This window comes from Notamacropus eugenii, chromosome 2, assembly GCF_028372415.1.
Source record: "Notamacropus eugenii isolate mMacEug1 chromosome 2, mMacEug1.pri_v2, whole genome shotgun sequence".
In the NCBI taxonomy this organism is placed as follows: domain Eukaryota; kingdom Metazoa; phylum Chordata; class Mammalia; order Diprotodontia; family Macropodidae; genus Notamacropus; species Notamacropus eugenii.
The window spans coordinates 107,673,127-107,811,537 of NC_092873.1; the positions used below are offsets into that span (position 1 = coordinate 107,673,127).

At 46.8% G+C, this 138,411-nt stretch overlaps 8 protein-coding genes and 2 long non-coding RNA genes across 20 annotated transcripts in view; 5 read left to right on the forward strand and 5 right to left on the reverse strand.

Moving 5' to 3' along the window:
* Positions 1 to 12,137: 12,137 nt before the first annotated feature.
* MYMX (myomixer, myoblast fusion factor) lies at positions 12,138 to 13,211 on the forward strand. The gene is made up of 2 exons (XM_072642310.1): positions 12,138 to 12,227; positions 12,858 to 13,211. Exon 2 carries the CDS (start codon positions 12,888 to 12,890, stop codon positions 13,113 to 13,115), a length of 228 nt encoding a protein of 75 aa, XP_072498411.1. The 5' UTR covers positions 12,138 to 12,227; positions 12,858 to 12,887; the 3' UTR covers positions 13,116 to 13,211.
* A 2,311-nt stretch (positions 13,212 to 15,522) lies between these two features.
* SLC29A1 (solute carrier family 29 member 1 (Augustine blood group)) lies at positions 15,523 to 45,933 on the forward strand. 6 transcript variants are annotated; one of them, XM_072642301.1, is made up of 15 exons: positions 15,523 to 15,807; positions 26,065 to 26,176; positions 27,498 to 27,579; positions 29,634 to 29,715; positions 32,020 to 32,216; positions 33,320 to 33,459; positions 34,765 to 34,899; positions 35,046 to 35,143; positions 36,224 to 36,302; positions 39,629 to 39,802; positions 42,131 to 42,207; positions 42,530 to 42,638; positions 43,111 to 43,196; positions 43,907 to 44,109; positions 45,324 to 45,933. In XM_072642301.1, exons 3-15 carry the CDS (start codon positions 27,551 to 27,553, stop codon positions 45,433 to 45,435), a joined length of 1,521 nt encoding a protein of 506 aa, XP_072498402.1. In that variant the 5' UTR covers positions 15,523 to 15,807; positions 26,065 to 26,176; positions 27,498 to 27,550; the 3' UTR covers positions 45,436 to 45,933. The 6 variants fall into 6 exon arrangements, with proteins under 6 accessions (XP_072498402.1, XP_072498405.1, XP_072498404.1 ...); XM_072642300.1 differs by lacking the exon at positions 15,523 to 15,807 and adding an exon at positions 19,177 to 19,285; XM_072642304.1 differs by lacking the exon at positions 39,629 to 39,802.
* Positions 45,934 to 48,832: 2,899 nt separating this feature from the next.
* LOC140526246 (uncharacterized) lies at positions 48,833 to 64,638 on the reverse strand. Its single transcript, XR_011974294.1, has 3 exons — positions 64,519 to 64,638; positions 63,048 to 63,188; positions 48,833 to 49,083 (listed from the first exon to the last, which is right to left on the reverse strand). It is a non-coding gene; the product is annotated as an uncharacterized lncRNA (long non-coding RNA).
* Positions 64,546 to 71,292, forward strand: HSP90AB1 (heat shock protein 90 alpha family class B member 1). The gene is made up of 12 exons (XM_072642299.1): positions 64,546 to 65,246; positions 66,799 to 66,945; positions 67,251 to 67,457; positions 67,554 to 67,713; positions 67,848 to 67,981; positions 68,153 to 68,458; positions 68,733 to 68,898; positions 69,038 to 69,228; positions 69,358 to 69,505; positions 69,625 to 69,893; positions 70,169 to 70,502; positions 70,901 to 71,292. The coding sequence occupies exons 2-12, from the start codon at positions 66,799 to 66,801 to the stop codon at positions 71,008 to 71,010; spliced, it is 2,172 nt and encodes a 723-aa protein (XP_072498400.1). The 5' UTR covers positions 64,546 to 65,246; the 3' UTR covers positions 71,011 to 71,292.
* An 87-nt stretch (positions 71,293 to 71,379) lies between these two features.
* SLC35B2 (solute carrier family 35 member B2) lies at positions 71,380 to 76,765 on the reverse strand. Of its 2 annotated transcripts, none has more exons than XM_072642307.1 (4): positions 76,608 to 76,765; positions 75,928 to 76,121; positions 75,660 to 75,814; positions 71,380 to 73,068 (listed from the first exon to the last, which is right to left on the reverse strand). In XM_072642307.1, exons 1-4 carry the CDS (start codon positions 76,616 to 76,618, stop codon positions 72,130 to 72,132), a joined length of 1,299 nt encoding a protein of 432 aa, XP_072498408.1. In that variant the 5' UTR covers positions 76,619 to 76,765; the 3' UTR covers positions 71,380 to 72,129. The 2 variants fall into 2 exon arrangements, with proteins under 2 accessions (XP_072498408.1, XP_072498409.1); XM_072642308.1 differs by lacking the exon at positions 76,608 to 76,765 and adding an exon at positions 76,422 to 76,460.
* A 1,699-nt stretch (positions 76,766 to 78,464) lies between these two features.
* On the reverse strand, positions 78,465 to 88,155 carry NFKBIE (NFKB inhibitor epsilon). Its single transcript, XM_072642309.1, has 6 exons — positions 87,436 to 88,155; positions 84,315 to 84,417; positions 80,665 to 80,887; positions 80,220 to 80,308; positions 79,576 to 79,815; positions 78,465 to 79,149 (listed from the first exon to the last, which is right to left on the reverse strand). The coding sequence occupies exons 1-6, from the start codon at positions 87,795 to 87,797 to the stop codon at positions 79,084 to 79,086; spliced, it is 1,083 nt and encodes a 360-aa protein (XP_072498410.1). The 5' UTR covers positions 87,798 to 88,155; the 3' UTR covers positions 78,465 to 79,083.
* A 6,928-nt stretch (positions 88,156 to 95,083) lies between these two features.
* On the forward strand, positions 95,084 to 101,334 carry TMEM151B (transmembrane protein 151B). The gene is made up of 3 exons (XM_072642317.1): positions 95,084 to 95,268; positions 98,313 to 98,753; positions 100,126 to 101,334. The coding sequence occupies exons 1-3, from the start codon at positions 95,152 to 95,154 to the stop codon at positions 101,251 to 101,253; spliced, it is 1,686 nt and encodes a 561-aa protein (XP_072498418.1). The 5' UTR covers positions 95,084 to 95,151; the 3' UTR covers positions 101,254 to 101,334.
* Positions 101,335 to 104,087: 2,753 nt separating this feature from the next.
* On the reverse strand, positions 104,088 to 120,904 carry TCTE1 (t-complex-associated-testis-expressed 1). Of its 4 annotated transcripts, none has more exons than XM_072642314.1 (6): positions 120,537 to 120,904; positions 112,507 to 112,767; positions 108,932 to 109,500; positions 106,166 to 106,615; positions 105,516 to 105,745; positions 104,088 to 104,215 (listed from the first exon to the last, which is right to left on the reverse strand). In XM_072642314.1, the coding sequence occupies exons 1-5, from the start codon at positions 120,802 to 120,804 to the stop codon at positions 105,539 to 105,541; spliced, it is 1,755 nt and encodes a 584-aa protein (XP_072498415.1). In that variant the 5' UTR covers positions 120,805 to 120,904; the 3' UTR covers positions 104,088 to 104,215; positions 105,516 to 105,538. The 4 variants fall into 4 exon arrangements, with proteins under 4 accessions (XP_072498415.1, XP_072498416.1, XP_072498417.1 ...); XM_072642315.1 differs by lacking the exon at positions 104,088 to 104,215 and adding an exon at positions 104,231 to 104,357; XM_072642316.1 differs by lacking the exon at positions 104,088 to 104,215 and adding an exon at positions 119,734 to 119,935 and having other exon boundaries at positions 105,397 to 105,745; positions 120,537 to 120,618.
* Positions 120,905 to 121,496: 592 nt separating this feature from the next.
* The window catches only part of AARS2 (alanyl-tRNA synthetase 2, mitochondrial), an 18,534-nt gene continuing 1,619 nt past the window's right edge, over positions 121,497 to 138,411 (reverse strand). Inside the window, exons 2-22 of one of the 2 annotated variants that reach the window (XM_072642311.1) lie at positions 136,519 to 136,710; positions 135,780 to 135,925; positions 135,045 to 135,212; positions 133,098 to 133,242; positions 131,941 to 132,086; positions 131,664 to 131,772; positions 130,293 to 130,331; positions 130,038 to 130,149; positions 129,367 to 129,494; positions 128,781 to 128,931; positions 128,058 to 128,230; positions 127,462 to 127,575; positions 127,101 to 127,241; positions 125,601 to 125,738; positions 125,385 to 125,494; positions 125,102 to 125,210; positions 124,812 to 124,934; positions 124,453 to 124,563; positions 123,725 to 123,808; positions 123,356 to 123,466; positions 121,497 to 122,775 (exon numbers count right to left, since the gene is read on the reverse strand). In XM_072642311.1, the coding sequence (XP_072498412.1) occupies positions 122,611 to 122,775; positions 123,356 to 123,466; positions 123,725 to 123,808; positions 124,453 to 124,563; positions 124,812 to 124,934; positions 125,102 to 125,210; positions 125,385 to 125,494; positions 125,601 to 125,738; positions 127,101 to 127,241; positions 127,462 to 127,575; positions 128,058 to 128,230; positions 128,781 to 128,931; positions 129,367 to 129,494; positions 130,038 to 130,149; positions 130,293 to 130,331; positions 131,664 to 131,772; positions 131,941 to 132,086; positions 133,098 to 133,242; positions 135,045 to 135,212; positions 135,780 to 135,925; positions 136,519 to 136,710 (2,715 nt within the window). In that variant the 3' untranslated portion in view covers positions 121,497 to 122,610. The remainder of the gene's footprint in view (positions 122,776 to 123,355; positions 123,467 to 123,724; positions 123,809 to 124,452; positions 124,564 to 124,811; positions 124,935 to 125,101; positions 125,211 to 125,384; positions 125,495 to 125,600; positions 125,739 to 127,100; positions 127,242 to 127,461; positions 127,576 to 128,057; positions 128,231 to 128,780; positions 128,932 to 129,366; positions 129,495 to 130,037; positions 130,150 to 130,292; positions 130,332 to 131,663; positions 131,773 to 131,940; positions 132,087 to 133,097; positions 133,243 to 135,044; positions 135,213 to 135,779; positions 135,926 to 136,518; positions 136,711 to 138,411) is intronic. The other variant, XM_072642312.1, reaches the window with a different exon arrangement.
* LOC140526251 (uncharacterized) lies at positions 125,703 to 126,902 on the forward strand. Its single transcript, XR_011974295.1, has 3 exons — positions 125,703 to 125,777; positions 126,510 to 126,616; positions 126,791 to 126,902. It is a non-coding gene; the product is annotated as an uncharacterized lncRNA (long non-coding RNA).

A 138,411-nucleotide genomic window follows, 5' to 3' on the forward strand; every position in this document is an offset into this window, starting at 1 on the left:
GAGTGAGAGAATTCAGGACTCAAAAACTTTTTTTTTCTAAATGCTAAAAATTGTTTTTATCATATAATTAGGGAAAAATAAAATATTAACTAAGGTTTTTTAAAGGGAAAAAGTAAAATTCAATAAAAACTTAATGGCAGGCTGGTGTGTACAAGCCAAAGTTACAAAAGTAAGCCTCATTAGTGGGCTGCCAGCCCAGGGAGACAGGAATCAGCTGACATTTACGGGCAGGAGACTGGTTTCATCCAGGTTAGTTATTTACTAGCACTAACTGAGTCTGGTCCCCCCTGCCAGCCAGAGCTCAGCTCATCAGCATGCATGCGTGCGCACACACACACACGCACACACACACACACACGCACATACACACACACACACACACACACACAGAGGGAGATGGGAGGAGCCCCTATATTAAATCTGTCAATCTGTAATCTGAAAACTTGAGAAGGAAAAACAATTCCAGCGAGCTTGCCAAGGAACTTGTTATCTTGGTGGAAATGGAGGAAACTCAAGTGTTTAGCTGCCAGGTCTATGTTCTGAACACCATGTAAACCCCAAAAAGGGGAAATCGGTGAAGGTTTGGGTTAAGGCATGCTAAAAGTTTATTGACCCCCTCCAGCTGCAGCTGCTGAATCTGGATAGTTCCATAGTATTCCATTACAATCATACACCACAACAAATTTTACTTTTTCCAATGAACAAAAATCCATTTGTGCATGTGTTTGTTGAAGGGGGTGGGGAAGCAGGGCAGGGGAAGAAAATCCTTAGTTAAGCAAACCATATCAACACAGTGTCCATGTTCAAAAAACAAATGTCTCATCATGCCCTGTGAGCTCATCACTCCTCTGTTAGGAAGTGAATCATATGCTTCCTCATCAGGACCCTGTAAATCATGCTTGGCCATTATAATCAATCAGCTTTCTTAAATCTCTTGAAGTTATTTATCTTTCTAGTGTTGAGGTTATGGTTTACATTTTCTCCTAACTTTCCAGGCCTATCCAGCTCCAGTCTCTCTCATTCAGGACATTCTCCTTACCCTTCTCCTAGACACAGACCCCAAGTCTGCTCTCCCTCCCTCTATTGTTCCAGTACAACATCCTGTTTCCTCTATTTCCATTAATAATTCTAGATCCCTTAGGGCAAGAGTATTTAACCTTTCAATGTATCCTGGAAACCTTTGGTAGTCTGATGAAGCCTATGGATCTCTTCTGAGAATAATGGTTTTAAATGATTGAAGCCCATGCTAAATTCAGTTAGAAGTTAATGGAAATAAAGATATAATTTCTTCATCCAAGCTCACAGGTCCTCCCAAATCTTAAACCCTCCAGTTAAGAATCTCTCCTGGAGTCTCCCCCATTTACGTTAGGGATAAATTAGTCCTAGGCAAGGCCCTGATCTCTAACCTTACCCTTTTTTCCTTTATAACCCTTTCCTTCCCACCAGGCCATAGGCCTTTGCTGATTCTCTCCACATGCTAACTGTATATGCCCACATGTGGGTCTCTCTATCCTTTCTGAGTACTGTATTTTAATAATAATAAAGTGTTGAAGCTGAAATCTCATAAAATATCATGTTATAATGGAATGGGCACTGGTAAGTCCTGCCCCTGCTCCTTAACCCCCCTAGGCCTAGGTTCCTTCAACTGTAAGATAAGGCGGATGGTCTAGGGAGCTGGACCAATATTCTGGGTTGAATCAGGGATGCAAAATACTGTGAGAGTCTCCACTGCCTGGCAGAGTCATGTATGAGACACAGATAGATTCAGGAGCTCCTGACACTAGTAGATTTTGAGAACCATATGGACTGTTGAGATAGGAAGAAGACAAACTCTTTTCTCTTAACAAGTCCTTGGTCCCAAATGACAGAGGCCCCTGGCCCCTGATCCCTGAAAGGAGGGCTCTGACATGTAACTCCTTCCCTGAATTCTTCCACTACCAGGAAAGAAAAGCAGAAAGAACAGCAGGAGATTTCCGTTGCTAGAAATAGAAAGAGCTTTTTAAAGCTCCTTTAAAGTTCTTTGTCTTGAAATTCAGAAGCAATAGAATGTATGGGTCATGGGGTAGATGCTCATGTAATAAGAATAAATGCAGTATGAATATAGTATCATATTACTGTGTGGGAAGAAATAATAATTGTGAGAAAAGCAGAAAAATGTGGGAAGACTTGCATGAATTTACACAGAAATAAGCAGAACCAAATATATACACTAACAGATGTACATATAAAAAATACTATACAGATACACTATGTCCAGTAGAAGAAGAGGTTTTCAATGAGACAAAGCACCTGGTGCTAATTCTATTCCACCTGAGATTTACAAGGTCCACTGCTCATATAAAAATTGACTAAAATTTTCCAGATTATATGACAAGAGGAAGTTATCCCCCAGGAGTTCAAGGATGCCTCCATTGTCCATCTCTATAAGGGTAAAGAAATGGCAAGCACGGGTGGGAGGGGAAGGGTCTCTCTCTTAGTCATTTCTGGCAAGATTCTTGCTAGAGTCCTCCTTAATAGGCTGATCCTTCATCTGAAAGATGGTCATCTACCTGAAAGCCAGTGTGGTTTCAGAAAGGGCCGAGGAACAGTTAATATGGTGTTTGCACCCAACAACTGCAGGAGAAATGCCAGGAGCAGGACAGAGGTCTTTACACAATGTTTGTAGATCTGACCAAGGCCTTTGATATAGTCAGTTGTGAGGGTTTATGGAAAATTATGTCAAAATTTAGTTGGCTGGAGAAGTTCATCAGCATTGTACATTAATTTCATGATGGCATGTTTGCCTGGTTCTAGATATTGAACAATGCTCTCATGCCTTCCCAGTCACTAACGGAGTGAAACAGGGCTGTGTGCTTGCTCCCATGCTTTTTAGCATGATGTTTTCAGTCATGTTGTCAAATGCTTTCAATGAGGGTGAACACAGCATCAGCGTCAACTACCACACTGATGGTAAATTCTTCAACTTGAAATGGCCACAAGCCCAAGACCAAAGTGGAGGGAGTGTTGGTGCATGATTGTGCATTTTATGCAGCCTCTGAAGCGGAGCTGTAACAAAGTATGGATCAATTTTCTGTGCTTGTGCTAATTTTGGCCTAACAATGAATACTGAGAAAACACAGGTGCTCCATCAGCCACCACCACACCATCCATATGCGGAACCAGTTACAGCAAATGGAGAAATTTTGAATGCTATGGATAAGTTCACCTACCTTGCTAGTGTACTCTCCAGAGATATACATATTGATAACAAGATTGACACATGCTTTGCCAGAGCTAGCTCAGTGTTTGGGAGGCTCTGGAGGAAAGTATGGGAAAGGAGAGGAGAGGTATTAGACTAACTACCAAGCTGAAGGTCTATAGAGCCATGGTGCTGACCTCATTGATGTGTGACCATGAAATCTGGACAGTAGACCAGTGCCATGCCAGGAAACTGAGTTACTTCTGTTTGAATTGTCATGGGAAGATTATGAAGATCACCTGGCAGGATGAGACACCAGACCTTTCTCAAATTAAACTGCCAAACTTTCTTTTTAAAAAAATTTAAATATTTAATTGATTTGTTTTCAGTTTTCAACAATCCCTTCCATAAGTTTAAATTTTTCTCCCCCTCTCTCCCCAAGGCAGCATGCAATCTTATATGGGCTCTACACGTACATATCTATTAAACACATTTTCACATTAGTCATGTTGCATAGAATTATAATGAATGGGAAAAACCATGAGAAAGAAAACAAAGTAAAAGAAAAGAGAAAAGTGTCTGCTTCACTCTGCAATCCAGTTCCATAGTTCTTTCTCTGGATGAAGAAGGGATTTTTCATCATGAGTCCTTTAGAATTGCCTTAGGTCCTTGGATTGCTGAGAAGGGCTAAGTCTACCAAAATCAGTCCTCACACACTGTGGCTGTTACTATGTATAATGTTCTCCTGGTTCTGCTCACTTCACTCAGCATCAGTTCATATAAGTCTTTCTAGGTTTTTCTGAAGGCTGCCTGTTTGTCACTTCTTATAGAACAATAGTATTCCATTACATTCATATGCCACAACTTGTTCAGCCATTCCCCAATTGATGGACATCCCCTCAATTTCCAATTCTTGGCCACCACAAAAAGAGCTGCTATAAATATTTCTGTACATTTGGGACCCTTTCCCATTTTTATGATCTCTTTGGGATACAGCCCTAGAAGCAATATTGCTGGATCAAAAGGTATGCACATTTTTATAGCCCTTTGGGAATAGTTCCAAATTTCTCTCCAGAATGATTGGATTAGCTTACAGCTCGACCAACTTAGTGTTCCAACTTTCCCACATCTTCTCTAACATTTATCATTTTCCTGTTTTGTCGTGTTAGTCAATCTAATAGGTATGATATGGTACCTCAGAGTTGTTTTGATTTTCATCTCTCTAATCAATAGTGATCTAGAGCATTTTTCATATGACTGTAGATAGCTTAATTTCTTCTTTTGAAAACTGCCTGTTCATATCCTTTGACCATTTATCAGTTGGGGAATGACTTGTAAATTTGTAAATTTGACTCAGTTCTCTATATATTTTAGAAATGAGGCCTTTATCACAGACACTAGTAAAGATTCTTTCCCAGTTTTCCGCTTCCCTCCTAATCTTGGTTGCATTGACTGCCAAGCTTTCTTGAACTCAACTAAAATGATGTAAACATTAAGCTTAAGCTTAAGAGGAAGTAGAACTCTGAGCAATAGGAAAAACTTTGAAAGTAATAGAGAAGAGATAATGAAACATACTTTCTCCCAAAAAGCAGAGAGAAAGAGAGATGGTTACTAGGACAGAATATTGAATATGTTTTTAAACGTGATCTCAGTTTCAGGTGTTTTTGTTTGAGAGTTTTTCTCTGCCATAAGGGAAAACTTACCTGAGAAGGAGTTGAGATGACTCTGACATCCGGACAAAATTTAATCAATAAAAGATTTTTAAAAAAATAATGTAGATAATATCATTAATGGATAGTTGTTCAAAAATTTTAAACAAAAAACCTATCAAACTATAGCAATTCATCCAAAAAATCATTTATCATGACCAGCTTGAATTTATGTCAGGATGGCTCAGCATTAGGAAATGAATTAGCACAATTAATCATTTAAAAACCATATTTCCTTAATAGATGCATAAAAAACCTTTGACAATGCATACCACTCATTTATGCTTTAAAAAAAAGAAAGAAAGAAGGCTATAGAGTTGTAGCTTTTTTAAAAAAGTAAGGCTGGTAATTTTGCACAGTCTTCCCTCATTTAATTCAATTCATTTGCAAGTCATAGACTCATAATGCTGATGTCGTTGTCCTCTTTGAGAACAAAGTACAAACAACATAAAAATATCTAAAACCAAAAGCAAACGTATCTTCATATGCAATGGGGATACACTAGAAGCTTTCCATGTAAATGCAAGAGTAAAGCAAGGATGCCTACTCTCCCCCTGTTATTTAATATAGTAATGGAAATGCTAGTAACAGCAATAAGACAAGAGAGAGAAATTAAAGGTGTAAAGATAGGTAACAAGGAGATAAAACTATCCCTATTTGCTGATGACCTGATTGATGATTTGCTTAGAAAATTCTAGGAAAATCATCAAAGACATTAACTGATAGCTTCAGCAAAGTCCCAGGTTACAAAATAAATCCTCAGAAATCAACAGCATTTTAATATAATAATAATGAAATCCAAGGATCAATAACAGAAGACAAAATAACAATATAACTATAAAATCCATAAAATATCTGGAAATCAGTTTACCAAAGCACAAAAAATACTCATATAGATTCAAGTATAGGCACCTTAAGGAAATACAAAACAAGTTCAATAACTGGAGGAATATTCAGTGCTCATGGCTCAGCTGGTTCAATATAACAAAAACGACAGTACTACTAGAGTTAATTTACAGTTTCAATGCTATGCCAATCAAATCATCAAAGGAATATTTTACAGAACTTGATAAAAACAATAAACCAAATTCATTTGGAAAAAAATAAAAAAAAGAAAATGACGAAGGGAGAGAGGGAAGGGAGAGAAGGAAGAATAACACTTCTACACTTCAAACTATATTACAAAGAAGCAGTCTTTAGAACCATCTTGTACTGGTTTATAAATAGAGAAACATCTATGAAACAGACTAGACAAGGAAGAATCAGGAAAAAAAATTGAACTCAATAACCTAGTGATAAACTGGAAAATATAAATTATTTATGAAGTAACTTCCTTTTTGATTAAAAATAAAAAAAATTTATGGAAAAACTGAAGAGATCTGGAAGAAATTAGGCTTAGACTAACATCTTACACTATATATATTCTACAACCCATTCCAAATGAATATATGACTTTAATATTAAACATCATACTATAAAAAAAAATGAAGGGAAGTAGATTATATGCCTCTCACAGTAATGGGTAGGTGAGGTATTCTTAACCAAATAAAGGATAGATAGATTTGATTAAATGAATCAGAAAAGTTCCTGCATAAATAAAATTAATTCATGTAGGATAAGAAGGGAAACAGTTGAGTGGGAAAAAGCCTTTGGGTCAAATTTCTCTGATAAGGAGTTGGTATTCAAGATGTTATTTTTCATCCTTCGTTTTTAAAGAGGACCAATGACATCATGGGTGATATCAAGACTTTCAATTGAATTGGATTTAATTGAGCCAGAGTTGCACAAAATCATCAGCCTCACTTTTTCTTCCAGAATCACAAAAATCCAGTGGCAGAACAAAAGTCAATAGGACTGGCAATGGCTCTGGATGCAGTGAAAAACCTTGGCATCTTCAATGTCTGACCAAGTTCTAAGTAATCCACAGTGCTTGCTTCATCCTCCTTCACAGCCATTGGAACAAATTGTCCTTATCTTTCCATTACGCCAAGGGAACTCTTCACATGCTTGGGGTAGACACCCCCCTAACTCACAGATAGGTTTGAGTCCCATCAGTTACCCTCAAACTAGTTCAGCCTGTCTGCCAAGATAGTTTACTAGAGAATGCTTCACTTCTTGTAGCCACAGGTGAGAGTGGAATGCCATGAGGACACCAAAGGTGGATGAGCAGTCCCAAAAAGGGCTCAGCAAGCTCTCATACCAAAGGTGATCATCTCTGAACATCCTATGCACTTCCATGGACATTCTACTATATGGTTGGGAGCTACCCTTCTCCATCAACTGTGCAGTCAGAAACTGACAGCATCTTTAAGACTATCTTATTGGGACAGTCTTGGTTCCTTCTTTCCTGTGATGTCTAGGAATGAAGCCCTGGTTCACACATGACAAGTGACACCATGCAGCAAAGCCAGGGCATGACTTGAATGTCACCTTGTCCTCCCCTTAGACTATGTAGTCCTGAGAAATGGGCTTGGGGTTTGGGGCTATTTCATTGTCTTTTTCAGTTCTATATTTAAGGAGCTCAAGCAATGGGGATTCCTTAGAATCCAGGAATCCAGGCCAAATGTTGCAGTCAGCATAGCAAAAAGGCCCTGAGAAGCCAGGGTTATGGGATACTTGCCCAGAATGGGGCTTTGGACTTGACCTTGATGGGACTAATGCTATGTAGTTAACTGAGTTAAGGTATGAACCTAAATCTCCTTTCCTTCATTTCCCAGAGACCAAGATAATATAGAGGGAGATTATGCCCCTGAGGTGTTGAGGGAAACATTTTTAAATTTATTAATATACTTTTGAGATAAATATTCCTTTGTAAAAGCTAACCTGAAGTAAAGCAGTTAAATGAAAGTGGGGGTCCTTGGACCTCTTAAATTGGCGAAACACAATTGGCAAAGGGTCTAGTTAAAGGAAGAGAAGAAAGACCTTCCCAATCCCTCTTAAGAGTACTAGAGAGCTCTGAGGGAGGGTAAAATATAATACACTTGGCCCTCAGAAAGTGGGGCCAGAGTTCATCCATGTTCATCCATACACATTTTCATAATATATATGTATGTATATATTTTTTCCTGAGTTGAAATAATAGCTGACATTTAAAAACCACTTTAAGATTTTCAAAAAGCTTTATTGTATTGTCTCATCTGATCCTCTGTAAGGTAGATGCTATTATCCCCACTTTACAGATGAGGAAACTGAACCTGAAAGAATTTAACTGAGTACTTTCCTAGGGTCACACAGCTAGTAAATTTATCTGAGGCAGAATTTGAACTCAGGTCTTCCGAAATCTGGTATTGTCTTCTTGGACACTTAGCTACCATTTCAAACCCTGGCTCTGCCATCTGCTACCTGTGTGACCCTGGGCAAATCACTATCCTCTCTGGGACTCAGTTTCCTAATCTGTAATCTCCTTGAAAGTAGGGATGGTTTTATTCCAGTACAGTCAAGTCAAGAAGTTTTTATTAAGTACTTACTATGTCCTATGCGCTTGATTAAGTACAAACATAAGAAGAAAAAAAAGTCCCTTCAACTAGCTTACATTCTAAATAAGAAGGCAACACAAAAAAGGGTCTGAAAAAAGAGAGAGGTGAAGGCACCCAGCATGAGGGGACAGTAGAGAAAGTCCTGTGGAGGTGAGTTAGCAGGGCAACTTGGCGAGGAATGAAGGATTTCTTGGTCTCTGTATCCCTAGTACACAACATAGTGCTTGGCACCAATATGTGATTAGGAACTGCTTGTTGAGTGGTTGGTTGTTCTCTTAAAGGACAGAGTGATGGGCTAGTTGACCTCTAAGGTCCTTTCTACTTCTAAAACTTATTATCTGTGAGTGTATTCAGGAATCTACCCAAGGGCATGGGAATAGACCGCCCACATCTTTTCTTGGTCCTTCAGTTGGGTAAGGCCTAAAGGAGTCAGTCAGCTGGTTGGGGAAAAAAGGGTTCCCAGAGGGTGCTAAAAATGGCCCAATTCAAATGTTTCCTGCACTTTTTCCCTGATGCATTAGGTCAAAGTGACTTCCCCTCCCCCTGAGATTTCTCAGGGCCCCCTTTTTATACTAATAGTCTAATAAAGTTACCATATGCCGTGTTGTGATTTGTTGTTGTTGAGTTGTTTCAGTTGTGTCCAACTTTTTGTGACCTGATTTGGGGATTTTTTGCTAAAGATACTGAAGAGGCTTGCCATTTCCTTCTCCAGCTCATTTTACAGATGAGGAAACTAAGGCAAACAGGGTGAAGTGACTAGCCCAGGGTCACGCTGCTGTAAGTGTCTGAGGCCGGACTTGAACTCAGGAAGGTGAGGGGTAACACTCTATTCACTTCACCACCTAGCTTCCTTTGTGTTGTGATAGTTACCTTACCTTCCTTACTAAATATAACCCTTTCTACTGAGTCCATAGCAGGCAATTAATAAGTAATTGCAGAACAAATGGTTTGCTGCACTTCTGAATCTTTCTTTCAAGCTGTAGGCTGCCCTGGTGAGATTCCAGTTTTAATTCAAGGCTGCTTAATATTCACTTTAACCTGATCTCACCTGCATAAGATGAGAGAAAGCAGAGGGAGGAACACAATGTGACTCACCCTGGGTGAAGCACTCCCCTAGGAAGGGCCCTAACTCCATATGTGGGGATGCTGGCTGCCCTATCCTTAGGTAAAACCCAGGCAAATCACCACATCATTGGATGTTACCATGGAGAAGGACCTTAGAGAGGGCAGCTGCCAGGACTGTTCTCTTTCTGTACTTGTCTAGGCAAACCAGCCCTCTCTGAGTGGGGTATGGAAATATCTCTAGGCTAGGAAACGGAGGCCCAGAGAAGGGAAGTGAACTTGCCCAAATAAACAAGTGTAATAAGCTTCATTTTTCTGGATTAAAGCCCAGTGACTTCTAGCAAATCGTAAGAGTATAAGAACTGGCAAGGACCTGAAACAAAGCCCACTGACTCCAACCCTCCTTATTTTACAGCTGGTGAATCAGAAACCTGAGACTGCAAGTGACTTATCCAGTAACACATAGCTAGTAAATATCTGAGGCAGGATTTGAACCTTGATCTTTCAGACTAAAAGTCCAGTGCTCTATCCACTCCACCCATGGCAATCACTAAATCTCACCAGCTCTCAAGTTTCCTCAGCTATAAAAAAGTATGTTTGGTGGTGAGGGGAGGACAGTCTCTAAAACAGCACCCACCTTGAAGTACTTTGGGTTTGGTGACTTGCCCAAGGTCACACAATGTTTGTGACTCCATAGACAGTATTTTTTTTCACACCCATTGTTTCTTCAGCGTACAGCCACTACTAATAAAACACACTCACAGAGAAATATATGTATATACATACACACACACATATATACACATATATGTATACATATATATATGAAAAGTAAATAGATGTGGGCTGTGATTAGCACCTATGTTTCTTGACTGGCTTTTCTAAAATAAATGCTTTATGGAAGTCCCTTTTCTTTAGTTTTTACAGAAATGTATCAATTCTATATTTTCCTTTTGTTTATCCTTTTTTGTCCCATAGTTTATTTTTAAATTTTAATTACGTATAAATTATTAATTAAATTTTAATTACGTGTAAAAACATTTTTAATTCAATTTTTAAAATTCTGAGTTACAGATTTGTTCCCTCCCTTCCCTTCTCCCTTGAGAAGGCAAGCAGTTCGATATAGATTATATATGTGCAGTCATTCAAAACAGATTTCCATATTGTTGTTTACCCTTCATTTTCAAAGAGGACTAATGACATTATGGGTGATGATTTGAGTGGACTGGATTTAAGTGAGGCAGAGTTGCACAAAGTTATCAGCCTCACTCTCTCTTCCAGAGTCTGAACAGTAGTAGGACAAAAGTACAGATGACTAGTGATGGCCCAGGATGCAGAGGATGACATTGGTGTCTTCCATGTCTGACTGAGTTTTAAACCATATTAGCCATGTTTTGAAAGAAAACACAGACAAAAAAGTGTAAAAAGTTTGAAAAGTGTGTTTCGACCGACGTTCAGACTCTATCAGTTCTTTCTCTGGAGGCAGATAGCATTTTTCATCATAAGTCCTTTGGAATTGTCTTGGATTCTTGAATTGCTGAGAACAACTAAGTCATTCACCGTTGAACATTGTACAATATTGCTGTTACCGTGTACAACATTCTCCTGGTTCTGCTCACTTCACTTTGCATCAGTTCATATAAATCTATTTAAGTTCTTTTTAAAAAAATTATCATTTCCCAATGAAGATCCTGCCACTGCCATAAAACCCTCCTTTGATATAAAGGACAGTTAAACAACAATTCAAGACACTGACCATATCTGACAAGGAATGTCTCATTCTATGTCCACCGTCTACCACTTCTCTGTGGGAATAGCAGGCATGTATGCCTCCCTATCAGTCCCCTAAAGCTGGCATTGATTGTTGCTGTTGTGATCTTGAAGTAAACTGTTTCCCTGACACTGCTTACTTTACTCTGTGCCAGTTCATACAAGTTCTATTTCCCTGAATTCATCATAATGTTCCATTACATTCACATCTTGTTTGCAATTTGTTCAGCCACTCCCCAAATGATGAGCACCCAACTCATTCTCTGTTTTTTTTGTTAAAACAAGAAGTGTGACTATAAACATTTGGGGGGTATATCACATCTTTCCTCCATCTTTGACCTCAGAATATCTGATTAGTAAATGGGTTCAAAGGGTAACTGGCCAGTGTTCTTTCTGCTACACTAAGTTCAGTTGTATTTCACAACATTTCTTCATCTGTCTTTCCTCTGAAAAAAAAAGATGATTATCCTGTCCAGGTCCCTGAGGGAATTTAAGAGGATATTAACACTTAGCCGATACTGCAACCCTAGGGCATTCTTCATGGAGCTCTTTCTAAGGGCCAGATAGACTAGGATGGAAGTAGAGAAAACAGAAGATGGGCAAAGACAGAAGACTATCCCTTACTCCCCCTAGACTGAAGAATGGTGCCCAACCCAGTCCAGCTGGATCCCTTCCTCTCATCATGCCAGCTGCCACCTCAGTTGTGCCTCCCTACTTCTCCCCACTCCCCCCAGCTGTCTCCTCTCCATTACCCCCCCCCCCCCTTATCAAGTTTGTCCCAGCTGTTGTGGGTGGGGCAAGGCTGGCTGGTGATCTCTCTTCATTCATCCTCAATCCCCTTAAGTAGAAATTATTTTCTGCTAAGGAGAGAGCTGAGAGCAACAAGTACTAGATAGGAGACCCTTCATTATTTTTTCAGAGGAAATACAGGCACAGAAATGCATGAACTTTCTGAAATACAGCTCAACTTGGTGTAGTGGACAGAACATTGAATACTTACTCTCTGACCCCATCAATACCACTACTAGACAGGTGAGAACTCACCCTGACTTGCTGGGGATGGAAAGGGTGGGAGAGGGTCAATGACTGGAGATTGGGAGGGACAGGACCAAAAATGAGGGGTAGTCATGGAAGAGTCTTCTGTCTACACAGAAGGAACCCACAGGAAATGTGGTTCAACAAGAGAGTAACAGAAACTAGGTAGGGAGCTAAAAATGTGTTTGAAGAGGAAAGATAGGTTTAGTAGAAGGAACCCCGGGTTGAGAAGACAGAAAAGCCCCAGAGTTTTGCCCTTGTTTTAAGATTTCCTGACCCCAGGCAAGAAACTGAGAGATCTTTGGGTCTCAAATTTTCTCCTCTATACAATGGGGAGAAAACTGCTTGTCTTTTCTCCCTTAGAACAAAAACCAAAGAAGGAAACTGAAGGAAAGTATTTTGAAAGTAGAAAAAAAAAGAGTAAGAGTTGGCAACCAATGAAATATTACCAGAAGGGTCAGGGGGCATAAGTGAGACAACAAACCCCTTCCTCCTCCCCTCCCCTTCAAAACCCCAAAACTAATGGAGAAGGTGTTAGAGATTGAACCCCAATGGGAGGAAAGGTCTGGGAGGAGTGGTCTTGGTAGATGCCTCTGTAGTGCTGTCCTCCCCTTCCCCACTCCACAGCGCTGACTGAGTCCAGCTGGGCCTTCCACCATGCCTGTTCCATTGCTTCCGCTGCTGCTAAGAACTCTGCTATCTCGCCTGCTGCTGCCTACTGCCCGCCTCGCTCGAAAGCACCTTGTGCCCCTGCTGCGCCGCCTGGCCCAACGCCTGGGCTCTCAGGAGACTCGCCAAGCTCTCTTGGGCTGCCTTCTCTATGCCCTCAGCCTCCGACACCAGCCCGATGCACAGAGAAATGGGGTAGAGAGCAAGGGAGGCTAGATTTGGGGTGGGGGAAGCAAAACTGCAAAGCCCTAAAGTAAGCCCTCTTCTACCACTGGGCTTAATAGGAGAAGGAGGAAAAGAAAAAGATCTTTCTAGAATAGGAGCCTGGAGTCTTGGGATGTCTCTTTTTTGAGGTGGCAGTGGGGTGGGGAGGGTACAAAGAAAGACTCCCAACACTACTGGCTATTTTTCTGTGCTCTACCTTCCCCCACTTTCCCCCAGGGCAGAAAACATTAACCTACTTACTCTGCTCCAAGGAGATGTCACAAAGAGAACAAGATCATCCTGCTTTATCTTGTCGGACAAGAGAGGTTAATTGGGGGATTTTCTCACCTGGACCTCTGTTTTCAGACAATCCCTTCCCCCAACCCCCTCTGCGTGTTGGTGGACTGAATGTGTGCCTGGTCCTAATGCCATCTGTCGGTTCTGAGCGCTGCCCTGTCTAGCGGAAAATAAAAGAAGCTAATTAATCCTGAATCTTTCATGCCTCTTCCTTCTCAAGCCTTCTTTCACATCTGTCTTTTTTCTGAATATACTCCCTTAACGCCCACTGGCTGAAGGAAGAATTCTCCCTTTTGTCCAAAGGGAGAATCAAAGCCCAGAAAGGACATAATCCCTTGCCCAGGTTCAGAGAGAAGGGAGTCTGAGATTAGAACTCAGGGCACCTGGCTTTGTCCCCAAATCTAAGCAAAACAATCTTTTAATCCTGCACAGACAAGTGGCAAGGAAGGAGTTGCTTCCACAATCTTTGTCCATGGTTGGCCTTGCCAGGAGTTTCTTTACTGTGTCTAATTTTTTTCTTTCTGCTTCTCTGTGAATCTTTTACCTCTGAGAGTTGATCGACCTGACTGAGAGCTCAGTACTTTAATCCTTCATCCCAAATTTTCTCTCAGAGGACAGTGGCCTAGCGAAGAGATCAAAAGTAGCCTGCTTGGGGAGGGGGATGAGGCAGGGGGAGGGAGTGTCTTCCCAATGAGATATTAGGAGATATAGTCCAAGTGACTTTCTCAATATCAACTCCTGAGAAGGTCTCTGAGCTTTGTCATTCTGGAAGACAGCCCAGATTTAGGGTAAGATTTGGAAGACAGGATTTTCCTAAGGAGAAAGAGGGGCCAGGATTTCCTTTCCTAAAATAAGAGAAATAAAAAAATAAGTCAACAAACATTTATTAAAAGTTTAAAGTATTCCAGGTACAGTGATAAGCTCTGAGGATACAGAAAAAAACCCCAAAACACAGGTTCTGATTTCAAGGAATTCACACTCTAAAGGAGGAAGGGGGAACGATATGCAAACAATTACGTACATTCAAAAACATATGTAAACTATAAATCTGAGATAATCCAGTGGGGAAAGCACTGGAGAGTGGATCGGAGTAGGAAAGGCCTTTGAGATGAGTCTCAAAGGAAACTAGGAAGTGGAGGTGAGGAGGGAAAAGGCAACCAGAGAAAAGGTAAAGTCTGATCCTTCCAGAAGTGGGGAAGTCAGACTAGAGTGAGTTGAAGATTTTAGACTGATAGGAACCCACCTAAGAGGAGGAGGAGGAGGAAGAGGAAGCTATCCTTTCTAGGAATAGGGACTGGAGTCTTGAGTTAAGGGTCTGACACAGGATGTAGGTCTCTCTTGGGTTGAGGGATAGGGGCAGGGGTAAAGGAGGGTGTTCCATGCAAGGAACATCAAGAAGTCAGAACAAGATTGATTTCCACGTAAATTTCAATAATTTGCTTAATCTAAAATTCAACTTGCTCCAGGTGGTCAACCACAGAGTACAGAGTCCCAATTGACTTTATGTGGCAGATACAAAGGAAAGGAGACCAATGCTCCTACTCTTCCTTGTCTAGCCACATTCTTCTTATGGTACAGCTTCTGCCACGCAGGCTCACTATATGGACTGGAAGGAGGTCCTAACCAGGGACAGGCATCTCCCTAACTGCCCCTCAAGGGAGCCCTTCGCCCACTGGCACTGCAGGACAAGTACCATGGATGAAGACTGTCAACCTTACCCTAGGGTAGTAGCAATCCTCTGTGACTGTACCCTGGTCAGGCTGACCCCCGCCCCCCCCCACACCCTCCCGACACTTCTTACTAGGGTAACCACTCTCCCGACAACCTGAGAACCTCAGAAAACCCCTGAGTTTGAACCCCTTCCTCTCCTGGGCCCCTAACCCCACCCCGCCTCTACGGTTGAGGTGCCCGGGTTGGACCAGTAGTACCTCTTCCCCAGCACCCCCCTCCAAGGTCAGCCTGGACGCTGCGAGCTTCAATCTTCCTTCCAGTTTGCTGATCCCCTCCTATACGCAACACGCCGGGGAGGGTTGCGGGTATGAATGAAAACCACCTGCCTCCGAATTCACGGTCCTGCAGGCGGTCCGGACCTGTCTGGTTCATGACCAACCCCCTCCCCGCTAGTTGTGCAGTGGACATGGCTGCCGTTCTGGCCCTGAGCTAAGGCAGGCGGAGATCTGGGAAGAGGGGGTACAAAGGACAGGTTCCCTCCCGGCTGCGACCAGAGCCTGCTGGAAGGCGGGGCGGGGGATGTTGGCTGGATGCCGGGCGGGGCTCCAGAGGTTCTCACGCTACTGGGGACCTGCTTGAAGCCCAGGAAGAGCAACTGACAGAAAAGGAGATGGAGATGGAGATGCAAGGATCTGGGGGAGCAAAATGAGTGGGTGTCCCGGGAATGCGAACCCAGGTAAACAGGGAGGGAGATTCGAGGGGAAGTATGAGAATGTATGAGAAAGGGCATCCTGAAGAAGATGGGGGCGGGGCAAGTGGAATGATGATCGTGGGGAAATTGGGGCTAAGGAATCAAAGGGCCAGTCTCGCCCTTTAGGAAGAGGAGGGGAAGGCACTGGGACTTTTACGGGTACTGACCTCTACTAATGCAAGGTTGGAGTCAGGGGGAGGAGGCTAAGGGGGTAGAGAAGGGACTCCTTCCACATCAGTGTACCACTACCACCTCCCTTCTCCAGTGATCCTGAGCATGGGGGTGGGGTGGTCAGAAGTCTGAGAAATGGAGTAGGGTGGGGTTGGCAAGCCTAGAGAAGGCGGGGGGGAATAGTGGAGGGGGAGGAGGGAGGTGAGATGGACAAGTAGACTAGCAAAAGAATCACCTCCCCCAGACCCCCACGGATATCAGGGGACACTCAAGAATACCCGGCAGGCTCAGCACCCTTAACACAAACAGAACAAACACATTCTTCACAGAAAAACTCATCTGTGGGGTGCAAAATATACGAGAGCCCATGACACATGGGAACAGAGACACTTTAAGCCATACATTTCTCAAACTGTGGTGACTTGGTTAACTACAAAGAAAGGAGATTTATAGCATTGATTATCTGGGAGAGAGGCTGACTGAGGAACCTGGGAGGACAAAGAAAGATTTGGAGATAACCTGAGTCCATCAGGGTTGGGAATCAAAGGCCAGATAGGGAACCTTGGAGATAATTTATAATGCCCACCCTCTACCCATCTTCAAAATAGACCAAACTAATTTGCCTCAAACCCCCTGGTTAGTAAGTGTTCTTCCCTCCCTCCAATCTCCATACACCCCACTGATAGGCACCTAAGGGTGAACCCATGGTGGGATGGCATGAGCAGTGTCCAGTTAGGGTTGATTTAGAAGTGTCCTGTGGGGTCCAAGGACATATGATTCTTTGGCATGGTGGACACAGGCTAGCATAGCAACAGATTTCCACTTGCGACAGCCTAGAGCCTCCCGAGTATGCCCACCAGAGGGCTCCTGTGTCCAAAAACCACATCTCCAGGAGTCCAGTTTCCTGGGAAGGCGATGGAGGGGGAAGAATCACTGGCTGGGTGCCTAGGTGGTAGAGCTGGTCTAGTGCCCAGGTTGGGCGGGATAATGGGCGGCCCTCCAGCAATAACAGCCAGGGTTGTTGCCAACCACCCAGCCCTAGAGGAATGGGGGGGGCGGGGGGCGGTGTTGATTTACAAGAGAATAAGCCTTCTCCAGTCTGACCGAAGACAGTGACCACTTCCCTGATCTTCCCTTCCCACTCTGGGCCTCCTTTAGACACAACACCAATGATTGCTGGCCACATCTATTTGCACAGAGGGGTGGGGGTGGGTTCCGGGCCTTCGTGTCCCCTAGAAAGACAAAACTATTCCTTTTTCTGGGCTTCCCACTCAGGCTGAGGCAAGGGCAGTGGACCTTTGAGGTCAAGGGCATGGTGACCTTGGTGATATATTAGAGAGAATCTGGGGTATTTGTGAATGTATATCCATACCGGTCTGTTTTGTATCCTGGACTCTGGGCCTGTATGTATGAGAGAAAACATTTGGGATAAAAGCCTAGGACTAAGAACTGAGGACCCCCTTCCCTTCTTTGATCTAAATGTATGTATGTTGGGGGAGAATGAATTGGAAAAAACAAGAGTTTATCTCCCCAGCTTGATCTGGCTATCTCTGAGGAATTCTTGGTTGTAATTATTATTAATTGTTAATTAGCCTTATCTTGCCTCCCTAAAGAGGGAGGGGCAGGGCACTTAGGTAGAGGCAGCAGGGTGATGGTAGTGAAGTGAGCCCTAGAGGTTCCCTAGAGACTTCCATCTTTCTAATAAAAATAATAGCCCTAATTTGCATTGTACTTTAACCACTGCTAAGCAGTTCTGCACACGTTATCTTATTTGATTCCCTCCCACAAAAAGGTGCAATTATTGTTCCCTTTTCACTGGTGCAGAAAATGAGGCTGAAAGGTTTGTTGACTTAGGCTCACCAGCTCCTAATAAATGCTGAAGACAGGATTTGAACTCAGGTCTTTCTGACTCCAAGTCATCTTGACTGCATACTTTATTAGCTATATCTCCTTCTTATGCTCTTGTCAAGAAGTTGGAAACTGTCTTCTCAGAAACATTCCTTCTAGAATTACCCCCAATCGAATCCCTATTGTCTGCTGGCTAAATCCAGCTTAATTGATAACTCATTACCAGTGAGACCTGGGGCCAAGCAAAGGGACCATGGATTGTCTAGAAACTACTGAAAATAGACACTGAGATTCATTTTAGGGATGTGACCTCCATAAGACATCCCAAAACCTCTTTTCCCTCTCATTCCCTCAAAGCTAGTCTCCGATATAAATAGGGTGGATGTGCTGATGGGATCTAACTTAGGATTAAGTATGAGTCCAGGACTGTGGGAAGACTGACCTAGAGACAAACTCCAACCTTCCCCCAATGCATAAGTGTGGAGAAAGAATGAGAACAAAGGGAATTGGAGGTGGTGAAGGGAGAGAAGTGAATAAAAAACCGAAATGGTCTGAAAGGAGACATCCTGCTCAGGAAAGGAGACAGTTACAGGAAATATAAATAAGGGAGTTCAAGTTTGAGGGTCCAAGAGAATCATGGGAGAGAAAACATTTAGTAGAGAGAAGGCAGGTAAAGATAGCAGTGTGCTTGGGGAGGGAGAGCTTAGAGTCGTGGGAACAAAAGGGGTTGAATCTGGAGAATAAGGGTGATTGGGGTGAGGGAGGTAGCAGAGAGAGTAAAGTCAGTTAAGTCATGTTGCTCAAATGCCTGCTGTGTGCCAAGTTATTGTGTTAAGCGTTGGGGATGCAAAAAAAAAAGGTTTCCCCAAAAAAGCAGAGCCCCCGTTCCCTAACCCTGATTTTTCCTTCTGAAATTAATGAAATTATTGTTAAAGGAAAGGTTGTATTTAGGGTTTTAGAGTTTGGGAGGTAAAGGGGGAACCATAGTTGGGAGGTTGTGTGGCCCAAGATGGGGAGGTATATCAATAAATGGGGTATCCCAGTGGGGGGATGTACCAGTTGAAGGGGTCCCCCTGGAATATGGGTTTGGGAGAGTCCTAGAGTGGTGTAGAAACAGGATATTTCCGTGGGGTGTGGAAAGAACAATTTACCATTAAGTAGAGGTGGGGGAGGCCAATCCTAGGGTTTTGGAGAAGGGTTATGGGGTGTCGTTGGGGGCGGGGGTTTAGGGGTTTGGCTCCCTGGCCTGAGGCAAGGGGTGTTCGAAGAGGAGGAGAAGTTCGGCTTGGGGAGCGGAGGAGGAGGGGTGGAGAGCTGCCGGGTGGGGCGTGTTTGTGGGCGGGATCTGGGGAGGGCTTTGAAGGGGGCCAGGGCTTGCGGGGAGCGAGAAGCGGGAATCGAGCCGAGCAGGAGCTGAGAGCCGGAGGAGCTGGACCCCGAGCAGGTGCGGTCCTCGATGTGCACGCAGGGGCATGGGGAGATAGGGGACCCCGGAGGGGAGGAGGTTCGAGTCCCGCCATGCCCGTAATGGCCCGTGGCCTCCCAACTCCGATCTGCCGCTGGCCATCCCCACTTTGCGCCGCCCCAGCGCGTACAGGAGACGAGATGGGGGGGTCCCTGGCCCTGCCCACCCTGGCGTCCCCGGGCACTTAGGGGTGCGCGCAAGCCCTTGGGGGCGCAACGCGGGAATTTTCAGGGTTCCTGGGCGGAGCACCCCCGGGTGTTTCCCGCGCCTCCCGGGGCGCGCCGTGGCGGTCCCTGCGGACCCGAGCACGTGGCGGCGGAGGAAGGGATGGGGACCCGAAGAGGGGACCTCGTGGCGCTCGGGGGTAGGGGGAGGCTGGAGTTACGGCGGGGCCCGGTGCCAGGCCCACGGGATCGAGCTAAGGGAGCACCGGGAGAGGGGAGGAGCCGGCAATTGACAGATTGGTTAATATCTTGGATATTAACCTTGAACTGGTTAGCGGGGCTCCAAGTCCTGCTATTTCACGACGACCTGGGATCTCATAGTTCTCAGGCCAGTTTACATAACGCCCGTCTTCCCTTGTCGGATGTGCGAGGCCAGGGACTCCCCTTGCCAAGAGATTTATCGACGAGGAAGGAAACCTCTCATCAGGGATGAGGAAGGAAACTTCATCAGGGATGAGGAAGGGACCCACCGAGTAGCCCCTGGTCATCAAGTGCCAGAGCCCGGAATTGATCATACCCATCCCTCCACGTCTGCTGGTGACATCTGGAGGCTGCCCCACTCCCCCGGGGCTCTGTGATGATGAGGGGCTGTCTCCTCCTCCCATCTCAAACACAGGTGCATCTGTTTGTGAAGCTTGTGTTTCCTGAATCGGCCCCCCCCCCCCCCAGATAATGGGTAGGGTTCCCCAGAATGGCTCAACTCAGAGCTGGGGCACAGATGAACAAAATCAGCAGCTTCTTAGCCCAGTCCACTGATGGATAACCAGCTATTGGGAATTTTTAACTTCTGTCAAGCCTGTCTTACTCACTAGGTCTCCTCCACTTGCTCTGGAGCTGAGCAGATCGAATCTTGTATGGGACAGCCTTTCAAACATTTGAGGCTAGCTATCTTGCCCCCCAAATGCTTCCAAATCTTTATCTATGCCAATCTACCTTTATGTAGGCCAGATATTCTTTGAGCTTTCCCCTAATTGTTTTATGACTTCAACTATTCATGGCCTTCAAAATCCTGATTGTTTTCTCCTTTATACACTCCGACTAATCTGTGGCTTCCTTAAATTATATCTCCTAGACCTGAGCACAGTGCTCAAGATGCAAGGGACAGGGGCAAGAGTACAGCCTACCCTTTGGCTTCACTATCTCTCCTGAGGAAAGCTCTCCTCCAAGGTTTCCTTATCACAGTCTATTTGCCATGGTCTATTTTCCGCTCTCCCTCAGTCTTAATCCTTGTTTTTACCCCTCTCACCAGCCACTGTCACCTCTGGTCCCTATTTCTGCTAATTCCTGGATCAGCATTTCCTATACCACCAGCATTAGCCTAGTTAAGTTCCAAATCCTAGATATAAGACTCTTCTAGGCCTGTCTCTGTGTTTTCCCTTCATCTTAACACATGTGCAGGTACCCCAATATGTCTTAGGAAAGAGTTGAGGTTTCCTTGGCAGTCTGGTCTCGGCGGGATTGGGAAGATGGTGCTCTCACTGTCTCCCCAGCTGCTTCATGTCATGTGGGGAAGCTTATGGGTGTCACAGGGAATTGTTGGTATTTGACAGCAGCGAAGGTGGGGGGCATCTTTCTCGGTACAGTGGAATAGAATCAGGATTCCGAAGAAGAGGGGCTTCTGGGTGTAGGGGCCTGTGCCACTAGGGTTTGGCCTGTCCTGTTCAGAGGCTGACAAAGCATGACATCTCCCTTCTGTCAAGTTTCAGGCTGAGGGAGCCCAGATGCTCCTGGCAGCATCTTCTTGCCTTCCCCACCCCCACCTGCCAGGCTGCTGGTGGTAGGGGCAGATAAAGAAACAAACAACTCCTGGGTCTTAGACAAAAGCAAGGAAGGAGAGGTAGGGGCAGTTGGAGCCAATACGTGATGTGAAGGGCTTGGCAGAACCGGGCTATCATGTTGGGGTGGGTCCCTCTAGCCTTGGGGCCAGAATTTTTTAGCTATTTGTAATTTGGAAGGGGGGAGGGATTTCTAAGATGTCATGTGCTCGCTTCTATTCTTTACCTCATAGACAACTCAACTCTGCCCCTAAACCTTCACCTTTCATTCCCCCTAAACCTCCTCCCTTTCCTTCCTTTTTACCTTTGGCGTGGGTGGGGCACAGGGATTCTTAACTGGGCCTTGCCAAAAGTGGGACTGAAGTAGGCAAGGGATTTTCCCCCTCTGCCAAGTGATGGGAAAATCTGACATCTAAACCTGCCTCTCCAGAGCAACTGCCCCTCCCTCTAAACCTGATCTGGTTTGGCCAGTTTCATCCTTCTGTAATCTGGTAAGAAGTGCATAAGTGTCTCAGATTTGGTTCTTCTCCCTATTCAGGAATAATAACAATTCTAACACCTAACATGGAATGAGTTTTCTATATATCAGGCTAAACACTTTACGATTATTTGATTGTTTGATCAAACTATTTATTTGATCCTCACAACAATCCTGGGAGGAAGGTACTATTATTTTCCCCCATTTTACAGATGAGGAAAGTGAGGTAGAGTTGAAGTGACTTGTCCAGGGTCATACAGCTAAGCCCAAATGGGACTCTTGATATTCCTGACTCCAGGCGCAGTGCATCACCTAGCTGCCTGGACCAGGAACTTTGGTTTGAGTAAGCATTGCCATCAACTCAGCTGATTTTCTAAGGTCTGAGGTGGGAGAGATCTGACACCTTGGACAAAAGCAATTATTAAATGTGTCCAGGCATTGTGCTAAGTACTAAGGATACAAAGAAGGGCAAAAACTGTCCCTGCCCTTGAGTGGGTCACAATCTGGGAGGGGGGGAGGAAAGGAGACGATGCAAACAATAAACAAAATATGTACAACTTACACTGGAAATAATGTCAGAGAGAAGGTATGGGACCAGGAAAGGCTTTTGAGTTGTCAGTTAGCCAGCAGGCAGACATGAGGAGAGAGAGAGGGAGGAGGGAGAGAGAGAGAGAGGCAGAGGGAGAGAGAGAGAGGAGAGAGAGAGAGAAAGAGAGAGAGAGAGAGAGAGGAGGGAGGGAAAGAGAATTTTAGGCATGCTTGGGGACCACTTAGTTTAAAAAAAAAACCAAAAACCCAGAGTCTGAAGATGGTGGCTTGTGGATGAACATCGAGGAAACCAGTATCATTGTATCATAGAATAAATAGAGGGGAAGGTAGATTGGAAATCTAGGAAGGTGTCTAGTTATAAAATGCTTTAAAGGCCAAATGTAGCATTTGACATTTGATCCTGGAGGAAATAAGGAGCCACTGGAGTTTATTAAGTAGAGAGGTAAAACATTCATATCTGCAATTAAGAAAGATGACTTTGGCAGCTGTTTGGAGAATGGATTGGAATAGAAAGGCACTTGAGGCAGAAAAACCAACCAGCGGGCCATTGCAATAATCCAGGTGTGAGATAAAGAGGGTATTTGTTGCCTCATCCTTACCTTTTGCAAAATGCTTTAACTCTGTGATCAGGTCTATGAAGGAGGAATGATTATTTGCATGAAAATTGCATATGGTGATGGGGTTTCCCCAATGTATGGTATTTTGGGCCTTTTACTAATGCAAATATTCACCGCTTTTGTACCTTATGAAAGCCTTGAGGTGACGCAGTGTATAGAGCACTGGGCTTGGAATCCAGAAATATCATCTTCAGATGTTTGTTAGGTATATAGCCTTAGGCAAGTTACTTAACCCTGTTTGCCCCAATTCTTCATCCACACAATGAGTTGGAGAAGGAAATGGCAAATCAAGTATCTGCCAAGAAGACACCAAGACATGACTGAACAGTAACACAAGCTGCACCTCGTGTTTAAACCTCAGAATTGTGGAATCTCAGATTTGGAAGGGACCTCAAAGGTACAAGTGAGGAGTGACAGCATTCCAGGTACCAGGGACATCTAGATCTCCCTCGACCTGAGCAAGAATTCCCCTTCAGTCTCCCTCCGAGAATGGTTATTCTCTTAACTCAAAGACCTCCAGGGAAGGGGGAACTTGCTACTTCCAGAATTTGTGCACATTTCACTGGTGGACAGGTCTGAAATGTTTCCTTACCCCAGGACTAAGTGTGTTTCTGCATAACTTCTTAGTCATTGTTCCTGGTTCTGACCTCTGGGTCAGAAAGAACAAGTCCATTCCCTCTTTTTTTTTTTTAAATGTTAAAATTGTTTATTTTTATTAGAATTAAAAAGGTACAAAGTTGTTTTTTTTTAAATTTCATTCCTTTGACTTCCTGTATTCCTTTTCCTTCTTTTTCTTCTTGAGGCAATAGGGCTTAAGTGACTTGCTCAGGGTCACACAGCTAGCAAATATCTGAGGCTAGATTTGAACTCAGGTCCTCTGACCTCCAAGGATGATTTTTTTTTCCTCTGCACCACCTAGTTACCCCATTTGTATATTTTCCAGGCAACATAAAGTATCTTTTTTTCCCCTTTAACGTGAAGAATACACGTTAAAGCTGTGTTGTAATTCAGGGAACACCTAGGTACAAATCTCTGCTTATTCCCTCTTCTATAGGAGAGTCTTCCTGTTTTCCAGGTTAAACATCCCTCTTTCCTTCAGTCAGTCCATAGCTGGCATTACCTGGAGACCCTTTACCATCCTGATTGTCTTCCCTTGGGCACTATACCTCTCATACTTGTAAATTGTATATGCTTAATAAATGCTTATGGAATGGAATCTTATAGATGAGGAAACTGACTGGCCAGGATGTCTGGGGGATGGTTAGGGGAAATAAGCAGGAGGTCAAGGGGAAGAAGTTAAACAAAAGTTCACATTTTTAGAGTGCTTGAGCTTACAAAACATTTTTACCAATGGCAGGCCCGATTTGACAGGTGGTACAAATATTATCTCCATTTTACTGATCAATCCGTCAGGGAGCCTTTATTAAAACACCTCTTTATGAGCCAGGCACTGTATTAAACGCTGGCATGAACTGAAGGCCTTTTACCATTCTAATTGCCCTTCTCTGGACACTGTCCAGTTTCTCTACATGCTAAAATATGATAACTGGGCAACTTGATGGTGCAGTGGACAGAGTACAGGACCTGGAGTCAGGAAGACTCATCTTCTTGAGTTCATTTAACCCTGTTTTCCTCAGTTTCCTCATCTGTAAAATGAGCTGGAGAAGGAAATGGCAAACCACTCTAGTATCTTTGCCCAGAAAACCCTAAATGAGGTCATAAGGAGTCAGACATGACTGGAAAGACTCAACAATAAAAAAATTATGGTAATGTGGTGATAAAGATAAAAGTCTTTAGGCCTTGCTCTGAAGGAGTTTATATTCTAAGGGTCCTGTGCCAGTGTCTCCCATGTCTCCCAATCGATACCAGTGTTCTCCAGAGATCAGAGAAGGTGCTGTGCTCTGTGAGCAAAGCAGAATTGCAGTAGCTCAAAGAAAGTTTGAGATCCACAATTTTAGAGATATCCCCACTCCAAATATTCACAATGGACTACTTGTATCCAATCTGTGGTAGAGCCTTCTGAGCTCACGTTGTTCTGATCAGCCACAGCGGGCACACCCGAGTGATAATAAAGTCTTCTAATGGTGGGGAGGTGGGGAGAAGGAGGGAAAGGACATGCACAAGTTCTGTATGTGCTGAATATGTGCAAGTTGACTAATTTGAAGGAGGAGGGAGGCATTAGCAGCTAGGGAGATAACAAAAGATTTTACTTTGAAGGTGGTGCTCTAGCTAAGTTTTAGAGGAAATCAGAGATTCCGAGAGGTGAGGAGAGAATGCATACCAGGCCTGGGAGACAGTGAGGTAAAGGCAGTATTGTGTGTGAGGAACAGAAAGTACCCTGGTTTGTCTGGACTGGAGAGTGTATGGAAGGGAGTACTGGATAAGAAGACTGGAAAGGTAGGGAGGGACCAGCTTATGAAGAGTCTCTGGTGCTAGGGAGGGAAATTTTTATTTATCTTCCTGAGTTCAAATTTGGCAGCAGATACTTACTAGCTGTGTGACCCTAGTCAAGTCACTTAACCTCTGTTTGACTTAACCTACTAGAGAAGGAAATGGCAAACCACTCCACTATGTTGCCCAGAAAACCCCATGGACAGTATGGTTCATAGGGTCACAAAGAGTTGGACACAACTGAATAACAACTAGAAGTAATAAGGAGCCACTGGAGTTTAAAGAGGAGCGGTTTACAAGGTCAGATCTGAGGTTCAGTGATTTACATGAAGTCCTACAGCTAAAACCTGCCAGAGATGGGATTCAAACTCAGATTATTTCATCCCAAATCCAGGACGCATTGCACCCCCTTCTATCCATGCCACCTTTAGATGGTAAACATCTTGAGAGCAAGGACTGTCTTTTACCTTTTTGTCCCCAGTGCTTAGTAAAGTTCCTGGCACATAATAGGTGTTTAATAAATGATTATTGACCGGATTGACTGTAACCCTTATTGAAGGGGTTACATGTATTTGCCTTACAAAGGTTGTCCCCTTTATCTCTCCTGAGGAAAGTCAGAAAGAGTCCTTATCTCTTCTACACAAGTTATTTATCTCTTCTGCACACCTAATCTTCCAAGAAAGGGGCCTTGTAACTTGTTTTCTCCTTCCCTTTTCCATATTAGGCTAAGTGAGTCTGCTCTGGCCCAGCTGAGAAAGGCCTTTCTTCAGACATCCTGAACACGAGACTTATCCAGAAGGGAGAGCAAAGCTGCCGATCCCAGGCTCCCACCTCAGGTGTGTGCCCAGCAGGGGGAAGGAGATGCTCCTCAGGACAGTCTGATCTGGACCTCAGAATCTGACCCTCACACATGGTTTCCCCAGAAGCCAGTTAATGGGCCTGTGCCCCCTGCTGCCACCTGTTCATCCCTGGGTGGTGGAGGAGGGGAAAGCAAGCTATAAGGCAGAGGGAGAGGGTTTTTAGGCTCAAAAGAGCTGTGATACTCCCCCCTCCCCCCATTACTACTACTTCTTCCCCTTCATCTCCTAAAGCTGTGGGAGAAAGAGGAAGGGGAGAGGGGGCCTGACTCACAAAGAAACAGAGAGCAGCAGGGGACAGGTGGGGGTGGAGGAAAAACCCAATTTTCTGAAGATTTTCTGAGGCAGGACAACATGATAGAGTAAGGGTTTTAGGGTCTAGAGGGTAATTAAGGCATTCATGAAATGTATTGATTGGAAAGTGTTTTTGTTTGGGAGAAAATCTCAGGAATGGGGATGTACAAGCCCTAAGGCTGGGGTGGGGGTTGGGGGGATGGGAGGAAGATCGGTGCTAGAAAATAATACTGGGAAATCAGAAATTTAGATGGGAACTGGCATGGGAAGGAGAGGCTTATGGAAGCCTCAGCCTAGGAGCCCATGCCCATACCCTCTTACCACCCCCCTCCACCTCCTTGCAAAGGATCTTTAGGGACTGGGGCCAAGTCCCTCTGACAGGAGATTGGGGTGGCTGTTTCTTCTCGTCCTTCTTTGTCCTTTAGCTTTCCCCTCCTCTGTCTGTTTTGTACCTTCCCTCTGCCCCTTTCTTCACTCCCCTATCTGTCCCTCCCTCCCTCCCTCTTCTCTATTTTGCTTCCCTTCCCTCAGTCTCCTATCTTCCCTGGTCGCTTGCTGCTACCCTTCTGGTCTCCTCTTTTCTGGTCTGTCTCTTCTCTCTCTTTGCCTTCCAATTACCCCCTCCCTTCTGCTTCCTCCTCTCCTGTTTCCCGGCTACAGACTGCTCCAGAGCTGGATAAAAATAGCAGTGGCAGTGGCGGGGAACCAGGTATTGCCACAGCTAGGGAAGGAGGTGGGTGGGTGGGGGAAGGAGGGCGAGCTCCCCAGACTCTGTTTCCTTTGGTGGCTGTCTTGGCTGTTCTGGGGTCAGGTTCCCTTTTGAAGGGGAGTAAATGGAGGCATGCTGGGGTCCCTTTGGGAGGTGGGGAGGGGTTCAGACAAGGATAACTCCAACAAAAGAGTAAAGTTAGGATTTGACCTAGTACTCGGCCACTATGGGATAAAGAAGGGTCTGGGGTGGGGAGGGAAAGGGACGTATGCCAACCATGTCCCTTCCCCCTCCAAGGACCCCCAGATTGACAGAGCTGGAAGACACTTGGAGCCAGGAGCAGCACTGCCATGACGACTGGTCACAAGCCACAGGACAGGTATGACGGAGTCCTGAAGGTCGGGAAGGTTTCTGGTAGGGGTGGAAGTTGGGGGCAGGAAGAGGAAGCATAGAGGGCCCAAAGAGAGGTCTCTGCCTGTGGAGCTGGGGGAAGGGGTAGTAGCGTAACTCTCAGGACCCCCTCTCTACTAGCCCTTCCTGCTGAACACTTGTGAGTCAGGCTCAGACAAGCGAATGAGGAGGAAATCCACATCTGAGCTGTTTGCTGGGTGCTTGGTCAGTGGGAGGCTATGCAGGATAGCCGGGGCCTCCTTCCATTCCATCACTGTTTCCACCCTGCTGCTGGCTCCCCTTAGCTAGCCAGCCTTGGCTTCCAGCCTCTCCCCATGGGGAAGGATATTTGGCAACTCCAGTCTCTCCCTTGCCAGCACATCTGGAAAACTTTGTCACTCCTACCATCACCACCCTTCTTTCTCTGGGACCTCTTCCTCGGATGACCCCAGTAGGAGTCTTGCCCTCACTTTTTTTCCCCCTCTCTGGATTCATGTCTCCCTTCCCCTGTCTTATCCTTTACTCACTCTTTCCCTTGTCACCTTCTCTCCGTACCTCTGTCTCTAGCCTTCCTTCACTTTTTTGGTCTCCTTCTTGTCCTAATCTCATTTCCTATCCCACTTTTTACATCCCTGCCCCCAATATACCTGTCACAGTGCCCCGTGATCCATCTCTGATCATTCACTCTCACCTTTTGGGAGATTCATCTTTCCTCTGCTATCCATCCCATATACCATCAAGAACCTATGATTCTCTCTCACCCCATCATCCTGCTTGGCTTTCTTAGCTTCCAAGCTCAGTCTTCCTGCCTCTTGGTTAGGGAAATAACTCAGGCTTTTTTCCCTTGGGATTCTAGCCATGATCCCAACCCTAGCCCTGTGGTTCAGCCTGTTCCAGACAGTGGTTGATATGGGGGTGGGTGGTGGGAAGTATTACAGCCCTAACGTGGGTTGGGAAATGGCTCCTTCCTCCCTTCCCCCATAAACAAGGAAAACCCTAACGATTAACTGTGTTTAACCTGGGTGACATCCTGTTGCCTGACACCCATGGTCCCACCCGAGGGACTGTGACCAACAAAGCCAGTTCTGTCTGGAGCAGAAGGCAAACATACCCACACATACATACACACGCTGGCCTCCGGAGTTCATTTCTCCCACCCACCGTTTCCTGAAAGGGCCAGGCAGCAGCACCAGGGAACTTGGTTTCCCTGATTTTACATCTTTTAGGGAACCTTAGACATTCCCCTTCCTTTCTGCCCCCAACAGGCAGCAGCATAACAATTTCCAGATGAAAGGGAAAGGAGGGATATTGGCTGTGTATTTTGTTTTCTTGCTTCCCTACTCTTCATTCCTCCCCTCCCCTCTTCTCTGTTGAACTGTATGGGATTGAACTGGAGTTCCCAGCCTTTAAGGTCCCTATGGATCAATGGAGGCTGGGAACCTAGGTACAGGTATAGTGTCAGCCCTGTGTTTATCCCTTGGCAGAAACTTGTCTTTCCCTGAGCCTAAGACTGTCTCTCCAGCAGCTTCCTGTGCCTAGGCAGATAGAGACAGAGCAGGTGGAAGACACAGGTGGTAGGCAGGGTGCATTTCATGGAACACCTTCCCTTCTGAACATACCGGAGGTAGAGTTCTCCAGAGTCCCATTAGACTCCTCAAAAAAGCTGTCCAAGTGCTTTTTCAAACATTATTTCTTTACATTTCCCTTCCACAAAAGCCAGGAAGAGTTCCCTCTTTATATCTTCATCTTCATATCTTTATCCTTGTCCACGAGGGACAATAAAGGCTCAATCTTTATTTCTTTTTAGTCTTCATCCCTATCTATGGGAGGCAGGAAGGGGGCACTCCTCACCCCTTGTTCCTTGGGAGGGGGCACCTTAGGAGGGGCCAAGTAAAGGGTTTGCTCAGAGTCACAGTGGATTGGAGGGAGCTGGGGGTGAAATGAGGAGTGAGGGGTAGGCTCCAGAGAGAGTATCCTTTTAGAGACTGAAGCTGGGGCATCCCACTCATCCATCCTATGTGCCTTTCCTCTCTCTTCCTCCAGGTACAAGGCGGTATGGCTTATCTTTTTCGTGCTGGGGCTGGGCACCCTGCTGCCATGGAATTTCTTTATGACTGCTACCATGGTGAGACTTAGGAGAGGGGGAAAATGGTAGACCACTTGGCAAGGGCCAGAGGTCGGGCACCTTCCCTAGGGGCACCATGGGAAATCAGTGTACAGTAAGGTACTTAGAGGAGATGCCAGAGGATATGATTTGAGGATATGGATAGGTGACATATTCATCCTGGGAAGAAGGAAGTTTTTCTGTCCACTGGGAGGGGAGGAGCAAGAAGCAGTGTTAATGGGGTGGTGGAGAATACCCTGGACATGGGAATATGGTGACTTAAGTTCTAGCCTTGACACTGATATCAGAATTTGATCAAGTTACTCCATCTCAAAGCCTTGGTTGTCTCCTCCAAAAATGAGTAACTTCTTAGACTAGATCAGAGATTCTTTTTTGGTGGAGTGGGGCAGGGGGAAACATTCAGAGTTAAATGACTTGCACAGGGTAACTCAATTAATAAGTGTCTGAGGCTGAATTTGAACTCAGGCCCTCCTGACCCCAGGGCCAGTGTTCTATCCACCGTGCTACCTAGTTACTCCTTAGATTAGAGATTCTTAACCTGGGCTCTCTGCATTTTTTAAATATATATTTGGATGGCTGTGTTTCAATGTTATCATTTTCCTTTGTAATCCTATGTATTTTGTTTTATGCATTTCAAAAACATTCTCCTGAAAAGATAGGATGGGATTCACCAGATTGCCAAAGGGGTTCATGACACACAAAAAGTGAAGAGTCCCTGACCTCTATGGTCACTTTAAGGTGCTTTCCAAGTATTGTATTTCTGTGAATGGGGAAGTACATTTTTCTCTAATGTCCTCTGCAGTCTCATGCTGATGTGGCGGTGACCCCTAGGTTCTTCCAGTTCTGATATGCTCTACTGCCTTGGAAAAAGCTGATTTGAGTTCACTCTGGGTGATAGACTGTACTTTTTGTCCAATGACCAGCCTAGATCCCTTCCAGGAGACTCATCGCCAGCTGCATTAGCTGTGGCCAAGCACAAAGTCACATGCTGCAGTAGTTCAGAATCTTCCTGAGACTGGGATTTAAATTCCACCTTTGACACTTACTTGCTGTGTGTGTGACCTGTGACCTGGGGCAAGTCCGCTCACCTGAGAGTGTAACTAATTTCAATTGTTTGTTCCTCTGCAGCAGATGAAAAGACAGTAGGGTTCCATGTGTCCTTGTCTAACTATGGAGAAGACATTAGAAAAGGAGATGATGTTGAGAGTCTTATAACTTCTCTACTGTCTTTTTTTTTTTTTTTAAACTGGACCTGTGATTCATTGATTATAGGACTCTTTCTCCACCCTTGCAGATCCAGTAACTCAGTCTTAGAGAGCTGCCTGGGCACTTGGAGCTGAGGTGGCTTGCCCCCAGGGTCACACAGCCTGTATGTGTCAGAGGGTGGGATTGGAACCCAAGTCTTCCTGACTCAGCTTCTCACTCCATACCTCACCATCTGTCTAGACTGCCAGACTTGCTAGACTGTGTTTCTTTGTTTTTCTTGCCTTTTTTCTTTCTTTCTTTCTTTTTTTTGGCAACATGGCTAATACGGAAATATGTTTTCCATGGAAAGAGAAAAACAGCCCAGGTGTCAACTGTTGGTACTCAGATGCATGCCCAAAGCCCAGTATGAGTCTGGATACACTAATAAAAGAAATGAAGCATACCTCCTTGTTAACTGAGAGTAAGGCCACCCCTCCATGTTGGGTGGATCATCTTAGAAGGGTTTCTGGGAAAACAGGAGCAAGAACCAAGAAGGCACGGGTGGATTATAATCTGTACTAGTGAAAGGAATAACCATGTAGGTAGATGAAGAGCCTTCTAAGGAATATAGGATCATACACTTCAAGCAGTCTCCTCATTTTAGACATGAGGAAACTGAGGCCCAGAGAAGTCACTCTTGGGGTCACCAGGGTAGTAAGTGACAGAGTTGGGACTTTGTGTCAGGTCTTCCCCGATTCCAAATCCAATATTCTTTCTAGATATAGATACATCTAGAGATAGATGCTGTACATACGTATATATATATATATATATATATATACAGTAGAAATATAGAACTTCTTTGTTTCTAAGATGACCTTGGGACCAATATGGCTTCCTTTTTTAAAAAAAATTAGTGAACAGAGTAGCATTTTATTTTACATATTTTTTGCAAATTTCAGTCTTGTCTGGCATACTAGAAAACAGCTGGAGTCTCCTCTGCTTCTGCATTCAGTCTGTTGTGAATATTCTGAGAGTTTACATTTGTTAATGGGTCCACAGGCACCCAAGTACCTTAGTATCTGTTGAGTATTTCTCACTGTCTTCCTCTCTCCTCAGTACTTCAGAAGCCGCCTGGGCCCACCCCAGAATAGCTCAGCTGCCTTGACGGAGGTAAACAGGGACCTCCTTGCTACCACATCATCGCCCGCACTGAAGCCCAGTTTCCTAGACTCCATTTTCAACAATGTAATGACCATATGTGCCATGCTTCCTCTACTGGTCTTTACCTGTCTCAACTCTTTCCTACATCAGAGGTAATTGAACCCTTCCATGACTAATGTCCTTTCCCTACTGCCCTATGACCTGCCCAGACTCACACAGATCAAGTAGCAGCTCTGAGATTTTGGCCCGCGTCTTCTGACATCCATCATCACCCTTTCAGTTTCCTATGGGTCAGCAGAGAAGGTGTGAAGCTTTTAGGGCAGAATGTTGTGTATCTTATCCAACGGTGCTGCTATTTTGTTGGATTTTTTTGTTCAGTTGTTTTATTTTGTTGCAAGAGAGGGTTCCGTCTTAGAAGGGGGTGAGAGAATTTTTCTTTTCCCCAGAAGTGATTATGATATAAAGATAAATTACAAATTATCCCTTCTAGATGACAACTTCTCCCCATCATGGTTTCATTATAGTATAGGTTGACATAAAAAAATTAAATGGGAATTTGGGGGAAGTTTTGTGGAAGTCACAAGGACATGCAAAGGCCAGCAGACAACACAGAAAAAGTTTAGAAACTCAGAAGTGCATAACATATGTATAGTATTGGGTAATAATCAATATACTTTATGTTTTAATACCATAGTAATTCAGGTTTCTTCTCTGGTATAAAGGGAGGGCCAAAAAATTTTACACAGATTTGCCACCGTGCCCCTCCCCTCCTCAATGTAAAGATACATATATATCAATAAGATTTTTTTTTTGTTTTAGTAAAATGAAGGGTTTGGAATCAATCATTCCCATTTATAGAATGGTTTAAGGTTTACAAAATGCCTTACCTACATTATTTCATTTAATCTTTACAAGAACCCTGTGAGGTAGGAGTTATTTTATCCCTATTTTCAGTATGGGGGAAATTGAGGATCAAAGAGTTTTAAACGACTCAATGTATGTGTATCTGAGGGAGGATCTGAATAGGAGTCTTTGTGATCTGCTTAGTGATCTCCAAGGGGTGCCTCCAGCTTGAAATTCTCTGAACTTATTCCACACCCATTTCTTTCCTGCCTAACTTGTCCTGAATCCTTTCTATCCCCTTCTTCCTCACTCCTCCCCTAGGAGAGACTGTAGACCAGGGATTCCTCTGTCTCAGCTTTGGGGAGAGGGCATGTGGATTTGACCCACACTCCTTCCTCTCTTCTTTGTGCAGGATCCCTCAGGCCCTGAGGATCTTGGGCAGTCTGGTGGCCATCTTGCTGATGTTTGGCCTGACAGCTGTCCTGGTGAAAGTGGACCTTGATCCCATGCCTTTCTTCACTATTACCATGGTCAAGATTGTTATCATCAACTGTGAGTTCTCTGGGGATTGACAGAGAGCCATAGGGGACTTTCTCACCTTGGATTTTCCTCCCTCCCTCTTGGTTAATATCTCTTCATTTCCTGTTCCATACAGAGATAGATAGGTGAATGAATAGATAGATAGGTAGAATGTCTATGAAAGGCCTACTGGAATGTGCCAAGCCCTGGGATGCTATCAAGCAACATAGTCCTGTCCTCAAGAAGAAGATACATTAGAGGTGAGCTGGAGAGGACACAGTGCAGAAATGGGTGAGAAGTGGTATGGGCAGAAGGAGGCCAGAACTCACTGGAATCCCCAGAGCTGAACTCCACAGCACCTATTTCTCTTTGCAAAGCAGACCCTGGGGAAAGGAGTATTTTTAACCAGGCATTTTGGCTCACTCCCTTCTGTGTGTTGTTGCTGAATTGTTTCAGTTGTGTCTGACTCTCCGTGACCCCACATGGGTTTTTCTTGGCAAAGACACTAGAGTGGTTTGCCATTTCCTTCTCCAGCTCATTTTACAGATGAGGAAACTGAGGCAGACAGAGTTAAGTGATTTGTCCAGGGTCACACAACTAGTAAGTTTCTGAGGTTAGATTTGGACTCAGATCATCCTCCTGACTCCAGGGCTGGCACTCTATCCATTCCCCCATGTTATATCTTCATTTTCCCATCTATTTGAATTGGGGCCTCCTTGTCCTCCCAGCCTGGGAGAAACAGTCAGTCAGCAAGCATTTATTAAGTACTTACTGAAGTTGTGTTGGCCTCTGTGCTAAGTCCTGGGAATGCAAACACACACACACACACACACACACACACACACACACTCTCTCTCTCTCTCTCTCTCTCTCTCTCTCTCTCTCTCTCTACCTCTCTACTCTTCAGGAGTTTAATTTCTAAAGGTGACAATTACACTTAAAAGGAATTTGAAAGACCAGAGTGCAAAGGTCAAGATAGTCAGTTCTAGGACATAGTGGAGAACATTGGGGCAGTCTCATAGGAAATGAAGATGTGTTTGCCTTGCCCTCCCTCCTTGAGAGAATATTTCCGAAGTGGCCAGTGGCCTTCTCTCTGTCCTCCAGTCTTCACCACACCTTGTAACAACCTTCTGGGACTTACTTGTTTTCCCCCAGTCCTCTGTCTACTATTCAGCTGAGTTCATGAAATATTTACTAAGCAGACGACGTGCTAAGTGCTAGAGAAAGAAAGGCCACCCCTGCTCTCAGGAAGCTCTTCCTCTTCTTACTTCCTCTCGTCTCACCAGGCTGACTGCTTTCCATCCCCTTCCCTTATACCATCTCCTGTGTTCTCCTTAGCATTTGGAGCCATTCTCCAGGGCAGTCTGTTTGGCCTGGCTGGCCTCCTGCCTGCCAGCTACACAGTGCCCATCATGAGCGGCCAGGGCCTGGCTGGAACCTTCGCTGCTGTGGCCATGATCTGCGCCATTGCCAGTGAGTTCTTCACACTTCTTTAATGACTACCTAGGGGTGAAGGGGAGGGGAAATGGCCCTAGAGGATGGGATAAGGATGGAGGCCCTGCAGGGATCCCTTTTCTCATCTCCTGTGGGAGTAATTTCCTTTCCCTCTGCCTCCCTAGGTGGTTCAGAACTGTCACAAAGTGCTTTTGGATACTTTATCACTGCCTGTGGGGTCATTGTGATTTCTATCTTCTGCTACTTGGCCCTGCCTCGCCTGGTAAGATAAAGGGAGGAAGTCTGTCCTGGGGGGAGGGGAAAAGAGCACCTAGTAGAAAAGGAGCTGGGTTTGGAATCTAGCCACCTGGGTTGGAAATACTTGCTTTGCCACATGAATAAATCACTTTTCTCACTGGGGATCAGTTTTCTGATGTGTAGTAGTGGTGGTGATGGTAAAAATAAATAGTTAACTTGTGTACATTGTTTTAAGGTTTGCAAAGTGCTTTACGAATACACAAATGTTATCTTCACAAAACTCCTGGGAGATGGATGTTATTATTATCCCCATTTTACAGATGAGGAAACTGAGGCAAACAGGTTAAGTGACTTGCCCAGAGTCACACAGCCAATAGGTATCTGAGGCTGGATATAAACTCAGGTTTTCCTGACTTCAGACCCAATGCTGCCTATAAAATGTGGGAGTTAGAGCTGCCTAGGTCCCTTTGTCTTTCTTCCTAGAACTACCCCTCCCCCCCAAAAAAGAAATCCATGCACATACAATTCTCCTTTTAGTACTTCAGAAAGCCCCTTCTGCTTTTAAGTCAGTGGTGTCAGATAGAGAGGACCTCTGCCAGCTGTATATTTTTGGCTTAGAAAGTCACAAATTAATAAAATCTATGTTATTTATTTATTTTGTTTTATTATGTTTTCTTTTGATTTGGACTATGAGTTTGACATCTGTGTACTATGTCCTTCCTTTCAAAGTAATTGTCCAGCAGACAAAGTATCCCAAAGACCTTTCCCTACCTTGGGACCTGAGGAAAAGGAGTTTACCCTCCTTCCACCCTTGCCCCTGCAGTTCAAGGGCTCTTATGGTGTTGCTTCCCTCCTCTTTGGATTACTACTCTCCAGCTCCTCCAGGTTTGGGGAGGGACAGAGAAGGCATATGGGTCATTGGTCATGTTGGTTTATTTTTCAATGCTCATGCATGTAAATAAAGTCTTATTCCTTCTCCCCCTAAAAAAACATAAAATAAAGGAGTTGGAGTAGATCAAGGTCTAAGATCTGCAATCCTAAGAATAGAACTTGGGGAGAAGAATCTCAGTCTGAGGTGTCCCTTCTCTTTCTTTTTCCCTGCCAGAAATTCTACCAATATTACCAACAAGCAAAGATGGAGGCTCTTGGGGAGCAAGAAACCAAAATGGATTTGATTCGAAAAGGTATTGGGGCCCCAGAAGAGTGGGGAGGGAGGCTACTCTGAGGAAATAATACTCAAAGGAGGAAGAGAGAAGTCTTTTATGTGCTAGGTAGTGTGAAGGATACAGAAAAAAAAATGTGGCTTCTAGGCTATGTGATTCAGAAGAAATATAAAATATGATTGGGTAAGGTGGCACATGGCTACATTCTGTGCTCCAAGGGAGACTGAGGCTGGTGGATTAGCTGAGCTTGAGTGCTGAGTTGCAGTAGGGCAAAGCCCAGTCTGGTATCTGCCATAAGTACTACCAATATGGTAGGTCCTTAGGGAGAGTGTGGTGGTGGGGAGTTGCATCACACTGCCCAAAGGAGTGCAAGTCAGACCATGCTTGAAACAACAGAAGAACGGTTGGGGTAGGCCTGTAAGTGGTTGCTGTATCTACAACCTAGACAAGATTGAGAAACCGATCTTAAAAACAAATGAACCAAAAAACCCCCCAAACCTAGATATGATCTCTGGGCTAGCTGCTGTGAGGAAATATACAAGATACAATGCCTGCCCTTAAGGAACTTATATCCCACCTGGGAACACAGATTTAACAGAGGCAAAATAACTTAGGAAAAACAATTACATGCTGAAAATTGCAAGGTTCTGACTGTCCATGCAAGAAGTCTTCAGAAGAGGACCCATCTCGTAAGGTTCAACGCAAATGCTTTCTCCTCCAAAAGTCTTCCTTTCACCAGAGTGCCACCTTCACCCCAAAATCACACAACACTTTTATTTTATGAGCCCTCTGTTGCATGGACTTATCATGTAAAATTGTGAATGACTACATTTTGTGTACCTGATACATCCCTGTGCTAGACTGTACCTTCATGAGGGAAGGGATCTTGTGTTGTCTAAACTTTGCACGTACCCTGACCCTCCCTTAGCAGGGTTCTCTCTGTAAGATGGGACTTATTTTTTTAAAAAATGGGACTCCTAAGAGGTGATTGTGATTGTATTGTCTTCTGAGGCCTCTGGGAATAGGTCAAGCTTAAAAGATTGGTAGGGTTTAGTGGGAGGAAGGAAGGAAGGATGGAGGGCCTCAGCTAAAGAAACTGAATGAGGAGAGACAGGAATTATAATAATAGTACTCAGTTATGTAGCATTTTATTTATTTTTCAACATCACACCCCAACTTTATTCCCCAGCCGGGAGAGGTGGGGGGAACAGACATGTGTGAATGAAAGAGGCCTTAAGGGCCCCAAGAGGTGAATTCAGGGCTCCATGAAAGCTGAGACTTGAGTCATACATGGCAGCAGGAAGTTGAGCCATGGTTGGGAGAGAAGGCAAGTTCCAGAACACTGGCTGTTGAGGAGGGGGAGGAGGAAAGACTGGGTAGATCTGGAAGTTGGGCTCCAGGGTTGGGGGGAGGTGGGGAGCATCTCTGTCTACTCCCTGGGGCCCAGGAGCAAGGCAATAAGGGTGGATCACAGTTGAAGAATAGACAGAAGCTAGAACTGGGGGGGAAATACTAGAACATTGGTGGGAAACTAGAATTAGAGAAGTAGAATAGGATGAGGCAGGGTATGCAGGATGCAAATCCCTGGTAGGAAAAGAGTGTGTGTGTATTGGGGGCAGGGAAGAGGAGAATATAAAGATCTGAAAACTGCCTCCTCAGTTCCACCCTCTGAGGGCCCTCCCTCAGCCGCAGAAGGATCTGGGTTCAACAAGGTGTGCTCACAGGACAGGTATCAGGCTGCCATCAGCCCCAGGAGTGGAGATCACTCAGGTATCTGGATATACAAAGTTGGAATTGATGGAATAGACGAAACCCCAGGAATCAACCTGATCAGTGTTAGCCAGGACCCGGCCTTCAGGTGGATTCAGCATTAGGGCCCGAAGAAGTAAAGAATTTGTCAAAATTCTCACACTCGCCACTTCAGCCACACAGTCATGGCTCAAAGGGAAGGGTGATCCCTAGCCTCTCAAGGTATTCTGCTAATCAGTTCAACAGAAGAAGCCTTGTACATGGATAGCGGCTGCCTCATCAGGTCCAGAACCCATACGCTTCCCTGAGTGTTTACTGAGGAAACCCTGGCACATTGCTTCTGCGTCCTGGGACAATGTTTTTGGGTAGGTGACCATCTGCCTCGTGCTGGCCTTCATTCTCTCCATCAAATGGAGGCCATCCCACCTGCATCTCCTCCAGCAGGACTCCAAAGGACCACCAGTTCACTGACTTCCCATAGGACGGGTAGGAGATGATTTTAGGGACAGCATAGTCCAAGGTCACACAGAAGGTCCAGATCATGATCCCAGGGGACATGTTCTCCTTGCACATGCAAAAAAAAAAAAAAAGCTTATGATCTTGATGCATCTGTCTGTCCAGGATCACATTATCTAGCTTTTCAGGTTCCTGTAGATGATGCCCTGGTTATATGGAAGATGAGGCCAATGGCAGTTTCCCCAAACAGGAACTCCCCAGATGCTGAATGTGGTACATGATGTCCCTGTAAAACTTGTCCAACTGCTGAATTTACATTCATCAGGAATGAATGAAATCTGGAGCTGCCCAGCTGCTGAAATGTGGTATAGGAGGTCCCCACCCACCTGTCATGTACTCCATCATAAAGTATAGTCTGGTAACCTAAAAAATGGAAGGGAGTGTAGCTGCCACGCACCTGCAACTCCCCCAGGGCCAGGATGGGCTTCTTTATTCTGCTTCCTGCACCATCATATCCTTCTCTAGGATCTTAATGGCAAACAGCTCCTCAGAGACTCAGTTTTCTCAGCTAGCATCACCTTGCCAAAGTTATCCTTGATGAGAACCATGAGGATGGTGAAAACCGAGATGTGCAGGGGGCCCAACAGTACCAGAGAAACATCCTTTGGACTCATGGAGCTGGGGGAAGGACCCAGGCATCCCCACTGACCCTTGTATAGCATTTCAAAGGTCAGAAGAGTGATTTCCTCACCACCACAGTGAAAAGTAGTATTTTTTTGGACACCATCTGTGATTGCAACAGTGTTCTGGTGAGGAAATTCCTTTACCAAAAGCAGATCCATTCTTGCTTAGAAAATTACCATCTTAGAGGTGTTTCACCTGAGGCATGAAGAGATGAAAGGAACTAGCCCTGAAGGTCACACAATCATTATGGGTCAGGTATAAGTAGGACTTTAACTTGGATCTTCTTGACTTCAAGGTTGGCTTTTTAATCTTCCAAGCCAATGGAGTCAACTCAAACAGAAACTTGATCATTGACTTAGAAAACCACAAATTAACATTATCTGTGTTGCATTGTATTTTTCAGTTTATTTTGTTTAACATTCATCAATTACATTTTCATCTGGTTCTGGCTCACTCAGGAATTTTGTGGAGGTCCTGCAAATCTGACACCTCTGCACTAACCCACACTTCCTCTTGGATAGTGTTACTGTCTTCGATTTACTTCTGGGGGGAATCAGACGCCCAGAAAGGAGGGACTTGCCTAAGTTCACAAAAGCAAGGAATCCAAGAACTAGAAGGGACTTCACCTGGCGGTTAGTCCAACCCATCCTTGTCCAAGAATCCCCTCCACACCACTCCCTACTTTACCCAGTTAGTACTCACATCTGAAAAATGAGCACTCGATGACCTAAGAAGTCCTCATCCAGTGAATGATCCTGAGCCTCCTATGCTATTTTCAAATAGCTCTGATTGTCAGGAAGCTTTCCCTGGCATAAGATCCAAAACTGACAATGACATTCATCCACTGCTCCCAGTTCCTGCCCTTCGAGTTCAAACAGAACAAGTCTAGCTCTTTACATCATTGGAGATAGCTATCCTCTGTTGCCTCTCAGTTTTACCTTCTTCAGGCTATCGACTGATCCTTGTAAAGTATGTTCTCCTTTCCTCTCAACCATCCTGTCCTGGATACACTCCAGCTTGTTTATCTCTTCCTTAAAATAGAGTGCCTGGAGTTAAACATGGCACTCGAGATAATGGCCTGGCCAGAACCGAATAGGTTGGAACCATCACCTCCTTGTTCTGGGCATTAGATGGAGAACTCTGTGTCCCTATCTCCCTTTCCCAACTCCATATATTTTCTCTGGCTATGCCTCAAGCCTGAAGTGATTCTTCTTTCTCATTTTTGCCTTCTGATTACAAGTCTTAACTAAAATCCCACCTTCTACAAACAGGAAGCTTTTCCTAGACTTTAGTCACCTCTTAGTGTCTTTCCTCTGTGATTATCTCCAATTTATCCTGTCTGTAGGACATTTTTACATAGTTGCTTGTATGTTGACACCTCTGTTAGACTGGAGCTCCTCAAAGGCAGGAATTGGTGGATTTTTTTGGTTTTTCTTTATATCCCCAGTACTTCGCATAGTGCCATAGCAGGCGTTTAATAAATGTTTATTGACTTGATTTGAATATTATGCACCTTTTAGTGCCCAGGGTAGTATTAGCAGTCAGTAAGCATTTATTATTACAGTTATGCTTGGTTATTATCTTTTTATTGTTATATCACACTGAAAATGATTTAGATCATTTGGAGTTAAAGAATCAAAGATCTTAGAGTTTGAAGGAATGTAAGAGGTAATACCCTGAAACCCCTTTTTACAGATAAGGAATCTGAGACCCAGAGATGTTAAACAACTTGCCTGGGGTTATACAACTAGTACGTATCTGAGGTGGTATTTGAATTTAGGCCTTTGTGTTTTTGTTTTGTTTTGGGCAAGGCAGTCAAGAGTTAAGTGATTTGCACAGCTGGTAAATGTTAAGTGTCTGAGATCGGATTTGACTCCAGGACTGGTGCTCTATCTGCTGCCGTACCTCGCTGCCACCTGTTTAGATCTGTGATTCCAAGTCCAGCATTCTATCCGCTGAACCCCCAAGTCCTTGGACTCCAAATCCTATTATCTTCCCACTTTCCCACATAGGAATAGGCCTATGGTATATTTGTAGGCCACTGAGAAGACTTCTAACTAGAACAGAGGAGGTTGAGTAGGAAGTAGTTGTGATGAAGTAAACCATAGTAAACGTGTGTGTGGAGGGGGTTGGAGGGTGGGATTTCATGTGATTTCATGTCATTTTAATAGGGAAATTCCTTATAGAGAAAATGCCCTGTAATAATGAATTAAGATCAATAACTATACTGCAATGTATAGCCTTAGAGAACTGGCCTAGAGAGAAGCGATTAACTCATAGTCAGAGCTAGTATGTGTTATAGGGGGAACTTGCTACAGTCAAGATCCCAGACTTTCTGACCTAGCCCTGCTTTCTCTTCACTACAGTGAACTCCCTCTCTGAGATATGACACATGAAAAATGGTGTATTTCTGTAAGGAAATACCTCTCCTAGAGATGGGGTGAAATATAAATTGGAGAAGGGATCCTAGAGGAGACGAGACCATTTTAGCAACTCAAGAGATGAGGTTTTAGGGTTCTTTGTGGAAAGCGAATAGCAGAGAACATGGAGACTGCATCAAGTGGAACTGTGAAATGGTTGTCTTGTGGATCCTTGTTGGGACCATCTCAGGTTCTCTCTACTCAGTGACCTGAGACCTTGATGATGGCACAGGATAGAGGTAGGGTTTGAAGCAGGTTCCACTTGGGAGATGATGCTAGACAATGGAAAGAGCACTTGCCCTGGAATCAGATGGCCTGAGTTCAAATTCTACCTCTGATACTATCTAGGTTACCTTGGAGAAGGTCCCTGGGCTTCATTTTCCTCATTTATAAAATGAGGGGTCGGGGGAGGGGGGTAGTAGTCCTCAGAATTCCTTTTCAGCTCTAAATCTATGATAATATAACACTACAATAAGAGGTCAAGTTTATTTTTACTCTAATTCAAGGCTTTCTCATGTATTTATCTTGTCTTCTCCCCAGGAGATGCCAAGAATGGAGGAGGGATGCCACAGTCCAGCACACATGAGAGTCCTTCCATCATAGCTATCCTCAAACAGGTAGATAGGGGTAGAAAGCCTGGGTCCTCTGCCTCCATATCCTGTCCTCTCCCATCCCTGTTACATAGCCCCTTGGCCTTGACCTTCCTGTTCTCCTCCCCCATCTTCAGTCTACGACTTTCCCCATTTTTGATGTTGTGTCATTCGTGGCTGGGTCCAGGGAAGAGAGATTTTTATTTTTGTCATCCCCTGTCCTCATCACTACAGCCCTCCCCTGCCTCCAAAACAAATCCAAAAATGAGACTGAACTGCCACCACCAGCCCTGCCCACCTGCTCCAGTGCCCTGTGGAGGAAACCACCCCCTTTTCTTTCAATTCCCAGATCTGGGTTCTGGCATTGTCTGTCTGCTTTGTCTTTACCGTCACCATCGGCGTGTTTCCTTCTGTGACTGCTGAGGTCCAGTCCACCATTGCAAGGACCAGTGACTGGAGTGAGAGCTGGAGGGCAGGGTGGGCAGGGTGGGCAGGGGAGGATTGGGTGTGGAATTGGAAGGGGAGGGACTGGAGAGTGAGGGAGGTAAAAAAAAGAGACCTTCACTAGGATTTGAGGGTCTTTAGGGTGAGGGAATAAGGAACTGGGTTGGTGGGGGCAAGACCAGGAAACCTGCTTATATATGGGTCAGTGATTTGTGGGGGATTAGGAGGGTGTCCCTAACCCTTGGCGCCCTGTCCCCATCTTTTTATTCTGTTCTCATATCAGCTCCCTGAAGGCAAAAAGCAGGGTATATTGAACTGTTGGAGAAACAGTGAGCTTAGTAGAATGCAGTGACTTGTTCCACGTCATGTAGAGATCAGAGTTGATACTAGAATCTGTCCTGCCTCTTAACCTCACCCTCTCCCCACTCTGGGTCTCATACCCTGTACCTTCCCTAATTTGAAACTTTTTCGCTGCCTCACTTCCAGAAAAGTATTTCATTCCTGTCTCCTGCTTCTTCGTTTTCAATGTCTTTGACTGGGCCGGCCGAAGCCTCACTACTCTCTACATGTGGGTAAGTAGGGCTTGTGGGGGTGGGGATGTTGTAAGAGTCCTCACAGGATTTTATTTGACAAGGGAACAGTAAATAAAGCATGTAGCTATTTATGAGAAGGGGATCTCAGCTGCCCTCTCCTGCTTTGAAACTGGCCAACCCAGGAATGTGTGGTGGGTGGGGCTAGGGTTTGGGGTTTCTGGTCCAACTTCCTGGAGACATCCCAGAATAGAGTGCTTGTATGTGTGTGATCTGTGCACACACGTGATCACTGTCCTTGCCTGTGGGTGGTCAGTGGGCCAGGGACCACATTGTGGCACATGCTGCTGCATGTATCTAGGACACCTTCCTACCTGATCTTTGCTGTTTAGAATCCCCAGCTTCCTTCAAGGCTCAATCAGCTCAGTTACTACCTCCTACAGGGAGCCTGTCCTGATCCTTGATTCACCTCCCCCAGCTGCTAGTGCCCCACTCCCTCAGTTATTCCATCTTTACTCATATTGGGTACATTTTGTTTTTACCTCCATAGAAAGTAGCTCCCAGAGGGCAGGGATAGTTGTATCTTTATGGCTCCAGGCCAGGAGCTTAATAAGTGTTCATTGATTGATTGATAAATGTTGAATGAATCAATGAGTGGTAAGTGTAGGGGCCCTGTCTTTAGGAAAGGACTGTCCTAGCTATATAGGGCAGGCAGCGAGACAAAGAACCTTTGGGGGGCCCTTTCTCCACAGCCGAAAAAGGAGAGCCGATGGCTACTGCCTGCCCTAGTAGTGGCCAGGATTGTGTTTGTGCCGTTGTTTATGCTGTGCAACGTTCATCCAAGGAAGAACCTGCCTGTGGTCTTCCACCATGATGCCTGGTTCATCATCTTCATGGTACTCTTTGCCTTCTCCAATGGCTACCTCGCCAGCCTCTGCATGTGCTTCGGCCCCAAGTGAGTGGGCAGGGCATGGAGAGGATGGGGGGGGGGGGGCAGGTTCTGGGTACAAGACTTATGAGGTAGTGCCCTTAGCCAGCAGTGGGACGGCCCAGGGACTCGGTAGGTCCTTTGACCGTTCATTTTGGCACGATGTGGGGGGGAGAGAGGAAGCTAACTCTTCTTGGCTTGATTAGAAGAAACTCATTCTGTACACCCAAGAACCTCAGTCTCATTAGAGGAAGACAGACTCCTCCATCTAGGATTAGGTGTGCCAAGGTCAGAGTGCAGGGAGATAAGGTCCCAACAAAGTCCGAGCTTGGGAAATTTGGTGAACCATTTAGAGAGGTCATTGGCCTAAGCCAGTGGGAGTGTCCACCTCTATGCTGCCCCACCCTTCTTTGCCCACCTGGCATCGGACCTGCAACCCCAGTGTATATATCCCTAGAGCCTCTGCAGCTCTGGTTGCCAAAGGCAGGAAGTAAGCTAGCTTCCAGCTTGGGATTCTGGGAAGTGTAGTCTGTTGGCTGTAGGACATTTCATAGGTGATGTCCGGGGTGCAGTTGCAGGTGAATGGGGTATCACAGGCCCCGTTCAGGACATGGTCCTGAGCAACGAAGGGAAGAGGCTGTACAGAGGAGAGGAGAGAATGATGGAGCAGAGGCCATAGAGGATGCTGGGGATGGGTTAGTGGGAATGCTTTGCTGAAGGGGCTGTGTATTAGAGCTAGCAAGGGGCCCTGAGTTGGGCACCAAGTGGGGAGGGGATATGTGCTGGAGTAAGGAAGAGGATTATTTTGGAGAAGACCTGTGGAGAGGAGCCTAAGCCAAGCCAAGAGGCCAGGGACACAGTTATCCCGAGTCTGGGAGAGAGCATAAAGTGTACATTTCTAGATTTGGAGTTCCAAGGACCTAGGTCCAGATTTCACCTCTGATAACATTACTAGAGGGCAAGTCACTTTTTATTTCTCTGGGCCTCAGCTCCCTCTTCTGAAAAAGGAAGATTAAACTAGATGGTCCTTTCCAATTCTGAATTGATAAACTTATCTTTGAAAGAGTTGAGTAGAGTGGGTGGAAAGAAGTGTCCAAAGGGTTTTAGAACTGAGTGTAGCGGAGTCTGGAAGGGGGTGTCAGATTTCTCTGGGGATGGGGAGGAGATGCTTAGTCTGGAGAAGAGATTGCCTGGTGCAGGAGTCTTGGGGTGACCTTGCTTTTTGTCCCATCTCCCCCCAGGAAAGTGAAACCCTCAGAGGCTGAGACTGCAGGTGCAGTCATGGCCTTCTTCCTCTCCCTGGGCCTGGCCCTGGGCGCCTTATTGTCCTTCATGTTACGGGCTATAGTGTGACCACTTGGAATCTTCCAGCTGCCCTCCCTCATCCACTTCTGACCTCTGTTTTCTCACTGCCTGTGCTGGGGACAAAGGGGCAGAATTCCTTCTTTGGACACTGGGAGCCAAATAGCTAGAGCTCTCTGATCCTGGGGAAGGGGTTCCAGAAGACAGCACAGAGAGGTCAGTAGCTTCCTGCAGTATTTGACTGACCGATGGAACCTATCTATGGGCAAAGCAGTGTTTATTCCCCTGCAGCTCTGTATGTGTCTGTCCATCCCTTTGTATGTCTGTTTCTGGTGTAAGGGGCCAGGTGGATGAGATGAAGCATTGCTTTAGGTCATATTTTTCCTAGCCATGTTTTTCCATCCATCCAGTCCCAGAACTTTTCCTATCCCTAGTCTTTCCGTGTAATATCACATGTACAGTGCCATTTATTGCCTTTTTTATAGTCAAGACAGAAACCAGGTGCGTCTGAAGGCATCAAATAAATCATTTGGGATTTTTTTTTTCTCAGTGTTTCTCCTCAATGCCATTCTGTGGGAGGGGTGGTTGGAGGAAGGGGAGAGGACTGAATGGGCCTTTTGTGACGGCTCGGGTGGGTATCCTAAGGAGGAGAGGGTGTTCCCAGATGATTATGGTAGGAACAGGGGCCAAGCTACGTAAAACATATTTTATGCCTCTGTATGTATGTGGGGAGTGGGGTAATAGGGGATCACCAAAGGCAGCACAGAAGAAATCCAGTGTTCAATTAGCTCAGGACTTACAGCTGGGGACCGTGTACTGATCCTGTCTCTGAATTAGTTGTAGGGCCTAGACAACTGAGGCCTTCCATTCCCCTCCATGGATCTGTTTGCTCCTCTATTAATGACAGGGTTGGACTAGATGACCTTCCAGCCCTAACAGCCTATGAGTCAGTCTCTCCTGCTGGCATTGTAACTGAAGTGCTCCCAGATGATACAGGACATGAGGGATGGACCTAGAGCACAAGGCCTCCCCCTCACCCCCCTACCCCCATCGAGAGGGAGAGGCTTGAGTCAGTCGGCAAGCATCTATTAAGTGTTTACTCTGTGCTGTGTACTACCCATTCCCTTAAGGGAATACTTGGAGTGATATCTAGGTCATAGTATCACAGCTCTAAGGGCAGCTAGGTGACACAGTAGATAGAGTGCTGGGCCTACAGTCAGGAGACTTCCTAAGTTTGAATCTGGCCTCAGACACCACTAAGGTATGTGACCCTGGGCAAGTCACTTCATCCTGTTTGCCTCGGTTTCCTCGTCTGTAATATGAGCTGCAGAAGGAAATGGCAAACCACTCCACTATCTCTGCCAGGAAAATGGGGTCACCGGGAGTCAGATGTGCCTGAATAACAACACAGCTGTAAAACTAGAAGGAATCTTAACTGCCATTGAGTCCAAGACCCTCCTTTTACAGATGAGGATACTTGAAGTATGTAGAAATGAAAGTGATTTACCCAGGGTCCTAAAACTTGTAAGATTCTGAGGTGAGATTTGAACCTGGGTCTTTTCAGTCCAGTGCCCTATCCCCCCTACAAGCCATTCTGCCTCTAAAAAGGTACATAGAACCTTATTTTGTCATTTTCAATGATACCTTACTCCCTCTAACCTCAGATTCAGATTAGCTCTGATATTTTCCTGTCAGAAATATTGTCATCTGAAATATTTCTGTCTACCTACAAAACATGTATACCTGCTTCTTCCCTCTTTTCCCCTTCCCCACCAGTGCCCCAGGAATGAGTGAACCCCAGGCAGGATCCCAGACCCCCCAGCTCTTGGCTGGACTCCTAAGACGCCTGTAGGGAAGGAGTCAGAGGCTGGGCTCAAGCCTCCAAAAATTTGGCATCCCTCTCTGGCACCTCAGCTCTCACTCCTGCTGGACTTCCTGGAGAACAAGAGGGCCTGTGTCTCCCCAGAGTGAGGGGGCTAGCCAGCTTGGCGCCCTAGGGCTCAGCCTTAGACCCTTTCCCTGCACCCCTATGCCTGGGAGGGAAGTGTCTGAGAGGAGGGAGGGCAGGATTCAGGTGTCAGGGGAGTGGTTGTAGACAGACAACCTTGGGAGCTCAGGTCTCTTGGGTTTCCTTGAATTTAGGCTGTTCCCCAAAAGGGATTTCCCCCGACTTAATGGAAAAGTCCTGGCAAAGTATAAGGAAGTTTTGCCATCTACCTCAAAAAGTTGCTGTGTCACAGAGAATGAGTAGCAGAAAAACACAGGCAGGCCCTGCCCTTGGGCAGGCTCCCAGTCAGACACACTGTGCAGACACAAATATACAGCACACATGTATACACACACACACACACACACGCACACACATGCACAGTGGGAAAAAAATACCTAAGACAGGGAAATATTTTTGCTGGCCTCAATTTCAAAGTTGAGCGAATAGAATGACTCAAGGAGATTGTGCAGAGGCATTTCTGGCGTTTCTGAGCACAGCTGCCAGATGGTTTATTTATCTAATTGATGACTCCCGTAGCATTTGCATAGGACTTGACAGTTTACAACCCACTTTTCTGTGCTATTGTCTCTGCTTTTCAGAGTGTAGAATGGGCCTGTAAGTCAGACATCCTACTTAGAAATCACATATAAATTTTACATCCTCTTTGGGTCAGAAGTAAAAGTAGTAGGAGGCTGAGGGCTATAAGGTCCTGGATCCTGAGAGCTAGTTAGCCAGATTGGGGTGAAGAAAGTCATCACCTATTTCTTCTTACTGTTCTCTAAAGTTTCTTGGAGGAAGCTAGGATTTGAAGAGTGGTTTATGGGATATAGGGTAATAGATTTGTGGAGAAGAAATCTGAGCCACTAGATGAACTCTGACTTCAGTCCTCTCCAATCCCCAATCTCTACTTCTCAGAAACACAAGACCCAACCTCCCCTTCCCCTACTCCAGAAGAAAGCCACATAGCCACTATATCCTAACTGCCTTGGCTGCTTATCTACTCACTCCCTTGAGGGGCAGCTAAGTCATGTAGTGGATAGAGCACCAGTGCAGGAGTCAGGAGGACCTAAGTTGAAATCTCACCTCAGACACTTGATACTCACTAGCTGTGTGACTTTGGGCAAGTCACTTAACCCCAACTGCCTCATCCTGGGTCATGTCCAGTCATCCTGATGAATCTCTGGTCACTGGATTCAGATGGCTCTGGAGGAGAAGTGAGGCTGGTGACCTGCACAGCCCTCCCTCACTCAAAACAAAGTCAAGTGCAAGTCATGTCATTATTTCTCTGATGACGTGGTCTTTTTTGACAACGAAGGATGAACACATACTCACTCCCTTAGGATCCACCTAGCTGGGTTCTTGTCTTGGACACACCAGCCTGTGGCCTTGGCGGTCAGAAGATAGGAGCTGTTATTCCATCCCTAAAACACCAACTTTTTTTTCCTTTTAATTTTGATCTTTTTGTTGTTCTGTCTTTTGCCTTTAATATTAAAATTTAATATTAAAAGAAGGAAATGTAGCTGATCATGCCATCCTTGATAATAGAGAGGCCTCACTGCATCCTAGGCCATCTCCAGTTGTCCTGATCTGTATCTGGCCGCTGAACCCAGATGGCTCCGGAGGAGAAAGTGAGGCTGGTGACTCTGCACAGCCCTGCCTCGCTTCAATCCAATTCACAGGCATGTCATGGCATCACCTTCCTTATATCCCTGTATTGGAAAACAAAGGCCCAAACAGCGGCAATGGGGAATAAAAAGAGAACAAAATTAATAGCAATTAAACAAAAATAATCAACCCTTGAACCACATCCGACAGCCTGTGCAGTGCTCCACACCCACACTGCCTGACCTTAACAATGAGGGGAGGGGGGTTTGTTTTCTCAGCTTCTCTGTGGGAGCCAAGCTTGGTTATAATTACAATGCAGTTTGAGGTTTTTGTTTGTCATTATGTACGTTGCCTTTCCTGATTTGGGTTACATCACTCTTCCATTGCTTGTCTGCCTGCGTTTCTCAGAATTCTTCATATCACCATTTCTTTAGTTTTTAATATTTTTGGCTTTTACATCATATTCATTATTCGTATCTGAATCCATACCCGCCTCTCCCTCTCCCCAGAGGCCCGTCCTTCCTTACAACAGAATTGGAGAATAAGAGACAATTCAGCAAAACTAACATATCAGCAGTCTGATGGGACATATGATATTCCACATCCATAGCCCCCCACCTCTGTTTTCTTATCTCTGGAACCAGGCTTGTTAATCATAATTACATTGGATGGGTGTTTTATCGTTTCTTTACATTGTAATTACTGTTAATGCATTGTTTTCCTGCTTCTGCTGACTTTTTCATGCATGAGTTCACATAAGACAGTCAAGGCTTCTTGGCATAATCCATTCCATCCATGTATTTATCCCTTGCCTAGTCATCCCCCAGTTGAGCGGCATCTGCTTTGTTCCTAGCTCCTTACTATTACAAAACATGTCGCCATGAATGTGTTGGTGTCTGTAGGACTTTTAATTTTTTGACTTCCTTGGGGAAGCCTAGCAGGGGGATCTCTGGATATGGGGCTTGGATAGTTTAAACTTTTAGGCTAATTGCGAATTTCTGCAATACTATTTCACAGTGTATCCTTGAATAAGGGCCTCAGTTTCCTCATCTGGAAAGTTTCTTTTTTCATCTTTCATTTTATTTTTTTCCACAAAAAATTAAATACTATTTTGTTTTTTCCAACTACGTGTAAAGATCATTTTCAAAGATTTTGAGTTCCAAATTTTTCTCCCTTCATCCCCGCTCCTTAAGACAGCAAGTAAACTGATATAGGTTGTACATGTGCGATCATGTAAAACATGTGGGAAAGTTAGTTTCATAAAAACTGAAATGGTACACATTTTTCTGAGTGTTATCTCTTGGCTACCAAGCTGCAGTTGTGGCTCGTAGCCACTAGAGGGCACCATGCAGATACCCTGGAGTTAAGAATAGCTAACATTTATATAGCATTTACGATGTGCCAGGCACTGCCCTGAGTGCTGTACAATTATTACCACGTTAGACCCTCATCTGATAAAAACCTTAGGAGGTAGGTGTTATTATCCCCATTTTACAGAAGAGGAAACTGAGGCAAACAGTAGTTAAGTAACTTATCCAGGGTCACCCAGCTAGTAAGTGCCTAAAGACTTTAGGCTCAAAACCAGGGCCTTCCTGACTAGACGTGTGTTCTGTGTTATGAGTTAGGTCACAGTATGAGGCTGCCAGGTGGTGCAGCAGTCAGAAATACCTGAGTTCAGTTCCAGCCTCCGACACTGCCTCTTTGTCTTGAGTTTTAAAGGATGTAGTGAGACTCAATTTTCATGAAAACAGATTAATTCTTAAATCCAACAAACATTTATTAAGTCCCCACTATTTGTTGATGCAGTGCCAGGCTCAGGGTCAAGAAGACTCACCTCCCTGAGTTCAGATCTGGCCTCAGACACATACTAGCTGTGTGACCCTGGGCAAGTCACTTAACCCTGTTTGCCAAAGTTTCCTCATCTGTAAAATGAGCTGGAGAAGAAAATGTCAAACCACTCCACGATCTTTGCCAAGAAAATCCCAAATGGTCTCAGGAAGAGTCAGATACAACTGAAACAACTCAGTGATAACAACGACATAGTCTGTGACTGTCATGAATGAAAATTGAAAGTCTACTTCAAAGAGCTTATAGTCTTAATAGGATAGCGTAATCTGTTTTGTACAGTGGACCCCTTTGGCAGTCTGGTGAAGCCAACAGAACCCTTCTCAGAATTATGTTTTTAAAAGCATACAATAAATTACACAGGTAGGAAATGCCAGAGCCAGGATTTAAGCTTTTCCACTACCCCAGAATTAAGTAACAATATCACACAAAGTAGAATGTGATTGGGACAGAGGACAGATCCAGAAGGTTGCTGTCCATCCACACCTCATATTATAAGTAATGTCCTTAGAACAAAACATGATGCAAGTCAGGACCTAATTGGGAGAGGGGTGGAGATGAGCTTTGTCTCTGATGCACAGTGTGACCCTGGATCATTCATTCACTGACCTGTTTTCCAAATATGAGCAAAGGGGAGGGGATTCTTGGCTCTATCCTTTAGATTTCAGTTAATGGGGAGATTACACTTAGGTTACCAGGAATGTTCTCAATGTTATAATCTGTTTATTCAGTTATTGTATTCATTAGAGCGTATTAGCACACTAGGATGTGCCTTCCTGAAAAGTGATATATTTTCCCAGTGTTTACTCTTGTTCTCCAGGTGAACTCAGAATTGTGATCTTTTTAAAAGGAACCAACATCTTTTTCAACTAGTCACAGTAAATAAGCATTTATTTAATTTTTAATATTTTATTTTTCCCAGTTACATGTAAAAACTATTTTACTCTTCAGTTTTTACAGTTTTGAGTTACAAATTCTCTTGCACCCTCCCTCACTTCCCCCATCAATGAGAAGGCAAGCAATCTGATAAAAGTTACCACATGTGCAGTCACGCAAAACATTTCCATAATAAACGTTTATTAAGCACCTACTATGTGTTAAGCTCTGGGGATACAGAAAGAGGCAAAAGCCTCTTAATGGGAGAGACAAGAAGCAAACAAATACGTATAAACAAGCTACATATAGGATAATTAGGGAATAATAGAAGGAAGGCAGTAGAATTAAGAGAGGACTAGGAAAGGCTTCTTGTGGGAAGACAGGATGTTAGATGGGACTTCCAGGAAACCAGAAAGTAGACATGAGGAGGGAGAACCTTCCAGGCATGGGGGACAGTCGGAATGCCCTGAGCTGAGATATGATGTGCCTTGTCTAGTAGTAAGGAGACCAGTGTCACTGGTTAGAAGGTGGAGGGAGTAGGGCTAGGTGGTAAAGAACCACTGGAGTTTATTAAGTAAGAGTCAAACCTCAATTTAGGAAAATCACTTTGGCTGCTGAATGGAAGATGGATGAGGGTGGGGTGGGGAGAGATGTGGCAGGCAGACCCACCTGCTGGCTATTGCGGTAGTCCAAGGGTGAAATGCCCCAGGGTGGTGGCAGTGGCCAAGGAGAAAAGGGCATGTAAGTAGCCAAGACATGTTGCAAAGGTGAAATCAGAATCCCAAATACAGATAATGCCCAATATTCTCATTCAGTTTCGGAATTGCATCCTCTCCCCACCCTAAACAACTTTCCCTCAGATTCTGCCTGGTTCTGTCTAGAGTTAAGTTAGCTCTTCATTCACTGGGGTCTGACAGACTGGGGCAGGCAGAGTGTGAGTGTGTGTGAGTGTGTGTGTGTGTGTGTGTGTGTGTGTGTGTGTGTGTTTGTTTGTATGTGTCAGTGTGTGTGCGCTGCACAGGTAGAAGCTCCCAGAGTCAGTCTCGGATGACTCATAAAACAGAATAATAGAACTGACTATCTCTTCTTATCTCTGGGGAGCACAGAAGGGAAGAGACACAAAACAGGAGACCTGGCCAAAGGACTGGAGAGGACATAACATCATCAGTTTACAGCTAGGGAGGAATCTTACAGGCTATCTAGGCCATCCCACCCCCTAAACCCCTTTATTTTACAGATGAGGAAACCGAGGACTAGAGTGATTACCTTTGCCAAGGTCACACAGGCCAGGATTTGAACCAAGGTCGTGTGACTCCAAATCAGTGTGTGTTCGTCCTTCACTGCCAAAGAAGAGAGGGAGGGCTATGCAGGTCACCAGCCTCACTTCTCCTCCAGAGCCATCTGATTCCAGTGACCAGATATTCATCAGGATGACTGGAGATGTCCCAGGATGAGGCAATTGGGGTTAAGTGACTTGCCCAAGGTCACCCAGCTAGTGAATGTCAAGTGTCTGACATGAGATTTGAACTCAGGTCCTCCTGACTCCTGCTCTATCCACTGCACCACCTAGCTGCCTTGACTCCAAAAGCAGCCCTCAGAGATGATCTCATCTGTGAGTTCTTAACCTAGAATCCACAGACCAGGCCCAGAATGCTTAAGTGGCCCAGACAGATTTCAGAGAGTGTGTGAACTTAAAAGAGGAAAAATGATGTTTGTTCTTATATCATAAGTCATTTCTGGAAACACCCCTGTTCCCCCTTTCCTGGTTACAAAACACAGTTAAGCAAAAACACTCGAGAAGATCCAGGCAAAATAAGGGAAGTGACTTGTTCTCTAGAACCAACCCTAAACCCCAGATCTACTGATAGCAGATTTATTCCTGTTCTTTTCCCTTGCAGAACGTGCTCTGTCTTGGCTCAGGAAATTTATGTTTGTCCTATCCACCTACCTAGCTTGGGGAGATTCCTTGCTGGTACCCCCTGGACTCAACCTCTCCATGCTGTAAAACATGAGACAAAGCCAATAGTCTCATGATGAAAGAGAAGTTCAGGCCTGAGCAAAAGGAGTCAGGGTGAGAAAGGATGGTCAAGTCAAATCAACAAGTATTTATTAAGCCCGGCTCTATGCTCAGACCCTCTGCTAAAAGCAGTAGTCCCTGACCACAGAATATCTAGTCTAAGGCAGGGGGATGATACTCTGCAAACAACTATATTTGGATTCACACATACAAGGTAGAAGGAAGGTAACCTCAAAGGGAAAGCACTTGGCATTAAGGGCATCCTGAGAAAGGCTTCTTGTAGAAGGGATTTTAGCTGAGAGTTGGAGGAAGCCAGAGAAGCTGGGAGACAGAGATCAGGAAGGAGGTAGCAAGTGCCAGGCATGGGGGCCCAGATCCAAGAGATAGAAGTTTCTACTCTGAGGTACACAGCAAGGAAGTCAGTGTGGATGGTAGCATAGAGATCACTGGGAGTAAAGGAAAAAGACTGGGCAGGTAGAAAAGGAGAGGACTTTCAGCTCTTAAGAGTGGCCAGCCTGTGTTTGGCCACTGTGGTCAGATTCTGGTGATCCCAGCTTTGAAGGAAAATTATATTTCATTTAGAATATAGTCTGATCCTCCTCCACACTGCCCAACCCTAATCTTAGCTCTGCCACTGAGTTTCCTCATCTGTAACAAAAAGGGAGTTGGGATAGATGAACTTCCAGCTCGATTATTCTGGGGAGCTGGCATATTTGTGTAACTGTGCTTTGGGAGGCAGTGGTCCCTAGTTCTCGTCTGCATTTCTGGGGCTGGAGGCAGCGTAAACTGCTTTCTCAGGGCAGACAGATTCTGGAGATGAGACACACCCTCGTGCATCATCTTCTCCCGTCCCCCAGAACCCTTGGCCCCAGGTCAGGGACACATCTTCCGGAGCTATGCCCATCCCCTGTATCTCCAGTGCCTAGAAGCTCCCAGAACTTTGTGTCCTGCAGCTGTCCTTGAGAGAGGGAAGGTGGGAGGGAGGAGAGGAAGAGCCAGCGTCACTGTCCTCATTTCACTGTGGAGGAAAGGGGTGGAGCTCAGAGGTGCCCTTCCCTGGAACCTCAGCTTTCCTTTATGACATCAGCCTTGGATTAAATCACAGAGGTCCGGAGGCTCCCTCTTGGGGACATTGAGCCTCACTGCAACAAGCTAAATAGGTCATTTTCATCTCAATGGGCACTTTAGGGCAGTGTGGTTTCATTACCTCAGCCCACCTCCCAAGCAGGAAAAAGGGACTGAGGTGGGAAGATGGTTCCATTATCCATCTCTACTGTCCTTCCTTTGGACCCCTGTCTTCTTCTACCATGCCAAGCCTCACCCCAATAGGTGCCTCCCCCATATTCTAATACCATAGAACCTTGTTCCGAGCTGTCTGTTCACTCATCTATCCTAAAATGACAAAGTACCACCTCTTCTCCAGGCATCAAGTGCAAGAAGATGAGGATGGAGATGCTTAAGATTTGGGTAGGTCTTGACTTATATGTACAAAAATATTTGTAGCAGCTCTTTTCTGGAAGGAAAGAATTAAAAATCAAGGGGATGCCCATCAATTGGGGAATGGCTGAGCAAGTTACGGTGAAATACCATTGTACTATAAGAAATGATGAGCAGGATGCTCTCAGAAGAATTTGAAAAGACCTGCATTGGGCTGATGCAAATATACTGTGTACAAAGTAACAGCCATATTGTAAGATGATCAGCTGTGAATGACTTAGCTATTTTCAACGACACAACAATTCTAGACAACTCGGATGAAAAATGCTCTCCATCTCCAGAGAAAAAACTGATGGTGTCTAAATCCAGATTGAAGGATCTTCTTTTTTTTAACTAAAAAGAAAACCCAATTTGTGTTAAGTTTTGGCCATTAAGAGCTCAGTATGTGTTTGTTGAGTTATCATCCCCCATTTTACAGAGGAGTTAAATGACTTGCCCACTGTCAGAGCATCAGAGCCAAGACCTCTCTCCAGTAGACCTCACTGCCAAGATACGACCAGAGATGATAGAAGAGTGGGGGGTGAGCTCGGGAGAAAACTGAATGGGATTAGAAAGGAGTATACTTTTCTCTCAGCTGTACATGCCAGAAATAATAGACAAAAGGGTGAGGTAGGTTGGGGTGGTGAACGCTGGGGCAGAATCATTCCTCAAGACAGATTTTGGAACAACTGTAGTATAATCCTAGTCCTCTCTCATACCTGAACTAACTATCCTAAAAAATGCTCTCCCCCTTTGCTTCCCTTCCCAGGATGTGAGAATATTAATAATGGCTCACATTTACATAGCATTTTAAGCCTGGAAATTCTTCAAGTGCAAACTTTGCAAAACTTAAAGTGCTACGTAAAAATGAATGATTATTATTATCACACCCCAGGGAGATAACTACAGGCTTCTCAGCAGCAAAATACATTTCAGCATTTCCACACAGTTAACAGGAAAGTCCTTACTGATAAAACTTGGTTTCTCCTGCTTCACCACCATATCATACTCACATAGACTTCATTGATTCCCCTTTGCTTGCCCTGCTGGTCTGGATACAGTATGTGACAAACACATGCCACCTCTGGTTGTGGGGCGTGGGAATAATGATCCTTCAGACACTCCCACCTAAACACTGACAAGCCGATGAGAACACCCCTTTCTAGGTAGGGAAGAAATATGAAGTACACGGGGTTTTGGTTTGGGGCACCCTCCCACCTCTTCTTTCCCTCCTTACCCTCCTGCTTCACCCCCCTCCATGACTGGTGCCTCTCCAATGCTCCAATTCCAATTCAGAACCTTGCTCTGAGCTACCTATAAACTAATCCATGCTAAAAATGGTCATTAAAATGTATTTCCTCTACATCAGGCATTTTTTATTTTAATGGGGGACTTTGTTTTTCAGATCATGTCTGACCTCGTCATTACCCTATCTGGAGTTTCTTGGCAAAGACACTGGAGTAGTTTGCTATTTTCCTTTTCCAGCTCATTTTATAGATGAGGAAACTGAGGCAAACCAGGTAAAATGGGTCACATAGCTAGTGTCTGATTTGAAATCAGGCAGATGAGTTCCTGACTCCAGGTACTCTATCCACTTTGCCACCTTTAAAAAGAATAAAAAACCTTAAAAAAAATAAATCTCTAATGATAAAATTGAAATTCTAATGGGGGAAACATTGGGAGGGGGAAGGAGAAATGAGAGGTCTCTCGAGAACTCCTCAAATCACACCCTTTGCACTCTTTTTCAAATCCTTTAATAGCTACTCATTGCCTATATGAAAAAATATAAATTTCTCAGCCAGACATTTAAGGCCTTCCATTATCTGCCTTTCCAGTCTTATTTCATACTGCCCCTTTTCACAAATTCTGTATTCAAGCCAAACTGAATTACTAGATATTTCCCAAACTGGACGTTGTACCTCCAGCCTCTGGCCATGATATTCATTCCCCCATGGCTGGAATATATTACTTCAATCTACTCAGATTCAGTTTAGGCTGAGAATACCCTGGGAAACTGCTGATCACCCTCCTTCCCCCCCACCCCCTATCAATTTAGTACACTTTCCTTCTTTAAATTAACTCACATATACTTAAGGCTGCACTCCTATAACCAGGAGAATTAAAGTTACTTTCAAGGTAACATTTTTATTTTAGCTTAGATTTTTTTAAATCTTCTTTTTATTTCTTGGAACCCAGCATGCCTGTCTTGTACCTGCACACTTGTTTAATTGAATTGAACTGAATTCTTGAGGAGAGACAGTAGGATTATAAGTAGTGGTTACTATCATCCAGGCCCTGGAGTCAGGAAGACCTGAATTCAAATCTAACCTCTGCCCCCTAGCTCAGTTACCCTGGGTACTTCCCTATGCTTCAGACAACTCCCTAAGATTTAGAAGAGTGGGGGTGAGCTCGGGTAAGTCCCAGACAAGGATTGCCATCTATGGTGCAGGGAGTACCTATACCAGGCTCTCCAGCAGATGAAATTACTGACCCTTCAGTCATTCCTATATTACAGTATAACTGTTGATATTAATTCTGGTAGAACCATTAAAAAATAAATAAGAAGCTGGTTGTGGCATTCCATATTTGTAATTGTCAGCTCAGAAGTTCTAAGCTGCACTTGGCTAAGTCAATCAGGCATAAATATGATATGCCCTTGGGAATGGGGAGCCACCCATGTTGTTTAAGGAGAAAAAAAAGGAAGGAGGGAGGGAAGGAAGGAAGAAAGAGAAGGGGGAAGTAAGAGGGGAGGGAGGGAGAAAGGAAAGGGAGAAGAAAGAATGAGGAAGGAAAGAAGGTAAGGAGGGAAGGAGAAAGGAAGGAAGGAACAGCAAGGAAGATCGCTCTTAATATACAGAATACCTTGTAGGCAGAATACGTTATCATGATTCTCCTCATCATACCCCTTCCCCTTCACCCTCCAATAGATTATCAGCTACTACAGGGTAGGGATTGTTTTTTGCTTGTATAACAGCATCTGGTACTATGTCTTATACAATAATAATAGAATATTATTGCTCCATAGCAAATGACAAAAATGAGGAATTCAGAGAAGCACAGGAAGCCATATATGAACACATAATACAAAGCAAAGTAGGCAGAACCAGGAAAATGATTTTCCCAATAATTGCAGCAATGTAAATGGAATTGACAATAAAAACTAAACACTGGAAAATTATAATGACCATGATTGACCCCAGAGAAGAGAAAAATGTATCTCCCTTTTGCTGAGGTGGTGAATTTATGTATGTGAGGTGTTTCATTTGCTGTTCAAGGTCTGTTGACTGGTTTTGCTGAATATTTAAAAAAAACAAAACTACATCACCAGAAAATTCTCTGGGCAGGAAATGAGGGCAAGGACATATATGGAAATCAATGTGTTATTTAAAAAAAAATATGAATTAAGCTTAAAAAACAAAGTGAGGTAATATAAAGTACACTGTAAACTTTAAAGGATTGAACAGGTTATTGTTATTATGTTTGCTTAGTCTGAAGTCTTTGAGCTAAGCAAATGACCTTTCTGACCTCTTCCTGATCAGATTATGAAAGCCCCAACTCATCCTCAAGTAATGTCAGCTCTTTTCAAACTTTTTGGTCTGAGGACCCCTTTACACTCTTAAAAATGGCTGAGGACCCTATGCAATGTGGCTAATGTGAAAATGTGTTTAATAAGAATGTATGTGCAGAATCCAATAAGATTGCACACCATCTTGGGGAGGGAGGGGGAGAAAATTTAAAACATAGGGAAGGGATTGTTGAAAATCCTAAACAAATAAATTAATTTTAAAAAAGTAACATCAAAAAAATTGCTGAGGATCCCCTAAAGAACCCCAAGAGTGGATTACCTATCAATAATTACCATATTTGAAATTTAAATGTCTCAGTAAAATTTTGAAAATATTTTTGACCCCAAAGAGCCCTAAAAACTTTTTGAAGACTCCTGAGGGTCCCTGCAACCATACTTTGAGAGCTACTGCTCTAGGGGAAGGCACTCAGCTCCATACGGAGACCTGTGCAGGGTTATACAGGGCTACGTATTGCTTTATGATAATAACAGCTAGCTTTTATGTAGTCCTTTACATTTTGCAAAGCACTTTACAAATGTTACCTCATTCGGTCCTCGTAACAGCCTTCGGAGGTAGGGGCTGTTATTCTCCCTGTCTTACAAGAAAACTGAGGTAGACAGAAGTGAAGTGACTTGCCTGACTAGGAGGAGTCAAAGGCCAAATCTGAACTCATTGTCTTCCAGACTCCAGGTCCAGTGCTCTGTCCACTGAATCAACTATCTGGGAACATCTGATTTGTTATGATCTTTACCAGTGCAGTGGGGTATGCCCAATTTGGTGAGATTACTTAGCCATCAAAGTGCCATTGAAATACTCTGGAGAGGAGAGGCCTATGAAATCATTCTCTCTTCAGCCTTGAGCCTCTCATAGGAATAACTTGAATTTGAAACTATGGTAGGGCAATTAGGGGACATGGTGAATGATGGCCCTGACTTGGAGTTGGAAAGACCTGAGGTCAAATTCTGCTCATTCATGTAACAATGGGAAAAAACCAAAACACCACACTACTACCCCCCCCCCAAAAAAAAAAAAAATCCCAAACAGCCTCAGTTTCCCCATTTGTAAAATGGAGATAATATCACCTCCCTCTCACAGATGTCAGGAGAACCAAATGAGATAATATGTCAAACACTTTGCAAATCTTAAATTGCTATATGAATGTTTATCTTTACCATCATCATCATCATTATTCTTCCTAAAGGCATGTCTACTTCTAATCAATGAAAAAAATGTTCCATTTCCATGTTCAAAATTCCAAAAATCTCTCTGATCATGTCTTGTCATTCTGTCTTTCTCTGTACCTTACCTCCCTTAATGTTGTTTTGTTCTCACAGGGACCTCTAGTTCCTTCACTTCTCAGTTCAGTCCCAGGCTAGCTGCCTTGTCCTGGCTACACTTTCTTCCCTTCTTTATCTTGACCCCTTGGTGAGCCAGCTTAACTCTACACTCAACTGCCTTGTCCTAGCCATGATCCCACCTTGCCAAATTCCTCCTCAATTCATTACTCCCAATGACTGGCCTTCTTTACTTCTATTTACTTGCAGCCAAGTGAAGCTGGAGGAAATCACTAAACTTTGCTGACTGGACCTTCACTACAGATAGGTTATCAAAGCTCAACCTTTCCGAATTGCAACAAAGCAATCAATCTACTCCTCCCTGCACAGATTCAGGAACCCAGCGTCTACAACAGGTGTTCCAAACCTTCTCACGTCTCCTATGTCCTTCCCTCACGGTCAGAGGACTGCAACTCATACTTTACTGAAAAAAATTCAGGCCATTTCCTGTGAACTCCTCATCTTGCCTCGTTGAAAATATCTTGCTCTACTAACTCCTTCACTCCAGTCACTAATGAAGAGGTAACCCTTCTCCTTGAGTCTACCCTTCTAGTCTTTCCCAACAGACTGCTGCCCCTCCTCTCACCATCCTCGCTCCTTCTTATCATCGATCTCTCTTTTCCTATCTTTCCTTTTCTTTTTTCTATCTCTTCCTTCCTCTCTCCCTGTCACCATCTCTCGCCTCTTTCATTTTCTATCTTGTCCTCTCTCCTCTCTTTTTTCTATTTCTCCTCTCCCTTTCTTCTTTTTTCTCTTCATTTCTCTCCCTTTCTTTTGCTTTCCCTCTCTCTCTTTCTCTTCCTCTTTCTTCCCCTCTCCTCTTTCTCCTCCTTCCCTATTGCCCATAAACAATACCATGTTTCCTCCATCCTTAGAAAATCTTTACTTGATCCCATCATCCCTGCTAGCTATCCTCTTGTATCTATATCTCCCCTTTATAACTGTAAAAAAGAAAAAGAAAAAGAAAAACCAAAACAAAATCCAAACCATCTACATTCATTGCTTCTGCTTTCATCCCCTCTCCTCTTACTCTGGTCTAAATCCTTGGCAATCAGGCTCCTGACTCCATCACTCAGGTAAAACTATTCTTCTCTTAGTTGACAAATATAATAATCCTTTCTCATTCCTCATCCCTCCTGACTGCCTTGAAGCATTTGACATTAATCACTTTTACTTCCTAGATATTCAATCTTTTCTGGGCTTTTGTGACCCTGCTGTCTCCTGGTTCTCTTCCTTCCTGATTATCCATCAGCATCTCCTGCTGGTTTGTCATCCATATAATGTCCGCTAATTGTGGGACTCTGCCTCTTCTCTCTCATCAGCTCCCATGGATTTGTTAGAAACATGCTTGATACTAAAAAGGTATCAAGGAAAATCTATTGCAGTAGAGTTCAGAGGAATTGAAAGCCCTGGCCAAAGCAGACTCCAATTCCCTTTTCAGGAGGAGGAGGTGCTGGATACAGAAGTGAGAGCATTTTTATACTGTCAGTTCAGGACAGATCTTCCCATCAGGAGATGGATTGGTCCATTCTCCATTAGGTCACCACCTTTACATGCCCATTATGTAACCATCCTTGGTGTGATTCCTCCTCCCAAACATGCTTCACCATAGGACCCATGACCAGAAAATGGGGGATAATTTTATGTGGGGTGTGTCTGCTTATATGCATGAGGTTCATTAAGCAAGCGCAGTGAAGAAAAGTTTTCTCCCAGTTATTCTACTTCATTTCCCTTGACTAGTTTAAGCTAGTTTTAGATTTGGTCCCCTTTTATCAAGAACTTTGTAATTTTCTGAAGGCCACCGTCTGTCTTCTGATTGGCTGAGTCCACCTGTAGTCTGCTAGCTTTCTTATTATCTTATTCCCAGTCACTTCATCAACTAGTACCTCTGTGGAAACTTAACTTTTTGCTGTCTCTCTCTCACAGTTTCAAAAATCATCTCTACAAAGATGGCTGCTAGAGCTATATATCCAGACCTAGCTTCTCTCCTGAGCTCCAGCTTCATATCAACAACTATCTTTTGAAAATCTTGAATTGGAGGTCTCATAAGTACCTGAAATTCAAAATGTTCAAAAATGAGTTCAAAGGAACTCATTATCCATTCCTCCAACCCTGAAACCTTCTCCTCTTCCAAATGTAGAAGATGCCACCATCCTCCTAATCACCCAGGCTCTCTATCTCCCTCATCTCACACATCTACTCCATGAATCCATTGCCAAGTCTTATCATTTTTACCTTCACACTTCTTGTATATATGTCCTGTTCTTTTCACTCACATAGCCACTGACCTATGGTTATCAGGCCTGTCTTTGGAAGACCTGAGAGGTCAAACCTTGCTCAGATACTTGTGTAATCCTATTATTATTATAATTACTATTAAAGCTATAATCTTCTAAACTGGTCTCTCTGCCTCCTCTCCTCCCACTCCATCCATCCCACATCCACCTGCCAAAGTCAGGTTTCTAAAGTGCAGGTTTGACCATGCTCCAGTGGCTTCCCTCCAGGAAGCCTCCAGAATCCCTGGATCTCTATGACTTCACTACCTCCAGGATAAAATATAAAGTACTTTTACTTTTAAAGCTCCTCATAAACTGGCCACTTTCTACCTTCCCAGTCTTCTTACACCTTACTTCCCTCCACAAATTCAATGATTCAGCCACACTGCCCTCCTTGCTCACACAGGAGATTGCTATTGTCCAGTCACTTTCATCATATCTGACTCTTCATGACCCTATCTGGGGTCTTCTTGGCAATGATGCTGGAGGGGTTTGCCATTTTCTTCTCCAGCTCATTTGACAGATGAGGAAACTGAGGCAAACAGAGTGAAGTGTCTGAGGCCAGACCTGATGAACCTTTCCGACCATTCCAAGCCCAGTGCTCTACCCATGCCACCACTGCACTCCGTCTCCTGGACCTGTCTGGCATTCCTGGAATGCTCTCCTCCTAACTCTTACCTTTCTGGGTTTCCTTCGGATGAAAACCTCAGCAGCACAATCCCCTAGCTGGTGGATCCCCCATTCCTAGAGCCTTCCCGGCTGAAGTCACCCTGCCTTGATACACCTGTTCATTGACCCGTTAGAGTGGCAGCTGGCTCCCTGGGGGAGAGATCGGGGTTGGCTTTTCTCCTTTCTTTGCATCCCCCACACTTGGCACCACGTCTGGCACATCTAATAGATGCGCCCTGCCTCGACTCGGTTTGAGCCCCGTACCCCGCCTTGAATTCTGCCCCACCCCCCACCTGTCTGTCGGGAGCTGGGGAACTCGCTGCACACAGACTTGTGCATCTAGGGGCAGTACAGGAGAAGCAGCCCGGGAACGTCCTTGGGGTTTCTCAGATCGTTCTCCAAAATCTCTTAATCCTGGCCCTAGCCTGCCCGCCGAGGTGGACCCCACGGGCGGGTGCCAGTGTGCGCGTGTGTGCGGTGACTCTGCAGATACCGCGCACCTCACCGCACACGGGCTGGGCCCAACGTGCGCCCTGCTTCCCCGGGCCCCTGGGGCGCCCAGGACCTTGGCAGCTTCCCCTCCATTAGCCCTCCCGGCTCAGCCCGCTGCCCCCGGCCCCCTCCCTCTGTGGGAGCCTCAGGGGTAGTGGAGGAGAAGGGGGTTGTTGGGTCGGGGTGGGGGGCGCGGGGAGGGGCTTGCTCTAATGTTCCTCCAGTGGGGATGGCCAGTCGTGGGAGGGGCACTGGATGGGACTCTGGATATTGAGGTTACAGGAAAGGGAATGGGAGAAGAGGGGGAGGGGAGGTACAAGCATGTATTATGCGCCTACTGTGTGACCGAGCGCCGGGCAAAGCACTTGACCGGGGCTGGGGTATAGAAAATGGAGCGCAGTGGGGACGCCGCAGGAGGGATGCGGGGGATGCGGGGGATGCGGGGGATGCGGGGGATGAGTCCGCGGCCGGTCCAGGCCCGCATTGGCGCCTTGGCTCGCTGCACGAAGAGCTCAGGCCCAGTGGGGGGGGAGGGAGGAGGAGGAGGGAGGGGAGGAGGTGGGGGGGCGGCGTGCGGGAGTGGGGGGGGAAGGAGAGGGGGCGGGGAATGCGACTAGACAGGCGTGGAAACTGCTGGAAATGCCGCCGCACTGCAGAAAGGCTCGGCTTCCGCCGCCGAGCTCCTTGGCAAAGAGTCCCGGAGAGCTCGCCCTTCCCCCAGCCCATTCTGCCCGTGGGCTGGAGCGGGGGGGTGGGGATGGGGAACCAGCTTGGGCTTTACTGCCCTCCTACCTTGTGGGGGCCACCTCTTTTGCGGGGAGCCCCCCCACCCTTCAGAGACATAGCTCTGCCCTGACCTCCCTGCCACTCCACGTGTACCCCTCCCAGCCGCTCAAAACCGGTTCAGAAAAAGCCCCCGGGCTGTTCTGCGCGACCCCGGTTTGTCCTCTCCCCCACGTAGGTCCCGAGGGCAGGAGAGCGAGGCTACCTCGTGGCTTAGCCCTCCTCCTCGAGGTGGGGGGGAGGGTGACACTAGCTTGGAGGGTGGCCGCTTGTCGCAGGCAAGGTCCCAGCATCTCTCCCCAAGGCAGATCGCGGCGAGGGTCTCGCGACCCCCAGCCCCGCCCCAGCCCCTGGCTCCGTCCCCGTGCGGCTGGAGAGGCTGCCCCCGCCCCTGCCCCCGTCCTGACCGTTCACCGGTTACGTCAGTGAGTCCATCGGTGAACCTTTGTTAAGCCTCGGCTGAGGGTCAGGGCCGACGGCTCGGGGAGCTTTCTGGGAGCTGGCAGGTTCACGGGTGGGAAACCACGAACCGCCAGACAAAACTCGTACGAACGGGGTGACCTTGGGCCTCAGTGACCTCATGTGTAAAATAAACGTGATCCCTAAAGAAGGTTCCTGCCTATTCCAGTAGTTTCGTTTCTATAATCTGTATGTGCGTACAATGTGGAAAGAAGGAGGGGGGGCCGGGAGAAGCTGCAGGAGAAGGCCGGCGGCGCCCTCGGAGGCTGCAGGTGCGCGGTCTGTGAGGCGGCCCCTTTAAGGCGGAGGGATTCGCCTGGGAAGCTCCGACGCTATCGGTGCGCTGCCAATATATAGGGCGGGTGGGGGCGGCCGGCAGCTTCTCTTGTGCCAAGCTCCTCACGGTGCGAGGTGTGCGTAGCCGCTGGACTCAGCCCTTCTCTGACCCGGCCTGCTTGTCTGCCATCGCTCAAGGTGACGTATTCGCTACATTCCCGTCTAATACCTCTTATCTTCCTTTTCTACTCTGCCTTTTTTCTCATATTATTACCCACAAAGGTTTTAATGCCCCCCCCCCATCCCCGCCGACCGTTCAGACTTCGGTTTTTCTGAGTAAGGCTATTCCCCTCCCCCAGCCTCTTTTCTTCTTCCTAGCCTCAGGGAGGGTTCGGGCAGGGAGTGACAGCCGCGCGGGGGCCGGTTGGTCGGCAGCAGCGTTCCCGGGGGGTTAGGGTTAGCACGTGGTGGCCGCGCCGGTCCCCACGGGACGCTGCCATGTTGGGCTCGCACCTCCACTTCCGGCGGCTACGGGGAGCGAGAGGGGCATTCGGCGCGCGTGTGGGGGAGCAGGCTGGGGTGACTCAGCACCGGGGTGGGGGGGCGAGTCCTTCGCCAGGTTTCATCTTTGCTTTTCGGTTGCATCACTGTCTCGGTCCTCTAGGTATCTTTCCGTGCTCCACTTTCCCTGGCCATCATGGCCGCATTTTTCAGTAGCGCGTTGGGGGGGGGGCCCGCGGGGCCGCGGGGGAGGTGGTTCGAGAAGGGAGGAGCAGGTTCTGGAACATTCCCGGGACTCCCTCCCCCCTCCCTTCGCGTTGGGGCCCAGATTCTTCTGGAAGCTTCTGGAGCCGCGCGCCCCGCCCAGGTGCCCGGATGCTGGGATGGCGCCGGAGCCCCCAAGCGGGGATGGCGGGGACATCGTGCCCCTTAGGCGGTGGGGTGTCTCCTCCTCCCGACCTAGAGGATCGGCCCCAGGCGGGAACTCCTCCCTCCCCGCGGTGCCGTGTTTCACTCAGCGGGGTTGCAGGCGCGGACACTGGCTCTTTGTCCGCATCCTTTGTCATCCCTTGCGCTAGACCTGGCCGTTATCCTGGTGGGCCTCCCCCTCCCCCATGCGGGGGCCGCTGCCCGTCCATTTGTTACCTAGTGTTACTCGGCACGAGGCAGGCAGGCCCCGCCCCGAGCGCTGCGCTAGGCTCCGGGGATGCTGATGCGGGCTTCACTGCTTGGCGGGTGCCTCTGGTGGAGTGGTGCTGAAGGGCTTCCATTGTAGTGTGAATTGAGGATGTTTAATGGCGGGGAAGCCTATTAATTAATTAGCGTGCCTTTTTAAACCGAGTTGGAGAGACTTCCATTGGATTTCTCTTTCTGGGGAATCTCAGCTGGGGGCTTTTTTCCCCAAAACATCAGCAGTAGACATTCTAGGCTGTTAAAAAGCAATAATGAAATCTTTAAAGGTCGTTTCTACCCCCAGATGTCAAAAGTTACTGGACTTCAGTGATTTCTGGAGAGTATAGAAGCGTTTCTCCAATATTTCAAAGTCTACAGGGCATTTGCTTTTCATCTCTGGGTCCTTGAACTGACTCAAAACAACCAAGTCTGGTGTTTGGGTTGTTTTTTGACTGCTTAATTGTTGAGTTAACTGAACCTGGCATCTGGGTAGGAGTCACTGGTTTTTCTCAGATAATTCTTGTGGGGGAGGTCAGATATTAGACTCTAGATTAACTGTACCCTTTTATGTTTAAAGATGCCTGAGGAAGTACAGCATGGAGAGGAGGAGGTGGAGACCTTTGCCTTCCAGGCAGAGATTGCCCAGCTTATGTCCTTGATTATCAACACCTTTTATTCTAATAAGGAAATCTTTCTTCGAGAGATTATTTCCAATGCCTCTGATGTAAGTGTTACTATTGATGATAATATGGTAACCTGGGGAGGGAATAGGAGGAGGGTGGTGGTCTTAATCAGGTTTTCTGTTGTCACTCCTCCCCACAGAGGGGGTTATGAGATTTTTGCATCATAGGTTGAAAGAAAGCTGTCTTGGTTAAGCAAGTCTGTGAATATCATTCTAATTGAAGAGCACAGTACAAGTAGTACAAGTAGTCGACACTCATGGTGTTTAGAAAGAGGTGGAAAGCTAGAAAACTCTGAATTATAGAGAAGATAAAGGGATAGCTAATAGAGTTGTATTCTTTCTCCTAGGCGCTGGACAAGATCCGCTATGAGAGTCTGACAGATCCTTCCAAATTGGACAGTGGTAAAGAGCTAAAGATTGACATCATCCCAAATCCTCAGGAGCGTACTCTGACTTTGGTAGACACTGGCATTGGCATGACAAAAGCTGATTTGATCAATAACTTGGGAACCATTGCCAAATCTGGCACCAAAGCTTTCATGGAGGCTTTGCAGGTATGACATCTGCATACTTGTATTTGTCACTAGGGTTCCTTGATGTGAACCTTTTTTTCCTCTGTATCTCCAATATCTCCTTGTTATTTCATGTAGGCTGGAGCAGACATATCCATGATTGGTCAATTTGGTGTGGGTTTCTATTCTGCTTACTTGGTGGCAGAGAAGGTAGTTGTTATCACCAAGCACAATGATGATGAACAGTATGCCTGGGAATCTTCTGCTGGTGGCTCTTTCACAGTCCGTGCTGACCATGGTATGTATGTAGCTTAGTTTGTCTTCACGTGGGTTAAAATTTCTTTGAATTGAAACATGTAGGTTAAGAAACTTAAGAGGCTTGTTTTGGCCTTGTTCTTATTCCAACTAATGTGACACTGGTTCTTGTTTCAGGTGAGCCTATTGGCAGGGGCACCAAGGTGATCTTACACCTGAAAGAAGACCAGACAGAGTATCTGGAAGAAAGGCGGGTCAAGGAGGTTGTAAAGAAGCACTCTCAATTCATTGGCTATCCCATCACACTTTATGTGAGTATAAACTACCACTTTGTGTATATTCTTTCTTATTCTTTCTCAACATGAGTTATGTTAGTCGTAGGGGATGACTGCTATTTTTAATTTAATCATTGAGATTACTTTTGCTTATAAGTCTATGCAGACCTAATTCAAACTGAACTGTTTGTTTTTGGCTGCCCTTAGTTGGAGAAGGAACGGGAGAAGGAGATCAGCGATGATGAGACAGAGGAAGACAAAGAGAAGGAGGAGGAAGAACCAGCCAAAGATGAGGAGAAGCCCAAGATTGAAGATGTGGGATCTGATGAAGAAGACGAAGGCAAGGACAAGAAGAAGAAAACCAAGAAGATCAAGGAGAAATACATTGATCAGGAAGAGCTGAACAAGACTAAGCCCATCTGGACACGGAACCCTGATGACATCAGCCAAGAAGAGTATGGCGAGTTTTATAAGAGCCTCACCAACGATTGGGAAGATCACTTGGCAGTAAAGGTATGAAAATCTTGAGGGCCAAAGTGTAAGAGGGGAAAGGCAATAACATTTGGTGCAGACAAGATGAAATGCAAAATGGACTTGACTGCATTAAAGAGCTGTTTTCGATTTTCTATTGGAATATTAGTAGAACTTTCAGCAGTCATACTTGACACTATGTCTTGGGTCTCTGTGAAGTGTCATCTTGCAGGGTTTTTCTCCTTGGAGAAATGTTGAACTCTAGGCAGCAGTTTTCTGAACTAAGGGTGAGAAAAATTGTTCTTTGCCTCCTTAGCATTTCTCCGTGGAAGGTCAGCTGGAATTCAGAGCTCTGCTCTTCATCCCCCGTCGGGCTCCTTTTGATCTCTTTGAAAACAAAAAGAAGAAGAACAACATTAAGCTGTACGTACGGCGTGTATTCATCATGGACAGTTGTGATGAGCTTATTCCTGAGTATCTTAGTAAGTGTTCCTATTTGCAATATTCGTTTAATGGGCTTACTATTTGCTTTGTGAAGATTCTAACATTTTAGACATGTGTAAGCAAAAACCGATTATTTTCTAACATGGTGATGGGTTATTTTTATCCTTTTTCTCCTAGATTTTATTCGAGGTGTGGTGGACTCTGAAGATTTGCCTCTCAACATTTCCAGAGAGATGCTGCAGCAGAGTAAGATCTTGAAGGTCATTCGTAAGAACATTGTCAAGAAGTGTCTAGAGCTCTTCTCTGAACTGGCAGAAGACAAAGAGAATTACAAAAAGTTTTATGAGGCCTTCTCAAAAAACCTGAAGGTGAGCACCTCTAGGTTGTTAGATAACTTTCCTTTGTAGGTTTTGGAATACTTGTCTGAAGTATGACAGAACACTGGTCTTAGCTGAGCCTATACTAACATGTATATGTGATGTCTTTTCTTTCCAAAGCTTGGAATCCATGAGGACTCAACCAACAGACGCCGTCTATCCGAACTGTTGCGTTATCATACTTCTCAGTCAGGAGATGAGATGACTTCCTTGTCTGAATATGTTTCCAGAATGAAGGAAACCCAGAAATGCATCTACTATATCACTGGTAAGCTGAAATTGGATCTTTCCAGCTTAGGCTTTGGTGGTATTAGGGATATTGGCACAATAGGGTGTCCTGACATTGGCCATCATATTCTGGTCACTAACTGCTTTTAACTTGCACAGGTGAGAGCAAAGAACAAGTGGCCAATTCTGCTTTTGTGGAACGGGTACGGAAACGTGGTTTTGAAGTAGTATACATGACAGAGCCCATTGATGAGTACTGTGTGCAGCAGCTAAAGGAATTTGATGGGAAGACCCTTGTCTCTGTTACTAAGGAAGGGCTAGAACTTCCAGAGGATGAAGAAGAAAAGAAAAAAATGGAAGAAAGCAAGGCAAAATTTGAGAACTTATGCAAGCTAATGAAGGAAATTCTAGATAAGAAGGTTGAAAAAGTAAGTGAAATTTGGGAATAATGGATTTTTTAAAATGGTTGGATTCTTATGAGTCTTGGGGAAATGACCTTTTACTATTTTATCCTAGATTTATGTCTTTTAGGGGGAGTCAATGTAGCTAATAGCTTGAGAGTGTGTGCATGCATGCTGGGAAGAAAATCATTTCATAGTTTAGTGTAAAATAGACAGTAGTGTTATGAGTGTGCTGTTTATGTGGCCCATTCTATATTCAGTAGGGGCTACTACTTGGAAATCAAATTTAACAATGTTCCTAGGTGACAATCTCCAATCGGCTGGTGTCTTCACCCTGTTGCATTGTGACTAGCACATATGGCTGGACAGCCAACATGGAACGCATCATGAAGGCCCAGGCATTGAGAGACAACTCCACAATGGGTTACATGATGGCCAAGAAGCACCTGGAAATAAACCCAGATCACCCCATTGTGGAGACTCTCAGGCAGAAGGCTGAGGCTGACAAGAATGACAAGGCTGTGAAAGACCTGGTGGTGCTGCTTTTTGAGACAGCTCTGCTGTCTTCAGGTTTCTCCCTTGAAGATCCTCAGACTCACTCAAATAGAATTTACCGCATGATTAAGCTAGGTCTCGGTGAGTATGATGTTCTTGTTGGGGCCATGACAGTCTGAAAAGATAGATGGAAGGGCCATAGTGGGCCTACATTGAGGGAGATGTGAGCTCAGACAAGTCCAGGACAGGTCATTTGTCAGCCCATTTCCTCATCTGAAAATCAGGAGTTAGTTAAATTTCTTTTTTGCATGTTGTAAACTTTGCAGGCTAACTATATTAAGGCAGGTGAAATCTTAACAAAGGGGGATGGGGGTGGCTGCCTTTTTTACTGGAGGTACTGAAGCAAAGGATGGATCACTAATCTTGTTATTGCCCTTTGGATCCTTCCTGGTAGGTGGCTCAGAAAAAATGTGGCACTGTTGAGGGTTAGAAAATTTGTTCAATACATGGTATGTATCATCTAACCTTTTTATCCTCAGGCATTGATGAGGATGAGGTGACAGCAGAAGAACCTAGTGCTGCTGTTCCTGATGAGATCCCCCCACTTGAAGGAGATGAAGATGCATCCCGCATGGAGGAGGTGGATTAGACAAACCTCTGCATCACACCCCCACCCACCCACCCTCTGTATAGTTCCCTGTGTTTTCCCACAGCAGCAGTAGAGGCCCTGTCTTTGCCTGGCTCCATCTGCCAATGTCTAGTGGTTTTTTTTTTCCTCCTGTTTTCCAGTGTATTAGGGCAGGGTTTACAGGGTCCCTGTTCCCCTCTCCTGATCTGGGGAGTAGGATGTTGTGTATTGTGGGCTGTTAATGTTTATTTTGTTCTGAAATTAAAGTATGCAGAATAAAGAGAATGCAGTTTTTACACGGAACTCTTGCAGCCTAATGCACTTGATTTACTGGGCAAATAAACCTTTTTGGGGGTGGGAAGAGATATTAAGAAAGGGAAGACCCCACTATTACTTGAAACCTGAGTTTATTTCTCCTGGAAAGATTTAATATATATATATATTTACCCACAATCACCAAAATTCAAGTTTGTTGTTGGCAGTTTGCGGAAACGGATCATACAGGTCTGCTTGGCAGTGAGGTTGTGACTGGGATGACTGGTAGGCTGGTCCCCACCCTTAACCATATGCTCCCACCCTATTCCCAATGCATACACAGGGTCCATCCCCCTTGCAGCATTTTTTAATTGAGTAAAAGTTACATTTTGAAGTACCGAAACTTGGGCTTGGCCCAATAAGGAGAGCTTGTAAAAAAGGTTCGGTGAGGCCATCTCCAGCAGCCTTCCTCCACCCCCACTGGGGACCAGTAGCAACTTAGAACCCTTGTGCTTTTCTCACCAGGGAAGGAATACATAGCTCTCAAGGGTCAGGAAGGATTAATTAGAGCCAGAGCTAGATGATACGGTTGTGCTGGCCTGGCACTACAGAGGAATGGAGAAAACAGTAGAAACCGGTCAGCAGGGGGTAAGCAGTTTTAACAAACTGAATACTGAGTAGGATGGGGAGGGCTGGGTTCATAAGAAAACCAGTACCTTGAAATCAGGACTCATGATTCTTAAGGCAAAGGTGGAGGTTGCCCCCAGACCCCAATGTTTGCAGGAGCTGGTGTGTGACCTTAGAAGAAACACTGTTCTCCAGACATAAAAGGAAGAAAATCCAAAATAAAGGGCTACTTCTTCCTAAACACTATTTTCTCGTGTCTCAGACCTTTTGTATTGGAGCCTCATTTGGAGGTACCTTCTTCCCCCGCTGTTTCAGGCGCCCTTTGGCATACACTCGAAGAAAGAGGGCAAAAAACACAACAGCCATGCCCAGACCTCCTACCACGGTGACTGTATGGTCATAAATGAGACAAGAGAGAAAAATAGCAAAAGCCTGACGCAGGGTCATGATAATAGTGAAAGTGGCAGCACCAAACTGCCCAATGGTGTAGAAAATGAAGAGTTGACCAAAGGCTGAACAGATGGATAGCAACAGGGCGTGGGCAGCAAACTCTCCATGTCGCCCCATGAACCTCATTGCCTCTACCAGAGCCCCTTGCTGTATCAGTGAGCCCACTGTGAGGAGGCAAGAAAAGAGGTTGACCCCAAACATCATCTGCACTGAGGACATCTTGTAAGCAAATAGGGCATCTTGCCAGTTTGAGGTAAAGCTGTCAAAAAGGATGTAGCCAGCAAGCAGGATGAAGCCTGAGAGCGTGGTGGCTGGGGAAAAATAGTGCTCAGGCCCATTGGACAGCAGGAACATGCTTACCCCAATAGAAATGAGGCCAGCAGTCAGGTATTCCCAGTGCTCATAGCTGCGATGGGATACCAGTTTTCCCATTAGCATTACAGGGATCACTTTGGAGGCCTTTGCCAGCACCTGTGTGGGAAAGCTGACAAACTTGAGGGCCTCATACTGGCACCAGCTGCTAAGGATGTTGGAGAGACTGGCAAAGGAGTACCGGTACATGGGTGCCCCATGCCGGGGCTGTTTGCAGAGCACACAACACAGGCCAGCCACCGTCAGTGCTAGCACTCTGTTCATCAGCACCAGGAACTGGGAGTCAGTGAAACGCTCTCCAGGTATTTTATCTGTAGCCCCATAGTTTCGTGTCATTACTCGCTCTTGTAGTACACCCCAAGTCAGGTATGATGCCTGGGAGAAATGGGAGAGAGAAGTTAGGAACCCATTAACAGAGTGGACTGGAAGAAGCAGGCAAAAGGAGGGAGAAAGATACAGAGAGAAAAGAGGTGAGTTAAGTCTAGGAGGCAAAACAGGTAACAATTCTCCCTTTCCAGAGAAAAGTCAATACCACTATTAAAACACAATTATCTCTTGCTTTAGAGTCCACTCCGTTATATACATGCTTACAGGGACTAGACAGTCATTCCCATTCAAGTCAGAAATTAACTGACACGTAGAATCAACTCTAAGCCTGCGTTCTTTGGTTGTGCTTCCAGATAGCCCTGCATGACTACAAAGGACAACAGGTAGCCTAGCCACTGCTACCCTGAGGGATTATGGGAAACTGGAAAAGCACAAGCTCCACCTGCAGGACTTACTCTGAGAATGTTCCAGTCACTGCTTGGTTATTGTGATTCCGTGACTTTGGCCTCTATTATTTCCAATTTTGTGTATCTCACTTAAAACCTGCATGTGACTTTTGATTCTTCAAAGAGTTATACAAATGCTTAAGCCTGCCTAGTCTGCCTTGATAAAGGTGAGATCATAATGCTGTAATTTGTCAATATAGGGATTCTATACAGAGAGGGAGTGTACGTACCTGTGTGTACACACACACACATGCACACATGCACGCACGCACACACACATGCACGCACACACACGCACACACACACTCCTTTATCCCCAAGTCAAACAGACGTTAATGAGTACAGGTAAGCAATTTAGAGTACTTCTGAAATAGACATATATGTCTATTATCTAACACAACCCAGCTATGCTGGGCAGAGAGGACAGGGATCATGCCCACCTCTATTCTAAACACTGACTGCCCTGAGGTCACAAAATAGAGCGTTGACAGAATCTAGGTATTCTGCCTGCCATCCATGGGGTCTCCCTCTTGAGTCTCCTCTCTAGGTCTTCATGACATCACTCTCCTAGTTCTTCCTCCTGCCTGTTTCTTCCCAGCCTCCTGTGCAGGATCACTAAGTCATGTGCACTAGTGGTAGGTGTCCTCTAGGGCTCTACACTGTGTCCTCGTCTCCCTTTATTTCACTTTATGATCTCATCGGCTTGTTCTCTCCTCTGACACTGCCACCACCCTAGTGCAGGCCCTCATGAACACCTTGCTTCAAATCTGTCCCACTCCAGTCTATCATCCACTTAGCTGCCAAACTGATCTTAAAGTGTAGGTTTGATTGACCACATCATCCCCTTCAATATACTTTAGTGCATCCCTACGTCCTACAGAATTGAATATCAAATACTTTGTTTAGCATTCAGAACCCTTCATAAACTGTCAAGTTCCTTTTCACCTCATACTCCTCCACTTGCTCTGTAATACTGGCTTCCTTGCTGTTGTCAAATAAGAATCTGCCCCACCCAACGTGGGGAATTTTCATAGCCTATCACCCATATCTGGAGCGTTCTCCCTCCCCTGTGTCCTCCTGCCTTCTTTCAAGTCCTGGTCAAAATTCTGCCATCTTCTACAAGAAACCTTTCCTGATCCCTCTTAAGTCTAGCATCCTGAGGGTGTTGATTATCTCCCAATTTATTCTGTATAGAGTTTATACATCGTTTGTTTGCGTGTTGTCTCTCCTATTAGACTGGGAACTCCTTGAAAACAGGAAGTATCTTTTACCTTCCAATTCCAGCACTTAGCACAGTGTCTGGCACATCGCAGGCATTTAACAAAGGCAAGTTGACTGACAAGCTACAGAAACGCTCACCCCATAGCCCAACTTTACAGTCTAAAGCATAGATTACTAAGGAGAAGGGGCAGATAAATAAACCCACTACTCATAACACCATGGTGATATAGAAAGAATGATTTGGGGTCAGGGGTCCTGGGTTCCAATCCAAGTTCTGCCACAGTGAGTGATGCTGGACAAGCCCCTTCACCTCTCTGGGTCTCAGTTTCTTCACATGTCAAACTGAAGGAGTTGGACTGGATGACATCTAAGGTCCTTCCCAGCTCTAAAGTCTCTGACCCTCTCACTGACAATGAGCTGACCAGCCCTCCTCACTCTTCCTCCTGTCCCTTCCCTCCCACTCTGTCTTTGCAGCTTAAACACCTTGTCCAGCACACTGGGACTGTGGGAAAAGAACAGAAAGTGGGAAAGAGTACCCGTGCCCTTCACTATCCAAGCAGGGCAACAGTATTATTAGAGAGGGCAGATGGTGGCAGAGAGGGCACAGGGCTGAACTTGGAGGCAGTTCCAATCCTGCCTCAGACACTGGCTAGCTGTGTGACCGTCTGCCTCAGTTTCCTCAACTGCAAGATGGGCATAATAGTAGTTCTCTACTTTGCAGGGTTGTAGCTGAGGATCAAAGATTTTAATACATACCGACCAGTCAGAGCAATGCCTATCACATAGTACCTGCTATAGGAATCAGTGTCTCCCTTCTTCCTAACCCCACCTTGTTGGTGTCTATACCCCAGTCTGATACGAGTACACACCATCCAGGGGCTTTGAGCCCATCCTACTGGCACAGCCAGCTTACTACTGGTTAGTAGCCAAGCAATCAGCCCCTTCATGCTGCAAAGAGTGGAATCGACCTACCTGAAGCCCCCCAGTACAGAACAGCAGTTTGAGGAGCTGTCGAGTTCTGGTGGTTTCTGCCAGCTCCGGTCGGGGAGCTGCTGGGGGTTCGTCCAAAGGCTTGAGCTCATTGCCAAAAACGCAATCCCGAATGACGGGGAAGCAAAGGCCCCGGCCTGGGGAAGGGGTTGAGCAGGGTCAGGATCGCTGTCACCGTCTCCCCTCTCCCAAACAACCCCCTGCTCCAGGCCCCTGTCGCAGGCCTCCAAGTCTTTTCTCACACACACACCTGTCTCTAGGTAATTCCTTCTCTTGAAGTACTGGACCAGCAAGTAGCCCGGCACCAGGAGGCTAGCGTAGCCAGCAGCATTCACTAGGAATCGGACGAACCAGAACTCGGTCCAGTGCTCCGGGGCAGCCTCCGGAGCCTCCCCTCCCATTCCCAGGGCGGGGAAGGTGACCAGCACCCAGGCCGCCCACCACCTGCAGGGTCAAAGACGTGTGAATCCGTGGGGGCTCTTCCCGTGACCCCCGCACCCCCCCCGAACGCCCGGGGGCAGCCCTGATGGGTGAGAGGGGGCTGCCCACCCTTGGCTCTCCCTGGGCTCCCACGCGGGTTCTATTCAGCAGGGGGGATGGGAGCCCCCCAAAGAGCCTCCCCCCGCGGCCTGAACAAAGGTGCTCTCTTTGGGGCTGGGGAGGCCGCCCCTCCTTCCCTGTCCCCAGGGATGGGCCCGCCCCTCGGGCTACACAATCCCCCCTCTGTTCCCGGCTCGGGCTCACCGAGCGGCCCCGTGGCAACGACCTGGCCGCCGCCCATCCTCAGCCCGGCTCCTCTCGCCCTCTTTATCTCCATCCTCATCCTCAACCGCCCCCCCTCGGCTTCCTCCTCGCCCGCTCCGTTCCGAGGGCGGTCACGTGGAGGATGAGGGGGTGGGTCACGTGGGGGGCCCGGCCGCTCGTGCTCACCTGCGTTCCATGGTCGGGGCCGCCGCGGGGGGAAGGGGGAGGGGAATCCGGGGCACGCGGGGGAGGGGGGAGGGAGAGGGGGAGGATTCTGAGGTTCCCGGGGAGCTGCCGCCGCCGCCGCTTCCTCCTCCCCTAGGTTGGAGCGGCTGCCGGAAGTGTCAGCCACTAGCCTCCCCGCCTCCCGGGGCTCCTCCGGCTCCTGCCACGCAACACAGCCCCGAGCGGGCGCCGCCCCCCGCTGCAGCGCCGCCCGACGGCTGGGAGGGGGAATGCAGCCTCGGGCGCCCCACCGGGACCCTAACTCGCAGCGCCCCCTCGTGACCTATGGGGGAGCTTCGGCTCCGGGCCTCGGAGAAGATCCCGTGCAGCTCCTGAGTCGGCCTCTGCCCAGGCTGCACCCCCTCCCGCTCTACCCCGGAGCTCCAGCCCCTGAGCCGGCTCCGTCCCGCAGCGCCACCTCGTGGTCACAGCGGAGAGCTTCAGCTCCCAAGCGCCTTCAAGAGAGCCCGAATCTTCCACTGTCCCTGGAAGTTTACAGCCCCCTTCTGCATTACCAGGCCTGCAGTCTCCCGGGCGCCCCGAGATCGCTTTCTTGCAACTCGACTCCCCCCCCTCCACCCATTGTTCCCGAGAGGCATGAAACGTTTCTCTCCTTCCACTTCAATTTCTTTTTATAAAATGAGGAAGTTGGTCTACAAGACGTCTCAGTTACTTCCAGGCCCCACGTGCTGCGCTGGCCACAGGCCTCTACACGGATCCTTCGTCTCCCCACCCCCGGGCACGTTCCCGGGTCCCAGATAAAAGCCCACCTTCCGCAGAATCCTAGCCTCTTCCCGGCTTGTGTGTGCTCTGGTACTGAGATATTTGTCAATGTCTCCTTGGTAACATTGTAACCCCGCTGAGGGCAGCACTCCCTTCATGATCCCAGGGCTCTGCGCCCAGTAGGCACTTCATGCATGTTTACTGACTCCCTGACTACAAAGCTGCACACACCTGCACATGTCCCCCTCCCCCCTTCTTGTAGAGTCATGCCTCAGTGGAATAAACCAGCTGGGATGCCAGACGACCCTTGGGAGCTTGGCCAAGTCATTTCTTCTGAGCCTGTTTCTTCATCTGTAAGTTAGAGGGGAAGGAAACAAGCATTTACATAAGCACCTACTATGAGCCAGGTCCTGTGTCAAGCACTTTATACACAAATTATCTCCTTTGATCCTCAACTACAACCCAGCAAAGTAGGTGCTATTATTATCCCCATTTTACAGATGAGGGAACTGAGGCAGACCATCACACAGTCAGTATCTGAGGCAGGATTTGAACTGAGGTTCAGCCCTGTGCCCTCTCTGCCACCAGATGCCCTCTTTAATAATACTGTTGCCCTGCTTGGATAGTGAAGGGCACGGGCACTCTTTCCCTCTTTCTGTTCTTTTCCCACAGTCCCAATGTGCTGGACAAAGTGTTTAGGCTGCAAAGACAGAGTGGGAGGGAAGGGACAGGAGGAAGAGTGAAGAGGGCTGGTCAGCTGATTGTCAGTCAGTCAAAGGGTCAGAAACTTTAGAGCTGGGAAGGACCTTAGATGTCATCCAGTTCAACTCCTTCAGTTTGACAGATGAAGAAACTGAGGCTCAGAGAGGTGAAGGGGCTTGTCCAACATCATTCACTGTGGCAGAACTTGGATTGGAACCCAGGACCCCTGACCCCAAATCCATCGCTCTTTCCATTACACCATGGGGCTCTCTCCATCCCTTTCTATTTTCACTTCCCTTTTCTATCTGGGATTATTCCCTGAGCCTTCTGACCTGTCATCTGATTTGGTGAGAAAATATTTTTAAAAATTGAGAGAGAAGGAGATGGGGGAAAAACAGTTAAAACACTCTGCTTTTTTTAGTGTCATGTCATTCTTCTTTCTCAAAATACAGTCCAGTGTTTCTCTCACAGAAGTCCCTTAAACAACTATTTCCTACTAATCCTCTGCAACAAGATGAGGTTTTCCTACAGGACCAACTCCTGGTGATTCCACATCCACTTTCCTCAGCCACTTGCTTCAGGCTTGCTCTGGAAGTGTTCCCAGTAACAGGGCTACAGCTCCTAGGTAAACCAGCATGGGTCAAGTCTCTGGTTCCATATTTGTAAAGGGGAGAGAGGACCCCTGCTGTTGCAAGCATCTCTGTCCTCCTTCCTGTGATGACTGAGTCTAAGAAAGTTAATTTCCTCCCAAACTGCCTCTGTGGTATAGTTTCTTTGTCCGTTCCTTGGGATCCTGAGTTCTCTCAGCTCATAAAGATGCTGCTCAGCCTGTAGCCTCCAATCCCATCTCTCAGTGGCCCTTGCACCCACAACAACCCCTTCTGTGGTAGGACAATGAAGACAGTGAAAGGCGCAGAGCAGCTGCTGATCACCCTTGTGAGCTGGAGTGTGGGCAGTGCCTAGTTGAGGAGGTTGGGTTGAGGAAGGAGGCTATAAGAGCCCAGGCCTGGCTTCAGTCAGTACATAACAGTGGCTTCCCAGAAATCTTCAGGTCATCAAAGGGCAGGAGAGTGAGCGGCTGGAGGGAGAGAAGAGAGAGACAGGGAGGTTAGAGGGCTAGGGGAAACAGGAGGCAGGGTGGGGGTGGGGAAAGCACAAATAGGTCAAGAAGATGGAATTCCCAGAGTCTATTGGAGTGGGCAGGAATCCAGAAGCTACTTCCCAATTCCTTTTCAGGAAGGATTCTTGGGGGTTTTTGAGTGAAATCAAGAAACTGACCAATAGCCATGCTACCCCATGGGCAGCCCCTATGGGCTAAGGTTCATAAAGCACATGCATAAGGCCAGACCCAGAAGAGACATTAGGGATCACCTGGTCCAGTTCCTTCATTTTATAATAGAGAAAAGTGAGGCACACTCAGACAAGAGTGGAGACAAGAACCCAGGCCTTCTTCCTCCTAGTTCAGTGTTCTAGGGGTATGGAGAGGGAGAGGAACTGTACTTACATCTTCAGCTAGGTCCTGTGGTGTCTCATCTTCCACATTCCGGAGCAAGGAGTCAGCACCCGCCTGGCACAGAGTGGCAGCAATTCCCGACAGGTGGCGCCCAGCAGCCAGGTGGAGGGGAGTACAGCCATTGTGCATTCTGGCATCTACCCGAGCCCCTGCCCGAAGCAGGAACCGCACCAATGCCCTGTCTTGTGTCTCCACGGCCAGGTGAAGGGCTGTCTTTCCACTGGTGCCCTCCTAATGGGGATTACAGACATTATTGATCAGTTAGTTGGTCAACTAGCTTTCATTAAGCACTTACTATGGGCAAAGCACTGAGAGTATAAATAAAAGGTAAAAGAGGGTCTGCTCTTAAGGAATTTACATTGCAACAGGGGAGACACATAAAAGGAAGGGGTGGTAGAAAATGTCCAGAGGACAGCCAGGAGAGGAACTCATTACATTTACCCCTCCCAAGGGCTACAAGCCTCATCCTCCTCAACTTTCCAGAGTAGAGGGCTCCCCTCCCCAACCTTGCCCCCATCTCTCTACTACAGCTTTCTCCTTGGAGCCACTGAGGAAAGAGGGAACTTTCTGGGTATTATGGATACTCAAATGAGTCTAAGACTGACTGGAGAAGGAGATGGGCCTGGCTCCCTCACCTGGATGTCAATGTCCGCTCCGTTCTGAAGAAGTAATTCCATTAGCTGCCGATTTCTCTGCAAAGTAGCAAGGTGTAGACAAGCCAAGCCTGAGTAGGAAGGAAAGGGGGGCGTCAAGTTATCACCTCCATCATGTTAGAAGGATATGGGGAATCATAACCATGATAACAACAATGCTTTAAGGTTTGCAAAGGACTTTACTGATGCTATTTGCGCCTCACAACAACAGCGTGAAGTAGGTATTTCATCCCTATTTTACAGATGAGGAAACTGAAGCTGCGGGAGGTTAAAATGCTTTGCCCAGGTGCCGTAGTAAGTGCTTGTGGAAGCCAAGTATTCCTGTTTTCAGCTTTCTGTTTCCTCCCTGTCTGTCTCCTTTCACAAGTGAGTCATCACCCCATCCCACCTCAATGGTACCCCCCCTTCAGCAGATTCATTATGTTACCTTGCCAGTTTTGTAGCCGGAGCTCCGGATGATGGTGTTGGCTCCGACCTTGCTCAGGGGCTGCTTCCAGGAGGTGGCGGGCGCAGTCCAGGTGCTGGTGTTGACAGGCCAGGTGTAGGGCCGTGTCCCCATGCCTGTCCTGCAGCGTCCGGCTTGCTCCTTTCTGCACTAGGGCCTGGACTGTGCTAGGCTGGTCCAAGTATACTGCCAAGTGCAGGGCTGTCTATAGGCATCAGATTAGGGAAAGAGAGGTGGGGGAGGGAGGTGTTAGGGACGTTATTCTCTCTAATCCCCTGCCTCTGGGCAATACTTAGATCCCCCAGAATTTCCCCTTTTCATTCTCAGAGGTCAAGTTACTATATTATCTATTCTTTTCCATAAAAGCTTCATCAAAACCTTACTTATGGGTTTCCCCTGGAGACTGGGGCAGGAGTGAGGACAAATTAACCTCAGTGTTACCATACACATATGTTATTTACAAAGAACTTTTCACAACAACCCAGGGAGATACAAGGGACAGAGAGGGACTACACTGGGATTGCATTGGTAGAGTGACCTACTTGGGAAGGAAACTTCCTCGATCAGTGCAGATTCATATTTTCTTTACAACTTTTTGTTTGTTTGTTTGTTTTTCAAGGCAATGGGGGTTAAGTGACTTGCCCAGGGTCAAACAGATAGTAAGTGTCTGAGGTTGGATTTGAACTCAGGGCTTCCTGACTCCAGGCTGGTACTCTTATCTACTGAGTCTTTTAGCTGCCCCTATAATTCATTTTCTGAGAATTGTCTAGAACACTGAGAAGGAAGCTAAGTAGTGCAGTGGATAGAGCCCTGGGACTGGAGTCAGGAAGATGAATTCAAATCCAGCTGCAAATCCTTACTAGCTGTGTGACCTGATCATTTAACCTCTATTTGCCATAATTCACTGGAAAAAAAAATGGCAAACCACTCCAGCAGTTTAGGTGTAGCTAAGTGGTCCAATGGATAGAGCCCTGGACCTGGAATCAGGAAGACCTGAGTTCATCAGACACTTACTAGCTGTGTGATCCTGGGGACAAATCTCTGACCTCTGTTTGCCTCAGTTTCCTCATCTACACAATTGGAATAATAACCTCCCAGGGTTGATATGAGAATCAAAGGAGATAGATATTTGTAAAGCACTTGTCTGGCACATTGTAGATCCTATATAAATGTTAGCTATTGTTATTATTACCAAGGACAGGGGAATGGCACTCTGTGTAATGTGGACATACAAATGAGAAGGTGCAAGACAAGCCAGGCCTAGGTAGGAAGAGGGCAGAGGGTTGGAGGTCAAGTTCTCACTCCAATTGTGTCCAAAGCCTCCTGAGGTAATTTAGGTATAAGTGTCTTGGCTTTATACATGGGTTAATGAAACTGAAGTTCAGAAAGGAGAAACTAGTGAGAGCTTGAGTCTGGATTGTAAAGACAGCCCAGCTCAAAGGCCCCATTTCAACCTCCAACCTCCAGGAGACCAAGCCTCAAAGGACAGTTAGCATACACTATGGAGCATATTACTCCTTTCCTGAAGGCAACACTGGATATTCCCTCCCTATGGATGACTAGGATTATGAGCTTGTAGGGAGAACAGGCCCCCCTAGACATTAGTAAGGCAAAGGAAACAAGAACAATCTCCTCTCCATACAAATATCCCCTTTGATCCTCACAGCTACCCTGGAAGGAAGGTGCTGCAATTATCCCTATTTTGTTGATAAGGAAGGAGTCGGTCCTCAAGGCAGCCACCTTAATACATCTGAATTATAAGTCTGATGCTCAAGAAGCTACAGCACTGCCTTACTCCCTGTGCTATAGGATAAAATACAAACTTTAATTACTGTCACAATTAGGCTTTAACCCACTTTTTTTTCATTTTGTTAGTTCAATAGTTTTCTTAATTTCCTTTTTATTAATCTCTCCTTTGGTTTTCAGTATTTCTAATTTGGTATTTACTCGGAGATTTTCAATTTGTTCTTTTTCTAGCTTTTTCAGCTGCATGCCCAGGTCGTTGATCTCCTCTTTCTCTATGTTATTCAGGTAGGCGTTCGATGACATGAAACGACCCCTAAGCACTGCTTTTGCAGCATCCCATAAGATTTGGTAGGTTGTCCCATTACTGTCATTCTCTTGAGTGAAGTTGTTGATTATTTCTATGATTTGTGGTTTAACCCGCTCATTCTTCAGGATTAGATTATTTAGTTTCCAATTAATTTTTGGTTTATCTTTCCATGACCTTTGATTACATATAATTTTTATTGCATTATGATCTGAGAAGGATGCATTGACTATCTCTGCCTTTCTGCACTGGAATTTTTTTCATTTTGAATTTTTCTGGCCTAGCTTTCCAGGTTTATTGTATAGTACTGTCTTTCGAGAGCCAAACTTTTTATTTGCTGTCACCCATCTGTCTCTATGCCTTTTGTCTATACTGTCACCCAAAACTGGGGAAGTACACTTTCCTTATGTGCCTCTCCTTCTTATAAAAATCTCTTGTTGTTGTTCAGTCCTATCTGACTTTTCCTGACTCTGTGGGTCACACTGTCCATGGAGTTTTCTTGGCAAAGATACTGGAATGATTTGCCATTTCCTTCTCCACTAGATTAAGACAAACAGAGGTTAAGTGATTTACCCAGGGTAACACAGCTAGTAAGTGTTTGAGGTTGGATTTGAACTCAGATCTTCCTGACTCCAGGCCTATGGCTCTACCTAACTACCCCAAACCACTGGAGTGGTTTGTCATTTCCTTCTCCAGTGGATTAAAGCAAATAGAGGTTAAGTGAGTTGCCCAGGGTCACACAACTAATAAGTGTTTGTGACTGGATTTAAACTCAGGTCTTTCTGACTCCAGCTCCAGGACTCTGTATCCATTGAACCATCTATCTTGCTCATAAAATAAATAAAAAATCCTCACAAAATCCCTAGCATCCTTCAAAACTCAGTTTAAGTTCCTTCCTCCTACAGGAAGCCTACCTTGATTTCCACCACCATCTATCCCCTCCCCACACCCAGATACTAGATACCTCCTCAAAGAAATCCTTCTTGTTCTATATTTTATATCTACTTTTCTAGGTACAAGAGGTAGCTGTAGCCTCATGAATGCAAAACTGGCCTTGGAACCAGGAAGGTCTAGGTTCAAATCCTGTCTCAGGAACTTACTAATTATAGGTCTCTGGGCAAGTCTCATAACCTGTGGCTATCTGGGCCAGTTTTCTCATCTGTAAAATGGGGATAAGAACAGCACCTGCCTCAGAGGGTTGTTGTGAGGATCAAACGAGTTAATATATAGAACGTGCTTTGCCTCCAACCACATAGACTACTGGACAAGGTGAGGCACTACCTTAAGGTGGAAGGGGAGATGTCTTACTGCACTGGGAAAGGTAGTCTCTTCACCCTTGCAGGGACAGTCCCTAGCCTGCCTGAGTTCATGTTGTTTCTTTCCAATATAACATGATCTCCTTGAGGCCAAAGACTGGTGTACAGTGCCAGAGGATAGTTAGGGCTTAATAAAAGCTCATAGAATGAACAATCAGGCCATGGCCTCAGGTTTTCATGGGAGAAGAACCAGCGAAGCTGCTCTGCTTGGCTGGGGGGGGGATAGGGTGGTGCCCTTGCACAGTCTTCATGCTTCATCTACCCACCTGAAAAAGGTCATTTTGTATGTCCAAGACTTCCTGGGGCAGCAGAGCTAGGCAGCAGCGAAGCACTGTAGGAGCCTCGTGGATCACAGCCAGGTGTAATAGCCTGAGGGGAGGGAAGGCAGAGGGCAGGAGTGAGTGTCAGAGGATGGGCCAGGAATCTGTGGAACAACTATTCAACAGGTAGGGGCCGGAAGTGAAAGTCTGAGAGAGGAAATAGATGGGAGAGAATGGATTTCCCCATCCTCCTTAAGGGATTCTGGAGGGTTGGGGTCAGGGTGAAAACTGATTTGACTCCCCTCTTGCCCTACCTTGACCTTTAGGTCTCTGCTCCTAAAGTTGCCCCTGTGAGTCAACTCATAACCAAAGTGAAAAGGGGAAAGGGGGTTTCCAGGACCATTGCTACCCTAATATTATTACTCCACCCCAGAAAGTAGAAGAGACAAGAAAGAAGCATTAACTTCATCCCACCTTCCTCAGAGGGCCACATATATCATCCCCAGAGACAAGAAGGGGATAAGGGATGCCCACTGAGGGAACTCCCTGTTCACTAATTAGAGAGTGTCTACTTCCACAGCTGGAGGATCAAGTCTACTGGTGCCTGGTACAGATACTAGGTGTTTAGGTTGCCTAGGTGACAACCTGACTTGTTTGCCCATGATTGCTCCTCCTACCCTTGAGGTTGGACACCTGACATTACCAGACCCATAGAGGCAGAGGGCAGATGGTCTATTTGAAGGAACATGGAGTGGTGGTCTAAGTCTTGGCTTAGCCCACCCTCCTACTATGGGAGAGGATAACAAGGGCGGGGGGAGAGACAGATGGGAGGGAAAGTCCCATGGACTGGGGTTTCCCCCCTAACAGCTGGGAAAGGAGAAGTGGAAGGAAGGGGGTGGGGATGGTTTGGACCAGAACAGCTGGGGCGGGTGATCAAGGTAGATGGGTACAGAGAGAGCCAAGGCTGGGGTCAGGGCTCAGTCTGATAGCAGGGAGGGAGGGCTGGGGCTGGGGCTGGGACAGTCCTGGGAGGAGGAGCAGGCTCTGGAAATCCCCTTTCTGCTCTGAGCTGTGCTCTCTGGGTCACATTCCAGAAGCCACCTCCCTCCTTTCCTCATCTCCCTTCCTCTGACTTCCTCTTTTCCCACTTCTCATACCTCCCCTACCCTAGACACCTCTGAGGGGAAGTACCCTCCCCTTCTCCCCCCACCCTCCCCTGACTGACAACTCCATTAGGGGAAGCCCTCTGGGGAACAAACCCAGAATTCTCATCACCTAGGCCTGCACGCTAACGTCTTTATCCTGTTTTCTTCCTTCTTCGATGCTTCTGAAAAGCCCAGAAATTGGTCCCATGCTCTCATTCCAGTAATCTGACTTTTAATCCTATATGTTATTTTAAGTTTATTCCTCTTCCTCCAACTGCATGGATATTATCCACACCCTTTGAAACAGTGTAAGATATTTGCCCAGTGAATGCCTAAGGGGTAACCTCAAAGGTTTAGGGTGTAGGGGACCTGGAGATATCTGGTGCAGTGCTATTCAGACTAGACAGAAGTGAACTCAGGCCTAGACAAGACCACCAGTTTTCAGGCATGTGGGTGGCCTCCAGGCCAGGAGCAAGTAGGATCTCCCAATCCTCAAATTTCTTCTTAGCACTGATCATACTTTTCTCTTATTAGCCTCTCCCTTATTCTTTTTTTTTAATAATTAGTTTATTTGTTTTCAGTTTTCAACAATCACTTCCATAAGTTTTAAATTTTCTCCCCCTCCCTGCCTCCCCAAGACAGCATGCAATCTTACATCAGCTCTACACATACATTCTAATTAAGCACATTTTCACATTAGTCATGTTGCAAAGAAGAATTAAAACAAATGGGCCTCTCCCTTATTCTAGTAGCCACTTACGTATAGTTTGCTGCCTACTCCCACCCTACTCTTTGCCTGAGGGCAGGAGCTGGGTTACCTTTATGCATGTTGTGACCCTAAGAATCTATCAGGGTGCTTTGCTTTTAGTAGACACTTAATAAAGGTTAACTGAATCTGGAAGTTGGAGGGGGTGGGGCAGCATCTCCAACCCCAACCCCTACCCCTAATTAAACACACTTTGCCTTACACCCCAGCCAATCCTACTTCTCCTGGACCCCAGGCCAAAGAAAGAATGTTAGGCCTAAAAATCCCCTAATCTCAAAGAAAGAGGATGGGGCAAGCACTCTCTCCCCAGACAGCTTAACTCTCCCCTCACAGGCAAACAATTGTCCTTCCTCCCCATTCCCACCAGACCTTCACACGTACATAGTTTATACTCCCAAACAGCACCTGGGCTTGATAGAAGGAGGTTTGAGGGTGGGAGGGGGAGTGCAGAACACTGACCTCATCCCTGACTTCCCCTTTCTCAACCTAAGGAGAAGTGGCAGTAACAAGGCTAGACCTTGCCCTGGTCTATCTGATGTGAAGGGGTTGTCCCCCCTCCCCCCTGACGCACATCCCTCAACCCCGATCTTTGCCCTCCAAGGGCCTCTATCCCCTCTCAGTCTCCCGAGGCCCAGCCCCCTTCTCCCTAGTACTTGGAAACTCCTACTTCTATAATCCTTCCTCTCTGTCCCCTCATTCAAATCCTGGGAAGCTTTACTTCCTGAGTCTGGGGTTTCTAGAGGTTGGGGGAGGGGAGTAATTCTAGATATTAAACAAGCAGGGACTCCTCCTTCTCACCCCCTCCCCAACACAGAAAGAACCAGGTCAACTGATTCATTCTTCTTAACCAATAGTGCCGTATTATCTCTAAGGTTGGTTGGTGGAGTTTTTCATGGGGCTCTGTCAATGAAACTGCTGTACAGTCTTGGGAGAAGCAGATGTTGGCCAGCCAGCTCAGCCTGATCTGCCCCCCTAACCCATGGACACTAGTGGATGGGCCATGCCAGGTTCTAAGATCTGGGCTGGAGGCAGAGAGACCAGAAGGGCGCAGCTCTTAAGTCTAGGGTGTTGGGTCACCAACGGGCCTTGGGGACAGTAAGCACCCCCCTCCCACTTCAGTGACTCTTTGCTTTTTGGAGAAACACTGGGTTGTCCCCTTAGGGGAGGACCTCCTGGGGGACAGGCATAGCGGTGGTCATCAGGACCCCAGACTCACGTGTCTCCATCCTCAGAGATGTAGGTGAGCGCCTCCAGCTGCTGCGGGCTGAGCGGTCCCACACCGACCTCCTGCTCGCGGGGTTCCCCGCCCTCGACGGCCTCAGGGGCCCCCAGCGGGGGCAAAGTCTCGGTGAGCGAAGAAGAGCCGTAGGCGGAGTCCATCCGCTCCCCATCTTCCTCCTTCAGGTCCTCCTTGGTCCCTGAAGGGGGCCGGGTCCCGCTCCGAGGCGGGGGGCAGCCGTCAGGGGGCCCCGAGGTGAGGGGCGGCTCGGGCAGGGAGCGCAGCGAGCGCCAGGACTCGATGCCCGAGTCGTACTGGCCCTCGTCGGGCTCGTCCGGCCCCTTCCCGGGCTCCGACATGGCTTGCGCCCCCGCTGTGGGCTACGCTCCCTCTCCGAATGCAGGGAGGCGATGCCCGGGCTCGCTCGGATGCCGCTCGCCTTGGGCCTGGATGCTCCCCGAGGCCTCCTTCCCAGGCTGCGGGCTCTGCCGTTGCAAGGGAAGCTCGTTCCCCGGCCAGGGAGGAGTGAGGCTCGTTCCCCGGCCAGGGAGGCTCCGGAGAGAGATAGGTGGATGCTGGGCTCTAGGCTGGATGCGCGTAGCTAGGACAAGGAGAGCGGGATGGCGGCGGCTGCGAGTGCTACGAGCCTGGGGATACCTTCGTTTTCCCTTTCCTGCTTCTGAGACCGCCGGCTCCGGCCCCAGCTCCGCCCCGAATGGACTCATTGGCAGCGCCCGAGACCTGCGTGGGGCCCGCCCCACACAAGCTCCGCCGACAGCAACGCCCTTGGCTAGGAACGCCCCGCCCCAGGTACGCCCCACCCCCTGGACACGCCCCGTCTCACCTAAGCTCCGCCCCCAGGACGCAACAGAAGAATGGCAGGGCTCCCAGGAACATCCTGGGAACACCTAGGCTCCTAGGAACACCCTCTCCTAAGCAACACAGCACATGACAATAAATGTTGATCGAGCAACTGATCTGTGTACTGTGGGAGATAGAGTGTGGATGAGATGGGGTCCCTACTTCTCATGGTGCTTGCGCAAGCTCATTGGGGGTGTGGATTGTGTTCTTTATGCTTAGATTCCTAGCTCCTAGAGCAGCTTAATAAAAATGCTCGTTGATTGATTGATGGTAGGAGAATAAGGCATCAAAGCCAATGTTAAGGGTGATTCAATAAATCTATCTCCATTCCTTAACACGATGAAAACAAACCTAAACCAGTCAAACCAGGTGGAAATGTTCTAGACTTCCTCGAAGCTGGGAATGTTATTCTCTTGCCCAGGAATGACTCTCCTCCCCCATCTTCCGACATAGATTCTTAGCCTGAAGAAAAAAGTACCCCAGTCTTTCATGTCTCTGCTCTTGCTTCCCTTCTTTAAAAGTTTTACTGTATGCTAGGGATGCACCCTGGACAGAGACAATTTAATACATAGGCATTTGCTCTGGGTCCCCACTTTGGAGAAGTCATAATCATTCCATATCGAAGGCTGTATCACTCATCCCTGGAGAGCATCCTCTGTGATTGTGGTGTACTGTTCATCCACTCCAGAACCCAGGCCTCAGCCTTTTTATTCATTCACTGAGCAAACTTTATTAAATATCTGTGTACAGAGAACACTGTGCTGAGAAATGGAGGAGACACAAAGAGCAGATAAGAGGTGGTCCCTGATCTTTCAGAGACTATATTGATTTACTTACATGTTTATGGAGAGTCTATAAGTAAGATTCTGCCCTCAAAGAGCAAACCAACCTTTTTCATCTCCTCAATCTAGAGTAGGAAGCTTGAGTAGTTCTCTATAGCTTTTCCTTTGTCACTCCCTCTTTCTGTTTCTTTCTAGCCCCTTCTCTGTTCTTCTTTAGTCTGATAGTTTTGAGGGTTAGGGACATTTGTCTAGTTGGAGGTAGGGGAAACTTGTGTTTTAGACACCAGTTCTCAAAATAGAATCCATAAGGGGATGCCCCTGCTTTGCTCCCTTGGGACGTCTTCCCCCAGTATCACGAGTATGCATCTACTTGTATTTTCCTAACGTGCATTTTTTCCCCAGTTGAGATGTCTCTACATAAATAAGCATAAAAATGAATCATTTAAAAACTGTGATACACTTGAATGAAGATATGTGAGAAAAAACTCCCAACATACCTTTCCATGGAGGTGGGAGGTCTACAGGTGTTACACATATTTTTACATTTAAAGAGGTCATTTATCTGAAAGAGGATGGGGGAAATAACTGAGGCTCTGAGACAGGGCCCTACTAGGTCAAGAAGTCAGAGCTTTGCACAGATGGCAATGTCTAGGTAGGAGGTATGACTTTCTCCTCATTGTAGATCTAGAGATCACCAGCTCCTGCCCCCTTCTGGCTCTTGGGAGAAGGCTGTCCCAGAAGAGGGCAAATAAGAAGGTTGATGGGCCACACTTTTCCCTCCAAGGCTGAGACTCATTCCGTGTTAAAAATTTTCCCTCTTGGGGCCTACTTGTCTTATTTCTGCTACCTCTGAAGAACCTCTTTCCTCAGCTAACTCCCCCATATTGTTATCCTCACCAGGGGTTGGGAACCTGCAGCCCTGAGACCACATGTGCCCTCTAGGTCCTCAAGTGTGGCTCTTTGTCTTCACAAGTTTGGATTTGGTCAAAGGGCTGCACTTGAGGACCTAGAGGGCCATATGTGGTCTCAAGGCTGCAGGTTCCACATCCCTATTAAATCCATCTCAGTCTGAGTTCTCCCTAGACCCTGAGAGTCACTATTATTTTTTAAAATCTCCATTTCATCCTAGATCTTTTCTTTCACACACATTTCTCCCATCTCCTGACACTCACTGAAACCTAGCTTCCTCATTTAGGGAATTACCTTTTTATTGATACTCTTTTTATATCATCTTAATTTCCAAACATATACCTCCTTCCTCCTTCCCTAGGGCTTCCTTTTTCATAACAAATATTTTTAAAATCCCCAAAGTTAATCAAACTAACACATTGGTCTTGTCTGACAGTATGTGCAATATTCCACACAATATTTCCCCCACTTCCGCATAGAAAGGAAGAAGATCCTATCTTTTTTTCCTAAAGATATCTCAATTCTTGGTACCCTCTCTGTTGCTGGCTGCTTTATGTTTCACATACTCTGACACACAGTGACAGCAGGGAAACTGGCATACTTCTTTCCTTCCACTGCCATTTTCAGACCTTGCCTCTCCTCTTATCAATCTTTCAAATTAATTTCACTCATCCCAGATTATTGGACTCATCTGTGGACCATTGGGTTACTTTTCCCTCCATCCTCAAGAAGTTCAGTGCCTGACGTACAGACTTTGTCCTCCCCTTTCCCTGTCTTCTTCAAACATTCAGACCTCCCACTTCCTCGACCTCTTCATACTCCAGAGCCTCTTTCTCCAGATTACTTCAACTGCTCTCAGGGGTGGGTCTCCTCAGACCCTTCTCCAAACTGAATTTGCCCCAGGAGTCAGAATTCTTCTAATGCCTCTGCATAGAACTCTGAATGAGGGGTAAGGGGAAACAATGCCTCAGCTTCCCCCAATTTAGCACCTTCCTCCAGCTGCTTAGCTCTTTCCCTAGAACTGAGCTTCCATTCCCAGTCCTTCTCTTCCATTCTTATCACTTAACTCCAATCCCTTACCCTTACTATCATCCCCCAAACTTGTACTCCATCTCTAGCTTTTAGCCTCATATCATCACTTAGCCCCTATGACCACCACTTGGCTACCCTACTCCAGTATGTATTTTATGTCCTTGGTACTTGGTTTCATACTAGCATTTAGCACACTACCCTCAGCACTCAGCCTCCTTTCCTTATCTCTGAGACCAGAGAAATTGTAGATTGATCTTACTAGAGTTATAGTCTTTTAGATAAGAAATACTCATCTATTGTCCTAACTCTAGTACTAGAAATCAGCCTCTTCCCTTTCTTCTTCTTCTTATCCCTAGGAATTATCCCTTGGGGGATGGTCCCCTCCTGACAAACCCTGACCCAGACCTTCTTTCATCCACAGTGAGAAGAAAACCATTAGGTAAACATTTATTAAGCACCTATCATTGGATAAGCACTGGGCTAGGCAATGGAGATGCAAAGACAGCAGTCACTGACCTCAAGGATCTTAACAGTTCTACTGGGGAGACAGCATATAGAAAAGCAGGCACATAGATCATATATCCACAAAATAAACTAAAGGTATTTTGGGAGGAATCAGGAAATCCCATATGTAGAAGGTACATTAATTGCTTTGACCTTTGAGTGATTTCTCCCTCATCATTCTAATTAGAGCTAGAAGGAAGGGATGAATTATGCAGTATATAGAGGGGATTCTCATGGATGAAAAAGCTTTGGTGTTGGTGGACTAAGGCTGCAATGTGAAGCATTGAGATCAGAACCCATCATGAGATGTTTCCTCGTGAGATTCAAGGAAAGCTATGGCTGAATGGAGGTCTGGCTCCCCTGCCTGATGCCATATTCCATTAAGGTTGGGAGAATGGCCCCATTCCCATGGGGTGAGGAGAGGGAGACAATGATAGTTTAAGATGACTTTGTATAAATGCACATCTTTTTTAATTCCAGAAAATCCTGTTCTCTATCTTGAGGAGGTATTTTTTTGGTGATAAATCAAGTTACATATTACAGTAAAGGCCCAAAGCTTCTGGTGGATAGTAACATTTGGGGAATATAATTTTTAAATCCTGCCCAGGGGTGTACAAATGTGTCACTTCAGTTTCAGCCTTGTTATTAATACTTTCCATTTCTATAGCATTTTATTGTTTGCTAAGCGCTTTGGTATACATTACTGTTTCATTGTGGGATGTTTTTGCTATTTGACCTCTAAGTTTTAAATCAATAATCTCATTTGATGATCACAACAACTTTTTGAGGTAGAAAGTACAAATATTTATTGCGGGGGGAAGGTTCTGGACCAGTGATTTCATCAATGTTGGGAACTCAGGATTTGGAAATTCTGTCCTTCTATCCTTCAAAGCAGATAGATAATTCATGTTTAACCTAGGATATAGAGAGATTAGGTGACTTGCACAAGGTCAAATGGCTGCCATGTTTCAGAGGTTGGATTTGAACCCAGGTCTTTATGATTCCAGAATCTACCATCTATTCCCTATGTCATGGTCAAAAGTCATTGTATCAATTCCACAGATGAGGAAAATGAGACTCAGAGACATTAAGGGACTCACCTAGTCACACATCTCAAGTGGAAGAGCTGAGACTCCAAGCCAGGTATTTTATTCCAATATCATTTTACCCTTTCTATTCCAGTCTGCCTCCCTCTCACTTCCTCCCCCCAAACACATATACACTGTAGCTGGGAGATTTTAAGCCCTCCGCAGTTGTCCAAAGATCCTTGGCCTCTGTTGACAGACACAACAAACCAGGACTGAGCAGTGTTCATTTTCTTCATTCAAAGAGAATACATCTAGAGGACAGAATCCAAATGCTGGAGCCCTCATCTCTGACCACATGAGGTCAGCATAGAGCCACCCTCTGTCTTCTCAGCTTAGGAGCCTTGAATTTCTATAGAAAACCAGGCTAAGGGACCAATCTTTTTTTAAGCTGGGGGGTGTCACCAGAGAAGGGGGGAGAGAGGAGACCCTCTTCTCAAGTCATAATATTGGCTAGAGAAAGTTTAGTGGGCAGGGGGAACTCTGATGCCTCCCACAGGAGTCTCATTCCCCAGATCTCCGATTTTGCCAGTCCTTTGTAGCCTTTCCCTCATTTGTTTTCCAGTCCCTTAATTCCCCACCACCACCATATATACCTCCGCCTACCCCATCTAGCTTCTCCATGAGCTGCACGCCAGTTGTCATGACAACCAGTTGGTCAGCAGGTCCTAGAGGCAGCTCTAACCAGAACCCCCTACCCCATCCTCCTCCTTCCTGAGGCTGTGGGGTGATGGGTTGGGAATGGCAGAAGAGAGAGTACTCTTGTCTTTTAGGCAGTCAGAAGTTAGAGAACAGGCACCCAGAATGTCTGTCCTCAAGCCATATTCCAACCCTGGACCCCACTGAACTGGAGAAGAGAAGACAGTAGGGAAGGAGGCAGATGGAGCTATTACTGATGACAAACATGGAGTTCAAGTCTCCTAGAGACTAATATATGAGATAGCCCTAGTATAGGGTTAGTCAGGATTGCCATCTCCATGCCCAGTTAGGCTTGGACAGGCTAGAATGGACTGAAAGTGGAACAGCAGAGAGTGAGGTTGGATGTGAGGAAGGATCTCTTTAGAGGTACTGGGGTGAAGGACATTGGAACAAGGTACCCATGTTAATCTCTTCCAGCTCCTACACCAGCCCTCCCTCTCTCCTCTCTCATTAGCCCACAATCTTTCTGTATTTATACTGGGCCAGGCCAGTCTAACGGCAGGAAGCTGGGTTAGTTGACCTTGGGAAGGCCAAAGATACCAAGTTGGTCTAAGATTCTAAAAGGCTGCCTTAGTGAAAACCTGATCTCTCCCAGGTAACTGGAAATGTTGCAGCTGAGAGGGGTCTCAGAGACCATCTACTTCAACCATCTCATTTTACAGATGAAGAAACTGAGTCCTGTAGAGGGGAAGGGACTAGTCCAAGAGCATTCAGCTACTAAGAGTCTGAATTTGCTCATCATCCAAGCTCCAAGGCAATGAGAGAGGAAGACTGGGGGAGAATAGAAAAGTGAAGACCAGCTTGAACTGTTTGGATACCACCCTCCTTGGTAGTATCCTCACAGGGCCAGGAATATTCCTGGAGAGTCAGAATATCTAGGGTCTCAAGCGATTCTGAGTTATTTTCCCCTCATTTCACCTGCCTGCACTCCCACCTTGACCTATGAACTTGCAGAAATGAAGGAAAAACAAGAGGTATTTGTGTACACGCTTAGTTGGTCACCCCTATATTAGGATCCAGTGCCGGGGATATGTTCTCTAGGGTGTCTACCAACAGTGTGACTTTGGCGTTCTATCCTTTGCGTATAGAGTGCCTCCTAGTCTCTTTTCAATTTGATTCCCAACCACCCCATTCCTACTCTTTTTCTCCCCTCCTGATCTTTATCCATTCAAATCTTCAAGAACCTTTAGGGATACAGAGGAGGGGGGTGACCTCTACCTATTCTCATGAAAACTCAGGTCAGTGGGGAGAAGGGTTGCTGCAAAGGAGAAGGCTTTCTCATGCTGGGAGAAGGGGACCAGAGAAAAGAGGGACTGTGGGCAGGGTTGCCTGGTGCAGAGGACTGGGGTTTGGGATCCCCCTCTGTCGCATCTCGTCTTTACTAGGGGTAATTATTAGGTGGGACTTTGGGGGAGGCGGAGTTGGGGGGGGCGGAGGCGGGGCTCAGCTGCGCTGGGAGGAAGAGGGGGGGCGCACTGGCTCGGGCTCCCGGCTCAGACAAAAGGCGGCGGCGGGAGCGGGAGGGAGGCGGAGCGGCGCCGGGAGGGCCTCAAGGTGACACTTGCCCCCGGTTCCGGCCCCTCCGCCCCGGTCCGGCCTCCCCCAGCCCTTACCCTCGGTCCCATCCCACATCCCCCAGTGCCTTTCCCTCCCCAACCCGGCCTCTCCAACCCCAGAGCCCTCCACCGGCTCCCTCTCCACCCCCCGCGGGGGGGTGGGGAGCAGCCAGGGCCCCGCCCCCTCCCGCCCCCCTTCCCCCTACCTCCAGGCCAGCACAGGATGCCCCCGGCCCCCGGTGGCCCCCAGGGAGGCTCCGAGCTCCGCGCCCCCCACCCTGCGCCATGTCTCCCCCCGGCTCGGCTGCAGGAGAGAGCGGCAGCGGCGGCGGCTGCGGCGGTGGCGGCCCCGGGCCCCTGGAGGAGGCGGCGGCGGCGGCGGAGGGCACCGCCCGAGAGGAGGTGAGAACCATCCCCGTGCCCCCTGCTCCCCCAGCACACCTCTTTTCGCATCCTCTGAGGGACCATGTCCAAGTCCCTCTCCATCTTTCCCACCCCAAGCCCTCCCGCTCCCTATAGAGTTCAGCCGTGCTCCAGAATGCCACTTCTCCCCACGTCCCCCTTCTTTCCCAGGACCTTGACGTGGTCTGCTAGGATCTGACCTGACCCTGATTTCTGCCCCTCTGCCCATTCCGCCGCAGCGCGGCCCTCTCCGCCCCCCACCCCCCCACTTGCCCTCAGCCCGACCGGCTGCAGCCGCAGCCCTGCACATCCGCGCCCCCCCTTCCCATCCCCCCTCAAGAGCTGTCCGTGGTATTGAGAAGGGGGCAGCGGCAAGGGGCGGGGTTCTGGGGGGGTCCTGGGGAGGGGGAGGGGCAAATGGGCGGGGATTCTCTAATGGGGCTGAAGTACAGCGAGTGGAAAGTGACTGTGTGTTTTGGGCGGAGGACAGGTGGATAATCTGGAGTTAGTGGTTCCATTCGGGAAGGGAAGGGGCAGAGGGGTCCGTGGCAGTGGAAGAAAGATTGTATGGGTGTATAGCGGAGAAGGAGTCATGTACTGGGGAACTCGGTTAGGTAACAGGTTATCCTGGACAGTGCTTCGGAGGGAAGGGGACATAACAGATGAGGACTGAAGATTCCCTCCGGACCTCACGAAAGGGTCCTTAGAATTGTATATGAGGGAGCAGGCAGCCCTCTTTCCCAATGTTCCCATTGCCCTGGAGACAGAGAGCTTCTCCCCAAACCTCAGTATTGTGTCAATGAGAGTTTTAGGCCAGGTCAGTGGGGGTGGGGGAAGGGATAAACCCCACAATTATGCTTGGGGTCAAGGGAGATGAGGGGGTCAAGCAATGTCCCTTTCCAATGTCTAATCCACAGTCACAGGCAGAAACAGGCAGAAACAGACACACCCACAACAGCCCCCACCCTCCTAGACACAAGCATATTAATTCTTGCACATACATACACTGATAGACACACATTTGTACACAACTGTGTGGACACACCTGCCAATATAATTATGCACTCAGGCACAAAACATGAATCCAACCCTCTTAGAATATATGGTCCCAGAAACACACATGCACATGCATACATACATACATACACACATGGTTATACACACATGCTCACTCACACTTTCCCCATGTCCAGATCTCTAATTTCAGGTATGAGCTCTTTCTCATTCCAGATTTTGCCTAAATTCATCCCACCCTTTCCGAATCCTTCTATGCCATCCTCTTTTCATGCTCTCCTTGGCTCTTCCTATTTTCCCTAGAATGTCCCTTCTTGTTCTGACCTTCTCTAAACTCTCTCCTCCTCTTCTCTCTCCTCCATTAGCTAGAACTTCAAGATCATGCTAGGAAGTCAAATGAGGGCAGGAGAATCCCAGCAGAAATGAGAATTCAGATTAGACATCAGGAAGGACTACCTAATAAGAAAGGATGAGAGATCCTAAGCACAAGATGAATTAAGATTCATGATAATGCAAAAGGGGCAATCCATTTATTCGATTCAGCAAATATTGTTTGTTTGTTTTTTTAAGCATCTATAGCTTTGTACTCTTACTCTGTTAGGTACTGGGCATGAAAAGATGAAATCCCAGTCCCTACCCTCAAGGAGTTTTGCCTTCTAATAGTTTGGAAAGGATGTGTGCACAGCTAAGCATAATTCAAGGCAAAAATATGGTTAATGAAAAGGACAGGTCCAGATGAGTTTTGATGAGAAAGTCTCATTTCCAACCTTGAAGAAAAGGGTATTTATTGGGGAAGAGTAGAGAGAACTGTTAGAGGAGGGGACAGTACTGGAGTTGGCTTTTAGAGGAGGAATTTCAAAGCAGAAGGGTAGGCTGGTCCATTCTAGGCATGGGGCACAAACTGAGTACAAATAGAGAACAGAACAAACACCTGGAAAAGGAATGTCCCACCTACACCAGTCACCTCTCTGGCTCTTTCCCTGTGCTCTCTTTGGTTTCCCTAGTTCTCTGGGGCTACAACTCCACTCCTTCATCTGTGTTCTTATTCTCTGGGGCTCTCATTTGCTTTAGGACCCCAAGTTTTCTCCCTCTTGCTCTACATTAGGAGACAGTATTGGTAAAAGTATACAGGGGAGGGGAGAAGGTTGAAACATAGGGATCTAGGAGAGGGAATAGGGTTTGAAAGAGAAATGTTTACTATCACCTACTAGTGCAGAGTATAGCTTCACTCATTGACCCCTTGCCTGCTCCCCAGTGTTCAGGACTGGACTATATCAGCTGAGGATCTGGGGGTGGGTGGGAATACCTAGAATAGGGTTGGACTATTTGCTGTGTGTGTGTGTGCGTGTGCATGTGTGTGTGTGTGTGTAATGGAGCAGTAAGATTTCCCCTTTTCCATTCCTCTTCCTTTTCCTCCAGTCTGGGGCACCTGGAAGGGAATGGGCACAGTGCCCATCTTGGAGTGGGGAGAACACCAAGGAAGACATTGCTAATTATTTCTCTCCTGTTTTTTTTCCTCTTTCTCCTGCCTCTCCCATTTCATTTTTGTCTGCCTTTTTTTTTTTTTTTGGCCATTGTCTCTCTTTGCTATTCTATCTCTCTCCTCTTGACTGTTTTTGTGTCTGTTTCTTTTTGCTGATGTTTCTTTGATTTCTTTCTCTGTGTGTGACTTTGTTTCTGGCTTCTTGGTCTGTTTCTCTCTGCATCTCACTATTTCTATTTCTCCCTTTCCATTTCCATGTCTTTCCTTGTGTCTGTATCTGTAACTGGACTCTTCTCCCTTTCTGAGCTGCTTGCTTTTTTACTGTTGTTGTTTCTCTCTCTTCTCTATACTTCTTTTTTTGCTTCTATGTCTCTTTTTTGGGGGGAGGGGCATCTGTTTCTTCCTCTTTTCTCTGTATCTGTCTGCTGCCTTTTGTGTTTTTGTTTTGGGGTTTCGTTGTTTCTGTGTTCTTCCGTTCCTCCCTTTCCTCTTCTTCCCTCCTTTTCCTTCTTCTTTCTTCCCTCTTCTCTTCTTCCGTCCTGAGCAGCAGCGTCCAGTGCAGCCCTCCTTCACCAAGTCCCTCTGCCGTGAGTCGCACTGGAAGTGCCTGTTGCTGTCGCTGCTCATGTACGGCTGCTTGGGGGCCGTGGCCTGGTGCCATGTCACTACGGTGACTCGCCTCACCTTCAGCAGCGCCTACCAGGGCAACAGCCTCATGTACCATGACAGTCCCTGCTCCAATGGCTATGTCTACATCCCTCTGGCTTTCCTGCTCATGCTCTATGCTGTCTACCTCGTGGAATGCTGGCATTGCCAGGCCCGCCACGAGCTGCAGTATCGTGTGGACGTGGGCAGTGTGCGGGAGCGAGTGGGTCGCATGCAGCAGGCCACTCCATGCATCTGGTGGAAGGCCATCAGCTACCACTATGTCCGCCGCACCCGACAGGTCACCCGTTACCGAAATGGGGATGCCTATACTACCACGCAGGTAAGGGTTCAGGGAGACTCAGGGGAGGAGGCTGATACAGGAGGGAATGAAAGGTCACTATTGCTGTGGGGAGGGCAGGAATGGAGAACAGGAAAGTGATGGAGGAGAGAGATCTGGGAGGAGCGAGCATTGGATGTGGTGATAGGGCCTGCCCTATCAGACCCATTGAGAGACTTCCTCCGATGACTTCCCCCTACTAGGACATGTTGGGGGTTACAGAAAAGGAGAAGACACCACTGTTCTCCTGAGTAGACTTTGCAGTCTGATGATCCAGTCCCTACCCTTGGAAGGCTACCAATCTTAGAGGGAAGACAGATCCTATTCTGTGGAAACTCAGAAGTTAAATTTCAAGCATAATTTGTTAGGGAACTACAGTGTACTAGATGCCCTGTTAGGTACTGCAGATAAAAAAAATGACAGTTCCTTCCTTCAGTGTGCTTACATTCCCAGTCTGGTGGGGGAAAAGACTGCCATCTGAGAGTTCCTTTTTTGATAGTGAGTCATTGCCCTTTGAGGAGTCCTAATCTGATGGTGAGACATTAGAAAGTACCCAGTCTAATGGAGGGAGACAGTTCCTACAATTCAGATGCTCCTGTTCTCATGGGGTTGGGGATGTGTGCACTCAGGGATCTTCTGATTTGAAAGAGGAAACACAGTCACTCTTCCCAACTCCCCAGAGCTCACTATCTAGTTGCAGAGAGAACACATCCACAAAAAAACCCCAAAACTTATTCGCACCCAAAAGGCAGGGAAACGAGGAAATACATGTAAACTATGGTGCCTTAAACTCCGAAGGGATTCCCTGTGTAGACACCAGAATGTATCAGGCTTAGTCAGGAAAGTCTTTCTGGGATGGAATTTAGTGCAGGCCAGAGGAAAGCAGTGGAAAGGTCTGCGAAGGGCAGGGTTAAGGATGGGTCATAGTATGTCACGAGTGACAGGAACAGGAAGCAAATTTGTGTGGTTTCACTGGAGAGCTCTTGGATATTGTGAGTGTGATAGTAAGGCTAAGGCAGGGCGGGAAGAGTCCTTAAGTGCCGGGTTGGTGAGTTCTAGAGTTTCATAAGGACAGCACTGTTAAGGACTCATCCACTGCCGATCCTTGGAGTTGGATAGGGAAATGACAAAAACATATAGACTCCAGTTTGGATGGAGGATAGAACGAAAGGAGATCAGGATTATAGAATATCAGAGTTGGAAGAGGTCTCAGGGACCATCTGGTCTGACCTCCTTGTTTTACCTGTAAGGATCCTAAGGCCAGCTGGGGGAAGTGACTCATGCAGGAAGGAGAATAGAGCCTCCAACTTCTGAAGCTCACTTCAATCTTTTTCCCCGTCTACCTTCCCCACCCCACTCCGCCTCATGGCTTCAGGTCTACCATGAGCGTGTGAACACCCACGTGGCTGAAGCTGAATTTGACTACGCTCGCTGTGGAGTCCGCGACGTGTCCAAGGCACTGGTGGGGCTGGAGGGCGCGCCGGCCACGAGATTGCGCTTCACCAAGTGCTTCAGCTTCGCCAGCGTGGAGGCAGAGAACGCGTACCTGTGCCAGCGCGCACGCTTCTTTGCAGAAAACGAGGGGCTGGACGACTACATGGAAGCGCGTGAGGGCATGCACCTGAAGAATGTGGACTTCCGCGAGTACATGGTGGCCTTCCCCGACCCGACGCGCCCGCCCTGGTACGCCTGCCAGTCGGCCTTCTGGGCAGCTGCCCTGCTCACGCTGTCCTGGCCGCTGAGGGTGCTGAGCGAGTACCGCACGGCATATGCTCATTACCATGTGGAGAAGCTCTTTGGGCTGGAGGGTGGCGGCGGCTCCACCCCGAGCGGTGACGAGTCCCTGCCCCCGCTCACCCATCGCCTGCCCCGGGTCAACACGGTGGACAGCACGGAGCTGGAGTGGCACATCCGCTCCAATCAGCAGCTGGTGCCCAGCTATTCCGAGGCCGTGCTGATGGACCTGGCCGGGCTGGGAGCCCGCTGCGGCGGGGGACCCGGCGGGGGCTACGCTCCCTCCTGCCGCTACGGTGGCGTGGGTGGCTCGGGGGCCGCCGGGGCAGCCCCTTACCGCCGCAGCTGCGAGCACTGCCAGCGCGCCGTCAGCAGCTCGTCCATCTTCTCTCGTAGTGCACTCAGCATCTGCGCCAGTCCCCGGGGTGCGGGCGGGGCCGGGGGTCCAGGGGGCAGCGGGGTCTGCGGCGGAAGTCGTTTCTCCCTGGGCCGCCTCTACGGCTCCCGCCGGAGCTGCCTGTGGAGGAGCCGGAGCGGGAGCGTTAACGACGCCAGCTGCCCCACCGAGCAGACGCGCCTGTCCAGCCAGGCCAGCGTGGGCGGCGACGAAGACGATGAGGATGAAGAAGATGAAGAGGGGGGACCTCCTCCACCCTACCACGACGCGCTCTACTTTCCCGTGCTCATAGTCCACCGGCAGGAGGGGTGCTTAGGCCACAGTCACCGGCCATTGCACCGCCACGGCTCCTGCGTGGAGACCTCACTGTGACCCTTCCCTCCCCCATCTGTCGAGAAGGGGTGGGCGACAGAGGGGGAGGTGTCGCAAGGATTGAGGGGACTGGGGGGCCTTCCCACCACCAACCCGCTCCACGCCAAACTTTGTCCCCTGTCCCCTGTCCCCAGTCGGGGGAGCCACGGATGTCAGAAGGGGCACGCTTGGAGGGGGATTGGACAGATCAGCACGGACTGAGACTTTGGCTCTCTTCTTATACAAAAAGAGTAGGGGTGGTGTGTGCGCGTGTGTATGTGTATATGTATGTATGCACGTGTGTATGTATGTATGTATGTGTGTGTGTGTGATGGGGGGGTGGGGAGACTGGCCTAGAATTTTCAGAGAAAGAGATTTTGGGGATTCGGAACCATCAAGGCCAAAGCGATCCCTTCTCCGCCCCTTGCCAAATCCTGTGTTCCTAAGGGCATAAAGGGACGCAGCCTCACCTAACCCGGCTTGGGACCCAGCCTTTTACAAGTTCTTCCGACTGTTATATGGGGTCCTATTATCTCCCTTTTCTGCACCACCACCCCTTTGTCAGCCCACTCCATGGAAGAGGCAGGCCCTTCTTATAGAGCTTGGGTGAAGGAAAGATGCTAGAAGAAGCCTGAAGGAAAGGGCTTCCCCTCTTCCCCTGCTTCACCCGATTTGTGTCGGGACATGGTGGAAGGGAAGGATTCTTGATCTAACGTTAACCCTTTAATTTAAGTGGGTCTTTAGCTGAGATCAGCACTCTGAACATCCCCACTTGGTGAGGTGGAAAATACTGAGATCCTTCCCTCTCTGGCCTCTCTCCCCCATCCTCCCTGGCCAGTTTCTAAGTTATGCTTCTCTAGCCCTCCTTTAAGCTTCCTGTTTATCTTTCTGGTCCCAGGAGTCCAGGCTTCCCGAGGGATGACTCTTTTCACAAAGGAATTAACTGCCTTTGGATCTGTCTTGTGGCTGAGATTGCATGGTAGGAAGGGAGAATAAGTGGATTCCTTTCCTAAATTCACTTGGGTCTCAGTTTCTCCACCTAGGCGAAAGGTTGTGTGCCTTTTCTAGAGGGGAGGCTGAGTGGGTGAGATGAAACACAGGATTCGGGCCAGGAAGGACGACAGAACAAAGTGGGCTGAGATAGGGGAGAGTAACCAGGAGGGAGGAGGAGTGTAATTTGGAGAGGAGAACCTGACCAGAATTGAGAGGGGGAGAGTGGGCTTCTCTCTGTGCCCTCTCCTCCACATACCCTGAGCTGATAGCTTTATCCTAAAACTAAACTGGAGAAATTCTAGATTCCAATGTTTTGGGTCTTTTAGGGATATATTTATACCCCAACTTCCAGCAGCCCTAGCCCCATGAGCTTGGGGTCCCTGCTGTGTATCCTGGGTTCCCTCAAGGGAGGCAGGAACAAGCCCTGTCCCCAGTTTATTCTTGTGCAGTCTGTGGCTTCTCAGCCTTTCATTCCTGCTGCTCCTAAGCTCTATTTACTAACCTGGTCCTTTGGTGCAAAAGGGCCCCAGTACTTCCTCTCTGTTCCTGGTTGTTTCAGCCTGCATGTCTGTGTGCTACCCTCTTCTCCCAACTGTCTGTCCCTAGCTCAAGCTCACCTCTGCTGATTTAGTACAGAAAGGCAAAAGCAGTCCAGAGTTGAGTTACTGTAGGTCTTGATCTAGAATTTTCCCTTGCTTTCTCCAGTCTCCCTCAGAGGACACGTAGAGGTAACATCCCCTTCCCCCACCTTGGGCCCAGCAATGTAAGTGCCCCTTCATTGTGGCCCCCACCTATGCAACATCATCTCTGTCCCCATGTCCCTCCTCATTGGGGGTTTGGGGAGGGATAGATTCAGGAGGCACTGCTTCTGAGCCGTTTTTCAAGGTGTTAGGGCCTAGTTCTGATTAGCTTGGTGTATGTGAGCCTGTGTATGTGCATTGAGGACTGAGCTAGGTTGAGGGAAGCTGTGGGAAGTTGGTACTAGAATGTCCACTAGGTTCCTATGGGAACTCTTCTCCCCCTATTGTACAACCCACACTCAACTTCCCGAGTCTATACCTTCTCTCCTCTGTCTGTCTGTGAACTGGTCTAAGCCAGCTCTTCACTCCACCTAAAAGGCATCTGTCAGATCTAGATAGTGAGGCTGGAGATCTGCCTCCCACTTCATGGCCAGTCCCATCCCCTTTCATGTTACTCCTCCTACCGTCAACTTGTAAAACATCTTGTTTTTTTCAAAAGGAAGGAAAACCATTACAGCCCATTCCCCTCAGAAAGGGCCTGAGTGGTTGTGGTAGAAATGCAGAATGCCATTTGTCTGGGCATGAGCCAAGTATAGGGATCAGGGGTTCAGGATTTGGACCCCTCATTCCTTGCCTGTACTCACCATCCCTGCCTTGGGTGTCACATATAGACACACACACACACATACACACACACAGGCAGACTTAGAGACAGGAATCCTTTGCTTGGTGATTCTACTGATTGGCAGGAGAAATTCAAACCAGTGAAATTAATTAATCTCTAAAATTAAACCTTACACTGAATGTTCTCATTCCTCTGATGAGGAAGTCTGCTAGCAGCGCACACACATGCACACCCACACATTCACACTCTTGCACAGAGATGGGATCCAACTCACAGTGGCACAGGCACACAGATGGGCTGGGCATTGACAAGCTGTGGGACTCACCCATGCACACTCCCCACTGGTGCTCTGCTAGCTTGACTGGATGGCAGGTAGCCCCAGCCATCCCTCTCCCCAAACACTCTGCCCTAGGGATTTGCATCTCTTTCTGTGGTTTCTGTTCAGGAAGGGAGCTCACTCCTCTTCTGGGCTTCCAGGACTGGGGGAAAGCGTAACAGGATGAGGAGGACTGTCATTTCTCCATCAGTTTCTTTGACAAACACCAGGAGGAGCAGGAAGGGGAGAGCTTGTCTGTTTCCTAGCCCTCCCCACACCGTAGGGTGGGGAGGCAGGGTGGTGGTAATCCTGGGAAGACAGAGGTAGTAGGATACAAGCATTTACTAGCCACACGTTTTGGGGGATATCTGTAAAACTTGGTGTGTTGGGGATGAGGGCTAGGGTTTTGAGAGGGGGGTAGGACAGTGTTCTGTCCATTGGGTGCATCACGCTGTGGCCTTTCTGTTAAGGATCTCCAAGTGAAAAGATTGTACAAACCAAAATGGAAAAATAAAGTTTTCAGATGACTCACTGACTTCCCTCAACAGCTTGGTACCTCCTTCCTTCCTCCTCAAATCCCTGCCCTGTGCCATATATTCCATTTACAGCCTTTTTGGATGTGCTGCTAGTAGCAAAGTGGGATCTAGATCTAGATTTAGGGGATACCACTTAAGCCTCATCACCCAGAGATTGTTCTCCCTTCTAAACCCTGCTCTGCTCTCACTGGTATCCCTTTGAGAAGTGTGTGTGTGTGTGTGTGTGTGTGTGTGTGTGTGTGTGTGTGTGTAGTGGAAGGAGGATAGAGATCTTGATTTAATCCATACTATCCCTTCCTCCATAAATTTACCACCCAGGGATAGTTTCCCTTACCCTCAACTAGCCCTGTTCCCCCACTGTCTATGAGAAGTGTCTTAGGCAGGGGCATGACTCAGGACAAGGACAGAGCTGAAAAGAGGAAGATGGCCTTGGCTGTGATAGGGATGGCAGATGGCAGCCAAGCACCAGGCCCCAAAGAAGCCAACTCTGGGGGTATGTATGTAGGTTGGAAGACATGTTTGTCAATGCCTCCTATGGGGAACAGGGTAAGGAATCAGGGCTCAGCGCAGAGGTAAGGGAGGCAGGGGGACAAGGATGGAGAAGTGACTAGAGGGCAGCTAACAGGAATGGGGCCCCAGATGAGGGAGATATAGCCTGTGTCTCCTGGATTCCCCAACTCCCCTCCAAAGTTCTCCACTCACCCTAGGTTTGTAAAGACTTTACTTCTTCCCAGTGGGCCCAGCTTTCCTATTCCTTGGTAGAGCTGGGCACCTCCTTGCTCCAAGTCAAGTCCTTAACCCCAGTCCCCTTCCTTTACAAGATTTTCCCCTTTCTCTTTCCACTTCCAAGTCTCTTCCTCTTCTAACGATCCTCTCCTTTACTCTTTCCTCCTGTTTCTACTCTCCCCCCTACAAAACACTCTAACCTGGGGGTGGGTGTGGGAGCTAAAGATGGGAGCAGGAGGACTGAGGTTTTATTAGAGGTCTATCTTAGGGATGAGGCTGGTCAGTGGCCAAGGGGATGGGGGGGTCAGTGAGTAGGAGAGGCAGAAGGCTGAGCAGCAGGTGGATACCTCAGATGACAGTCACCATTCCCTCAACCTGCAGCGTTATTGATGATATGGCTAACTGTCACATGACAACAGTTAGACTGCAAGGTCCGAAGCCGGGCAGCCTCTCGGTTGACATTGAGCGCCACGCCTATGAGGTATTCACTCTCCTGGCCAATCTCAGACATCCTCAGGTCAAACTCCATGAGGGTCTTGTTGTCAGACATGCCCTCCAAGAGTTGCTTCCCACCGTCCTGTGCCATGGGATGTAAGAGAAGATGGGAAAGATGCATTAGAGAGGCATTATTCTTGGGGGTACCCATCCTCTAAGAGGGGACAGTGTGAGACTTTGGCCAAGATTCTTCCCCCTTGGACCCATTTTCTTTTCTATAGAATGAGGAATTTGGAATCCATAATATCTGAAGATCCTTTCAATCCAAATTTCATGACTCTGTGATACTGTGAATCTACAAAGTATCCTCCACTCCTCCTCTCTTTTTCCAATCATTCTCCTCCTCTGCCACCCTTACTGTATCATGTTGGTTTAGTCTATTCAGGTTGCCATCAAATTCAAGGCATCCATAGCACTGAGTGATGCTATACCCTCTCACCACTGAGCCTTTACTACACTGCCCCCTTACCATCTCTTCCTAGAGCCCTCCTTGCTGACTCACCAGGCCAATGTGGTTGCAGGAGAGATTGATGCAGGTCAGGGTGGTATTGACAGATAGAACCTGGGAGAACAGAGTGGCTGTGGGCTCAGATAACTCATTGCTCCCCAGGTGCAGGTTGGTGAGGGTTGCATTGTTCTGCAGGGCATGGGCCAGGGCCTGTCCGCCCTCATCCTCGATGCAGTTGAGGCGAAGGTTGAGGGAGAGGAGAGTGGTGTTGTAAGACAGAGCATGGGCCAGTGCCTGCGCCCCTGCAGCTCTGATTTTGTTGTTGGCCAAGTTGAGGATTCGAAGGTGGCTGTGGTTGATCAGCTTGGCTGCAGCCCGAGCACCTCGGTCCCCAATGTTGTTGTGTGATAGGTCTAGCTCCATCAGGGCTGGGTGGTCCAGCAGGCTTCGAATCAGGATCCGAGCCTTCTCATCATCCACCTTACTCCGAGTCAGTTTGAAGACCTGAGGGGGCAGAAGAGTTTCCTGGAGGTAACTGGGTGGGAATTTGTTCTATCTGTTTTTTGTTGGAGGAAATAGGGGTAGGGAAGTAAACAGTGATTTGAGCCTAGCAATTCTGTCTCCTAATCTGGCTTCCTGAAATTGGGCTCTGTGGGCAGAAGGCACCTCTGTCCTGAACAGGATGGTAGTACAGGATGGGGAATAGGTGATGGGCAGAACTAGTTAAGATTTCCCTAGTTTATAGATAGCTAAGTGACACAGTGGATAGAACTAAGTTAGCCCTAGAGTTAGGAGGACCTGAGTTCAAATCCAACCTCAGACACTTACTAGCTGTGTGACCCTGGGCAAGTCACTTAAGCCCTGATTTCCCCTCCCCTCAAAAAATATTTCCCTAGCTTGCTAAAGGGAAGTATTCTGAGTGGATAGAGTGTTGGATTTGCTGTTGGGAAAATTGTTTTCCCATCTATAAAATAAGGAAAATAGCCTATTTACCTACTCACAATTTTGTCATGAGACTCCAATGAGATATTTGAAAAGTACTTTGCAGATATAAATATCAATTATCCTTATTATTAAAAGTAAGGACTATGATTCTTCACTGAGACCTCACTGTCTCAGTATGGAGAGGACCCTAAAGTCTAGAAGGCTCTATAAGGGGAGGCATGATGGTCCTGTGGAAACGGCTCTGGTTCTGAGAGCAGAGGACCTGAATTCAGATTCTGCCTCTGATGCTTACTCCCTGTCCAAACTTTGCTAAGTTATTTTTCCTTCCTGGTTTTTGTAAAATGAGGGAGTTAGATGCCTCAACTGGCATCTGGGTTTCCATCTAAATATGGGATATTGGGAAAATGCTGAGGAAAAGGCTTTGCCTGACGGGTCTAGGGCTGGGCTGTATGTCTCAGGAGTTGCATCTCTATGTTTGAAGAAACTCATGAATTTTTTTTTGAACACACTTACATGGAAGACCATCTCTTAAGTAGTGACGGGAATGAATTCTGAACAGTAACAACACAGAGATTAGGTCAGTGTTCTTGAAGTGTTCATCTACTATGGCCAACCTTGGAAGGGGGAAGTTTTCTCTCTTTTGATTTGTATGGCATGTGTATATGTGTGTGCATGCCTATATGTGTGTATGCACATGTATGTGCAGGGGTGTGGACATGGTGCAGATTCACAGTATCACAGATACTGCACAATGTATACCAAATGTGCATATCATGTGTGTGGTGTGCACATGTGTGTGGTAGTACATTTGTGTATGTGTGCATATGTGTGTATAGTAGAACATGGGAAAAGTCATGAGAAGCTGATAAGAGAAAGGAAATAAAAAGGAATAGGAAATGAGGAAGAAAAAGAGGTCAATAGGGGAGAGAAAAAAGGAGAAAAGGAGATAGCAGGAAGGAGAAGGAGATCATAGGACCACAGATTTACAATAATAGTAGCTAGCATCTATCTATCTATATACATACATATGCTTGCACACGTACACACACACACACACACACACACACACACACACACTGGATTTTGCAAAGAGTCTTACATATATTGCCTCCTTTGACTCTTACAATCCTATGAATTAGGTGCTATAATTATCCTCATTTTGCAGATGAGGAAACTCAGGTTGAGATGGGTTGCTGCCTTGGGCATCTTGCTCCAGCCAGCATGGTGACTTGCACAGAGACGGTAAAGAAGAAATTGAGCTGGAAAGGACCTTTCTTAGAGGCCTTCTATTCCAAACTCTTTATTTTACAGATGACATCAGTGAGGCTCAGAGAGATTAAGTGACTTGCCTGTAATCACACAGCTAGAGAGTATCTGAAGTAAAATTTAAACTCAGGTCTTCCTGTCTTCAAGTCCAGTACTCTGTCCCCCACAATCTGCTATATCTCAATAGAAACATAGAAATTTGGGGGGAAGGAGGAACAGGAAGGTTTGTAGTTGAATAAAGAAAAGAGAAGAATGGAACAGAATAATCCTTAATAACAATAATAAAACAGTATAATCCAACTTGAGGCCAAGTCACTTCCTCTTGCATGTCAAGGGCTGTTAGGGAAGAAAGCTAGTCACAGGCCTAAGCCTATGGATTCAGAGCTGTAAGAGACCCCTTTCCATTTTATAGATGAAGAAACAGGACAGGAGAGGTGAAATAACTTGTCTCCAGTCCCAGCTACTTAATAGAAGCGTCAGAATTCAAACCCAGGTCTTCTGATTCTAAATCCACTTTTCAGTCCTTTGTGCCCCTAGCCTATTGAGCCTTGACATTCTGTGGTTCTATGAAGAAGAAAAAAAGAGGAGAAAGGAACGGGGTTTCACCACCTTCAAGGTGTGACAAGCCTTAATGGCGGAAGCCAGGGAGTGGCAGTCTCGGGTGGTGAAGAGAAAGAGGTTCCACTCAAAGTTCATGCCGCAGTCCTTCACTCCGTACACCAGATCGAGCTCTTCCAGCCGCCGGAGCCCGGCCACCAGGTCGCCCAGCTGGTAGTGGTCCATGTTGAGTTCCTCCAGCTCCGTCTCGCTGGCTGAGTCTGACTGGTCCATCTCCTGCATCTGCTGTTCCAGCTTCACAGGGGGCAGGAACTGGTCCACGCAGAGCCTGACCACGTAGTCCTGGCACAGAGGTATCATCTCCAGAATCACGTTGGGATCCGTGGTCCCCGGGATGACGAGTTTCAGGAGATCCTGGAGATACCTCTCGAAAAACATCCGTTTCCAGCTGTTACCATACTTCTCCACGTGCCCCACAGTCCAGCGCTGGTTGCAGCGGCGGCGCCAATAGCTCTCGTCTGTTATCAGGTTGGCGACCACCTTGAGGGGCAGGTCAGTGGAGAGGCGGTCCAGCACCTTCCGCTGCTGGCTTGGATTGAGCTGGGTGAGGATAGGATTGTCTGTGGGGAGGAAGGGCAGAGTCCTATTTGTAATCAATAGATCAACAGGCGTTTCTTAAGCTCCTACTGAGGGGCGGGGGCGTGGCAGAGGGAGGATTACAGAGAACGAGTGGATAGTGTTGGACTCAGGGAGAGCTGAGTTCAGACCTAACTCTGGGCAGGCACTTAACTTCTCTCTGCCTCAATTTCCTCATCTGTAAAATGGGGGTAATAGCATCTACGATATGCTAGAATAATAACATAAAAATAACATGAGATGATATACCCTAAAGTGATTTGCCAGCCTTATAAATATAAATGTTACCTATTCTTATAGACTGTGGGGATGCCATAAAAGTGAGAGTTTCTGCCTTCAAAGAACGTATATTCTTAGATGTTTCACAGATAAGAAAATGTATATATAGAACAAAAACAAAGCGGTTGGCATGGGGCACTAGCAAATGGGGGAATCTGATTTGGAAAAAAAAATTAAATCTGCTTCTATTTTATCTGCCAAGGAAAATAATTATTTTTAAATTAAATTTCATTTTTTTAATGAAAAAAATTCCACTTCTCTCACTCCCACGTCCTTCCCCATTCCATTGAAGAAGAAAGAAAAACAAAACCCCTGTAACATATAGGCATAGTCAAGGAAAACAAATTTCCAAATTGGTCATGTCCCAAAAATATATGCCTCAATCTGTACTCTGATGTCATTATCTGGAAAGGCCTCTTAGACTGAGCCTTGAAGGGAGCTAGACATTTTAAGAGGAAAACATTCTAGGCATGGAGGGAAAGCCTGTACAAAATGAAGTGTCTTGTATGGGGAACAGCAAACAGTTTGACTAGATCATAGGTGATAGGCTGGGAAGAGAACAGAGGGAATAATAAGTTTTTATAAAGCACCTACTATTTGCCAGGCACTGTGTTAAACACTTTTACAAATATCTCACTTGATCCTCACAACAACCCTGTGAGTTAGGTGCTATCATTATCCCCATGTTATAGTGGAGGAACCTGAAGCAAACCAAGGTCAACCAAACTGTCCAGGCTCACAGTTTTAGCACATGTCCAAGGTCTTTTGTGAACTCAGGTCTTCCCGACTCTAGACCCAATATTCTCTCTATTGCCAGTCCCTGTATCTGGATGTTTCCAATTCAGAAAACTCCTAGATTCCTCTCTAATTTAAAAAAAAAAAATGAAAGTCTCTCTCTGAGAATACTGACTTCTTTGGTCTTAATTAATGCTTGAACAACCTCAAGCTAGACATTCTACATATACCTCAATTTTTAATCTCCTGTTACTCTTTGCCTTCCTCTTGCCTTCTTTCTTTCTATGCCAGATATACTAACCAACTCTGAGCATACTTTCCCCCTCCTTTTCTTCTAGGATTTATTTATTCACAGGGGAAAAAGTAACATAAATTCAGAAATATCACAACAGGCCATTAGAAATCAGAAGTCTGTATAGAAGAAATATACTCACCCAATGTAAAAGGCATAGCTCTATTTCTTATTAATTTATTCCAGTTCACCTAAAAGTCTTCTATCAAGGAGAATTAGTGAAAATATCACCAGAGCGGAGTATAGTTAATCAGGGAAGCCTTCCAGGAAGAAGTAAACCTGCTTTGAACAGTTTTGTTTTGATCCAGGGTCTCCCTAAGTGGACCAGGCTGGAAGTGGGGTAGCTACGCAGAGGCCCACACTTGGTGCTGGTCTTCATGGAAGGCTTACCCTGCTTTCAAAATAGGTATTGCCCTCAAGAAGCATAGAAACCCTAGGATCATAGATCTAGATTAGTAAGGGTCTTCAGAAGTCATCTAATCCAGTCCCCTTCATTTTACATCTGAGGAAACTGGGTGATGGGGGCAGGATTTGAACCCAGGATCTTCAACTTCCAATCCAGTGCTCTTTCCATTTTATGACAGATATGATCATATGATCATGGGATCCCAGATGTAGAGCTGGAAAAGACCTTAGAAGCCACCTACTTCAGTCCCCCTCATTTTACAAATAAGGAAAGTGAGGCTGAGAGAGATTAAGTGTCTAAGGTCACAGAGATAGTAGATGTTAAAGGCAGTGTACCCTCAGCTCACTTATGAGTACACCATATTAGATCACTTCCAACTCATACTTTGCTCTCTGTGAAAATTTTTTCCCTTCTCCCAACATAGATCATTCCTCTTGTCCAATAATATTTCTTGTGCCAGCTTCTCCTTTGAAATTCACACTTCAGGGGAGATAGGGTAAGGGTTGGTCAAGAGTAGGAAGGGCTGTGAAGGCAACAATTAAGACATGTTCCAGACTCAGGGAGAAAACTGGCTTGACTAGAGTAGAGGGTGTTCATATATTTACTTTGTTATATGTTTTATTAATTTGTTCCCATTAACTATATTGGCTTGTAAGAACACGTGTTTTTTTTTGCTTTTCCTCATAACACCAGGAGCCCCAGATGGAAGTAATTTTGTCTCTTCCATTAGCTTGAGAGCTCCTTAAAGGCAGAGACAGTATTTGTCCCATCAGACTGGGAGTGCCTTGTTGACAGGGTCTAGCTCTCTTGGCTAACTGAAAACACTCTAAAAGTAGGGATTCTGCCTCTCCTATTAAACTGTGAGTTATCTGAAGTCGGTTTAGCTTTTCCTGTGACTGGAAAACTTTCCAGAGTGGCCAAAAATTTTTTTTAAGCCATCCACAGATCTACTAAAAGAAATTTCATCTAATTTCAATCCTGATGATTAGATCTTGGAATGGGGGCTGTTAGGAAGTGAGGATTGTTGAGAATGAAGATGTGTTAGATGCTGTGTTTGGAGGAAGCTGAGAGCTGGGGAGAGTCCCAGGGCCAGGAGTGGAAAGCTAGGGAAACAGTCTTTGAATGCCCTTGTTAAGAACCTATCCTTCTCTGACCTGATAGGGTACATCCCCAGGAGGTCATAGCACAATATTCAGGAACACTGATCCCCTTGGCCTCCTCCTCCCAGCCCCCTTGAGGGCAGACTCCCTAGGGTAAGTAGGGATAGATGGGACTTACTTTCAAAGTTGCTGACAATATGCCGTAAGCAGAGCTCACTGAGCATGGGTACAATGGTCAGGGACCACTCTGGATCCTCTGCAATGATGCGACGCATCCTCCGAGTGTTGGAGGCTGGGTTCGATCCTGAAATCTTTAATGGTGGAGGGACTGACATGGTTACCTGGGAGGAGGCTGGGGCTGTGACACAAAAAATTCGGTGGTTTTCTATCAGGAGACTCCTTAAGCAGAGAGAGCCAGAAACGAGTGGCTGCTGAGATCCTAGGGCAAGAGACATTGTTAGTGTCAGTAGCTGGTACATTGCAGATACCCATAAAATGCTCGATGATGATGATGGAGATGGAGATCAACTTGGGCGGTGACCAATGAGGCACTGAAGCAGAGAGCTTAGTAGCCATCCTGGAATCTTCTTTAGATTAGTCCAGGATACAGGAAGACATAGTGGGAGAAGAGTGGGAATCAAGGTGAGAAGGAAAGGGGCTGAGGAAAATGGGGAGGCTAGGAGAACATCAGAGAGAAAGCTATGGGGCCAGGGTACACCCAGGGAAAACATGGGGCAACGGGAGTTTGTGGATCTGAAGATTTTGGTCTCAGTCTATGACTTCACCAGGACGGGACGCTGGGCTGAGGAACTTCCTTGACCAATGAAGACAGATTCCTTCTCTGTACTTTACTGGTTGAGAGGGTGGGCTGGGGGTACTAAGAAATTAAAGAGCTTGCCCAGGGTCATACAGTATGGGTCAGATCAGACTTGGACCTAAGTCTTCTGGACTCGGAAGACAGTTCTCTCTTCACTGTGCAATATTGTCTTTCATCTTAGCATTAAATAAGGGAATTTCTATATTCTAGGTAAATGGGGATTGTATCACCAAAGGATAACACTTAAATGTGATTAAACTTTAAAATTTAATAGGGGATTCCTTTAGCTACAAGTTTGGTTTATTTGACAGAAACTTGTTTGCTTGATTAAAGGAGATGTTGGGGAGGGGGTATGTGTGGCTGATGGGGATCGGAAGAGAAGCCAGGATTGGGCACAACTAGGTGGGAAAGTCTCAAGCAATCAGGTTGAGATTCACTGTAGAAGTAGTTTTTGGGAGGGAATCCTATTCGTTTATGAGTGCATCTCATTACATCACCTCTTCACTCCTTAAAGGACCTATCCCTCCTCAGAGGTCCTGTCCCTCCTCATAGAATCTAACCATCCTCACAAACCCTATCAGCCCTCAATAGACCCCCTACCTTCATAAACTCTATCCCTCTTCCCACAACCCACTCTTTCTCAGAGGTCCCATCCTCTCAACAGACTGCTCCCCCTTGCTTCATAGCAAATGTGGATGTATTTGTGACGGTGGAGGCAAGTGTATCTACAGTCTTTCTATATGCAAGGATACCCAAACCTCCTGCCCCTCATCTCCCACCCTGTGTCCAAGTCCCTTAGGACAGAAGAGAAGGTTCACCTACATCCTCTTTCCCCTAGACTGGGCCCAGCTCCTCCCTCTTAGCATGGGCTCAGCTTTACCGGTAGGAATAGAGCCAGGTTCATGCCCTGGTGGGATGCTCAGAGCCCCTGCTCCAGAGTCCAGGGCTAGTCTCAGGGCAAGGAAGCTGTCTAGGTCAGGTCTGCAGAACCCTTTTCTCTTCATTTCCTCCAAGACCTTTCCTTTCTCCAGCCTCATCTTTCTAGAGCTAGGTTCTGACTCAAGACCCCCAATCAATCAACAAGTATTTATTTAACACCTACTATGTGCCGGACACTGACCTAGAGGCTGGGGATTTGAGTACAAAGAATGAAATGATTCCTATTCACAACGAGCTGACATTCTGAGCTCCATTTTTCATTTGGGAGAGAGGAGAGGGCAATAGGAAGAGGAAGGGAGGGTCACCTTTGTCGCACTGACCAAACCTTGCCTGCTCGTGCGTGGGTCCTGAACTAGAGCTCTCCTTGAGAATGGGTCAGAGGAGAGAAGGGGTGGGAAGGAGGTGGGGGAGGGGAGATGGCAGGAGAGGAGGCCCCTGGTTTCCTTTTCTTTCCCTACAGAATCTCAACATTCCAGACAACAGAAGGCATGCATTGGCAGTGAAAATAGAAGTAAATTTGGGTATGAATTTCGGGGGATGCGATTGTGACATAAGGGTATCCTCCTCTGCCCACACACTGATACCTTTCCAGCCTTGCTTGTGGGGATCCCTGGCCCAGAGACGAGGGCTGGAGCTGGGACAGAGGCTGGAGGAGTTAGGCTCCCTGTGTCCTCCTCCCTGAGTCACCTGCTGTTTGCCAGGACTCCTTTTGAATCTGTTTCTTGGCTTCCTGAATGGCAGGGAGGGCTCCTTTGAACCAAGCCACTGTGTTCCCTGGCAGAGAGAGCTCAGCAGATGGTGCTGCCCCCCTGTCTAGTCCCAGTCAGCCACTCAGTGCTGGCTGCAGCACAGGTCCCTTCCTCTGTGGCCCTGCTAGACAGCCCCTCAAACACCTGAGGAAAGGGATTGGCCCTGAGGAGGCTGGAAGGACAGCTGATATGGAAGACCCATAGGAGGGAATGATTATCTGTGAGGCAGAGGGTCTATCCTGTAAAAGAAGGAGGAAAGGGGAGGAGCTGGGGTTGGGATTTTTGCATTTTGATGCTCAGAGTGGAAATGAAATTCAGATTCATGCAAATTAGAATACAACACATTTAACTAACCAGCCTAGACAATTTGAATGACAAGACTGTGGGGATATAGTGAGGTGGGGGTGGGGAAAGATTGAGTCTATGTGATGAGAATGAGATCTTATGAGTGAATGGGATCTCTAAATGGGGATCGGGCCTTTTGAAGGAGGATGATGTCTTTGAGAAGGGATGGAGTTTGAGGGAGGGAGGGATTCTGTGAACAGGGCTGGGGTTTATGATGAGATGAGGTCTATGAAGCAAGGGAGTCTGTTGAGGGAGGATGGGGTTTGTGAGTAGGGTTGGGATCTGTGAAGGAGGATGGTTTTATGAAGAAAGATGGGGTGTATGAAGGGATGGGGGTCTAAGAAGCAAGGGGCTCTGTTGAAGGAGGAAGCATGGGTTCTGTGAAGAGGGATAGAGTTTATGAAGGTAGGAGGTCTATTGAGGGATGATGGGGTTTGTAAGAATGGTTAGGGTCTATGAAGAGGGATAGGGCCTCTGAGGGGGGATAGGTCCCTTAAGGAGTGAAGAGGTCTTTGAGGGGGATGAGGTTTTCAGGTCAAGCCTGGAATCCCTGGAGTGGGTGCTCTCCTAGACTCCAGGCTTCTGTGGTACCTATTCTGGCTTGGGTCAAGGGCCCATGAAGGAGGGTATGGTCCCAAAGGAGATGGGAGAGTCAGAGAGCAGGATAGGGAGTTCATTGGTACTTGGCTGAGTCCCCTTTCCATTGACTTGACAGGCAGAAGGCAGTTCTGTTCCAGCCTGGAGTCTTCCTCTAAGGTCCTCCCCAGCATGTGAATGCTTTCTAGGGGATGGCTAAGTGGAGGTTATCCAAACTTAACCTTTCCCCTTAACACACCCCTGCCTGGAATCTCCTCTAGGGGGTACACCTTTCTATTTGGGGAAACCAGAGGCTGCCTCCATTTAGGCAGCCCAGCAACTCCAAGGTTCCACGTTTGTATCTACTGTCTACAATGGACAGCTATTCACTCATGTGGGTGACCAGATGTTCTAGTTTGGCTGATAATTCTGATTTTCAATGACATGCATTAGATGGACAGATGTCCAGGGAAATGTCCTCTCAGTCCTTTATATAACTGCTGACAAACTGGGGTTCTAAGAGACAGAGGTGAGAAAGGAGAACCTTTTAGGTATAGGGGGTGGCCAGTGCAAAGGTATGAAGATAGGAGATATAATATCTTATGTGAGGAATAGGAAGTAGGCTAATATGGTTGTGGAAGAGAGTGATGTATAAGAACATTGGAAAGATGGGTGGGGTCCATCCCCTGATCTCCATTCACATGGTTACCACCTCATGAGGTCAGGCCCTCACCACCATTTGCATCAGATGTTGCAATAAATGTTGCAATATTTCCATACAAGAAGGGACTTTCCCCTGCCTAGTTTCCAAGGAAGGAAGGATTTCCTAACACATAGAGCCATCCAAAAATGCCTTCTTATCATCTGTGACCCTTACACTTATCTTCCCATAAACCCTTCTTAGGGAGGAATGCTCTAGAGGTCTATGTGCTGGGGCCTTTCTTGACATGATATGGCACCAACAGAGCACAAGCATTGATTGCCCTTTGATTATTCTTCATACTTATGAAATGACTGTCCCAACTTTCCCAATCATATATCTTTCTGTTGATATTTTCTATGCTACTTCTTGGGCACAGTTGATCCTACCTATGCCCACCATTAATTTCACTGTTGTCTTTTGGGTTACATGCAACTTTACTTCTTCAAAGACTGTAGTAATCTCTGGAAGCATAAGGATGTTGAAATAATAGACCTTTGTTTCAAGAACCACTTTGCCATTCCTCCAAAGGAATCCAGGTCTCTTCTCTCTGCCTTCCATTCTCCTCCTTCTCTGGGCCCCGTTTGCTGTTAGTCCAAATTTCCTGTTCAAGATATGTATCATGATGGCCCAACTTTATGAGTTGTTGATTCATCTGCATATAGTGGAGATAACAATCTTCATTCATTTGATTTCTGCTGACTGAATTGTTAAGATGAATTCTTTTTAAGGGATTGTGGAACTCACATAGAGGACCTTGTGGTTTTCTGGATATTCTTGATGGAATCAACACAATGTCATTTGTAAACAGGACCTTGCCTTCTAGAAGGTACGCTTCTCTTTGGACTCTACACTGGGTCTCCTTCAAGATGGTGGCAAACTTTGTTAAGCATTTCAGCCTGTGTTTAGTTCTCACTTGATACTGATAATCAGAGGGTTGTCGATCTCTGTTTACCCTAAGTGGATTTAATAGCTAAGTTATTCATGCTATAAAAGAGGTTCTTTATAGTTTAAATGTACTTCTACTAGAGTACAGAGGCCAACCTATGGATCCTTTAAATGCATATAGCTTGCTAGTCTTCATTGGAACATGGGGCTCTCTGTTTTCTCAGATGCCACGGTTAGTGATTTTAACAATACTTTCTCCCTAAAACACCTCATTCACGTGCCTTCTTAATTAATGTTCAAACCTAGGTCACTCCCACTGTTTGCTTTCCCTATTCCCTTGCTTTCTATTGGACAGAAAATCAGGTTGATGAAACAATCTACATTTGTGGGACTGATTTCCACTGCATACTTATTGTTCCTGAACAATTCAAATGTTGATCTCTTGTTGATTTTTCAGTATTCCCCCCCTTCCCCATCCCTGCAGTGATTCTAGACATTCAATGCCAAATATTCCTTCCCTTCTTTCCCCAAGACAACCTCATCTCCCGTTTGACTGGGACAATGGAAGTGAATAGGCTTGAGCCCCCTCCCTTTCCATTCATTACCTGATTTTTCACCTGGTTCAGAGGAGGAAGTATTTCTTTTTCATTTCTAAGGTTAACTCAGTGCCTTTGACCTCCATATTAATTGATTTTTCTGGAGCTTTGTTCAGGCAACTATCTAGTATCTCAACTATATCTTTATTCTCTTTCTCTCCAGTGGTTCATTCCTCTCTCACTACAAACATTCATACATTGAAGCCTCTGCTGTCCCCAACATTCTCTCATATTTTATCTCCTTAAAATCTGAGCTCTGTCACTCTACTAAAAATGCTGTCTTCAAGGTCATTGACAACTTCCTGATTGTGAGATTCAGCAGACTTTTCCCTTAATATTCCTTCCTTGGCTTCTCTGACACTGCTGTGAAATCACCTAGCACACTGTACTTGAAGTCAGGGAGACCTGAGTTCAAATGTCCCTGACACCTATGTGACCATTATTTAATCAGTTAACCTATCTTTAGTTTCTTCATCTGTAAAATGAAAGGCTGGATTTGTTGGTTCTTTCAACTCTCCATCTATGATCTTTCCTGACTTTCCTACCTTTCTAATTGCTTCTTTTTTGGTTCTTCCTGTCTCATCTGTTCTCACCTACTCACTTCTGAACAGATGAATCCCAAACCTGTGTCTCCAGCCCTGATCTCTTTCCCAATTCCTACTCCCACATTTTAAATGTGCTACTGGACATCTCTACTTGGATGTCCCACCTGTATCGCAACCTCCATGTGCTAAACATGGCTAGATCCTCTAAATTTGTTTCCTTGCCTAATTCCCTTAAGATATCATCATGGGAAAGGAAGAGAAGGGGCAAATTTAGGTGCTTCTAGAGTTGACTGCAATTGGGTTAACATTAGCAGAACAGAAGAAGCATTTCTATAGCATCTACTACGTACTGGCTACCATGCTAAGTGTTTTACAAATATTGCCTCATATGATCCTCACAACAACCCTGAAAGGTAGGTGTTGTTATCTTATAGTTGAGGAAACTGAGGCAAAGAGAAGCTAAGTGATTAGTGCAGGGTCCTGTGGCTACCCAGTGTCAGAGGGCAGATTTGAACTTGGGACTTCCCAAGTCCAGGCACACCACTCTATCCACTGTACCACTAGTGGTCTCTACTCCTATCAACAGTATAACCAGGTAGAGCTGGGATCTGACGAAATAATCAATATAACTTGTGGGGAGGGTTGTGCTGGGGGTGGGAGTTGATGAAAAGACAACCAAGGCACATGGGATGCAGCCTAAGGCTTCTCACCAAGTTAACGCTTATTTTTTAGAGTAGTAGAACAAGGGGTAGAAAGGAATCTCTGGCTGGCAGGAATGAGGAACATATGGAATCATGGGAAGTATCTTCATCTAGCCCACTACTCCCATTTGACAGATAAGGAAACTGAGGTGCAGAGAAGGGAAGTGAATTTCCTAAGGTTACACAGCTGGTCCAATAAGGATCTCAATTCACAATCCAGTGCCTTTTCTGCTATGTCATGTTACTTTGTTCTCCCTTTCCACTCCCCAGAATGCTTGGGCTTGGTCTCTTTCAACCTAGCAAAATGGCTCATAAAAGTGACAGCAACACACTTTCATACAACACATCAGAATTTACAAAGTGCTTTCCTCACAACAGTGTCTGTAGTACAAGTCTAATTCCCATCACAAAGATGATGAGACAACAGGCTGGGAAGCTGAATGATTTGCAAGGTCACAGGCTAGAAATGGACACAGCTGAGACACACTCAGGTTTCCTGCCTCCCCTCCCAGCCCCTCTCCACCATGATACACCGTGAATACAGCTTACCCTGTCCTCTAGGCTTATGGCTCAAGCTCAAACCTGCCTGCAGCTTCAGCAGGCTCAAATCCAGCACTGACCCAAAATGAATGATGATGGTTTTTTGTTGTTTTTTTTTTAACCTTCCTCACTCTGTCTCAAATACTGATAATTCCTACTGGGCTTCTCTTCTCAGCTTTCTAAAGGTCACTGCAGTGCCTGTCCACCCATCCTGTGAGGAGAAAAGGATGCAGCAGCTATTCTGTAGTCAAGGGAAAGAGACTGCAGGGAAGGAAGTGGGGAAAAGAAAGTCTGGGTTTCCCAAAGGGGCTTCTGTCCCAAGGGAAGCAGAAGCAGAGTAGGCACAGGATAGACGCATGACTGTTAATGATGTCCCTAGGACCTTTTCTCCATCTCCTTCCTCCTTTCATAGGCAGCCCAGTCCTCCCCTTGACACTGTTAAGTCAATAACCACTCCCTGGGGACAAGGGAACTCGGGCATCTTTCTTCAGCCGTGGGGTGAGGTCTCAAGTGGCTACTGCTGGGGCTACCAGGCCTCCCTCCCCCCTTCTCCTCCACAGGGAAGAGGGATCAGTTTGGTGAAGCTGTACCACAGACAGTAAGTCATAAAAGGCCATCCTAAGGAAGAGACTGGAGAGTTAAAGGTGGAGACAGGGGGAAGAGTAGGATTCTTTTATCCAGGGGGACACTGAGGGGTAGGCAGGAGGGGAGGGGGTGCAGAAGATCTGGCAGAGTGAACAACAGGGACGTGGGCATAGAGGGGAGCAGGGCACAAGGACATCCGTCAGCCTCCCATCCCAAGGTTTCCTCACCAGCTGCCTTGGTTGTCTTCAGTTTAGCTGGGACCCTCTGCCTGGCTCTGTCTCCATGGAGACACCTCCCCTCCCCCCCAACCGGAAGGCTGTCTGCATTGGTTGCTATGCACGCAGGCTGTTGGTAAGGGAAGGAGAGCGAGGGTGTGTGTGCCTGTATGTGTGAGCGCTTGCGCAGTCTGTCCAGTCTTAGTGTGTGGTGTGATGTATACACACATATGTGCAGTGTGCACATATATGCTTTGTTTCTGTCTGAGCATACTTCCATGCTTCCTATGGGACTGTGTATAATGTATTCTTTTGTGTGTGAGGGGCTGACTATAAAAACTCTCACTTCTCCATCCCCTTTAAGATGTGATTAAGGTTTAGAAAATTGGGTGTTGCCAGGGTCCCTTAGGATTCCTTTCACAGCAGATGAGATGGAATACTACACCTACTAACCCCAACCCCTGCTCTTCCCCACACTGGCCAACCTCAGGGGAAGTTGTGGAATAATTTCCATAACCAGGGCTCCTTCACCAGGTGTGTGCATCTTGCCTCCCCACCCTGCCTCAGCAGTCACAATACACCCTGGCTCCTTTGTGCAGTCCTTTCCCTACATGAAGGAGGCAGGTGGTAAACCCCAAGCCCCAGGTCCCTTCTCCACTCGACCACACCCAGTCCCTCTAGGGTCTTCAGCCTCTGGGACACAGGAATAAAGAGGCTGTGGTCTCTGCTTCTTGTGGCATCCCATTTTCTAAAGGGTAAGGCTGTGGCCCAAGAGGTGGGTTATCTGGCTGGACAGGGGAGGGAGGGCTAAATCCTGGCATCTTTTCCTTCTTTTTCAGTGCCCCCTTCCCCCAATGAGCTCATGTCCTTAATGAGGTAGGGAGGGAGGAGGAACCTGGCCCTGAGAGAAGACCTAGAAACCCCAGAGGCTTAGGCAGGGCAGGAGTAAACAACACAGGAGCCAGGCACAGGGAACTTTGGAGATGACTGGTCTCACAGCAGTAATTAATCAATAAATCAGTAACATCTTAATTAAAATGAGAAATCAGCTGTCAAGTAGAATGCACCATGGAGGGGCCAAGCTCCATTTGAGAAAGAGAGACCTATAAATTACATCTTTGGATGCTAGGAGGCAGGTGGCCCTTTTAAATTTTGATGCTCAGTCATCAATCCAGATCCAGTTGCAGGGATCCTGGCCTCTAAGGGGGAGCCATACTAGCTGGCTCCGTTCTCCCTCATTAAGGCTCCAGAGAATGCCCAGTTTCCCAAGCATTTGGTGTCAAGTCTGAAAAAGGCTGCCAGGAGACAAGCAAAAGACGCCTAGACTGAGGGAAGAAGCCAGGGTATCATTTCACCACGGTCTGTCCTGTTGTGACCTGGGATGTCTTAGTGAGGACAGCTTCCAGGCTGTTTCTGAAGGAGGGACTCAGCGGACTGCCCTGAGGCAGAAATGCTTTTTAATCTCCTATCTGGTCTGAGCTTTTCCAGACTGCTAGGGACTCAAGACCCTTATAGTTTTAGTTCTGGAGACCAAGGGGGCTGGGCTCATCCTTGTTGTTTGCTCAGGTCTGATGCCATCTATAGACATGCATCAGTGGTGACAGAGGTCTCAGATCCCAGGCTCAGTCCCAAGTCCCAAACCTCACCCAGCCAGGCCTGAGGAACAAGCAGGAGTGATGGACACAGGTACTACTGAGACCCCTGAGCAGTCTGAGAGGGGAAGGAAAGAACTTTCCTCTTCCTAGTAACTTTTGGTAGCTGTCTGTCCCCTAACAAAGTGCTTTTTACTAGGCAGCCATAGCTTCAGCACTGAGTTCCTGCGAACCATGGCTGAGGATTAGGCTGCACAGATTCATCCTCCCTTGGTTGTGGGGGGTGGGAGGTGGGTCCTCTCAAGGTCACTGTTCAAGTTCTCCCCACAAGGGGGAAGTGGGCACCAATGAAGGACCAAGAGATAGTTATGTCATGGCTTTTCTTATGCTCCTGATTCTGTCTTTGTCTCTGGTTTCTTAGTCATTAGGCACTGGGGCCTCTGGCTCCTGTCCTACTGAGCTGCTCTGCTTTTCTTCACTCCAAAAGTCCTGGGTTAGAGCTGGCTGAGAGCAAAGGATCGGGCAATGTTCAGCACGGCCTCCACGTCACCAGTGTTCCCTGCTCCCTGGGCCACGACTCGGGAGCCCCAGGCCTTGCCTCCCATGTGGCTACATACCACCGATGCCCAGGTTTCAGCAGTGAAGGTGGGCATTGCATCCTAGGGAAAAAGCAGACAGGAACTGACCTTACTACTCCCCTCCCCACCAGCAGACAGCACTCTGGGAGTCTTGGACACCTGAACCTACTGGTAGTAGCTGCTATTTGTAGTTGGTAGGAAAATCACATTAGAAGCCAGGGAGAAAGCTCTTGGGGATGAGACAGGCAGGGCATGTGGGGGAGGGAAGACAAGGGAAGCTCTACTTAGCCCAGTGGATGGGTGATTTACGATGGTTTGCAAGGCTGAGAGCTTCAGGGACCAGAGGCTCTGTCCCTGCTAAGTTATGTAGCCACAGTGCTTCAAATCATAAAGTGGAAGAGAACATGAGAATACTTGTTCTATACTGGGACAGGTGACTGAAGAATACCCTTTCCCTTGAGCAGGCACTGTTTTTAATAACAGGAGAAATTCTGTACCCTGGTATATGTGTGAATCCCTTTCCTGGAGAAGAGAATGAATGAAGCACATGCCAGAAGATGGGGGGGCGGGGGCATGGTGGTGATGTTCACTTTAACCATTCAACCAAGTGGGGAGAGATGGGAGGAAGGATGGTGCCACACCTTTCTCCCTGTCCACTCACCTGAGCCACCTGACAGGCACACAGGACCTTCCCTGGGGCCTGCGGACTGAGCAGTAACACGGAAGTGCCAGGGACTTGCTCACACAGCTGTTTCACCACCTTCACTAGCAGCTGGAAAGGGAGGGAGAGTCAGCCAGAGCCACTGTGGCCCCAGGCCTCCCCATGGCCCCTCCTTTATTTGTTACAGGCCTTTTCCCTAGTATCCTCTTGACTCCAGTAAAGCACAAAGCAGTCCCTCAATAAGATCCCCACTGTAACTCTCTCATCTCCCTGTCCCAGCTTCTTCCCTTTTGCTGAAACCCACCCACTTCCTCCATTTCCCTCCTTCCTTAGGAGACCCCCGTCCTGTGATTGCTCCCTACAACACACCGAGAGGGATTCAGCTGGGACTGTGTCAACAATGAAAGGCCCCACAGGGTTTCTCTCCAATAACTCCTGCGTTTTTGCTGTGGCCTGGAGAACAGAGAAGGGAGTGGGGAAAACAAAAAGAGAGAGTGTGTGAGAGAGAGAGAGAGAGAGAGAGAGAGAGAGAGAGAGAGAGAGTGTGTGAGTGTGTGAGTGTGTGTGTGTGTGTGTGTGTGTGTGTGTGTGTGTGTGTGTGTGTGTGTGTGTGTGTGTGTGTGTGTGTGTGTGTGTGTGTGTGTGTGTGTGGCAGGAGGAGGGGAAGGGCAGGTGGACAATCCCCACACATCCCTCCTTCCCTGAGTTTCCAACATGGGTACCTCAGCCCTCCTACCTGTGTCTTCCTTCAACCTGAGGGTGACTGAGAAGTGACACAAGGACTCGGAGAGGCTGAGCCCTCGTGTTCTGCCAAAGCCAGACCTTCCACTCAAGTCCTCGCCTGGCTGAAGCAAGCTGCCTTTTGAGAACCCTAAGCCCTGGCCTCTTTCTTCCTTTTGCCCTGGCTCCACATCCTTCTTCAGGAAGTTTTCCCTAATGACTTACTCTTCCTTCTGACCCAATTCTAGCTTTCCCATCTCCTGCCCTGTCTAACTGCTCTGGACTAATATGGGCCAGTTCTGGTAGCTGTGCCTGCTGGGTGGCTGTCACACTGCACGTTCCAAGCCCCCATGGCCCTGTACAGAGAGTTCCCTTACCAGTCCCATCTCCAGTTTTCGGACAGCAGTGTTGGCATGGCGCTGCAGTCTCTTCAGGACCATCTGCAGCTCTCGACGCTGCCACTGGGGCATCACAGCTGTGTCCACTGTCTGTGGCCAGAAAAGGCAACATCATACTTACATCCCCAGGCTTGTAGTGCTCCTGGGCAGAGGCAGGGCCCAGGCCCAAAGCACCCACTCCATCCCCTTCCCACACAGAATACAAAGCCTGGTCCTTCTGCTGGCCAACCTGTTAAGCTTCTTAGTATGAGACAGGGAGACCTGCAATGGGTTTGGGCTGGTACAAGAAAAAGGGTATAATACAGTGGGAAGAGCAGAGGGAAGGATGCGGTCCTCACATCACTGAGCCGTCCCACATCCTTTGACAAACGCTGAGCCTCCCCAACATCGTGGCTCCCCTGGTTCATTCGAGCTGCAACTGCTTCAACCTCGTGAGCCAGATTCTGGCCAATGTCACGGGCCTGGCAGATGGAAAAAGGGTCTATTAGTCACAGTGATTCCAAGGTTACCTCATACCTGGCTATGGCTCCCCCTGGACTGAAAATCTCCAGCGTGTGTGTGCTTTCTCCAGCCTGCCTCCTCCAGCTAAGGAGTCCTTCCCTCTCTTTCTTCCTGGGTGATCACTGACCTGCTGGGCCTGCTCCCCAGTGACAGCCACCAGTCGGATGATGCCTTTGGATAGCTGTCGTTCCCCCACAATAGTCAGGTCTCCTATGGCCCCAGTGCGCAGCAGGTGCCTGGGGCAAAGGAAAGGGGGATGGTAGAGGGACGGGCATTCCGGAGAAGAACCCAGAGCCTACAGCCCACATTGCAATGTGGGGAAGCATTGGTGAAAGGAACCACGTGGGAACACCATGACCAAGAGGAACCTAAGGCACAAGGGGCAATAGGACAGAGAGGGGATGACTTACGTGCCACAGCACAGTTCTACAGAGGTGTGCAGTGCAGCCTGGGAGGTGGGGGCCAGGGCACTGGCTACAGGTACCCCCACAGACACCACCCGAACAGGGTCAGGGTATATCTGTGGCAAGGGGAAGAGCAGGTACATTACAAACCCTCCCCTCAAAAAGGAGGCAGCATTTCTGAGCCTTCTACTAAACTCTTCCCTTTCTTCCTCTCCCTCTTACCTCATCAAGAGAGCGTAAGCCTGGAACTTGGGTGGCCAGCTCCAGAGCCACCTCCGCCATATACACAGGCTCATCCCTCTCCACAGCCTCTCGGACAGCTTCCTCCACTGCCTCAAGCTGCTTGGAGGTCAATGGGACCTGGAGAAATAAGGGGAAGAGAGAGTGTGAGCATTTATGGTAGGTGGCTCTATGACTGGTGGGGCTGATAATTCTCAAAACCAGTGAATCATATAAGAGAGCTCTTCATCAAAAGCTAAACTCTTTGTCATAAGGGGATCTAAAGAAATTAAGAACCAGATTTCTGTACTCGGAAGTTTAAAATCTACCAAGTGAGGGGGTTCTCCTCATAATCATCATCCTAGACAACAACTGTAACACTATGTGTCAACAATTACAATATGGTACACTTAGTATAAGCTGAGCAGGAGTGCCAAGGGGATGCTGGATAAAGGGATAGGCTAAGATATCTGGGGGTTACCCGCAGAAGCATTCCTGAAAGGGTGAGTTTCAAGCCAGACACAGAAAGAAGGGAAAGGCAGAGAGATGTTTAAAGTGCAGTAACCTCTGAAGTGGCAGAAATTATGTAGATGGAAAAGATAGATGCTCTTTCACCCTCACCTAATTAGGTCTGATGTGTCTCCCATGAAGAACTCATGGGATAAAAGACTGTCAGAGCTGGAGAGGATCTTAGAAACCATGTAGTCTACCAGTCTCGTTTTAGGGGAGAGGAAACAGAGGCCTAAAGGGGTAGACAGCCAAGGTCATATAACTAATCAGAGTTGAGAGAGTGGGGATAGAGTCAGGTCTTTTTAGGCACCAGATCTGTGTCTTCCCTATCACATGTAACACTGCTCCCATCATCATGCGATGCCTCCAACCCTCCCTACTCTTCCCATGTCATATAATTAGAGCAGGAAAAGACCCCAGAGGTCATCTAGTCCAACCCAGCCCTGACAAGGAATGCCCTCTCTGCTGGGAGACCTCCGGCCCTGGGGAGCCTACGACTTCCAGAGGCAGTAAGTTTTCTTTTCTTTTCTTTTTTTGAGATAACCGAGGTTAAGTGACTTGCCTAGGGTCACAAAGCTAGTAAGTGTCAGAGGTCAGATTTAAACTTAGGTGCTCCTGACTTCAGGGCTGGTGTTCTATACACGGAGCCACCCAGCCACCTCTGCACATTTTCTTTTGAACAGCTCTCACTGTCAGGAAGTTTGTTCTTGTATTGAGCCCAAGTCTGCTTCTCTGAAACTTCTACCAATTCCCTCCCTGTCCTCTGGAACCAAGGAGAACAGGTCTGTGCTCCCCCCACCCCCCACTCCTGTCCTTTGGAAAGTGGTTATCATGCCCATCCCTAAGGCTTTTCTCCTCCACACAAAACATCCCCAGGCTGTACTCTTTCAGATGTGTTCCAATCTGCTCCTGCTCCTCGGGTCTGACCTGCCAACTTTGCACTGCCCTGCCTGCCCATACTTGCACACACTCCCCAACCCTTCCCCAGCTTACTAGGGTGGCCACATCAAAGCGAAGTCTCTCAGGGCTGAGGTGGGAGCCGCACTGCTGTGTGTCTGGGCCCAGCTCCTGCCGCAGTGCCCAGCTCAGCAAATGGGTGGCCGTGTGTTTCTTCATGCAGCCCAGACGCCATTCCTATGACACAAGAATTCTCACACACACTTACCTGGAACACTGGGGTGTTGGTCCTGTGGAAAGGGAAGGTGAAGGGGAGGGGACAAGCAGGGATGTAGGTGAGGTGTGGCTTTCGTCAGAGGGGTCTAGGACATTCTCCTTCCCTTCTATTCCTAGTCCATTTGGAGAAGCCCTGAAAAGTGAGGTGGAGTCATAGGCTAGGATAGTAGGAGGGCCTTACCTCATCCACATACAGCTGTACCTGGTCCCCCACCTTCAAGGTTTCAGGGGCTATCACCTCATGCAGAATGAAGCCCCCATAAGACTGGGCCCCAATTACTGGGAACAGCACATCCTCAAAGAAAGGAAGAAAGACAAAAGTAATGCTCCTTTGCTTTCAGTATTCTCCGTGCCGCTGTCTCCCCTCTCACAGGTCTACTACCTACAGAGTAGCTCCCACCAAACTATCAGGCTGACCCCTCTGAGATTGAGGGAGATGAAAGAGACAGAGATCTAGTCATAAAGGTATAGGCAGAGGGATAACCAGCAGGTGCTGGGGGGTGAAGATCGCCATCCATTCAATAAATATTTAGTGAGGGCAAGGCACAGTGGGGGATCACAAAGAGGAATAAAACAGTTTCTGCTCTCCAAGAACCTAAGGTTGGTAGGAAGATAATCACAGAACCAAGCAGGATATGGTAAGTACCTTGAGGGAGGTGGAAAGTCAAGTTAAAGGAGCTCAGAGGGAGAGGTAAGTGTGACAAAGTATGTGTGTTGTGTGTTAGAAGTGGGGGGGGGGGGGGGCGGGAATCATTGGGGTAATAGAGTCTGACTCACTTGTTGCCCTTTGCGTATCAGGTAGCCTCGGTCAGAAGCCTGGCCCCCTTGCTCAGCATAGAAGCTGGTCTTGTCCAGAAGGAGGCCGCAACGTTGACCCCCACTAGCCGAGTCTATAGCCAGCCCATCCAGACTATACAACCGTATAATCTCAGCTTCACAGGCTCCAAATTCTGTAGGGGGGAAGGGAGGATTGGGTCAGTGCTAGGAGAAGGGAGGCAATCTAGGGCGGACATTGGGTTTGTGGGGAGTCTGCTGATTCATGAGGGGGTTGGACTAGATCACAGACTGGGTCTGTGAACTCTTTAAAACATATTTTGATAACTGTACTTTAGTAAAATTGGTTTCTTTTGTAATCCTATATATTTTATGTTTTTTAAAAAAACATTACTTTGAGAAGGGGGCCATGGGTTTCAGTAGACTGTTGGAGGGACCCATGATACAAAAAAGACAAGAACCTTTGGACTGGGTGGTCTCTGAGGATCCTTTCCATTTCAGGCCCTAAGAGCTCACCATCCCTTCCACTGTGCCAGGCAGGTGGACCGGCAATGAGTCCACAGCGACCTCTGGTGGCCCCCTGTGGACACTGAGTAGGATGGTGGTGATACTTTTTGTCAGGACAGCTCCCACACTGAAGTCAACTGTGAGTGGGTAGTAGGTAAAGGAAGAAACTGTGGCCCCAAGCTTCCGCTCCCTCACCCCTCTTCTCACATGTACTCTCACCATAACACCCATTAGGAAGCAGTGAGTAATTATACTTGGAGGAGTCATCTGTTGGGGGAACCCCTTGCTTCTGCAGGTGGCCCAGGGCGTGGACATCCAGGCGCACTTCCAATTTTTCCGCTGGCTTAGCCTGTTGGGCTTGGCTGCGACGCTGGTGAGGTAGGGGGGAGAGGACAATAAGGGATAGATGGTGCTCCTCCAGTGATAGGATGATCGAGGGACTCCTTGACCCGGGATACACCAAGTCTCAAAGCTGAAACTATCTCACAGTGCTTAGGACCATAGCCACCCCTCACCTCTACTTCCACAATGGGAAATGAACCTGTCATTCCCTCTCTTTGCAGAAGAGACATAGGTCTCTTCTGCACCCTGTATTCACTCTTATTTCTCTCTGTCTTTGGCTTGTGACTAGGGAGCACAGAGATGAGGTCTGTGTTTCCCAGAGTAGAGCTCCTAGACGGTGGGGACCAGGTTTCCTCCTTTGTCCTTCCATGGGGGTACTTAGGAGAGCTAGAAGGGACCCTCCTTCCCTGCAGGACCAAGAGAACATGTGAAGAAGGGACTTGGCTCCTGCCTGTCCACTTACCTGGGCCTCCTCCTGGGCCAGCTGCTGCAGACCTGCTGAGTCCAGCTGAACACTCTTCTCCTCCAGCATCAGCCCTACTAGATCCAGGGGCAGCCCAAGGTTCCCAGACAAGGACCAGGCTATTTCAGCTTAAAGGAAAAAGGGGCAGAGAACATCAATGACAGGAGAGGAGAAAGAGAAGGGAATGGATAACAGGAGGGAAGGAAGGTCTCTTCTAACAAAGTAGATTCTGTTTGGCTTCCAGGCCCTGGCATGGTGATCCCTCAACTTCACTTCAAAGCAAAGAGTCTAGGATGGAAGACCCCTAGTACATAAGGTCGATGCTGAATAGAAGCCCTATTTAGGGTACTCTGAGGTCTCTGCAATCCAGATCTTGGGGGGAAATTCTAGGTTAAGAACATAGAGCCAGAAGTAGGATAGTACCACCCTGGGAGGCAGGTAGGGGCTGGAGGGCGGTGAGGGGGTGGAAGGCAGACTCAGGGTGCAGGAAGAATGATATTGGCTGGTAGAACTATAGTAAAGGTCTTCCCATGGAAGGGTTTGGAGTGCTGGGTAAGTACTGAAGGGAGGGGAAAAATTGAGATGCAGGGCAGGGGTGGTAACAGGACCATGCCTTCTGAAACCATTCCCTACCCCTAACCTGCCATTATTCCCCAAGACATCTTGTTTACCTGGGAACAAGTCACACGGACCGAGCTGCTGCAGGGTTCGTTCGATGACACGGCGACCTCGTTCTAGGGAAGACAGGAAGGCACTTTCTTCCTCTGTGACTAAGCTGATAATCTTGGGGAGGTAGGGGGAGGAATGAGAAATCCAAATAGGTCAGTTTATCTGAGGAGGCTGTGACCCCCTTGCTATATAGCCCTTTAGATCAGATTCCTCCTTCCACATGACCCAAGCCCTTCACCTCCACCAGAATCCCCTACCTGGGCTGTGTTCTTCCGAAGCTCTGGGTAGGCGTCTCCCTGGAGGGGGATGAAGAAAGGTATAGACAGGAAGGAAGGACATACTGAGCTCTCTCTGGGGTCAGTGACATTCCATGCCACCTTCTTCTGTCAACTGACTCTTATTACCAATGTGACCTTGGGCAAATTACTTAACCTAGGGCTTCTGTTTCATCATCTATAAAATGGGAGGCCTTAAATGGCCTCTAAGGTTCTAGCTCTATCATCTTACAATCACAGTGCTTGCCTTCAAAGATATTACATTTTAGATGGGGGTCACATGATCTAGGTGACCACTCAGTCACCCCACCCCCCTCTCTCAGATGAATTTTCCAGTCCTTTCTGGGTTGTGAGGTAGACCTGAGGTAAGAAAAATGGTGGATCAGGCATGAATGAGGACAGAGCAGGGCAAGGAGACAGCAAGGGCACTGGGATTCCTGAGGGGCCAATAGGTGAGACTGGTGGGCTATGATCATGGCCAGGGATAAAGCTTAGGTTCTATTCCCAGAGGTAACTGTGATGGGGGTGAGGTGAGGAGGATGGGCTTGGAGAAACAAGTCCTTCCACACCCCCTGATCTGATCTAGAGTCTCTTCTACCCTTCAGAATTTATGTAATGTGGAACATTAGAGCTGGAGACACCTTAGAAACCATTAAGTCTGCCAATTTCATTTCAAAGACAAGGAAACTAAAGGCCCTAGAGGTGACTTGCCCAAGGTCACATAGCTAATTTCCAGCAGAGCTGGGACTAGAACAGAGGCTGCCCACCAGTTCTGTGTTCTTTCTTTCATAGTGAGCCAACAGAGAGTTTGAAATGACCCTAGAGATAACCTAGCCTGACCCACGCCCAAACAAGAAGACCCTCCACAACATTCTCAAGAAGTGATCATCCCAAAAGGTCAGGTGGCTCAGTGGATAGAGCATCACCCTGGAGCCAGGAAGACCTGAGTTCAAATTCTGATTCAGACACTTACTAGCTGTGTGACTCTGGGCAAGTCATTTAATTTCAGTCTGCCTCAATTTCCTCAACTGTAAAATGGGGATAATGACAACTTTTATCTCCCAGGGTTGTTGTGAGAATAAAATGAGACGAAATTTGTAAAATGCTTTGCAAATGCTAACTATCATTATTGTTCTCATTACTATTACTGTGAGTTATGAAAGCAGAGCTTTCCTAACAAGGATGAGGATCTCCCCTGAGTTTCCTGACCCTTGGATACTGGATCCTTGGTTCCAGAGTGAGCAGTTTTCACTGCTCTCAGCCCTAACGACAAGGAGATTGAGGGGTGAAGGGCCCTGAATGCCCAGAATTCAGGCATCCCCCAGATCTTCTCCCCAGGGGCCCTGCTCTCACCAGCATCTCCACAACGATGGGTACCAGGCTGCTCAGGAGGCCTGGAGGTGCCTGCAGCACCTCTGAGGAGAAACGCACGGCTCGGCGAAGGATCTGGCGGAGAACCAGTCTGAAAGCAGAGGACATGGATCCAGAAACAGAAATAGCCCCTCTCCCCATCAGCAGCCTTGTATACTGGACGTTCAAGGGAGACCAGGCCTTCACTGTGACAACTCTTGAGGCCTCTGTTCTACCCCTCCTGTAACCCTGTAGCCCCAGGTGGGCCTTCCAGACTTACGAGGCTCCAGACATGCCGGGGTAAACACCATCAGCCATACAGATGCTCAGGGCACGGATGTGGTCTGCCACCACACGATACGCCATATCTGTGCGTCCCTCATCTGCCATCCCAACGCGGCCCCGGTATGGTGGTGCCCTGCAGCCCTGAGGGTAATGAGGGCAGACACACTGGATTAACCTCTCATAGGCCATACCCTTGGCCTTATTGCCCCAGGCAAGAGGAACTTTGGGCACATTTAACATCTGACTTTGTGAATTAATGTGTATGTTGAAGGGTGACGGTAGGTAAATAAGAATAAGGAGAGTAAGGAGAAGGATGGAAAGAGGCATGAGCTTTCATAAGCTGTATCTATGTTGCCATACTTAAAGATGACCACATTGCATGGTCTGGGCTAAGATGTGGAAAATCAGGGTCTCTGTCAATCAACAAATATTTACCAAGCGCCTACTGGATTACAAAGATGTCATAGGACTTGCGTTCATATCCTGCCTCTGATTTTTATTGCCTGTGTGACCTTGGGTAAGTCATTTAACTTCGTTGGACCTCAGTTTCCTCATCTGTAAAAATGGGAAGGGGTTGGCCTCAAGGGCCTTTGAGGTCCTTTCTAGTTTCAGTTCCTAAGTATAAGATATTTTCTGCCTTCATGGAGTTTACAGTTTAGACAGTGGTCACAGAATGTGATAGGCTTTAGAACTGGAAAGAACTTGAGAGATCAACTAGTCCAACCTGCTCATTTTATAAAAGTAGAAACTGAGGCCTAGAGAAGATAAAAGACTTGCCTGGGTGGCGAGGAGCCAAGCTGAGATTCAAACCCAGGTCCTCTGACTTTCAATCCCATGCTCTTTCCTTTACCACATGCATAAGATGGAGATCATCCAGTCCAAATTCCTCATTTTACAGGTGAGGAAACTGAAGCCTTGCCTGAGGTCACACAGCTAGTAAGGAGAAGAACTGGGATCTGACCCTTGGGGATAAGACATCTCATTTAGCCATGAAAGGCTAAATAACGGCACTGAGCGGGAAATGCACTACAAATGTCAGATCCTTACCAGTTCTACACCTGAGGAGTGCCCAGAAGAGGGATGTGGGTAGAGTGGGTTTAGTAGGGAAAAGCTGGGTTTGGGGACTTCTTAGAGGATGATGGGGAAAGGTACCTGGTGTATAGCTGTAAGCAGTGGGGAGAAGAGATCTGTGTCATAGGTAGAATGTTTGTTCTGCAACACGGCCACCAGCCTTTCCAGGCCCATGCCAGTGTCCACGTGCCGCTGGGGCAGAGGTTGTAGTCTTCCATCTGCCTCCCTGATGAGAACAGCTTAGTTACCAAGGTACTGATGAACATCAATGATTCCCTCAGAGTGTGATTCCATCTCAGAGTTCAAAGAATGAGGTAGAATTACTAGAGAAAGGATAGAGCAATGGCAGCAGTGGAAGGGACCTGAATAGCCCCCCTCCAGGTCTATGCACCAGTAGTCATGGCCACCAACCATTACCAACCACCAACAGAGGGGGTCACCTCCTTGCTCCAGTTCTGCTCCTCCTGTCAGGATTCAGGCACACCTCAGGGTCACCCTGTTTCCACATACCTTTCACCCTTAGACTCATGCAACTTTAGAGCCAGACGGGATCTTAGAGATCACATGATGTAATGATTTCAAAACTGCTTACCATAAGCTGTGAATAAGGGCTTAGTGAGAAAACGTGAATGCTGACAGAAGTCTTCTTTTGGAATATTAAGCACAGAGTTACATGTATTGAAAATACTTGAAAGGTAAACTTCCAAGTATTTTATAAATTGTGTAGCAATTGTAAATGGAAGTTCTCTTTCTGTTAGATGTTATTGGTATTATACAGCTGTGCTGATGATTTCTGTGGATTTTATATTCTGCAAGTTTGAAAAAATTATTATTTCAATTAATCTTTTAGTTGACTCTTTAGCATTCTTTAAGTACATCATTATTTCATTTGCTAAAGGGAATATTTCTTCTTTACTTATGCTTATTCCCCAGTTTCTTTTTCTTGTTTTATTGCTAGAGCCAGTATTTCTAGTTACTATGCCAAATAGAAGTGGTAACAATAGATATCTTTGGCATCTGAATTTATTGGAAAGGATTCTAATTTATCTTTGTGACAAATAATAATAGCTTTTGGTTTTAGATATAGACTATCTGTCATTTTAAGGAAAGGTACATTTATTCCTGTATTTCCTAGTATTTTGTTAAAAAAACCTTTTTTCTGAATCGGTTGATACAATCATATATTTTTTTGTTGATTTTATTAACACGGTTAATTTTAAATTTATAGCTTTCCTAATATTAAACCAGACCCAGAAGAACAATTCGCATTATCATATCAATATTATAAAAACGAACATTTTCAAGGACTTTTACAAACTGATGAAGAATGAAATAAGACAACAACATTGCTAAAACAAACCACTCTGAGAACTTGCCCTGAGGATTATGATCAATACAGTGACTGTTCAGGATTCCAGAAGACTGATGATGTGACAGCTCTCTTTATGGAGTTTTAGTATTTAGGCTGAGGAATGATACATATATATGTTTTCATTCCTCCCACTACCCCAACAGGGTAGGGGTAGAAGATCAGAGGCAGAAAAAATTAATTAAAAAAATTAAAGAGAGATGGGGAGGAATGTTACAGATATAAGCTGCTGCAGGCACTTTCAGGTGAGGTTGCTATATCATTACTTTTATTTAATCATTACAGTTTGTTACAAGAGATCCCTTCTGAAGTGGGAGTGATCTCTATATGTCTATAATGAATTACACACCAAACTTTTTTTAAAAAGAAAAAAGAAGATACTCCATTTGGCAACATTTTGGTATGAAACTGGGCTTAATTTCCACTAAAATTTATCATATTTTCCCCTTCATCCTGCTGTTGGTGGGAACCTTTAAGAACGCTGGACTCCCAAAATAACAATCATAGTGTCCATCAATCTATTTCATGCCCAAAGCTTAGGAAACCCTGATCCAGCCTAGTATCTTGGCCATATTCATAGAGTTAATCAATGGGAGCAGAACCCAGGTTTCCTGATGCTCTGGTCAGCACAATTTCATGATACTATGTTGCCCTGTTACCTGTTGTACTGCATGAAGACCAGATTCCAGAGTTCTACCAGCTGGGGGGGCCCCATTCCTCCTGACAGATCATAGTGAATTTCAGTACAGGGTCCACAAGGTCCTGTTTCCCCCATCTCCCAGAAGTTCTCCAGTGGCCCAAAGGGAAGCACCTGGGTAGAAGGTACCCTAGGTTAAGTGGGGGGAAAAAGAAGGTGAGTGTTGGTAGTGTTAAGTAACCTATAGGAAAATCTAGAGGATGCCTGCTCCATCCTGCTTTCTTAATCTATAAAGAGCTTGAACTGCAGCCTGCCAGCTTCACCTCTGGGTCCTCTGGGATGGTCTAGGACAAGATCTGGGGCAAGGCATTTGTGGACTCTAGGTCAATTCTGAAAATGATTCCTCCAATGTTATTGCCCTTTGGGGGTCTGATGATAACACATGCAACCTGACTCACCACAATATAAACATCTGAGTGTCACAGAGAACCAAATTTTCTGGTGTTATAAACGTGGCTATTTACACAGAGTAATATTTTAAAATGTCCTTCATTCCTAACACCTTCCCAGTGTGTACCATGTCCTACAAAAATGCTTATCTTGCTTATTCTTAACTTTGGCTGTGGTTGAGTACTGGAGATCTTTATTCCTCCTCTTTCTCTTTTTCTCCCCAGAGAACCAAAAATACAGAATGCAAATTGGCAGCTTTCCAAAGACTCAACTTCCTATTTTTGGAACCCTTAAATGCCATGCTTACCCCAAGCTGAGCCAGATGTCTCTGCTCTCGTAGTCTGGGGCTAGCCCCTCAGGAGGGTTACCATTAAAGTAGGTAACCCACAGCCTGTCCTGGGGAATCCCGTAGACTTGGGTCAGCAGCTCCCAGGCCATGCTGCAGGCCTCTTCCTAGGTAAGGAATGATGGCATTAAGGGGAGATACCATTGTCCTTCTGTAATCCCACTATATAACTCAGTTCTTTCTTTGTACTGCATTCACTGGAATTCTATTTCTTCTCTTCCTGAACTCACCATATATATTCTTATTTCTAAACTTTGCCTTAAGATATCCTCTCCTCCTGAGATGTCCTGCCTCCTGCTTTTGGCTTCCATAAGTCTTAGACTTTCTTCAAAACCCAGTCTCCCTTCCTCGGTGAGATTTTTTTCTTGGACATCCTAGCCCTCAGAGAGCTCCTTACCTCTCTGAACTTATATAGCACTGTGAGTCTGCACTCTTTATTCAATAGATATTTGTCAAATATCTCCTACGTGCTGAGTGTTGTGCCAACCTTCATGAAACTCCTAAGCCAGTAAAGGAGATAAGGTACTTATTCAAATATGTACAACACAAGCTCATCTTGTGTTTTCCTTTGTACCTGGTTCAGGGGTCTACACAAGGATAGCATGAAGGACAGAGAAGGAACAGAGATCCACTGACTAATGACACCCTTCTCTGCTATGTCTTGATTCTTTCCTGACTGCAATGTCCTCTGCTGACTCACCTTAAAGTATTCACCTCCAAATGCCCAGTTGCCAAGCATCTCAAAGAACGTGTGGTGGGAAAGGTCCCGACCTACATCCTCCAAGTCATTATGCCGCCCTCCTGTACGGACACACTTCTGGCTGTTGGCCACTCGCCGAAACCGTGCCAACTCACTTCGAGGGTCCACTGTGCCCAAGAAGATTGGTTTGAACTGGGATCAGAGTACATGGTAGTGGATTCCACAATTAGTAACTCACACTTTATGATATAAACATCGTCTTTTCTTTTTCCCCCACTCAACAATATTTTATTTTTTCCAATTACATGTAAAGAAAGCATTTAACATTCATTTGACATTGTTCTTGACTTATCATTCTTCCTTACCACTTATATCCAGTCAGTGGCCAAATCTTACAGACCCTTTAGTACCTCTCATCTAGATTACTGCAACAGTTTCCTAATTGGTCTCCCTGCCTCAGGCCTCTCCCCATTCCAGTTCATCCCATATCCTGCTGTCAGAGTGATTTTTCTTAAGCACAGGTCTGACCACCTACACCTACACTACCCTACAACATCAACTCTTATAAGATTTTGAGTTCCAATTTTTTTCTCCCTTCCTCACCTCCCCCCTCCCCAAGATGGCAAGCAGTCTGATACAAGCTATACATGTACAATCATATTAAACATATTTCCACATTACTCATGTTGTGAAAGATGAATCAGAACAAAAGGGAAAAACTATGAGAAAGAAAAAACAAAACAAAAAGAGAAAATAGTATGCTTAACTTAATGTAATCAAAATCAACCATTTTGCATTTCATAACGTTCTCTATTTCTTGTTTGGTCATAAATTCTTCCCTTCCACATAGAACTGACAGGTAATCTATTCCTTGCTCTCCTAATTTATTTACGTTATTTATATCTAAATCAACACAATCTTTTCTGATCCTCACAACAAACAACAACCTGGGGAGACAGATAGTGCAAGTACTATACCTATGTTTCCACTCAGGACACTAAGGCCCACACAGATTAAATGACTTGCCCCAAAGGTGGACGTGTATCAGTTAATTGGCTGAGTCAGGACTTAAACTGAAGACTCTGATCCTAGTCCAGCATGTGTCCCATTATGTCATGCTCCCACATCACTAGTCAAGTGTAGGAAAGGTAGAACTTGGGCTCAGAATGACTAAGACGGATTCTTATTGGGTGGAGGAAAGATACTGAGCAATCTGAGAGCTGGCTGTGGCCTCTTCTGTAGGCTCTAAAATGAGGACGACTAGCCCTCGGATCTCCAAGGTTCTTCCAGTCCTAACATTCTGATAAAACTACAGAATCAATGAACTGATCAACATGCATTTGTTGAGTACCTACCGTCTGTTAGGCACTGTGAATGAAAGAAAGAATGAAAGAAAAATCTTGAGAAATGAAATAATCCCTACTCACAAGAAACTTAAACTATACATACATTCTACATAACTCAGAAGGTGGTGCTTGAGCTACGTCTCAAAGAAAGAGAGGGTTCTTTGAGGGGACAGTGAGAAGGGGGTGCATTCTAGGCCCAGAGGATATCAGGATGGAGTACCATGTGTGAGGAATAAAGACAAGGCCAGTTTGACTCAGAGTGTGGAAGGGGAAGTAATATACAGTGAAGCTGGAAAAATAAGGGAGGGCCAGACTGTGAAGGGTTTTAAACGCTAAAGGGAAGAGTTTATATTTTATCTTAGAGGTGACAGGGAACCACCAGAGTTGACATTGTAGGGTAGTGTAGGTGTAGATGGTCAGACCTGTGCTTAAGAAAAATCACTCTGACAGCAGGATATGGGATGAACTGGAATGGGGAGAGGCCTGAGGCAGGGAGACCAATTAGGCAACTGTTGCAGTAATCTAGATGAGAGGTACTAAAGGGTCT

Bases quoted from the DNA above. Each gene is read 5' to 3' on its own strand.
- MYMX (XM_072642310.1), top strand. From the start codon at position 12,888: ATGCCTGTTCCATTGCTTCCGCTGCTGCTAAGAACTCTGCTATCTCGC.
- SLC29A1 (XM_072642301.1), top strand. From the start codon at position 27,551: ATGACGACTGGTCACAAGCCACAGGACAG. The intron at 33,460-34,764 runs GTGAGTTCTCTG...TGTTCTCCTTAG, and splicing joins CAAGATTGTTATCATCAACT to CATTTGGAGCCATTCTCCAG. The intron at 42,208-42,529 runs GTAGATAGGGGT...TTCAATTCCCAG, and splicing joins TCATAGCTATCCTCAAACAG to ATCTGGGTTCTGGCATTGTC.
- HSP90AB1 (XM_072642299.1), top strand. From the start codon at position 66,799: ATGCCTGAGGAAGTACAGCATGGAGAGGAGGAGGTGGAGACCTTTGCC. The intron at 67,458-67,553 runs GTATGACATCTG...TATTTCATGTAG, and splicing joins CTTTCATGGAGGCTTTGCAG to GCTGGAGCAGACATATCCAT. The intron at 70,503-70,900 runs GTGAGTATGATG...TTTTATCCTCAG, and splicing joins CATGATTAAGCTAGGTCTCG to GCATTGATGAGGATGAGGTG.
- SLC35B2 (XM_072642307.1), bottom strand. The intron at 75,815-75,927 runs GTGTGTGTGTGA...CCCCTTCCCCAG, and splicing joins AAGGAATTACCTAGAGACAG to GCCGGGGCCTTTGCTTCCCC. The intron at 73,069-75,659 runs GTAGGTCGATTC...CATTTCTCCCAG, and splicing joins TCTGTACTGGGGGGCTTCAG to GCATCATACCTGACTTGGGG.
- NFKBIE (XM_072642309.1), bottom strand. From the start codon at position 87,797: ATGTCGGAGCCCGGGAAGGGGCCGGACGAGCCCGACGAGGGCCAGTAC. The intron at 80,888-84,314 runs GTGGGTAGATGA...TGATGCCTATAG, and splicing joins TACAAAATGACCTTTTTCAG to ACAGCCCTGCACTTGGCAGT. The intron at 79,150-79,575 runs GTAAGTACAGTT...CTCTCCCTCCAG, and splicing joins CACAGGACCTAGCTGAAGAT to CCGCTCACTCTCCTGCCCTT.
- TMEM151B (XM_072642317.1), top strand. From the start codon at position 95,152: ATGTCTCCCCCCGGCTCGGCTGCAGGAGAGAGCGGCAGCGGCGGCGGC. The intron at 95,269-98,312 runs GTGAGAACCATC...CGTCCTGAGCAG, and splicing joins AGGGCACCGCCCGAGAGGAG to CAGCGTCCAGTGCAGCCCTC. The intron at 98,754-100,125 runs GTAAGGGTTCAG...TCATGGCTTCAG, and splicing joins ATGCCTATACTACCACGCAG to GTCTACCATGAGCGTGTGAA.
- TCTE1 (XM_072642314.1), bottom strand. From the start codon at position 120,804: ATGGAAGTATGCTCAGACAGAAACAAAGCATATATGTGCACACTGCAC. The intron at 109,501-112,506 runs GTAAGTCCCATC...TCCTCCCCACAG, and splicing joins TATTGTCAGCAACTTTGAAA to ACAATCCTATCCTCACCCAG. The intron at 105,746-106,165 runs GTGAGTCAGCAA...CCCATGGCACAG, and splicing joins CCTGCAACCACATTGGCCTG to GACGGTGGGAAGCAACTCTT.